We start from the raw sequence: 130,191 nt of genomic DNA, 5'->3' as shown, positions 1-130,191 counted from the left end.
CCACCCTCAGAATAGCTTCAGTGCTTCTTGGATTGCTGTCAAGTCTGTATGGAATGACCTTTCAAAATACTTCAAGAAGGAAACCCTTCTTCAGTTCAGTGAGGTTTTCCTCATTCTGGTGCTGCTAAAATCATATTTGATTTAGTTTAGTATGAAGTATGAGTTCTAATATAACTTTATATAGTTTCATATACAACAGCAGCATATATGATGTCCACAAACAGTTAAAGAACAATCCACAGAGCCCCTAAAGGGACATGATGATGGGAAAAATATATATATATATATATTAATTATTTTGTGTTATCTTGCAAAAATGCAAAAATGTTGTTGTTACCCAGACAAACTTTGTGTGTGCTCGTAAAACATTTGCTAGAAACTTTGCGTTCATTCACAATATGGTCTTTACTTCCACTATATTATTTCAATCCAAGGAAATGCAATATGTCTTGTGGGAATGCAATTCCTTTGCAAGAGAATTCAAAAGAGAACAAGAAATGAAAGCAAATTAAAACAAAAGCATTAATTTATTTCCTTTATTGTCCTATTTCATATTTTTCCATCACCATGGCTCCATAATTAACCTATAGCAGTCACCACATGATTTGTTGGAACTCAAAAACTCAGCAAAAAACTCAGCAACATTTTCCCCATATGACATCCATTGTTATACTCAACTCTGTTAGGCTAGTTGGTTTAAAATGTTTTTATATACATTAAGTTTCCAAAGTGTCTGTGACTCAAATCTCAATATGCTGTATAAACTCTTTTCTTAATGGTCACTATATGGCAGCACAATAGTGCACCGTAGTTAGCAGGTCATTGTAGGTTAAAGGCCTCGTTTGGCCTTATCCAATCGTAACTCATCTGGAAGCAGGAAATAGGGCTGAAGATGACTCCTCAGACCATAATACTGTTTTCCATTGCTCAGGGCTTCATAGCTCATTGCTTTGTTTCCATGGCTCAAGGGTTTTTGCTTCACATTATGCAGTTAGTTCAAGTACTTTCTAGACCTGCCATAAATTCCAGCTTTTCAAAGATCATGGTGGAATTTTTGTTGAGACTGAGACGGTTTAGTCAATTCTTTTGTAATTTCTGAGGTTTTCATACATGGCATTCATTCAGCATTCTTGAGAATGTTCCCTTTGACTTGCTTCATAATTTTGTTGTTTTTGTAAATGATGCCCAACCAACTCTTTGACCTGTTTTGCACTAGTCTGACTGCTTTCTAAAACACATAATGCATCTATAACCTTTATTTAATACAACAAAGTTGAACACCATTTTCATTCTGTGTATTGTTTATAATTGTTTTCAGTGACGAGTGTGCTGAATGAAAGAAGAAATGAATAAACAAATAATGATACCAAAGAGACATAAATATTTCTCTGAAAGGTTAGTTGTGTACTCGGCTGTGGAGATTTAAAGCATCTGTTTTTGTATAAAGATCTGCTGATGGAAAAACCCCTGGCAGAGAGAAAGAGGAATCTTTTACAAACAAGCAAACAAAAAAAGTGAACATGCAAACATACCCTGACAAATGTACACACACAGAAAAGATAAAAAAGTTTTAATGCTGAACTCTGAAATACATTATGATATCCACATTGTGTGGCAGATACACAGCTCTTTGCACAATACTTCTGGCCCTGATCTCTGTCAGAACTTGCCTTAACAGACCAGGTGGTGTTAAGGGGTTAAAACAATTCTAGTCTGCCCTTTTGAGGCCATAAAACAACCCTGCTCTTTAACCTCTGATTCTCTGTCAGCCTCCCTTTGCCTTTTGAACTGAGCCTCATGCTCTTCAGACCTCACTTGAAAGGGCCAGGTCTGTATTTAGCAATAATGTAACAACAAGGACATGATATAAGACACTGAGCATTGAGCGATTCCTGAAACAATCAAAGAGATTGGGAAAAAAATAAACAAATATTTTTTTGAATCAATTTAAGACACTATATGGTACAAAAAGGTATGAAAAAGACTTAAAATATGATTTAATATATATATACACAGTAGTCAACATTTGGATCAAAACCTTTCATCAAAGTTGTCCTAAAACATTCTTTTCTCATGAAATGTTGACTACTGTATTCCTCAACAAATGGCCAGTGTTGACTAAATTAAATTGAATAATATATATTATATAGATATTTTATATCTACTATAAAAGAGGCTTGTGATTTTTTGCTAACAATAAATATCAAGAAATAAACATTACATATTGCACAGTTGTTATCTGAGGATAAAGTGATTTATGGCCATTAGTGACTGGGACAACAGGAGGATGGGGGGAAAGTTGTTTTCTAAGATGGATCAAGCCAAAAATCTTGACCTACAGATGTGTGGAGTGATGCATGGATACTGCAGCGATGAGCTTTCTGTGGAAAAAAAAGACAAGCTCTTATTAAGCGACAAGTGTTCATTCTGACCTGAATGCTGAATTCTTTCCATTTGTTGTCTCTGTTGTCTTTCCTTTGATTGTTTCAAGCTGCTTGTGCAAAGATATTTAGAACCAGAGGTGGGGGAATCGAATCAGATTACTTGATTTAAGTTAGACTTAAGTAGCAAATTTTAGAACTTGAGACTTGCTTGACAAATATTCATAAAAGACTTGACTTGACTTTGACTTGATATTCATGACTTGAGACTAAATGCACTGCAACCTAACCAAGTGCTGCAGCAGGCAACTCTAACTCTAACTCTATTTTACATGCAAATATAGCTGAAATCACAGCACAGTCATTGTCTTTATCTTATGTGTGATTTCATTAGACAACGTCATGATTATGAATCAGGATTTTTGTGCAAATTAACATCTAACAGAGAGCTGGTAGTCTTATTCTTATTAATGGGCCGTGTTTCAGTCTCTATTTCATATTCATCCCGTTGTCTTACAACAGAAACTGAAAAATATACCAGTGAAAAGTTTTATTGTGGATATGGCTGCATTAAAATACAGTTTGTGAGCAGTATCAAAAGTATTTTTTTTTTTTTTTTTTTGCAAGTGGAATGCCTTGTAAATGGTTATTCACTGTTTATAAGGAAATGTCAGCTTTTTTTTGGCAGTAACGTGTACAGTACATTGGCTAATAATTGGTCTTCAGTGTTACTCTTTGAGTGAAAAGTCTATGGATAATTTATGGGGATGCACAAAAAAACAAAAACTATAAAACAAACAAAAAACTTGCAAGCACAACCATGCACACATTCACGTGCACACACATTCACTCGCAAATATTAATAAATCACACTCACTCAAATCACCTCTCTCTCTCTCTCCCTCACACACACACACACTCACACAGATTAATAATGTACATTATAAACAGGTGCAAGGTTTGTGTGCTTCAATTATTAATATTTTTTCTTGTTGTTGTTATTCTTTTGTTAAAAAGGAAGGATCTAACTTAAAGGGATACTCCACCCCGAAATGAAAATTGTCATTAATCACTTACCCCCACACAGAAGGGCATACGCAGTTTGAGTTCAGCTCATATTCTCCAAAATGGCGCTACACTAATTGGGAGAGACACAGAGGAGACAAATTGTTGAATAAAGTCGTTATTTTTGTTTACTTCGTGTACAAAAAGTATTCTCGTCACTTCATAATGTTACGGTTGAATCACTGATGGCAGATGGATTATTCTGACGATGTCTTTCATACTTTTATGGACCTTGACACTGTTATTAATTTGGCAGTCTATGGGACAGTCTTAAGCCTCCCTGTTTTCATCCAAAATATCTTAAATTGTGTTCCGAAGACGAACAAAGATTTTACGGGTTTGGAACAACATGGGGGTAAGTGATTAATGACAAAATTTTCATTTTGGGGAGAGGTATCCCTTTTATGATGTGTTCATGTCCCATAAAGGTGATGCCTGTTTGAAGAATGCCATTTGTTGGCATAGAAACCATTTTATGTGAATTGTTTAATACTTTTTCATGGTTTTCTTCAATGTTTGAGTCATATTGAAACAGCTGTACCTAAATACTTTTCATGCTTTTATGTTGAACTAATTTCAGTCACATTTACATCTTAGGCTATGTAGTTTTAATTTTTATTTATTTTAGATTTTTATTTTATTAACAACTCAGCTGTATGTGGACACTTTTTGAGTAAAAATGCATATTGCAATTTTGTTTTGTTGCAAATAAAACTCCCATAGTCCATAACTACTGTAGTTATAAGTTATTTTAATATATAAATTCAGTTAAATCATCAAACATTTGTATGACTTTACAGTGACTTGCTTGACCCAAGCTATGACTTGACTTGAATTTCTTGACATAAAGCAGTGACTTGACTTGACTTGACTTATTTGATTCTGACAAAAATTGATTTGATCTTGCTTGAGCCTTGAAGGTTAAGACTTGAGACTTACTTGTGACTTGCACATGTCTGACTTACTCCCACCTCAGTTTAGAACCGTCCGATGACAAGAATTAGCAACAGTGCTACGCCTGGGTATAGTTCATCACATCCTGAATGGAGCTTTATGTCAGACATGCAGATTCTCCTCAGACGTATTCCAGAGCCTCTCTGACAATAAGCCTGTTTTAAATGTGTTGTAACCTCCAGTGATTATTCACTTCATGATGTGATCATTTTTTCCATAAAAAGTAGAAAAATCAGTACATTGAAAAAAAAACTGACCTAGATTTCCCTTGTACCTTGAAGAAAAATGGAATCATGTCAGACAGAGATAGCTAAATGTAGAATAATTTCTGCATGAATTTTAAAGTGACCTGAATATTCTAGGTTCAATGCCAATAACTCACTGTTTAGCAACAATATGTAAAATATATGTTTTTATATGATTTTAGTGTGGTAAATTTGCTTACTAACCTATACAACTTTGCACTGTAACAGCACACCAACCCTAAAATAACAGTTAAAATGATTTAAACAGCTTTTCAGCACAAATAATACACAAGTTTTAACAGGAGAATCAATGTACGTGTTTTTATTACATTATAAGCTTGACATTTATAATTGTAAGTTTTTAAAATTTAGCCCCGTTTTCTTTCATTGTAAGTGCCTTACAGTAACCTCTTTTTAAAAGAAAACAGTTGGGGTCAAAATTATTTTCTGTGGTAGTCACAATATGCCACAAGTGCTGTTGGTTTCAGCTTAACTTGTATTGAACCCAGGAAAATGCCTTTAATTTAAGCACTTTGGAGTTTAAATATCCTCACCTGACCTTTTTGGATTGCAATTTAGAGTAATGATGGTTGTTTCTCGGTACCTATTTGTTCCTTTATACATGGGCCAACTGATCTGTCAGTTTGAAATGTGTTGCCTCATGATTTGGCACTGTGGACTTATGTTTATTTCAGCTGGCATTGGGTTCTCTGAGGGGTCCTCCACCATTGCTTGTTCTTGTTAGTTGTATATACAAAATCTGTATCATAAAGCTGGCTTTCGGTAAGAAACTACTGCCAGAAAAAAATGAAGTGCATGTCTAGCAGGCTTTGGGTTACCTACCCTACCCTTTCCAAAACAACATGTAGGAAATGAAAACTCAATTGCTCTTTAAACTCATGGGTCAATTTAAAACACAATAAGAGTTCCAAGGTTGTCAGTGATGTGCTATGCTGAAAAATTCTTTATGTGTGATAGCATCTGACAAATCGGAAGATACTGGTGTTTTCCTTAATTATATAAGCATTTTGGCGAGCCAAAGTATTTTCATGTTAACCATCAGATCACTGAGAACCAGATGTTACACATAAAATCACGTTGACCTCTCATGAAAGCCTCTTTTGAACAATGTTGGATGGAGCCTCAAAGTGAAACAATTCAATTTTCCATCAATTCCATGCACTATGTGTGTACTTTCTTCTGTGCTGGAAGCTCCTGTCGCCAAGTCAAATTACTTGTGTGTGTAAACATACTTGTAATATAGCTCTTTCTGATGCTGAACAGTTGTCACTAACACCATCTTCCTTGTTGTTTTAAGGGATAGTGATGGTATTCTAACAAACTTCTAACTACTATGGATGATGCATTTTCCTAAAAATATCATGTACATTTCTATTTTGTATTATGTATTGTTTTGTGTCTTGTGCTGTTACATTTACTTCCTGTTGATACCAAGAACAGTTTGCATTCGTATGGAAATGGGAACTATTCACAGAAAGGGTGTAAACAAGATGTGATTAATTGCTGTGGGTGCCAAGTGCAGGAAGACCCTTACCAAAAAGTAGTATACTTCAAGTTTATTTTATTAAGTATACTTAAGTAAAGTTCAAGTATATTTTTAAGTATACTTTATGTAGAAAGTATACAAATATCAGTGTTCTAGTAGCATACCTGTAAGTGTGCTGTTTCAATACTCCTTGGGACTAAATTGGCCCACTTTCTGGTATATAAAAGTATACTTTTAAGTATACTTTAAGTATAACAGTAGAAAACTTTAAGTACACAACTAGTTTACCTCTATGTTTGTAGTTTGTACTGCAATTACTTAAAGTGAACTTATAGGTATACTGATAGTTTACCTATTAAATACTTTGTACACTTTGAAGTATAGTCTCAGTAAACTACTAGTTTAGTAGTTTTATACTGCAAGTATACTCATAAGTTTTCTTTAAGTGAACTTTACATCATACTTTAAGTATAATACTATGTCAAGATTTAGGTTTTAATTTGTATATATTTTGTTATAAAAAAATGTAAAAGATTGGATGACCAATATTTTTCTCCTATTAAATTCAGATAAGACAGAGATATTACTTATTGGACCAGAAAACATTACACAGAATCTCGTAGATTACAATTTGCAATTAGACGGATGTACTGTTACTTCCTCTACTGTCAAAAATCTGGGTGTTATATTAGACAGTAACTTGTCTTTGAAAATCATATTTCCCATGATACAAAAACAGCATTCTTCCATCTTAGAAACATTGCCAAGCTACGAAACACGTTACCTGTTCCTGATGCAGAAAAGCTAGTTCATGCATTCATGACCTCTAGACTAGACTATTGTAATGCACTGCTAGGTGGTTGTCCTGCATCCTCAATAAACAAGCTACAGGTAGTCCAAAATGCAGCGGCTAGAGTCCTTACCAGGTCAAGAAAATATGATCATATTACCCCAATACTACAGTCTCTGCACTGGCTACCTATTAAGTTCCGTATCAGTTACAAAATATTATTACTTACTTATAAGGCCCTTAATGGTTTAGCTCCTGCGTACCTAACTAGTCCTTCTACCACGCTACAACCCATCACGCTACCTAATGTCACAAAAACGCTGGACTTTTGATAGTACCTAGGATAGCAAAGTCCACTAAAGGAGGTAGAGCTTTTTCGCATTTGGCTCCCAAACTCTGGAATAGCCTTCCTGATAATGTTCGGGGTTCAGACACACTCTCTCTGTTTAAATCTAGATTAAAAACACACCTCTTTGGCCAAGCATTCAAATAATGCATCTCATAATTTTGGACTGCAGTTATATCTGATCAGATGTGCATTATTATTCTTTAGCTTGGGTTAATCTAATTAATTTTTACTTGGCTGGAACACAGCAGCTACGCTAATTATGTCTCTATTTGTTTCTCTGCTTTGCCACGGGATTTACATCCCGTGGTAACTAGGATTTACACAAGCTCCAGTCTGGATCCAGAACACCTGAGAAGAGATGATGCCAACCCCTCAGAGGACCTCAGATGATGATGCTAACCCAGAGACAACATACAGAACTACCACATTTTGCTATAAGTTTGATTGCATAATTGCTGTTAATAGTGTTAATCGTCTAATTGTTTACGTCTTTTATTGATTTTTCTGAACATTTCTCCCATATGCACATGAACTGACAATCACCACTGATAAGCTACTACTAAATATTGTAGAAACTTAATTTTCTGTAAAGTTGCTTTGTAATGATTTGTATCGTAAAAAGCGCTATACAAATAAACTTGAATTGAATTGAATTGAATTATATGAATATCTGTACATACAAAACATCCAAAGAAAGAACAGGGTATCTGCTTGTAAACAAAAACATTTTATTCTAGCTTCATGCATTCTTTTTTTTAAACACTTTAATGTGGGTAAGTTTAATAAAAAAAATAAAGAAATAACATTTTGAACAAAAAGCTGAAAAAAGACTATGAATTGGATTCAGAATGATAATCAAAACGTAGATGGAGTTGATCAACACCCCAAAGCTTGACTGTAATTATTACCTCTTCATCGGTCGACATTTTATTCCATAATGTTACAGTTTTGATGCTGTTTCATGTCAGATGATCGTGTTAGATTATATGTGTTAGTATCTGTTGTTTCTTTTTCTTTTTCACGTGTTTTTTTTTTTTTTGGAAATGCTGTGCAGAAGATGTGTACTAGCGCCCTCTACCGTATAATAATGAAAACATGGATTGAAGGAGCACAAGTATAGCTCAAATATACAGGTGCATCTCAATAAATTAGAATGTTGTGGAAAAGTTCATTTATTTCAGTAATTCAACTCAAATTGTGAAACTCGTGTATTAAATAAATTCAGTGCACACAGACTGAAGCAGTTTAAGTCTTTGGTTCTTTTAATTTTGATGATTTTGGCTCACATTTAACAAAAACCCACCAATTCAATCTCAACAAATTAGAATACTTCATAAGACCAATAAAAAAAAAACAATTTAGTGAATTGTTGGCCTTCTGGAAAGTATGTTCATTTACTGTACATGTACTCAATACTTGGTAGGGGCTCCTTTTGCTTTAATTACTGTCTCACTTCGGCATGGCATGGAGATGATCAGTTTGTGGCACTGCTGAGGTGGTATGGAAGACCAGGTTTCTTTGACAGTGGCCTTCAGCTCATCTGCATTTTTTGGTCTCTCGTTTCTCATTTTCCTCTTGACAATACCCCATAGATTCTCTGTGGGGTTCATCTCTGGTGAGTTTGCTGGTCAGTCATCTGGGTTTGTCTAGTGATGAACGAATGACTCAATAAACCCGAAGACTCGCGAGAGAATTGTATATTTGTTTCTATTTTATTTATTTTTTATTATTATTTCTTCAAAAATAAAACAAAAATTCCTATATAAAAAATTTATTTTGTTTCCTTTTTCTTTTTAAGTTGTCAGTTCCACTGTGCCAAATGTAAAATCTGGGATGACAGAAATTTAATGCAGCCCCACTGACTGAGTACAATTTACATTGAAATATGGTCATATACTCACATAATCTCTCACTGAATGTTGCTTTGATCTTGGAACACATGAGGAATCATAACATGTTGTTCATCAGCCTCATTATATATGAGAAATGTACTGAATTCCAGAACAAGAAATTTTAACTGTACAGACACATATTCAATACCAACCGCTGGTGTACCACCACATTTGTTCTTACAGGGAAATTGTGGCCTAGTGGTTAGAGAGCTTGACTCCTAATCCAAGGGTTGTGGGTTCGAGACTCGGGCCGGCAATACCACAGCTGAGGTGCCCTTGAGCAAGGCACCGAACCCCCAACTGCTCCCCGGGCGCCGTAGCATAAATGGCTGCCCACTGCTCTGGGTGTGTGTTCACTGCTGTGTGTGTGCACTTTGGATGGGTTAAATGCAGAGCACGAATTCTGAGTATGGGTCACCATACTTGGCTGTATGTCACGTCACTTTCACTTTGTTCACTTTTTTTCCAAAATAATAATAGTACACTTTATGTAACGCAAAGAAAACATAGTCCTTTTTCCTAACCCAAACCCTCCATTAAAAGTACCATAATGGTATTGTGGTTGGGCAAATGGCCTTGTTCATCTACCAACAATAAAAATATAGAATATGTCAAAAAAAGAAACACAACACACATGTGTGGCACTGCTCCTAGCATCACTGGATCATGTGGAAAATATTTTACTGTCTGTGCAAAACATAGACAATAACTGCAAGTAGAGGGTCAAAATATTAATTTTCTTCCTCTTCTGTTATGATTATAGACTAGTTGTCTCAGAGCAGATATGTTTCCATTTATACACAATACTCCTTAATGAAAGACTATTCTCAGCAACAGCATATGAAAGTCTGAGAAGAACATTTGTCCTATATATTCTAGTGTGGTAGCAAAAATAATAAACTTTAAAAATCTCCAATTTGTCAGTGATATGACTATATGAGAGTGGAAAAACACTCCTTTTTAATGTCGGTATGTCATAGTAATCAACAGAAGAGAAAACATATGCATCTCATCACTCATCTCTGTAGGTTGGGAGTTTTAAATTAAGCTATATGTGGCTATCTTTAATCACGGACAAATGCTTTCCCTGGCAAAGAGAGTGAAAGTGAAGTTAGCAAGCATAAGAAAAGGAAATTATGAAAGGTTGTCTTACTGAAAAAAGGCTGTTTGTTTTTGACTTTCGACACAATAAATCTATCAAACTATTATGGAAAAAACACACACTTACCATTTATATGGGGTGCAAATAAAGAGACCACAAGAAATACTAATGGACCAATAGAAATAAAGAGCACTGAATAAAAGAAAACATGAAAAGGGGTCACAGCGCTCTTGGAAAAAGACAGGGTGGTGTTGAGCAGCAGATAGATAGGCTGGTAAAAGATGGAGGGCTGAGCTTGATGAATAGATTTTGGTATTTTCCTTCTTTCCTTCCAGAAGCTGAAGAAACTCTACTCTTGACTGCAAGCCTGTCTACTTTACGAGCCATGATGGAAGGAAGCAAACTTTGGCACTCTGAATTTAAGAGCAAAAAAGTAGGCCACACCAAAACATGCCATCAGTCCGAGTTGGAAAAAGACTAGCATTAAAGGGTTTTTCCAGTGAGCAGGCAAAAAAGTTGAGAACAAAACTTTTGACATTTCTGTTGCACCTGAACCCTAATGGAAGCCACAACCTAGGCATCTTCTATAGTGATCAAATGTGTGTCTAACAGTGAACTGAAGATGAGTGACATAAGGCTTTGGCAAATCACAGGCCTGTACCAAATTAAGTCCCTCTAGATCTGGATTGTATGACTCAGAACCTAATCATCTTAAGTTACTAATAACTAATTTCACGTTTAATTAAAAGTGAATTTTATTGACACAGAAAGGAACGTCGACGTCAATGAGAGAATTCATACTCAAAACAGGCTGAGAGTGGGTGTATGAAACTCAATTTGTGTTCAACAGCCTCATGGGTCATGTTTTTGGGGCTCCAAGTGAATAAAAGTTCCAAACTGCACCAAACACATGGACTCAAAGGAAGTCTTCTGGATCAGAAAGCTTGGTCTGGCCCATAACAAAAGGAAAACTGTCAGCTGCTAATGTAATAATCGCCAAAAAAGAAAATACATACACCTGCAGGAAAAGAATAAAGCACTTTACTAGAGAAGACCCTAAAGCCATCACAATATTTTTTTCTGTATTTTCATTTTAAAGGAAAAAACAGTTGAAATGCTTTTCAAATGAGAGTATCAGGACATATTTATAACCTGCCAGAACAAAATATGAAACAAAAAAGAAACTTGCTTTAAACTCAGCTTGACTTGGTCACATCTCCAAAGTACTTGTGCATGTGCTTTAAACACCTTGTGAATTGCGGTCTCACAATATAATGAGTGAAGATATGAAGACACAAAGCAGCCAAAAAAAGCTCACTAATATGCATGGAAACATGATGTAAAATGCTTTAAAAAAAACAAGGTGATATGGTGTTTATATATTAATTCTCAACTGAAAATTATAATAATGCAATAAACAACAATTTGATCACAAGAGGGGCACTTTTGATCATATACTAAAGAGAAGAGAAAACAAATAATTAAAAAAGGCCACTATAGTCACTTCACTTTCAAGAGATGGGAAAAAAGTTAAGGGAGAACACATTCAAGTCTGGTTAGCCTCCTTACATTTTAAACCTGCTGGTATTTGGCACCCTCTGCTGTTCCTACAAGGAGAAAACACTTCATGCACTGTTTTAAATGAATAACACTGGGAAAGCATCTGTTGTCAGTCTACTGTATTAAAAAGATCCCCAAGTAATTTAACCAGGACTAGTAGTAGCCTAGTAATTCCCAGTCTCACTGCACTGAATTACATGCTTTTAACTTTAAAACCCATTTGTGACAGTTTTATATAACTCTCCCATTCACTGGGAATTTCTTTGAATTTATTTATTATTAATGTTACCAGCCCTGAGTTCAATGTTGACTCCTTTATTGACCGTATATGATTTTAAATATCAGACAAATTATAAAACACACAAGTTTTATAATTACAACATAACAGGATTAAAAGACTGAATGCAGTCATGTATATTTTAATAAATACTATTCATTTTATATTAGTAATATTAAAATAAATATTAAAATATATGTTTTATAATATTAATGTTTAATAAATGTAATTTAGGTTTGAATAATAAAAAATAAAAATAAATCAAGAAAACAACAACGATGAATTTCATATAACCTTTTAATTTTAATGTACTGAAAGCATGAATGTACATATAACGAAAAATCAAGCTACGAGTTACAATGCACAATTCTGCATGGAAAACAAACTTGTCAAGCCCCTCTGGAGTCTCAGTTAGGTTTGGTGGTTGTAATGTGGTCTATTTGTGCGCTTCGAAGGTCTAAATGGACACTGTGTTCCTTTCCCCAAGTGTGGTGCAATTTATTTCTTGGCAGCTTGTAAACGCTCGCTGACATTCTCCCAGTTCACAACATTCCAGATGGCCTTAACATAGTCCGGTCTAACATTCTTGTACTGGAGATAGTATGCATGCTCCCAGACATCTATCCCAAGTAGTGGGATGAGACCTCAAATTTAAAAGGGAAAGAGACAATATTAAAGTTTAAAGACTTTAACAGCTATAAAAACAGAGGACTTCTTTCTCTTTGGAGTCTACCAGAATATTGCTTTACCTTAAGAAACACATACAACTGTTACATATACGGATCTATGGATGACTCTTGTGATTAAGTTGGATCTTTTTTTGTGTATTCACTGAGGGTCTTGTTAAGAGTGTATGAAAAATGACAGTGTGAACTTTTATGGATTTATACCTTTACTACCAAAATAGATCTGTTCTCTACTATTCATTGTGGAAGATTTACCTGTAGTGCCCTGCAAAGGGTCTTGGTTAGCACAAGAGCAATCCTCAGTCTTCCACTGTCCTTATCGAAGCCCAGCCAGCCCCATCCTGAGCCCTGAACAGCCACTGTGGCAGCTGATATCTTGTCCTTCATCTTCTGAAATGAGCCAAAGTCACGCTTAATGGCTTCCAACAGCTCACCTGTAATAAAAAAAAAAAAAAAAAATCAAAGATTTATCACATACAACTATATGCTTCATAAATGACAAATGAAATAGCAGTATGAATATGTTCAACATCTATTCATGTGTATAATACCCAAAACAGTTGGGGATCAAGAAGAGTGACTCCTACCCTGTGGTTCTCCTCCACCATTTGGTGACAGATTTGTCCAGAATATGGCATGATTAATATGGCCACCACCGTTAAATTTCAGTGCAGGCTGAAGGGAGACTTGAGCTGTCACATCACCTGTAACACAGCAAGGTCAAACCTAAATACTTGTTATATTTAATGAAGACATTTCAGATAATATGCTAAGTCCTTAGAATGTACTAAAAGTAAACTAACATTTATATTGCTATTACTGAACCATTTATCAAACGTATACTGGCCTACATTATAAGTGATTGAGGGAATGAGGTGTATGAAATGGTGTAATTTTAGTATTATTTATATACTTATCTAGTATAACATTTTGAATTAGCTTATATTTTTATATTTTCAGTTCTCATTTGAATTTTAGTATAAGTTTTAGTAATTTTTTTTTATGTGTTTTTGTTATTTTTATATATATTTTATTTAAATGCTCCTAGTTATTTAATTCATTTTTAGCTTATTTTCGTACCTTAACGTATTTTATTTCAGTTAGCTGCTAGGCAACATTTCTCTTTTTTTTTTTTTTTTTTTATAAATCTACGTTTGTCATCTGAAACTTATATTTTATTTGATTTTAGCTTTATTTCAATTAATAAAATAATTTTAATAGTTTAGTTAACAATAAGAACACTGATATGAAAGAATTTGATCAGACTGAGCTTTAGTCTGATCATCAAAAACAAAATCAACAGTCTTTGATTTGTATATCCTTACCACTTTTCCAACAATGGCTGTCAACTGAAGAACCAACAGATGCATGACCATGTTTTAGTGTATGTAAAAGAGGTTCACTTAAAAGTGTACTAGCATTCCCTTCATGTTATGATTCTCCTATCAAATCTTTTTTGTCCAGCTACAACAAACTTGTTGACTTAGTCTATTTTTTCTTTTCCAGGCAAAATATGCAGGCAAAGAATAGTGGATAAGTTGGCTTGAATTTGTGCAGTACCATTTCATCATGGAACGTTATTAAAGGTGTCATTGTGAAGTGACTGACCAGCCAGATCAAAGTCCTAAGATGTTTGTTGCTGTTGGGCAGTGTAATTTTTACCTAGAATCCCACTGTCCTGTCTGACAACAATTGTGAAGGACAGCAAAAAATAAATAAATAAATAAATAAATAAAATTATAATGTGGAGTGTGCACCAGGCTCAATAATTTTAAAAGCAATCTCATTTGTACTCACCCTTGGCCAATGCCTCTTGATATTTCTCCTCAGTGACATTGAGGTTGTTGACATATGTTGCATGGTGCTTGCTGTGGTGAAGCTGCATAATCTCAGCACAGATGTGAGGCTCAAGTGCACCATAGTCATAAGGGAGGTCAGGCAGTGTGTGCTTCTGTCTGGAGGCCACAGCACCCAAGATAGGGTTCAAGGTGGCAGCACACCTGGAATCAACAACATGAAATAAAACGATTAAATAATTTAATATATGAAGTAAATAAGCATTACAATAAAAGTAATGCAAGATTTTGGCAGGGTATGTTGGATATTTTGCAAGATATCTTGGATTACTGTGGTGAGCTCATACAGGATTGTTGCTACATGGCAGCAGTCAGGTGGCCAGAACAGAGGTTTTCAAACTGGGCTCCAGGGATTTATTTTTATTTATTTATTTAAATATAGTTTTAAAAAAAAAAAAACATTTCCCTCACACAATAACAGAGGTTACTTAAGAGGTTAAAATTAAAATATTTTACATGTTTTATATATATATATATATATATATATATATATATATATATATATATATATATATATATATAAATATAATAATAATAAAACTGACTGTGTGCCAATGTAAGTATGATTTTATAGTAGGCCTGTTTCAGACAAAGCTACAGTGAGGCTGATTTGATTCTGAGTGTATTCTGATAAAGTTTTATTATTATTATTATTATTATTATTATTATTATTATTATTATTGTCCCAACAGGTTTGTATGGTTAGTTCAAATAGAATGTCGCTGTACACATTTATTAATGGATTAGATATTTACAACAAGCTATGCTGTGGTTTGGCAGTCTCAAATCGACAGCAGCTCAACGTAATTTCATGTACAAAACTCTAAAGCAACAAATACACATCTATAAAATCGATTTCCCGTACTACTGATTAAAACGGCACTCGCAATATCAGTTACGCAAACTATTATAGTTTGATGCTGTTAGCCTGGTCACTCTACCAAACACATAAAAGTGCGCAGTTTATTCATACTTCCATTGATTTAGTAATTTTAAAATGCCTGGTTATACAGTTAGCTGCATACAATGTGAAAGCTGATTTAGACTTTCTCTTTACCTGCGGACATATCCGACTCTGCACAGCATACTCTAGTCCGTCATACAGCGACACATGCACTGAACAGACCTAAGCTCTCTCCATTACAGCCTGCCCTTCAAATTTCTACTTCAACTTGGACTAGAGCGTACCATTATTTCAAAAAAGGGGTCACACGCAAATATTATTTTTTTTATCATTGATCAAGGACAACATATTAAACATTATTTACGCGTGAAATATTAGATCAGTATGTTTTTTAAAAAAATAATTTAGTTTATATATCCCAGATGACCAAGATTTGTGTAATTTAAAGACGGTACAAAAACCGAGCACCCCCTGCGCCAATTGGAATAATTCAGCCAGTCATTCTAGGCCTTGCTTTTACAGTGAGTAGTCACTGAAACAAATGGCTTCGTTTCAGAACAAATCATGCATGATTTGTAACGATTGTAAATTTTGTAAAATCTCACATTACAGCAAAACTAATTGTTCAATGTGGATTAATACTGAAATAAATCCAAATCCAATAAATTACACAAGCCCTCTTATGACTAATGAAGACATAGTTAGCTGATATGTAGTAAAATGTAATGCACTGGTTCATGGATGTAGATGGTAAATAGTATAACATTTAAATGTATGTGTTGCCAGATCTCGCAAGAGAAACACGCAGAGGCTCTAAAAAACGAACCAAAAATTAAATACCACTTTGGGGAAGCACAAACACGGGACGAAAGGAGGAAGTAAAAGAAAGCAAAAATGTCATGGCCAAAAATGTGTGGCCAAACAGTAAGTGGGACACGTTATATGTGACACATACAGGTGCATCTCAATAAATTAGAATGTCATGGAAAAGTTCATTTATTTCAGTAATTCAACTCAAATTGTGAAATAAATTCAGTGCACACAGACTGAAGTAGTTTAAGTCTTTGGTTCTTTTAATTGTGATGATTTTGGCTCCCATTTAAAAAAAAAAAAACACCAATTCACTATCTCAACAAATTAGAATATGGTGACATGCCAATCAGCTAATCAACTCAAAACACCTGCAAAGGTTTCCTGAGCCTTCAAAATGGTCTCTCAGTTTGGTTCACTATAGGCTGTCACAATCATTGACACCCTTCACAAGGAGGGTATGCCACAAACATTCATTGGCAAAGAAGCTGGCTGTTCACAGAGTGCTGTATCCAAGCATGTTAACAGAAAGCTGAGTGGAAGGAAAAAGTGTGGAAGAAAAAGATGCACAACCAACAGAGAGAACCACAGCCTTATGAGGATTGTCAAGCAAAATCGATTCAAGAATTTAAATGAACTTCACAAGGATTGGACTGAGGCTGGTGTCAAGGCATCAAGAGCCACCACACACAGACGTGTCAAGGAATTTGGCTACAGTTGCCATTTTCCTCTTGTTAAGCCACTCCTGAACCACAGACAACGTCAGAGGCGTCTAACCTGGGCTAAGGAGAAGAAGAACTGGACTGTTGCCCAGTGGTCCAAAGTCCTCTTTTCAGATGAGAGCAAGTTTTGTAATTCATTTAGAAACCAAGGTCCTAGAGCCTGGAGGAAGGGTGGAGAAGCTCATAGCCCAAGTTGCTTGAAGTCCAGTGTTAAGTTTCCACAGTCTGTGATGATTTGGGGTGCAATGTCATCTGCTGATGTTGATCCATTGTGTTTTTTGAAAACCAAAGTCATTGCACCCTTTACCAAGAAATTTTGGAGCACTTCATGCTTCCTTCTGCTGACCAGCTTTTTGAAGATGCTGATTTCATTTTCCAGCAGGAGTTGCCAAAAGCACCAAAAGTTGGTTAAATGACCATGGTGTTGGTGTGCTTGACTGGCCAGCAAACACACCAGACCTGAACCACATAGAGAATCTATGAGGTATTGTCAAGAGGAAAATGCGAAACAAGAGACCAAAAAATGCAGATGAGTTGAAGGCCACTGTCAAAGAAACCTGGGCTTCCATACCACCTCAGCAGTGCCACAAACTGATCACCTCCATGCCACGCCAAATTGAGGCAGTAATTAAAGCAAAAGGAGCCCCTGCCAAGTATTGAGTACATGTACAGTAAATGAACATACTTTCCAGAAGGCCAACAATTCACTTAATTGTTTTTTTTATTGGTCTTATGAAGTATTCTAATTTGTTGAGATTTAATTGGTGGGTTTTTGTTAAATGTGAGCCAAAATCATCACAATTAAAGGGGTCAAATGATGCTGCTAAAAAGAACATTATTTTGTGTATTTGGTGTAATGAAATGTGTTTATGCAATTTAAGGTTAAAAAACACATTATTTTCCGCATACTGTACATTATTGTTTCTTCTCTATGCCCCGCCTTCTGAAATGCGTCGATCTTCACAAGGCTCATTTCTCTGAAAAGCGAGGTGTGCTGTGATTGGCCAGCTATCCAGCGCGTTGTGATTGGCCGAATGCCTCAAGCGTGAGACGGAAAGGTCTAGAATGAGCCGTGGCCGGCTTGAATGAGCAGAGGCGGGCAGCTTGAGAACGGTGCAGCAGGCGGATCTACGAAGGAGCGTACCTTGGTCTTGCCGCAACCACATGTGACGACTCAGGGGTGTGCAAAGCTGATGTATTTCCTCAGCGACCAGCACGGATCAGCTCCAGGCATGACGAAGCGGATATTTTGGAAGGCCAAACAAAGTAATTTCGCATTAACAGTGAAACACACAGCGTCTATACGACATATACTACAACAGTACAACAATACTACAACGAGAATAAAAGGAACCCCTTATTTCTTTGCATGAACATCTGGGTGGTGTTATGCAAATCTTCCCACATACTGACGTAGATATATGATTTTTTTTAATCTTTGCAACTTCACAGATCTTATTTATTCACCAAGAGCTTGTAACACTCCAAAGAGAAATGAAAATTTTAAATCGCATCATATGACCCCTTTAAAAGAACCAAAGACTTAAACTACTTCAGTCTGTGTGCATTAAATTTAATACACGAGTTTCACAATTTGAGTTGAATTACTGAAATAAATGAACTTTTCCACGACATTCTAATTTATTGAGATGCACCTGTATATTTGCCACACTTCATTTATGTTATGGAGGTCAATCATAACACAACGCGACAATTTTTGTTATAAGCTAATTATTATTATTATTATTATTATTATTATTATTATTATTATTATTATTATTATTAATAACCGTTTATCAAGTGAACAAATTTACCTTATGTCCAGTTTTTTTAATTATATTATGAACTGCTATTATATGCATATTTGTATTTTTTTATTTTATATAATTTTATTTTATTTTTTATTTTATTTTAAGTTTGTGTATACTCTGTTTAACTATTAGTTGATGGAGACCCGCTTTCTTACTCCAGCGGCAACATGGCAACACTGTGTCACTAACGTGCTCCTCCCCCTCAGCGCTCGCGCGAACACACTGATGCTGTGCGGCTGAACCTCGCGCACACGCTGGTCATGGCGGACTGACTCCCCTTCGCCTAAATAAAGAACGTAGCCTTTCCTCCTCCAGAGGAACACGTAATTAAACACAACAGCTTAAGATCTCGTATTGGAATAAATACGCGTCATTCTGGTCGAGGTGAATCGGGTCTGGTAAGTGTTAATGGTTATATTTTCCAATTTCAGATAAAGTGCTGCTTCTCGGAGAGGGAGAGTCTCTTCCTTCTCCGCCATTTTGTAACAGCGAAACTGCTCCAAGAAGGCGCCGCACATTTTTATTACTCCACGTCTATTGGGGGTAATTTAATGACTTTATTTTAAGACGTACATGCATTATCGGCTACGTTAGCTTCATATTTTCCCCGACAGATACGAGCTTCACGAGATTGTATCAGAATGGCGCGGTTGTTTGCAGCGCAGAGCGTTTAGAATGTCAACTCTTTAAACAGGCGATCTCGTTTTCCCTAGAAGATAAGCTTATTGTTGTTGTTTTGCACGAAGATAAGCTAACTGTTAAAATTTGATGGATGCCGATAAGACTACGTTGCTAGTTCGTTTATAACAAGGTTAAACGTGGAGACGAAGATGCATGAAATGCTTGAGCAGTAAGCCCGTGTAATTTCCCGGTTAGTGGAGCAGTTTCGTTTTCAAGCAGTTTTTTTCCCCCTCTATTTGCGCTGCTTTTTTACGATCTTTTGTCTTTTAATTGCACGATTGCAAAGACTAGATATAACAAACAGGAAATTCTTCTCCTGTAATTGTTGCGATTATGTAAAAACGAGCGAAATCTCTCGCCTGGTGGCCTATATTTGTAATAGTACATGTGTAGGCGTGTGAAATCCACGCTACTGTCTCTAGGAATTTGCCTTAATATTATTGCTTGGAATGTGTGCGTTTATTTGAGTCGTTTGCATTCACTGGATGCTTGATTTGTTCGCTTCTGTCTTTCACAGAGATCAGAATGACCAATGAAGAACCTCTCCCGAAGAAGGTGAGCTCATTGTCACAGTCTAATCTGATAATATGTGTCGCTTTCTGCCAACATGGTCTCTTTATAAGTCTTTATTTCCTTTTTTTGTCTTTGCAGGTTCGCCTTAGTGAATCTGACATGAAGACCCTGACTCGAGAGGAGCTGTGCACAAGGTGTTTAGCCATTCTGTCGTGCAATAAGTTTTAAGAGTGTGTATGTTGAGGCTTTACAGATTGTAATGCTGATGTGTTTTGTTCCGGGTGTAGGTGGAAACAGCATGAAGCCTATGTCCAGATGCTTGAGACAAAATATGCTGATTTAAACTGTAAGTTTGCACGTTAATAGTCTTGAGTGGTTCACTAAAGCCAAGAGTATTAGACTTGGTGCTATGTTGTGCAGAAAATAAAATGTCTATAACTAATGCATCTTTTTCATGTTGAAATGTCTGCAGCCAATGATGTGACGGGCCTGAAAGAGTCTGAGGAGAAGTTGAAGCAACAACAGCAGGAATCTGCTCGCAGGGAGAACATTCTGGTGATGAGGCTTGCCACTAAAGAGCAGGAAATGCAAGAGTGTACAGTAAGTGTGTTACTATGTCCCTTTTTTACTTCTGGTTTATGCTCAGTACTTGGAGGGAATGGGTCAGTTTGCTTTAATGGTATGGAGTGTTGTAGATGTTCCACAGCCTGTGGATGTAGTATTTCAATGAAAGTGGAAAAGTGTAAAGAATTAAAAACAAACGCACATGCATTGTCCTTTGCACTGGGAAGCATCAGTGAATATTTACCTAATAGCTGCTGTTTTATTCAGTCAAATGTGTATCTAAATGTTTATCTTACAAATTCTCACTGTAATTCATCAAAGTTGGTGTATGGGCACAGAAATGAGAATATTGTCTCCAGCATTTAAACATGGGAACAGCAGACAAAAAGTAAAGCAAATGCATGTTGTTGGAGAATATGGGATAGGGCACCTTTAAGAGCAGCTTTCCCAGTTAGGCATCAGTTACGCTCATTGTGACAGTTGTTGCAGGTACATGTGATGCTTTGAAAAGTTTACTAATTGTTGTAAAGGTCCTGTTTTTTGAAACCTTTAAACCATTACCTAATAGTATTCTAGCTTCAAAGCGAAAGTGTCCATTTTTAAAGACTGGGCATCACATGGCTTTATTGACAGTGATATTTGTCATTTTTTTACATGCTGAGATTTTAATGGTCTCTCTTACCTTGCAGACCCAAATCCAGTACCTGAAGCAAGTCCAGCAACCGAGTGCGGCTCAGCTGAGAACGTCCATGGTGGACCCAGCCATCAACTTATTTTTCCTCAAAATGAAGGCTGAACTGGAACAGACTAAAGACAAACTGGAGCAAGCCCAAAATGAACTGAGTGCCTGGAAATTTACACCTGATAGGTAAACTAAAATAACTCCCCCCTCCAAACAAAAAGTCAAGACTTTCCTGATTCACCCCCCACCTTCTCCTCTGCAGGAGTGCAGATAATGGTGGGGGAAGACTGAAATGTTTTCTCACAACGAGACTCAGACTTTAAAGCCAAAGCTCAGAACAAAAGACATTTTTCGTTCATATTGCCCTGCTATTACAAATACAGTAATGTAAAATCAGAACAAAACACAACAGTTTTGGTCAGGTGACACTTTTGTTTCAGCTTTCTCTCTCTCCCCCTACACCCCTCATGGTACAGAAGCCTGAAGGAATCGGGACTGTTCCTGAAGAGGTGGTCACGTCGGAAACGCCCCCCTTCCAGCCCATGTTAGAAAGCTTCCTGTAACAAAAAAGGCGGCGTATGAAAGACTTGAGCAAAGCGTTGGCTCTGGAGCTGATTGAACTGTAGCTTAAAGATCACTGATTGAACATTTAAAACATGACATGGCCCTACTAAATGTGTTGCAGAGGAATATTCCCCCATTTAAACTCCATCGTAGATGCCTTGAGACTCTGGTTAAGAATCTAGACTGTAACACAGGGAGGTGGGAATGTAGTGTGATGCAATGAAATGGGGAGGAGTTAAGCAATCTTAAGACTTTGCGGCAGAAGCCTTTATGATATAAGACTTTGGGGGAGGAATCAGACTTTCTGATCTGCAGAGACTTTGGTAAATGTTCATCTCACAGGTGCGACATACGGTACAGTGTTTCAAACCTTTTCTTTTTTTTTGTGTTCGTAATATACTTTGTTTCTGATCTGGAAATGCACCTTGCATTTACAGCAGTGTGGTCCAAATGAATTGACCGACTTGGTAATCTTCTTAAATTGGCTGTTGCGCTGCTGCAGATGCAAACATAATTGTTTGTTTTTTCAATGTGAATGCAAATGTGTGTTAGAGGAAACTATTCAAGCTGTTTAAATGTTTGTGTATAATCATTTGTATTTATCATGTGTACCTTTTCTAATCCACTTTTTATTTGGCGGTCAACCAGTGAGGATTTCAATTATTTAGTTCATTTTTCTCGGGTCATTTAATTCTATTGCAGGTTTTTTGCTCAGTAGATATTTTATAGCGATTATTACATTTTTATGTTAAAGTTGCATTTACAATCCAAGTGATTCAGAAGTAGTTTTGAGCTTCTACTTTGCAAATCTATGAAAACAACTTGGGGTAAGGCAATTTTCTTTGTTACTTTTTGAAATATTGTCTGCTTTAAAGTGGCGTTATATAATTCATCAGAGATTTCATTGGAGGTTAGCAGCAGATTGTCCAGAAAAGATGGTGAACCAGTTTAAGGAGATCTATATTTGACCTCACATTAAACCTCAAACTAATTTTAATGTTAAATACCTGCATTTGCTCTAAAATGATTCCAAGTCAATTAGTTTGAGGTCAGTAGCTATCTTGCTATATTACTATCCTGCTGTATTTGGCACCAAAGCACACTAGTAACCATTAAATTCAAAAGTCACTGGTATTGAAAATATCTTTATGCAGTATATCAATACAGTATAGACTACAGAGTTTTCCAGTAGATGTGGGTTGCATTTACTTACCCCTCAATAGAAGAGTATAATATGCTGCTGAATTAAAATAATTAATGGTGCTGAATTGCTGCTGAATTAAGTGCTCTGGCACATCCAGCTTTGCAGTTATTTTATCTCAATGATAATACAAGAAATTTAATTGCCTGTTGTCTGGAATGTTTCAAGCACATTTTTTTTACCTTCTGTCATTTAGTACAAAAACAGTCACAATAATATTAAGTCTCAGTTAATGCAATTATTGCTTGGTTGCTCATAGCTGTTTTTAAATTAACAGGTAGGTACTTTGATTGGATCTGTGATCATCTCTGCATTTAGATTTTAAAATGAACTTGGTTTTAACAACTTGTTCAACAGCCTCTTGGAATGCTACCATACTAGATATGTTCAGATGTATTGCACTTGTTGGTTTAAGTTGATTTGGTCTGATAACTGTTCAGCCATCTCTTCCCAGAATTGATTGAACTGTTAGTTGATTTTCTTGATTGTCATTGACTGTTTACATGCACACCAGGAAACTGCTTATTGCAAGAGAGCTGCCAAATCGTCATTGCGTTTACATGTGCTGTGTTAGCAGTGGATTTTTAAACTGCATATACATGTGGCACAATTGGTAATTGGCTTTCTCCACTATGTTGTTACTTTTAGTCGTCTGATCTTTTCCACTCACATGCACTCTTAAAAAAGCTGTGAGAACCCAGTCGCATAAGGCTTAATCTCTTGCAGAAATCCAGGCATGTTAAACCTTTTAATTTGCTTTTACTAGTTTCAGAATGCCGCTTTCTGCAAAACCACAATTTTCTTAAGTGCATATAAACCGCTTTCGCTGGTCAACAGTATTTATCAGTGTGGCCGTTGGAGAGTTTGTTGGAAGCTGTTTCTGGTTGGCTAATGTTACCACCCAGTTTGTAAATGCAGTGGCCATGTTCACGATGTGATGTTAGACTTGTTTCCCTTGCAGTCAGACTGGTAAGAAGCTGATGGCGAAATGTCGCATGCTGATCCAGGAGAATCAGGAGTTGGGCAGGCAGCTGTCTCAGGGGCGCATCGCCCAGCTGGAGGCCGAGCTCGCCTTGCAGAAGAAGTACAGTGAAGAGCTCAAGAGCAGCCAAGATGGTGAGCAAAACCCTTCTCCATTCATCCAACTCCATTTATGGTTTGTTTTTATGGAACTTAAACTCACTCTTTGTTGTCTGTTTTTATACCTTTGCCTTTTTTTGTGGGCCAGAGCTCAATGACTTCATCATTCAGCTAGATGAGGAAGTGGAGGGCATGCAGAGCACCATCCTGGTTCTTCAGCAGCAGTTGAGAGAGACCAAGCAGCAGTTGTCTCAGTTGAACTCCCAAGGCACTTCTAGTGGAGCTGGTCCAAGCAGAAATTCACCTTCAGCGGCCTCTGAACCTTCCATACAAAGCGAATCTGCGAATGCCTCGTGCTCAAACGTTGTGAAAGACTGCGGAAGGGTTTCCAACGGACCCTCTAACGGGAACTCGTCTCAGAGGGGTGCGTCTGGGGCCAGTCTGTATAGGGAAGCAAGCAGTGCAGATGAAGATTACCCACCATCACCATCTGTCTTCAGCCCATCTCATGGTGGCATGTTGAAATTTTCCAACCACTCAGAAGTTGCAGTGAGCCAGAGGGGCGGAGAAGGGTACGTGACTCAACTAAGTGCGGGCTATGAGATCGTGGACTCACCAACGGGCAGTGAGACGTCAGTGACCCAGCACTCGAACGATACAGACTCCAATGCTGACTCCCATGAGGCCGCTGCTGTCTCCAAAGGCAGCAGGACTGCTGGTATGCGGCACAGCGCTCAGAATGGCTTGGACTCATCTGCAGCAACAGTTGCCACCAACACCTCCAATGCCTCCACAGGGTCTTTGTAACATTCTAATAATTGCGTTTTTTTTTTTTTTTTTTTTTAAGTCATGACAAACAAGGAAATCACACTTCAGGCCAGTTAGTTCTTGTTTGAGAAATGGTCAAACGCATCACTTTTGTTTTTCTACCCAACCTTCCATCACAACCTATTACAGTGCGACATGTTCAAAGCTGATTACGTTTATAAAATGAGCAAAATTGCGTTTGTATATTTGAATTCTTTTTTTTTTTTTTTTTTAAATGAATGACTTTTAAACCATTTTTTTCTCTGTCAGATATGAACGTTTGGTTCTGTACTGTTCATTTGCTCACTTGGTAGAACTCGGAAATCATTTAGCTACGTGTGTTGTATCATAATGCTTAATTAGGTCTTGAAGGTGCAAGTTCAGAGAGTCCTTAGTTTCCTGATGTTGAACTTGTCTTTTTTTTCTTCTACATGATGAGAAAACATTTTGTTTGACTTGTGTGTAGTTTGAGATGTATCTTGTTAAATTCTTATTTCAATCCTTTTCATGTACTGACCAAATATCAATAAAGAATTTTAATGACTCAAACCTTGCTTTGATTTGCTGCTTTGAATGAATTCTATTAAAACCTTTACATCTGTTTATCAGCATGTCTTCAATTTAATTCCTAAGCAGTAAAATGCCATCCGCACCATTAGATGGCGCAAAACCAATGCATCAGACTAGCAGATCTCGGAAGATGATGCTTTCGTATCTTTATCTTATCAAATGAATGAGACAGCGTGAAGTAGGAGGGTCCTCGAGCCAGCCTGTATATATATATATATAGAGAGAGAGAGAGCCAGCCTACCGGACACAACAAAAAATCTGCAGAGAAAATCCAGCATTACAGCAAAGATGAACACGGATGCGATTGTTATCGTTTCTGCCGCAAGGACTCCTATAGGTAAACTTAATCTCGTGTCTCATATCATTATGATATTTTTCCATTCGATGCTGAGCACCTCTGTGTAAGTCAGCTGCAAACTGCAGTGTATCCTGTTGACAGATTATACTAGAAAGTTTATTTTCCTGTGTCACTAACTCCTGAGTTAACAAGTTAACCAAATAATAATAATCTGCACGATGACGCTGATGAAAGAGAGTCTGTTTGCTTTAGTTGTGTATCGTCAAAGTATGTGTCTGATTTGTTCATTTTAATAAGCTAATGCTCGAGCTATCCGGAACTACATTTCCAGGACAGATTTTATTGATTGGGTTTCTGAATCCTTTAGCTGATCTGATATATATATATTGGTCTGTTTACACATGCATGCTCTGTATGATTTTGACATGGTAAAAAGCAAAAATCTGTATATGGGCAATATAGCTTTATTTGCCTTTTTTGCTTTCTTCCATAAATTCTATTATTCAGATAAAATAAAAGTATCATATATAAAATTTAATTATATATGGAAAGTACTTATGGATATTGTTTGGACCTGTTTATGTAAATTACTAGCTGCAGGCACTCATTCCCTCAGACTGATCTGGCTTCAGTAGTATTTAAAACAGTTTTCCCATGACATGTCTGAGCATACCTGACAGTTAAGTTGGGACTGAAATCACACAGTACTTTTTTTTTTCTTTTCTTTTTTTTTTGTTCTATATTTATTAAACTATATATATATATATATATGTATGTATGTATGTATGTATATATAATAATTTATATAATTTATTTATTTATTATACATATATTTTTTTATTGACAGGATCATTCAGTGGAGCCCTTAGTAGTGTACCTCTCCATGATCTAGGGACAGTAGTCATCAAAGATGTGCTGAAAAGAGCCAATGTAAAGCCAGAAGAAGTCTCTGAGGTCATCATGGGTCATGTCCTCACTGCAGGTATAGCACAACATGTAGTATACTTTAGCCTATTCATCATATAAATACAGAACTCATCAATGACAGTAACTCACAAGGCTCAAGCTCGCTTGGAAATTAATAGTCCTCTGCTACATTTAATAGGTCATGGGCAGAATCCTGCCCGGCAGGCAAGTGTTGGTGCTGGTATCCCATACTTAGTGCCAGCATGGAGCTGTCAGATGATCTGTGGATCTGGCCTGAAGGCTGTGTGTCTTGGTGCTCAGTCCATCATGACTAAAGAATCCACTATAGTAGTAGCAGGAGGGATGGAGAGCATGAGTCGGGTAAGACGTCTGTAAAGACACTAATGTTAGAGCACTTCTGCTATTTTAAGTAACAGGTGATGATAACCATGCAACACTTTGTCTGTCAGACTCCTCATATAGTGCAGATGAGGTCAGGGGTGAAGATGGGAGATGCTACATTGCAGGACTCTATATTGACTGATGGACTCACAGATGCCTTTTACAATTACCACATGGGAGTCACAGGTAATTTTTTTAAAAACAGACTGCCTACCTTGATTGTGTGCTTTATTTGGCCAACTGATCTAGTTTTGGTCATGTGTCTGTGTAGCTGAGAATGTGGCTAAGCAGTGGGGGGTGTCCCGCGAGGCTCAGGACCAGTTTGCCGTAACGTCACAGAACAGAACTGAAGCAGCTCAGAAGGCTGGATATTTTGACCAGGAGATTGTGCCAGTTACTGTTCCATCTAGGAAAGGCAAGAGGTTCTTTTGTGTTTAGAAATATGAATATGTACTGTATTTTTTTATGTTTTTTTAGAAACGTCTCTCGTTTAAAAAATAAATAATTTGATAAAAAATACAGTAAAAACATATATAAACAAATATAAAATATTGTAAAATATTACAACTTAAAATACCTGTTTGCTTTTTAAATGTATTTTAAAATGTAATTTATTGATGTGATTTTTAGCAGTCATTAGTATTGCATGATCCATGATACAGAATTCATTCTAATATGCTGATTTAGTGCTTAAGAAACATTCCTTATATATTGAGAATAAGAATGTTTGTATCTCCTTAAGCTTGTATTTATCTCTGATGACACTGAATATCAATTCAAATAAACCCGTTACTACCATATCAGGTCCAGTCGAGGTCAAAGCTGATGAGTTTCCTCGGCATGGCAGTAATATTGATGCTATGTCCAAACTGAAGCCCTGTTTTGTGAAGGATGCTTCCGGTACAGTGACAGCTGGCAATGCATCAGGTAAATGGTGACATCTTTCACACTCAATTATGATGTAACTTAAGTGTCATTTTCACTGCATACAGATAGTAGTGTTTTGTTTCCATTGGTTTTTGTTTAACAGGCATAAATGATGGGGCTGCAGCCACTGTTCTCATGAGCCAATCAGAGGCCCACAGGCGGGGCTTAAAACCAATGGCACGCATCACGTCCTGGGCTCAGGCAGGCCTTGACCCTTCAGTCATGGGCACAGGGCCAATTCCAGCTATTAGAAAAGCTGTGAGTGTCTGATGAGTCATCGCAGCACTTCATTCATCCACATGAATGAAGAACGAATGAATGTAATCAGTGCTTATCCTGAAATACCCAGATTTAGAATCTGAGCCGAGAATTTGATTATGCCAAGATTCTTTTTAGAAATTGTATTTGGGTTCATTACACATAACATAACATTTACTAATGAATTAAAGTGTTTCTTCTACAGTCCTCGCAAATTTATTGTTAAAACATTATTATTATTATTGGTTTGCACTAGCAATAATGATTCTATAACTTGGTTTTTAAAGTGAATTGAATCTGCTTTCTAACCAGGTTGAGAAAGCCGGCTGGAAATTGGATGAGGTCGATCTGTTTGAGATAAATGAAGCGTTTGCTGCTCAGTCCGTTGCAGTGGTAAAGGAGCTCGGTCTAAATCCTGATAAGGTGTGTTATTTCCTCCACTTTATACATACTTTGCTTCATGCTTCGTGCAGCTTTACCCAATATTATATTGACACAGTTACCTAATGATTTCTGTACCACAGTAATAAGAGTTACCATTATTGCAAATATTGGAGGTCCATCTCAGTTGACCTTTGTTCACTAATGCTATCAGTGACCGGACTACATGAAAATGACTAAAATGAACTCTTTGCCTAAGTTAAAAAATATAATTATAATATTTATAGAAAGACTCATCTGCCTATTTTTTTCCATTCTTTTATTTTTCAACATTTCCTTGTGATATATTTGACATATCGTTGTGTGCACAGCATAATTTAACACTTCTTTTGTCTCAGGTGAATGTGTGTGGAGGGGCGATCTCTCTCGGACATCCTCTTGGTATGTCTGGTTGCAGAGTGTTGGTGACCCTGCTTCATGCACTTCAGAGGACAGGGGGACGGAAAGGGGTCGCTTCACTTTGTATAGGTGGTGGAATGGGCATAGCCATGTGTGTAGAGAGCAAATAAGTGTTGAGTACTGCTGATATAGACAATTGACTACAAACCGTAATTGTGTGCTTTTAATCAGGCCTTGAATCCAGTTTGTCATATATATATTTAAAACAGATGTTTTAAATCTTAACAGGCTATAATGAGACTAAAGCAAGTACATACTCAAGTCAGTACTTATATACACCGTAAAGGAAGGGAAATCTGTGGTAAAATTCACATATGGCCAATCCTGCTGAAATCATCTCTAATGTATCATCATATACAGTGTATCTGAGGCATTTTGCACTTAACACTAATGTATTCCTTTCAGTCTTTAGTGATTTATGGTACATGAAGAGTACTTATTACATACCAGCTTTTAAGACATTCCTTTTCTGTTTTAGTCATCTGTGGTTGCTGATTTACTCTTATTTTAGAGCTTTTATTGGTATTAAAACTGGGTCTGTCTACAAGCATATCAATGATAACCTTATTGAATTATGAAAATAATGTTGTGGTGTGTGTTCTGTGTGTATTAATGCATCAGTTGAAGGGAATCAGTCTGTTTCCAGCAGTATGAAAATCGGACCCATTGCTTAGAATTAGACCTGTCTTCACTGTGCAGTAGAAAACTGACTTAGAAATGTCAAATGTGCCAAAGGACAAAATTAGCCTCTATCCTGTTCTTCCAATAGTCTGCTTTTAATACTCTCTCCCAATGTTAATTTATACCTCAGGGGAAAAGCTGTTTACATATTTAGTCTGTGTTGTACTCCTAATCTCACAGCTTAATAAAGAATTTAATGGAGAGCCCTGTGTCCTACAGTGCATGCAGGTAAATTAGGCCACTTTTTGGTAAATCCTGCACATTTTCCAAATTTCTCATTGTGCATTAAGTCAGACCTTTTGCTAACATTTTATGTAAAAAAAAAAAAAAAATAGTATATATATATATTTATTTATTTATTTATTTATATTAAGCCAAACACTGTGTTCAAATAAAATGCGCTGTTAAGTCGATACAACAAAACCAGTATTGTAAACAAAAAAAAATTCTCCAGTTGCTTCTAATATAAAATATGGCTATTTAGCAAATCTCAGCATTTTGTAATTTATGATACCTTTTATAGATAGCGCGGTAGTTAAACATTAAACATACTAACCTCATGCATTGTCATGCATTATTTGTAAATTGACTCTTAAGGAGATTATTACTCTCCAAACTTATCAGCCTCATGTTACCTGATATCATCTCATTGCGTGAGATGTGACGGCGTCGTGGAGAATTGATCGAGTAACCAGTAGGCGGCGTCAAATCTCACATGGCGCTGATCACAGTCTGTACTGTGGAGTAAGCGTGGTACAGCTGTGATTGTTGTCATGAAGTCTAAAGAGTTTAAAACAGGTCAGAATCCACATATCAAGCCTACATTGTTAATAAATAAACAAAAAGTTTCACACATTGTACTTAAAACAATGAACACTACATGAGATGATAAATATAGATCAAAGCACCGAACAGGACGACGCCAAATAGGCTAGTGTGCGCAGGCAGGTAATCGGATTACACCTCCGACAAACCACACAAGAGCTCATCATGCACTGTACCACTGAACAATAAATGCTTCACTTTACATCTTGTTCTTACTCTCGTTCACGATGCCGCTCTTTATTAATCGAGATCAGATTTTTGCTCATCAAGTCCATCTTCTAGAGCACAAACTACGGGTGAGTTTCCTCTTATATTACCTGTATGTCAATGAACAGGTGGGCTGGTAAATAATGTGTTTGTGTTGCTTTGATTGCGTTTGATTTTCAGATATTTATACTGTTGTTATTATTTATGTTGCTATATTATTATTAGTTTTTGCCAAGGATAATTTTAGAAATGCTTATATCTGGTACTTAATATATAATATATCAGTTAGTTACAATACCACTATATGACATCTATTTTGTTTTTGTGTGAAGCCACCCACAAAAAGTAGCCTAGCATGTTATTATGCAGTAGAGATGTACCATGGTAATATGGTATTCTTTAAAGTGCATTACAATTCTATGCAAAAAGCATGGTATATGTTTTGACGTTTTGCAAAGTTTGCTGCTTAAGCTGTTGTGGTGCTCATTCACATTGTTTCTAGATTATTGTGTAGATGATCAAATGCATTTAAAAAAAATTCTAAAAGCTTCATTGGCCAAAAAAAAAAAACTTTTCACAAAAAACACATTTCACTGTTTTTTTTTTTTTTTATCCTGACACAAAATGACCAGCTAACATTAATTGACTTGTCATATCAGCAGCACGTGAAAGTGTGAATGATTACTAAAATCACTATCATACTAAATAGATTGTAAGAGCAAACTGATGGAGGGAAGAAGCGCTTCCAATCATTGTGTTCTTGTTAGCAATGGTTACCTCCAAAGAAACACATGCAGCCATCATCGCTTTCCATCAAAATGGCCTCACATGCAAGGAAATTGCTACAAAGAATATTGGACCTGAAAGAACCATTTATCAGATTATCAAGGACTTCAAGGAGAGAGGTTCGACTGCAGCGAAGAAGTCTTCAGGATGTCCCAGAGTGTCCAGCAAATGCCAGGACCATCTCCTCCTGAGGAGACAGCTACAGAATCGTGTCTCCAGCAGTGCAGAGCTTGCTCAGGAATGGCAGCAGGTTGGTGTGAGAGCATCTGCACGCACAGTGAGGCCAAGACTTTTGTACAGCGGCCTGGTGATAAGAAGGGCAGCAAAGAAGTGGGGTTGCTTTTTAAGCAAAGGAGTGGGCTCTCAAATAATTCTGCCCAAAAACACTGCCATGAATAAAGAATGGTATCAAAATGTTCTGCAAGAGTGACTTCTTTCAATGATCCATGAGCAATTTGGTGATGATCTGTGCATTTTCCAGCATGATGGAGCACCATGTCACAAATAAAGAGTGATAAAGTACTGGCTCGAAGATCATTACTTTAAAATTTGGATCCGTGGCCAGGCAACTTCCCAGATCTCAATCCTGTAGAGAACCTGTGGTCAGTCCTCAAAAGGTGAGTGGACAAGCAGAAGCCCACAAATTGTGATCAACTCCGGGAAATTAATAAGGCAAGAATGGATCGCCATAAGTCAGTATTTGGCCCAGAACCTAATATCCAGCATGAGGTTGCAGAGGTTATGAAGAACAAGGGTCAGCACTGTAAATATTGACTCATTATATTTTTTGCCAATAAAAGCCTTTAAAGCTTATGATATGCTTATAATTTTTTTTTTTTCATTATCCCCTTTCACTTTTTTTATCACAACATAGAAACATGGAAAAATAATCTACAAATACTAAAGCAGGCAACTTTGCAAAACACAAAATTTGTGTCACTGTCAAAACTTTTGGCCAAGACTGTATAGGATAATCATTTAGTACCTGGTCTATAGGACTATATATGAAGTTACTATAGTATTATCATCTCATACCATCAATGTACCATGGTACAGCCGCCATACTTGTTTGTGTTTATGTATGGGATGGCTATGTGTCTCAAAACCTAGAGATGCTGACCCAGGATAGAATGATGTATATTAATTGGCGGATGTATTGTCTAGGTAGGCAAGATTTAAGACACAGCCACACAGCTGTGTCAGGTAAGTTTTGTATATGTCCGGTGATCAGCTGAATTTTGTAGTTTATATTATTTGTATCGTTTTTATTTTAAAAATACTTTGTACTATTGCGTCTGTTCTGTATATATTCTTAAATGTAATGATAAAGCCCTCTCCTTCTTTCTCCAGAGGTGTAAAGTATTTGAGTAAATGCAATTAATTACTGTACTTAGTATCATTTTGGATACTGCTGTAAATGAGTATCAAAGATATTAGGAACTTTTTTCTCTCCTTCACTACATTTTTTAGTTTTATTTAATTAATTAATTAATTTAGCAATTTTGAGGTTTGATTTTTTAAAAAATAAACGTGATTGCTCTCCTCACAAATCACCTCTTTCTTGTTTTTCACAGGGAAGTCTCTTTCACTAGTGCATCTTTAAGCCTATATTTAATATAAGTAAAATACTTAAATACTGTTAAAATCAGATACTCTGAGACTTTTACTCAAGTTGTTTTGGAATTGGTGGGTTGTAACTTGTAATGAAGTAATATTCACTGTAAGGTATGTGCACTTTTGGTTTTCAGGTACTCTTTACACTTCTGTCTTTCTCCTTTTAGAGTAAAGAGGAGCGTATTTTGGAGTTGGAAACAGAGAATGCTCTCCTTCATTTGAGACTCGCTGAGGTATGGATCAAGCAAATTCAGTGTAAAAACCATCTAACACCACTAACGGGGGTCGACTCTCTGCTGCAGTTAAAAGTTTGACCTGCCAGATGGTTTCACTGCGAGATAAGTGGCTTGCAGACAGGCGACAGGTGCTCGCCAGTCTCACCTAATTTACTCACATGCTTAATATCTGGGTATGAAGAACAGACCATAGATATACCTTTGGTTGGAGATCCACAAAAAAAAAATTACCAAAAAGAATACTTTTTTTTTTTTTGTATTATGATAATATTATGGTAATATTTGAAGTAGCTTTGAGTGCAATCTAAATACCGTGGTATATAAATTTGATAATTATTTTGTATCATGGGAAAAGATAGACAATGATAGTTACAAAATATTTCTATTTATAATAAATGCTGTTCTTTTGAACTTTATATTCATCAAAGACACCTGAGAAATATTATGAAGGACAACTGTCCTTTCAAAAAAGTTATTTTTAGTTGTAAAATAATTTGTACAATTAAATTGTAAATAAAATAAATAAAAACATCTTACAGACTCCAGACTTTTGAATGGTAGTGTATCAAAATACCATACTTATCATCTCTGCAATGTTTTTTGTAAGGTGAAAAACTATGTAAATCCACTGATCAGTTTGTATGTGTTCCCCATTGACCTTTCCTTAACCTTTTCAAGTGTTTGGGTAAACTCCGCCGTGAGAGAGAGGAAGAAATCCATGTCCAGAGACAGAAACATCAGCAGCAGAGGAAAGTGCAGAAGTCCACACATGCAGCTCTCTCCAAACTTCTGTCTGAAGTTCAGGTGATGGCAAAACACTGCTTTGAAACAAGTCCTACACTTCAAACCCAGCATCATCATGTGATCTGTGTTGCTCTCAGATGCTGAAACAGGACTTGAGGGATGTTTTTACCATCTACGTGGGATTTGCTAAAGAGCTGGAGGAACAAAGCAAGCAGCTGTTTGAATGTGTGGACACTGCCAGAAATGCTATTCAGGATTTCCAAAGTGATGACCTTCAGAGTGAGTGTGAATTTACATACCACCATATCAGTTCATCTGTATTATCTATGGATATTTGTACCTCAAAATACACTTAATGGGTCTCATTCACAAATTACGTGCACATATAATTATATTCATTCGGCAAGGGGACATGACTGCCTGGATTATGAACCTCAACTCTTAACCTCCATCTCCTCTTCTATTTAATCTACTGCTCTCATTCCCTTCGTTCTTCACCATCTGTCTCTTCCTTCATCTGTCTCCTTCTCTACCACGTAAACCCGTCGTGTTGTGACAGTACGTATGTGGTGCTGTGTTGAGAGATTATCCACAGTTCCCCTCCCCCAGCCTCTCCTCCAGGAAAAGCTGCTGTCAGCAGGGACAGAAAGGTTATGTGTCCTGTGCGTCACCTGCTGCACACCATGGTGACAAGCCTCCCATAGGGCCTGTGGATCTTTATTGTCATTTATATAGTCCAAGTCTCAAAGTGCAATTGAAAAAAATGTTACTGACAAAAAGCATTTAAGCATACATTGTACTGTGTACTGTAGCTATTGGACTGTTATTTTAAAAAAATAAGCAATTTACACTGTTGCATATTGTAAAATGTGGCTTGTCTTATTTCTGTGCTGTCAAGTATTTTCTCATTAAGTTTCTTCTTCGGCCCTGGACAAAACAGTTCCTACTACATTACTAATGTATATAAACACTACACTTGTTTCTATAGATGAGTCATTAAACTGACTCCAGTGTCCCACGGATTAGTGGTTTCTGTATGTAACCTTAGTGTCTAATTGGTCCTGCACTGATTTGCGGATTCATATTTTACTGTATACAAGTAGATAGTTGTGAATTTTTTTTTTTTTTTTGCCTTTCTGCAGAGCTCCGGGTTCAGGTGACTGTACTTGAGCGCTCTTTACAGGAAGAGAAGGAGAGGTGCAAAGAGGAGCGGGTCAGGAGGAGGCTGCTCCACAACACCCTGGTTGTACGTACAGTACTTGGTTTTCTTATTTAACCCACTGTTCCTAATATATTTACAGGGTACCTTTGCAATTTATTTAAAGTCAAGATGTAGGGGGTACACTGAATATCATATTATTTTATCACCTGCTGTGTTGGCTAATGTTCTTGACATTATATTTGAAATATTTCAATATTTCAGTTATGGATATTTAAAGTATTTCAGACCAATTTCTACCGGACTTATCCTTAAAAATGACTGTGTAAGCAGTCAGGATGATTTAGTTAAACTGAACCCCACACACATTTCTCTCTGTAGGAATTGAGGGGGAATATCAGAGTTCACTGCAGGGTGCGTCCAATTCTGCACTTTGATCACATCCCAGGATCACCCACAACCAATGGGTAATGCAATCTATAAACATATTTAACGAATAGTAGTAGATTAATGCATTCGATTTAAATTAAAATTTTAATTCATACAGCAACCACTTGTTTTGGATATGTGGTACTGTATATCTTGTAGGTGTACTAAATCTCCTTTTCCTTTTTAAGATCTTCATCATGTGAAGCAGTAGTGCAGGCCATCAATGATGTGAGTGAACTGATTATTGATCAATAAAATTGTAATTGCCTAGTATTACACCCTATACCCTCAATTAATCATCTCTGACCACCCTTGTTTTACAGGACTCTGTTCTTGTGAACTGTGCCAAAACCTCAAGTCCTGTAATGAACAAAATATTTGAGTTTGAGAGGTATTTGGACACTGCATAAAATGTGTAAATTTAAAATGGGAGATTTGGTGGTAGATGATATAGTGTGTGTCCGTAATTTGTTTGAATTGCAGAGTATATGGTCCAGAAGACAGTCAAGAGACTGTGTTTGAGGAGGTGAAACCCCTTCTAACGTCTCTTCTTGATGGGTGAGTATCCTATTTAATACAACCAAGTTTTACTGTTCACTTAGGGAAGATACTGTGGTAAAATGTCTAAATAGGCTTCTATATAATTTCTCTACTTCATTTCAGGTATAATGTATGTATAATGGCATATGGCCAAACAGGCAGCGGAAAGACACATACAATGATTGGCTCCCAGTCTGAGGATCCCACAGCTGCAGTGCAGGACACTCAACAGGGCATCATTCCAAAAGCAGCCAATGAGCTATTCAAGTAAGCCTCGGCTCACATCCTTCTCAAAGTACACTTAAAATCACTACACATTTCTCTCATCTACAATATTACAATATACAGTCTGTCTGCATTGATAAATGTCAGGCTGATCTCTGAGAAGCCAGCAGACAGTCATACGGTGGAGATGTCAGTGGTGGAGGTCTATAATAATGAAGTTCTGGACCTGCTGGCCAAAGATGAAGGTGGAGCGACAGTTGGGGTGAAGAGAGAGGTCATCACAACCAGCACAGGCACCAGTGAGGTGCCCTGCCTAACATATGAGTGAGTCACAGCAGTCAGCATGAAGATACAAAATATCACACATTTTGATCTGTGCAGTTTGTGGTCATTTTAATAAATAATATTTGATGTTTAGGACATTTTGCTTCCTTTTGTGCAATATATTAAATACTTTTGGTACTGTTTAGATATTTTAGTCGTGTTAATGCATGTATGGGTTGCATTTAAGTTTACAGTCAGCATTTATTTTTTGTTTGACCTTCTTCATTGTACTTTGAGCTTTTGCTGCATGCTCACATGACTGTCACAGGTTTGCATGTGTTTGACTTTTGTGTGTGTGTGTATCAGGTTGGTGCGGAGCTCTGCAGAAATGATGCAACTGATCAATTCTGTGTTAAAACTAAGATCTCACTGTCCCACCCTGGTGCACATGGACTCCTCCAGATCTCATTTCATCGTCACCCTTACGGTCACCTCCAAAAGCCCAGATGCACTGGCTGTAGGTATGATATACAGTGTTTCTTCAAGAGTGCCAGTCCCCAAATCACACATTTTGAAGCCATGTTCCCTTAAGCCATACGCCACTTTCTGCAGCACACACGGTTATGGCTGTTAAGTGAGACCAAGCGTATTATCTAAAGACGCACACACAAACAGTCATTCAAACAGCTCCATTTTCTCACACACTCACTGGATTAGTTATCTTCACGTACACACACACTCTCAAGCACTTTCTTGCTGCTTTAAAAAGAGAGCCCAATGCTCACTCCAAGGTAGCACTGAAAGACCTTATAAAGATTGTCATTGAATTCAAGTGTGTAGCATCAGAGGCATATGGGCAGGAGACGTCCAATTTTATGAAATGAATGGAATGGGTCAAATCATAATGCTCAAAAAAAAAAAGAAATAAACAAAAAGGGACTTTGTTACCATAACACTTGGAAGAAAATGTATTCATACTTTAAGGACTCAGAAAGTGTTATCTACGTGTGTTGCAGCTCGTCGTCTGCAGAAAGCCAGACAGGACATCCAGCGGGTGTCTCAGAAGGAGTGGTGGAGTCCACGCTGTCGCAGGGCTGCCTCTTCACGCTCGTCTAGCCTTTCCTCCTCACCGTGTCACTCCCCCTGCCACTCACCATGCCCCTCCCCCCGACCCAGCATCACACAGCCCCCCCTCAAAACCAAGCTGCAGTTGGTAGACCTAGCTGGGAGTGAGTGTGTGGGTAAGCGGATTCAATGTTGTGCTCCATCTGCCAAAGACATCACGAGTAGTTACTAGTTAATCTAATAAAATAAAACACAATAACCATGTTCATACATTAGATAAGGTTTATAGAGTGTTAAATCTCAGGTCAGATTTTATTGCAGTTCTGCTAGTAAATGAAGATGTGAATAGTTTCAGCACTAGTTCTTATCTGTTTTTAGGAATGTCAGGTGTGACCGGTCCCGTTCTGTGGGAAAGCTCCTGTATAAACCGCAGCCTCTCGGCTTTGTCTGATGTTCTGGGAGCTCTAGCCGAAAGACGACCTCACGTACCCTACCGCAACAGCAAACTAACACATCTGTTACAGGACGCCATAGGTGAGAGCAGATTTACTGTGAAACACAACTACCTTACACATGAAGACTGTAAAAACAGCACTTGTTCCCTATTCTGTCTCAAAAAAAAAAAAACTCTGTCTGTCAGTCATTTATTCTGTCTAGCTATCATTAAATCATTGTAGCTATCCAGAAAATAGTGGTAAAGACGAGCCAATTTTTTTTTTATTTGCATGTATTTTGGATGTCATTTATAACAGTACAGCTTACTTGAAGGAAAAGGAAAAAAATACAGATTTTATTATTATTTGCAATGTGATTTTAAACATTAGGTGTAATGGTTTGTGTATATTATTATTTATTTACAAAAGTTTGACTTATGTCATGTGTTCTTTTTTTGCCTGCTCAGGGATTGTAGATGAAATTTAGCTTTCTAGCTAATTTTCTGAAGCTGAATTTTCGGTAAATATGTATTGTGATAGGCACTATATAAGTAAATAATTCTGGGGCAGTCATGGACAGTCTGTTGTCCCTGTTAAATAAATCATGAACTTGAAAATGCATACTTTTTGCACTTATTGGCCTCTGAATAAAGATTTTATAATGTTTTTTCCCCCTTGTATATAATGTGTGACGTGTGTTTCCTTTGCTTTTATTTGAACCACAGTTAAAACCAGTTCAACCAGTCAGGTTTTAACATGCCACAATAAGTGTCATAGACAAGGCCTGCCTACATTCTTCCCTTCCAAGCCTCACCTGACCATCCTTTTGAAATCTTTTCTGTCCCCTTTCTGCTACAGGAGGGGATGCCAAACTTCTGATAATGCTCTGCGTATCTCCCACTCAACGCTTCCTCACCGAATCTCTTCAGACCCTGGGGTTCGGTGCCAGAGCCAGACAAGTCCAGAGAGAGCCACCACGCAGGAAAAACACAGCCCTGAAGATGAAGTGACCAACAGGGAGATCCATTTGATAGCTGCTTGTATATTTTTATTTTTATGAATTTTGGTCACAGGTTTATGGTGCTCAGGTCATATTGAAAGTTGCAGAGTTTTGTAAGAAGACTTTAGGGTTCAGTTTATGTTGATATCACAGTAGCGTATGCTAATGCTTGTTGAAGATACAATATTGTCAATTTTGGACGGGTTACACACAATCTCTTGCACATTGGGGATAGTCCTCTGAAAAAAATGTTTATAGGTTTTTGTGTCTAGTGTGAGTGGAATACTTCAGATTATGTGTGTCTGCAATTTTCCATTAGTTTGAACAAAAGTATTGTTATGTGTTGATGAAAAATGTATGGCTTTTAAGTAATAGTGTTTGCAACTTGACTCTAGTTGACCTTATATTTAGGTAACTTGACGCCTTTCTAATGTATCATTTATGAATGTCAACAATTATGAATGTTTAAAAATGCTTTAAATGTAATAAAATTTATTTCAAATCATTTGTCCCATTGTTGCCAAAGAGCAGTGATGTAAGTTTTCTTCCCCAGAATATTATTGCGCTGCTGGGTCGTGTCTTTCTTTATTTACATATTCGTCACAACCAATAAGAGCCTTCTCGTGCGTGATGTAACGTGAAAACACGGAAGTGTCAGTGTAAGCGTTACTTAAGCGGAGACTTGTTACATAGCGCCCGTAAGTGCATCTTCTTTACCTAGAAGTTACAACACACCTGTCTGACGGACGATTAAATACTGCGCTCGAGCTTCTCTTAGTTTTTAGTCACTTGCTACATTTTAGCGCTAAACGGCGGACAGGTGAGTTTATATATCACTGTAATCTAATAAGTGTGTAATATAGTGGTTTGACTTCAGCGCAATTTGGCAAAATTTGGACAGTCTTAATGTAAAGACGTGGCCCATATTCCATCCATATGCATTTAAAAAATTTTTTTATTAGAGTCCCGTATGGGGGGAAAAGCTAATTATGATGTATTTTTAAAAATGTGTATTTTCCTCAATATTGCGCGATAAAACAGCGCAGAATACTGTTTACATCATGTCGAAACTTGAACTAACAGATTTAAATTGTATTTACTTTTAATTATCATCTAGATCATGTCATATAACATTGTTAGCCTTGTCATAATCATGTTAATATGGGCAGAGAAGTATAAAATCCTATAAACGTCCCAACGTACTGGACTACTAATTACCACTCCTTGCCAACAGTATTGTTGTATGGAAAAATCAATCTGTTTTTATTTATTTATTTTTCAAGTAAAGACACACACACACACACACACACACACACACACACACACACACACACACACACACATATACATATATATATATATATATATATATATATATATATATATATATATATATATATATATATATATAAAAGACATTTTAGGTAAAAATGTGGAATCATTACAAAAATTAATCTGGTGTCAGGTGTAGAACCTCATTCTCACGTTTTGATTTTTACATTTCTAAATTGTATTTTGTATAAATAGTTTGCAACTTTATTAATCCATTTTTAATTTTCAACAGCATTACAGTCAAGATGCTTAAAGCCATCGGTCAGACTTTGTTTTCTTCTGGACTCCAGCACCCAAAGTTCACTGCTCAACAGAGTAAGGTTAGTGTGTACATGGGTGACTTTGCCAGAAACCTTTCGGACTTTACTGCAGACTTTGGATATGTTAATTTTTACTTATTAGCAAAGATAATGCTTAGTTCTTGATGTAGTCCTAGACTCATTTCTAGATTAAAGCAGACCTTGTTTATTGTTGTTTGTTGTTTAATGGCTCATATGTTTCCAGTCATATTTGATGAATAGATGCTTTTTAGGGTGAAGACTATGAGGTCCGTACTTACCACGCAACAAACTGGGTGAGCACAGCTATGACTGGCATGGAGCAGGACCCGGCCCTTAGCACTGGCTTCAGAAGACTCTTCAAATACATTCAGGGGAATAATGACAAAAGTAAGTGGTCATGTTCCTGTAGGTGACTAGAGAGCAGATTTTTTTAAATAGGAGGCATTCAAGATTAGAGCTTTCAGCCATTATTTCTGCATTTTCGGCCTGTGATTATGACATTTTTATTACACAACATGTATACAATGGAAAATAACATAAGCACATAGGTGAGAAATCACCTCATGCACAAAGCCAAAATTCAGTTATGTTGAAATGGTTTTCTGTGAGCTACATGACTGCAATAAATCACATCTCGATATGCCTTTATAATAATAAAAAGCATGTGGCAGGTTGTGTTTCCACAGAGTAATTGTGCTAATGATTCACCAGATGACATTGCATTTGCAAGATAACTTTAGCAGACATTTCAGACACTGAGATCAGTGCATGTTTCTGCTCCTTTACTTGAGTGCTTGTCCTGTACGTCATGTATCAGAGTGTAAGGTGGAGATGACGGCACCAGTGAGCTGTCTGATTGAGCCTGGTGCTGGACCCGCTTGTGAAAGCACCTTCACTGTGTCCTTCTACATCCCTGAGGAACATCAGGCTGACCCACCCAAACCCACTGATCCAGATGTTTTCATCGAGAACAGACAAGAGGTCACGCTGTTTGTGAGGTGTGTTTGTGTCAAGGGCTATACTGTAAATGAAAATGCTACACTAGCATTCAAAATTTTGAGGTCAGTTTAAAAAAACAAAAAAAACAAATTGAAGTAAGGATGTGACAGAAAAACATTTAGAATTCTGAAAATATTTATATTTTAAATAACTGCTGTTATTTTGAATTCTGAAAATCACAGTTTTCATAAAAATATTGAGCAGCACAACTTTTCAACATTGATAACAGGAAGAAATGTTTCTTGAGCCGAAAATCAGTACATTAGAATGATTTCTGAAGGATCGTGTGACACTGAAGACTGGAGTAATGCCTGCTGAAAATTCAGCTTCGTCATCATAAGAAGAAATTATATATTAAATATTTATATTTAAAAAAAGTTATTTTCAATTTTAATATTTCACAATATTACTATTTTAACTATTGTTTTATATATATATATATATATATATATATATATATATATATATCAAATAAATGCAGTCTTACTGAGCATAAGAGACTTCTTTTATAATCATTAAATGTATTCAGATTTTGTTGTCCTAGCTTCACAGTTGCTTGGCCTGTATTTCTGCAGGACCTATGGAGGCTTTGCTAACAGTGAGAGCAGCCGTGTGGAGCTTCTGAAACTGATAGAGAGCCTCAAGAGGGATGGGATGAAATTCAAGGAGGCCCCGTTCTACAGAGCGGGATATGACAGCCCCTTCAAACTGACAAACCGCAGGAACGAGGTGTGGCTGATCAAAGATGAGGAATAAAAGTCCTTAAGGATCAAATGGTCATGCCTTATGATGTGAATGAAGAGGAGGTCAATCTGTTTGTTTGAACTTAACAATAGTTATTGTGCAGATGCTTTGTTTACTATGTACCTCAAGTGCCTGAATGTTTTTATAAAAGAATTTAACACTACTAATCGTATATCTGACCAGTATATTTTACAGCAACATTAACTCTTTAGGTACCTACAGTTATCTGTGAAATCATACAAAAAGAATGTTGCAATAATTTCTAATCGGCTGTTGTTGTCACTAATAACGTCTCAAAGCACTTATGTTTGTAGAGGCACAAGTACTGCATGACTTGACTGAATCACTAACTTTAAATGTTGTGAAATATCTATGTCTTTATCTGAATAAATCTGTATTTTAAGCTGTTTATATTGCACTCGATATTGAATCTAACCATTTAAGGGAACAATGACATTGTATTAACTTGTATTTTGTCAGTTTGATCTTAAAGACACAATATGTAAGTTTTCGCCGCTAGAGGTCGAATTTTCAAAATAATAACAGAGGAGAAGCTTGATGACGCTTTGAAGGAGAGTGGAACGATGGTAGATGTATGTTAATGGATGAGGTAATTAATTATTTTTTTTTATTACCTGTACCTTCCAAAGTTTCTTCCACAGAGAAAGTGAGAAAAGAACATTAACATGGGTAATTTCGGGGGCATAGGTAGGGTAGGCTACTAATAAAACTTTTCAAAAAAATAAAATTGAAATAAAAAGCAAAACGCATAAAAGAGTAAAAACTATAACTATACTGTACTGTCTATTGTGTGTTTTTACATATTACTCACAGTGTCTGTGCACTGGAAGCTCCTGTCCCCAAGACAAATTCCTCGTGTGTGTAAGCACATTTGGCAATAAAGCGCTTTCTGATTCTGATATTAGTCTGGGTTAGCACAGCACAGGTGATTCGCTTATTTACTCTGCTGTGTGTCTGTAATCAATCAGGCAGAAGAGCAGACGATTTATCACATTACACCCAACCACGCATTGTTTTGACACTGTTGCAGTTAATGCTTAATATTGAAACTTCGTTACCTTTTCGAAATATCCATTAGGACGGGTATACACTGAGCGAATTTTTATTAGCCGGAATCTTACTCGTATTCTGACTTTTTTTATTTCGGCTTTGTCGTGCGTCTCTTGACGTGACGTGTACATGGGATAACGAGGGACGATGGATTGTCGGACATGTCAGAAATGTTAGTCGCCCTTCGTGCCGACTGTTTCCAAGTAACTTATACACTGCGCCTGCGTCTGCGTGAAAACAGAATCGAAACCATGACGACTCGTCTTACTTTTGGGAGATGAGAGGGTCTGTATTACTTACCATTAGTATTACTGTTCCGTTTTCAACTCCTCTCTCGACTTAAAGAGGCAAATCCCGCCGGTCGTTATTGAATAATTCAATAATAATAAGTTCGTTTCAGATGCCAGACGCCTCGTCTTGAATGAGGACAGACTAGACATCTGCAGTCATCCTAGTAGTCTAACCGTGTTTGTGGCAGATGTACAAACTTCTGGGTGTGCACTCCATGCTGGTAGTTAGGCTTTATGCGGACAGTGGTGTAGTCAGCCCAGGGCCCATATGCAAAAACATTTGTACGTGACCCCCCAAACGTTAATGTGGGCCCAACGCTCCTTGTTGTCGTTTCTGAGGTATATAACATTACATGACTATTCAGAAGCGTTTTTATTGACTGTATTCTTGGAAATAATATTTAATGTTTTCAAGTCTATTCATTTGTAGCGTGCCACCCACCCCATAATTGCATTAAGCATGTTTTGTTATCTTTAATATATTACAAATCATAGCCATTCTGTCAATTTTATGATGAATCACAATAAATGTGTTTTTCTGCTCTTTAATGTGGTGTGAGATCACAGTATTCACCTCAGTTCAAGCGGCATGTGAATCAATTTTCTTTTTTCTGTTTTCTACTAGTTCCAGCATGAGAACATGAATTAATATCAGAAAGATATGTAAAAAAAAAAAAAATCAGGACAACTTTAAGAATGCCTCATGTAGGCTAATCGATAAATCAGTGTTTCGAAAATGTCAATAAACTTTGAAACATTTTCATAAATCAGTTAACCGCCACAGACATTTTTTTTTTTTGAGTAGGTGGAATATTAACATTAACTTTATTCTGGGAATATATCACAACTTTAATCTCGTAATTTTGACATTTCTAAAAATATTATGACACTAAAACGCCGCCATATTTACTAAATTACTTAGCCTAATGCAAACACATTCTTAGCACAGCGGCCCAAAGTGCAAAAAGACAGAAAGAAAGAAGAAGAAGAAACCTACTCACTCGTTTTAGTTGTAATTAATTTAAATCGATCCACAATGTCCTCGGTGTTCAATTTAAGGCTTCATGTATTCTCAATGGAAAGAATGGCTACTTTTGGTAGTCTTTTGATAAAAAAAAAAAAAAAACATGCTGACAAATATGTATACATATATTTATTGTAGCCACAAATTAAGAATTCGTTCCCTCATTTTAATCAAAAGGTTCCCCTAGGCGGGCCCCCAATCAGCCCGGGCCCATAAGCACGTGCATACCCTGCATACCCAGACACTACACCCCTGCTGGCGAAAGTAAGAATTATTTTTTATTTCTTTTATTTTTATTTTTTTTGCTCTCTCTTTAATATTTTATGTAAAGTTGCATAATTTAGGTTTCAGTCAACACATTTATTCGGTGTATAAACAGAAACATGTCATGAATTTAATTTTATTTTGGTCATTTAAAATTACTAAAAGAGCCAGCAAAAGTTGGGACATAACTTCAGGTGCTAGCTAGAGAAATCCTACAAGGCCAAACACAATCTCTGCACCGTCATCAGGTTTATTTTCGAGGTAACGGTCCTTGAATATCATGTTCACAAGCTCAGCACAAAAGATGACGTGCATGTGGAGAAACAAGAGGCTTACTTCTATCTCTCTGTTGCAGCCGAATCATAAACAAGGATTCATGACCTCTGTCCTGATAGAACCCATAAAGATCAGTCTGTATACGATATTGGTCCAGGTCACTGTATCAAGCTTTAAATGATGGACAGAAAGAGGGCTTGATGACCGTGCAAAGCCTCTGGAGTTGATGTACTGCTGTGGGTGTCATGGGAGATTGTGATTTGGGCTGGCGGCTGACAGGTGGCAGTGAGTAAAAGACAGAAACAAGACACATGGGCAATTTTTAAATATCACCATGTTTTATTACAGAGACATACTCTAGAGAGTTAGCAGCTTGCTTCCTCTTTACCATCATTCTTTCTTCTGCTTTTCTGATCTGCGTTTACATCGGTAGGATGGGTGAAGGACCAAAATAGAAATTCTGTGACTGGTGAATTTGGATGTAAAGTCTCTTGACCACACATCTGTCCCATCTAATTTCACCTCATTCACCTCCATCCCATAAAGCCCACCTCCAGCTACAGTATATCAAACCACTTTCTGGCTATTTGTAAAATAAATACTCTACAAAAGGAAGCCACTCCTAGGTTTCTAAAATATACAAATTCTTTGAAAATAAGGCCAGGCGTTACTTAACATTTCTGTAGGTATATACATAAAAAACATTATAAAACTGCAAAAGAAAACGCTCGACAGGTAAACAGGAGGATTAGTAATTAAGTGGTTACTTTCGCTAGATGTTAACAGAACAGAACTCAGGCTGTTAAGAGTGTCCCATTCGACTCTTTGGTAACCAACACAATTTTAAGTAAACCAGTCATTTGTTTCAAGTAAGATGTCAGAATTAACTCTTTAAAATAACCAACACAGACACAATGCTTTTTAAATGACAAATAAAAGACGACGATGAACACAGTGCAAACCTACACACCATAAACCAAACACAAATGTTTCCACAAACAAGCCGTCATTGCTCCAATCCCTCGACTCACAATTCCTTTTCCATTCCAGACACTTTCTATGGTCTGAACAGTACGGAAAGATAGTCTCTTGTAGGAATCGGTCAGTGTACTCTTTATCTTGGTCTTTGTAGACCGGCGTACTCAAGCGGTAAGGCGCTGACAGAGCTGCCTCAGTGAAGTTTGAGATGTGACGCTCCCATGACGCAGACAAAATATCCATCAACTTGAACTACTACAGCCAAAACAAGCAGTCACATAGTAATTCCTTCATTACAACTTTCGTTAACTGCTTCACCAAAAAACACCCATGCAAATCTGTTACTGCTGAAGAATGGAAAGAATTAATTGCTAAGCTTTGGAAAGATGCATTTAGTATTGCCACTGAAAGTGGAGTTTTCTCCAAAAAAGTCAAATTGGATTAGATTGTTGTTGTTTTTTCTTTTTCTAAAGAACTACAGTTACAGCAGTATCTCATCTACTGCTTGAGCTGACTGATTGATCTACCTTAGATCCTCAAGTCGTAGCCAACGCTACAACATCAGACAGCGCTGTCTGGATTAGCGGGTGGCAAGACCTTCTAGAGTTCAGCCTTTCCTGGTCCTCTGCCCTCAGTCAATCTCTGGTGCCGAGAAGACATTCTGCCTTTGCCAAGGAGCCGTTTGGTATTCTAACTACTGCTCTGCTCACATAAAGTGCTGTTAGAGTCCTGAGAAATGGGAAGGGGCATGTTTGATGGAGGAACAGGGCATGTTTCTTCAGAGTCAGCGAATTCTCCATCCCTCTCGCAAATAACAGTCATGGGGCTGCTGAGGATCCGGCTGCGGGCGTTATACTTGCTGCTGGCGGCGGAGGGCGGCGTGCGAGATCGGCCATACTTCGGACCGATTAACGATGGGGACGTTGAGAACATTCCCTCATTGCGGACCCAGTCCTCAGGTGTCCTCTTGCTCCGGCCCGGTGAAGAGCAGGGGCTCTCACCCGTTGGAGATGCTGGATCAAATGAGGAGTCGAGAGAGTGAGCCCTCTGAAATCGTGGGTCGGTGCTGCGCAGCATCTCTGCAGCAGACATGCGGAAGCTGGTCTCAGAGCGACTGCCTTTCTTTAGCAGGAGGGCTTTGAAGGTGTCGCTGCTGGTCGCGGATTTGCGCAGGCTGCGCTGGATGGAGCCTGTTTGCCGTGGCACAGGGGAAGTTAAGCCGGGGGCTATTCCTGTAGGGGTGACTGGTGGGGATAAAGGACCTTGTGAACGGTCCTCTTCAGATTCCTTGCGCCCCAGAACCTTCCGCTTCGACCTGGAGACAAAGATGAAGTAATGTCAGATAAGTTGTTTCGTCAAAACAGAAATAAAGCAATGAAAACCAAAGGAGGGATGCACAATATCTCAGTACCAGTCAACTGCATCTGAAGATATTAGATATTTGTGTTCATTTCTTCTACTTCTACATTCAGATTACCTTTGCCATCATCTACTGCTCACTTAAGGTTATCATTTAAAAAAACTATTAGTTTAATAACACTTTTAAATGTAATTTTGTAACAGTACTATACATTATAACGCTGTGATGCCTAAATTCAGCATTTAAAACAACTGGTTTTAGTTTTTGGTGTTTTAATTTTTTTTTTTTGTTAAAATAGTGTCCAATTTTACTATTGTCTATTTATCAATTTTAAAATCGTGCATCCCTAAACCAAAGGTCCAACAAGATTTTTTCAATATTAGTTAAAGCTTATATTAGTTAGCACTAGGCAGGAGAACATCAGTTCATTTAGTTATATATAAAAAAGTTACATTTGATCTTTTTGTGTTTGAAACTATTATTTAAAGAAAATTCCATTGACAGGGCTGCCACGGCACTGTCGACACTAACGCTTAACTAAAATGCTTCACTTCAGTTAACAACTAATCTAGCTACTCCCGAAGCTGAGTGAATGGAATAAGGAGTAAATTTTTGTGATTAATTTTTTTCAGTCTTGATGAGCCTATCCCCTTCATTGATTTCTGCTCTATTTTCTCATTAAACTCAGCTAGCCCCCAGCAAACCAAAACTTCACTTCAAGATAGGAAAAGCAGGAATAACTTAATGCAGGATAAAAATAGTGGAATTGTAGGGGGGTATGTTTAATACAATTTCAGTGTTAAAAGCCAAACCAAAGAGGAATACTGCAAGCGTTGCAACTTTATGGAAGTGCACACATAATGGAAGCTTAATCAACAAAGCAAACTGGGCAAAATGCCCAGCATCATTTTAACCCAGAGTGCTGTTCATTCACCCAGCCAACCAGTAGGGGGACCTTGGGTCAATGAATGCTAGCATGTGTGCTCAGGATCACATCAAATTCATTAGCATGGCATAACTGCTGCAGATTAGGGAGCGTGGGATTATCTGTGGGATGAAGCAGAAATTCATCCCAAATCTGAGATGCTCTGGGAGATTATAGAGCTAATCCCACTAGCATCATCACGAGACGAATTGCCAACGGCTAATTACTTGCCAGACCGCACCTCATATGTTGGGGGTTGTTCATGATCAACTGGTCCTGGCTGAACAAAGAGAAGGAAAAGGAGTATAGAAAAGATCAGGAAAGACCAAAGATGAAGAGAACAACAGATATGACATCGTTGGAAAATTACAAGGGATGTGGAAGCAAGAGTTGAAACAATAATATCTAAAAAACAATACCTAAAAGTATGAGAAAAAAATCTAAATATCCTAAACAAATCCTTTAAAAAAGATAAATATCTAAAAAAAAAAAAAAAATTGCACATATATATGATTAAAACAAGATTATTTACTTGAGAAGCCAAACTGCATAAGGTGCAGAGACTATTTATTAAAGTGATATATTAAGTGATATATTAAAACATATTGTGATATTAAATTAATAATTACTATTTTAGTTTACGATTACAACTGTAATAGGATTTAGTTTTTAACCAAAATTTATGCTTATCTTGATTTAAGCATGTTTTTATATTTTGAACTAGAAAATATGAAAAATACTGAATAAATACCATTTTTTTCCCCACTGTAAAGTCCTTGAAAACAGCACGTCAAATCTTGAGATAATTGCTATATACACTGTGGTTGTAATCTATCTTTTACTCCAGTTTTATTATTTGATTCATCTAAAGCTCAGTGCTTTGAGAGTGGCATCGGGCAAACCGCAGGATTTACGGAGTACATAGCATCTGGTGCTCTGTCACACTATATCTAAACTGGTCTTCCATTTCAAGGATATCTTTTGCTCTAATATCTGTGTGAGATTGCAGCAGTCCAGAGCAGAAGGAAGAGCAAAGCCGCACACACACTGAAGCAGAGGAAACCAAATCCTCTCAAGTGAAATTGTGTGACGTGCTGAAGAACTTCAAAAACCTCCCCATTACACGTGACTATAGCAAGCCTGCATACGTAATACGGGTGTGTGAACTAAAACACAACAACATAATCTATTTTAAATAATGCACCATTCACTGTGCATCACAGGTGCATTTTTTATGTGAAGGACTGCAGTAAGGCTATGAGTGTTTTATAAAGGAATTAGAAGAGATGCATCTTTTTTTTTTTAACACAGCCAAACTATATATGAGCATCCAGTGGGGTAATACTTCAGCCTGGGGCATTTCTCATCTGACACACAGAGACCACAGAAGCTCTACTCTTTACAGGCTGCTTTCCTTCCACACTCCATCTTTGATGAATGTATCTGAGATTGGATAGGACAGCTCGGTTTAAAATTATGAATGCAGTTTACGGGACCAGGGAGGGATGGAGTGGAAAGGAAGTAGACCAGACTGGAAAAGGGATCACAGCAAAGTATTGTGGGAATTTACCTGTGAATGGCAGCAAAGAGGTCCTCTGTGGTGCGGGGCCGTGTGGGGGTCACCATGTCCCTACAGCTGTCGCTGTTGATGCTGGGAGATTGAGCGACGTCCAGTGTGCTGGACTCAAACACCTCACCTGGTAGAAGATTCATATATTAAACTCATATAATAATAATAATAATAATAATAATAATAATATATACATATATATATATATATATATATATATATAAAAATATATATATAGATAGAGAGAGAGAGAGAGAGAGAGAGAGAGAGAGAGAGAAAGAGAGTGTTATTTTAATACCACAGTGTTATTATCATAAAGTATAGCACTTCCAACACCAAGGTCATGGGTTTGATTTCCTTGAATACAAAAACATCTCAAATGTATCAAAGCTACTAAATGCTCAAATGTAATGATAATAACAAACTCAGCTGTCAAAGTGATACTCTCTTGCTCATAAATGCCTTGCAGTCTAGAACTCGATACTGTTACGCCAAAATGCATAGGCATGTTTGGACAAACTTGTCTAACAAAAACATTCAAAGCATGGAGAGGAAAATCTTCTATGCAGATTTAAAACACTGGTAGAGCTTGAACATGGTATTATGCAAAATATAAGAAAACATAAGTTTTAAAAGAGTCAATCAAAATCCTGAATTTTATACAAGTACCAAGACACATACAGCTGTCAATAAATCCAAGGGCACACACATATGCGTCACGGTCTTCGATTATAACATGTATAAAGATGGTAAAAATCTGTATGTTTAATATTATCTTACATTGTTATGGTCGTATCCACCTTTCCAGAGTTCAGTTGCTCTGCTCTCTTCTCATCTCACATCTGCACTTGCCTGAGCTGCTGAGGGTGATCTCACGTTACGCGCTCTCTTCCCTACCCCTCCCTCACTTCTCTCTTCCTATACCCACTGTCAGCTCCACCCCCTCCCCATCCCGTTTAAACAGCTCTCCCTAGGGAATGCTGTCCCATTCTATCCTGACTCTGACTAGAAGTGTGAGGGGGAGAGTGTGTGGACACTGTAACAATGGTGATGTTAAAAGAGATGCATATATTTTCTTTAGCTGTTATAATTTAAAATATATAAGAAAGAATAGCTAAAAAAAAGTCTTGACATGTAAGCTGCACACCTTCTTTAAACAGCCTCTGCTTTGATTACCATATTTAAGAGATGTCTGTGTATAGTTGATGTCAGTACTCTTAATATACAGTATATTAATTATTTAAAAATAATAATTTAAATATTTAATTTATTAAGATTGTAATTCATTTACATTTGTCATGTTATGTAACGTGCATGCAAAACAACTAGTGAGAGAATCTATAAATGAAAGATTGAACAATAGAAGAATAAGAGAGAGAAGTAAAACAAGAGAGTGAGACTATAAAGGAGGATGAAAGAATCAAAAGTCAAAGGGAAAGATGGTGAGAGGGGATGGGTGGCTAAATGAATGAATGATTGAATATAGTGACAGAGTTGGGGAGAGAGAGAGAGAAGTAAAAGTATTGAATCCAAAGGGCTGCTGCAGTGATGTCCCATTCTAAGCCCTGATTCACCCATTGGTGGAGGTGAGCAAAATCAGACACCTACTGATATACATGCACATGTGTATGAGTATACACAAGTTCTCTTTTTCTTTACAATGCTATTTTAATACAAGCTAAAGTGTCAATATGCATCCCCTTGTTCTCATTATCTCTCTTTATGTAATTTAGAGCTTAAGATCACAATGCCATCCAATAGTGTCTCTGACTCTTCCAAAGGGCCAGAGTATTTAAAATTGTATGTTGTGTCATTCGGTTTTATGAATGACCTCCAACCCCACAGAGTAAAATTAGGAAAATCTAGCTCACCACTTTCATCATCTTTAGAGCCAAAAGATCCTGTACTGCTGGTTACACCTTCATCATCTCTTTCTTCATCCTCTGCTTCAGAGGTGCCCTTGTCTGCATCAGGAATGATGGTACTAGGAATCTGGGAGAAGTCTTGAGCGTCACCATTTGTGGGAGAAATCTCCTCAGGGGGTGCAGAAATGTCAATGATATGCTTCTCCATTGTCTTTTCTTCCTGTTCTGGCACAGGTGTGGGGTCCAGTTCTTTAGCTGGAGATGTTGGAGATGTAGAGATGTTATCGTCATTCTGAGCACTCAGCAAATCACTGACATGATCCACTGAGGAAAAGATTAGAGAAAACTTGGGCTTTTTGGAGACCACAGGAGGCTTCTTCTTGGGTGTAGTGTTTTGTGGTGTTTCCACCGGTGATGCAAGGGCAGTCTCAAGACCATCTACTTCAGATGTGGCCTTAACCTCATCAGGATCTATGGAACCATTTGTAAGGCAGGATGACTGTTCAGAATGAGATATAACACCGTCAGGTTTTGCTTCAACATGGCTACCCTGACTGTGCTGGATGTAGAGTTTTTTCTGTGGAGATAATGGCCTTATATTTGGAGATATGCAAAGGATCCCCTGAGGAACTGTGGGATGCTCTGGTTTTTGAGACTTCTCTGGGGTTTGGGGTCTGGCTAACTGGATAACTCCATTGTTTTCTGGCCGTTTTGATGGCCGAAGCTGCACACTCTGAAGGGCAAAGGGGGTGATGAGAGGCATGCCAATCTTACAAGGCTCCTCAGAATGAGGGGGCTCTGGTTTTCTTTCTAGGTTCACTGGTTTTAGGCTACCTTTAATTTCCTTTAAGCAAGCAGAGGAAGGTGTAGGTGGTGTCAAGCTGGGTAGGTGTTGATTTTGGGGTTGAGAATAAGCAGGAATGGTAGAAAAAGCAGGCGGTGGTGGTGGAGGAGGTGGTGGAGGACTGAAAGAACTATTGAGGCTTGACAAGACAGGGTCAGTCAACACCTCTGGAGGTGGAGGTGGTGGAAATTCAGGGGAGGAATTGATGTAAGGAAGGCTCATGGATGCTTGTTGATGGGGGGTTGTGGGTAAAGGAGGTGGTGGAGGAGGAAATTTCTGGTCTATAGTGCAAACAGGCATGGAGGGTGGAGGGGGAGGAGGAAAGGATGGATGATTAAAAGGTACAAGAGTTACAGGGCCAGCTTGAAGAGGAGGTGGAGGAGGAACATTGTTCCTGTTGGAATCAGAGGTGTTGGAGGAAAGAGAAGTGGAAGAAGATGATATGGATACAGATGAAAGCAAGGATGATTTTCTTTCAGGAACTCTGGGTTTGGGCTTGCCTGATGGGGACATGCATCTCATGAAGGAGGGAACAGGAGTACCAGCTGTTGGAGTGTTGGATTGACTCGAGTATCCACTTGATGGAGAAGTCAACCGGTGTACCCGATCCGGTGATGAGGTGCCTGTTCTGGGCTTCACACACACATCACTTCCTTCCTGAGCAGAAGGAAGATTAGCCTGGTTACCATTGTGGAGGCTTTTTGCATTTGCCATCTCAACCACTTGTCCAGCAGAAAGTGTATTGGTGCATGGTAACTGTGTCTGATCTCCTGATGGACGAGGGTACTCCATGTAGTAGCCCCAGGAGTCTGCATAATCAGAACGGAGGCTACTAGTGTCACTATGAGAAGGTGTGACGTGACAAATGGAGTACACATGAGCCATCCCTGTAGCTGATACACCACTGCTGCCTGCACTGATGCTGCTCTGACTCCTGGAACGAAGCATCCAGGGGTCCTCATAGTCACTACAAGGACTGTGAGATGGTGAAGTGGAGGACCCTTTGCCTTTCAGCCCATTCTGAAGTGACTGTTGGAGCGTGGCAATCAATGACTCATTGAGAAGAGGACCATTGCTAATATTTGACTGTCCAATACTGGCAGTGGGAGAACTGGCTTTTTTAGGCTTTCGTCGTAGAGAGTCTGTGCGTGCTGGTGGAAGAGGTGGTTTCTTGGGCTTGCGTAGAGAAATGGAACGTGACAATGACCGGTCACTGTACAAGCTGTTTCGGTCTTCTTGTTGACCCAGGCACTCATACATACTGTGTCTTGCTGCTCTTCCTCCTATGCCATGACAATGGCCGCTACCCTGGCTCCTTGACCTAAGGCCTGAATCCAGATGCATGGAAGTGTAGTAGCCATCATTGTCCATTGAGTAGAGCGAACTAGAGTCTGTACCTTTTGAGGAGCGTTCCAGGCTACTATAGAGATGATTTACAGGTGTTGAGCAGCTGGAAGATAGTGTCCTTCTGGGCAAGACATTCTCAGGAGTGTCGTAAATCCATTGCTCTTCTGAAGACAATGTTCCTGCGGCAAGAGTGCTGTGGCTGTGCAAACTACTATCAGACTGGCCAGTCTCACTGCAGGTATCCTTCATGCCTGCTTCTGGTGTGTGTGATCCTGTGCCCACACTACTGGTGCTCTCACTGTTGACAGCTGAGACCATGCTAAGAGGTCTAGCTTTAGTGTACGGTGACCCAGCAAGTGGGCTCTGGCCAGGGCTTGATGTGGTGTGAAGTGCAATAACCTCAGCAGAACATGATAGAGTAGCATTGGGTATAAGGGAGGTTGAGTAGGCTGCATGTGGAGAAACTACACAGGCTGGACCTGAGACAGATCCCCACTCCCCTTGAGTACCTCTAACCTCCTGAGATTTTGGCCGTGCATGGGTGCATACCCTGGGGGCATTCCTCATGTGCACCACAGTATCATCTACTTGTAATTTTCTAATCTGTTGAGTTGCTTTTGCAGTTGAGTCTTCTTGTCTGAAAGGGGTGCTACTGTAAAGGGGCTCTGCGTTAAGAGAGACCCGTGCACCTCGTGGCAAGCTGTGAAAACGTTGGATATCATTGCCAAACTGTGGAGCCATTACAACAATTGAATTTCCAGTGGAGCTCCCATCAGAAACAGAAGAGATGTTTGTGGCAGAGGTGGAGATGCCAGCCATCTGAGCAGCAATTCCTTGGCCCTTCTGAGCCCGTATTCTTCTCACAGAGGGTGGGACAATTTTCACATTCTCAGTCTGGCAGCCAGAATCCTTTGTTATAGATTGACGGAGAGTTGAATTCCCATTTATGACTCGCCCAAGTGTTGAATACTGTCCAGGGATAAACATGGACTGTGGCCGAAGCTCTCCTCCACACCCTTTAGCCGCTGCAGAGAAAAAAAAAAAAAAAAAAAAAAGAAACAATTATGACAAATTCTACAGCTGTTTTTTTCTCCGTTTCTCTCCCCACCATCTCTTTGTGACATCAGCTGCCAATCAGATTAACACTCTCTACTGAGAGCTAATTAATTTGATTAGCTGCAGCCACATTGATGACTTCTGGAAACTTTGATGAAAGTGAAAGTGAAAGTGACATTCAGCCAAGTATGGTGACCCATACTCAGAATTTGTGCTCTGCATTTAACCCATCCGAAGTGCACACACACACAGAGCAGTGAACATACACACACACTGTGAAACACACACCCGGAGCAGTGGGCAGCCATTTTATGCTGCGGCGCCCGGGGAGCAGTTGGGGGTTCAATGCCTTGCTCAAGGGCACCTAAGTCATGGTATTGAAGGTGGAGAGAGAACTGTACATGCACTCCCCCCACCCACAATTCCTGCCGGCCCGAGACTCGAACTCACAACCCTTCGATTGGGAGTCCAACTCTCTAACCATTAGGCCACGACTTCCCCACTGATAACTGAAATAGCTCACCCAAAAATGAAAATTTTATGTTTATCTGCTTACCCCCAGGGCATCCAAGATGTAGGTGACTTTGTTTCTTCAGTAGAACACAAACAAAGATTTTTAACACAAATTTTTGCAGTCTGTCAGTCTTATAATGGAGGTGAATGGGAATCACGGCTAAAACGTACAATAAAAAAAAAAAAAAAACATACACAAACAAAACCAACTTAAACCCTGTGGCTTGTGACGATACATTGATGTGTAAAGACACAAAACGATCAGTCTGTGCAAGAAACTGAACAGTATTTATATTGTTTTTAACCTCTAATTCACGCAATGTCCGAACTGTTAGAACTCTCTTGAGCAGGTCCTCCTGAGCATGTTCTCAGCTGCATTTGAGAGATAGGTGGCGGTAATGCACTTATAAGTCTGCAATCCGCCATAAAGCAAGAAGAAGAAGAAGATGCCTCATGCACCTGCTGCTAAGAGGATGCGCTCAGGAGAGTTCTAACAGTTCAGACATTGTGTGAATCAGAGGTAAATAATGTTCAGTTTCCTGCACAGACTGATCGCTTTGTGTCTTTACACATCAATGTATCGTCACGAGCCGCAGGATTTAATTTGGTTTTGTTTGTGTATGTTTTTTTTTTTGTTTCATTATATGTTTTAGCCATGATTCCCATTCACTTCCATTATAAGAATGACAGCAACAGTTTGTGTTAAAAATCTTTGTTTGTGTCACCTACATCTTGGATGCCCTGGGGGTAAGCAGATAAACATCAAATTTTCGTTTTTGGGTGAACTATCCCTTTAATGGCTGGTACTAAATATGTTGTCCATTCCTGAGTGTCATTGAGAGTGTGTGCACTAAATAAGGATCTTAGCTGGTGCTCGAAAGGGGGACAGGCACATGGTGTAACATGGTGTAACCACAAATATTTATGGACTTATTCATATATGCATGCAAACACGTTAAGAGCAGGGGTTTTCAAACTGGGGCCGTGACGAAAGCCAGGGGGTCCTCAAAATAATTTGCTATACTGTATTTTCCAGACTGCAACTTGCGTTTTTTTATCTTCTGAAATGTGCTATGATTTATATTCCAAAGTGACTTACATAATGCATTAATGTCAAATAAGCAAAGCCTAAACATTTAAAAGCGGGCACTTCAAGGTTTATATAGCTACATATATTTCTCATGTATGTTTGACAAGTAGACAGTATTGCAGAATTTTTCTTCATTTTAGGAAGTGGTTCACATAAACCAAGATGGCAAGCGCAATTTGTTTGTTTTCTTTATTTTACAAAAGCACAATCTTTCACTGTTCTTTTGAAGGTACACAAATAAAAATAGACCGTTTTGAATGTCGTGATCTTATCTGACGGATATCACATTTTTCCACTGGTGCCTCCCGCGGGCACACAACAAATCAGTTGTAGAATTGCAACTTGACATCACAGCCTCATCATCAGCAAATTAAATGAGACAACCTACAAACGGTATTTAGTGACTCAATTTAACGAACCTGTTGTACAATATGTAGGTTTTGCTGCTCAACGTGAGCATGCCATGGTGGGTTTTTTTTTAATGTTTTTATTTTTTATTTTTTTTTGCATATGTGAAGGATGCTGTTAGTATATATTCGGACATGAGAGAAGTATTAAGCCTTCTTTACATAATAAGTAGCCTAATAGTTCAGCAACCAAATGTTAGACTGCGTAACGATTCACTCATAGAAATGATTCATGCAGAATGAGTTTGTGAGCCCATTATGTGGTCAAGTTTCAGTTTTTAGTAAGCAAACTTACTGTTTGTTTGTTATGGACATAGCCATAGTCGCAGATTTATGTTTCTGCCGATGGGTGCAAAAAAACAAGCATTTAATTTTTTTATAAAACACATTTTCACCGCTGTTTACACAGGTAAATGATAACCGGGCTAAGTTATCATACACATACACAACAAATGCTTAACATATTTAAACATCCTCATTACTCAGTAATTCATTATACTGGGTATTAGTTTTTTCTAGAGTAGGCTATACTCAGTTCGATGGTGCATTTGATGAATTCACTACACAAAACTTATCTTGCGAAGTGAAATGCATGCAATTACCAACAAAATAATACACACATTCTTTCTATGAGGGTTGCACTTCACTAAATAAAATTATTTAATAAATACCTGTTTACAAAAAGCACTTATTCACGCGTACGCAGGACAAAGTTTGAGTTATACATAATATCTGAGGGAGCGCAGAGCCATGATCACTATAGCCTATATATAATGGAGAGCAAGCCTGCTGTAAGCCGAGAGATTTGTGCTGGCACCCTCTCGTATTACAATAATGCACTCTCGACATTTCCCATTAAAATAATGCCAAAAACTGCCTCGAATGAAATATAAATACGAGAATAAAGTTGTAAAAGCAGTAATCCATTTCTTATTGGTTAAAATGAACGAAGACTATCTTGTGTTTTTCACAAGGACCCATGGGATCAGCACCTATGGCATTTAAAATAAATGTTGTTTGTAACGATCGGCACTATAATAATTTATTTTATATACATATATATAAATATATATATATATATATATATATATATATATATATATATATATATATATATATATATATATATATATATATATATATATTCATTTATTTTTGTTCTGTTATGAATGCCACGAAATTTAAATGATTTGGAGTGAGGAGAGGTAAAATTCATGTTAAGTGTTTATAATGTTTTTTCTCCCCAACATTTGTTTTATTTAGACCCATTCAGTATTTAATTTATTTCTGAAAGTAATAGTAAAATGCGACTTACACACCCATGCATCTTGTTTTGTTTTTTCCCCCTGACCTGGTGCAACTTCCCGGAAAATATGGTAATTTTAATTATATTATGCTGTAGTATTAAAAGGTACATATACAATGGGGACAGTTTTCACCAATAAAACATTCATATTATGTTCATTCCTCCTACCCATATTAAACTTTAGCCTTAAACACTTATAATTATGAGGGGGTCCTTGGAAAATCCTCCCCCCTGTAAGGGGTCCCTGGCTGCAAAAAGTTTGAAAACCCCTGGTTTAGAGATTAGTTGAAAACCACAGGCTGTTAATGCATTATGCCTCCTGTTACCATTATTCACACACCGCAGAGTGCAACCTTGCATCTTCTTAATGTCACGCTCATTGTTAGTGAATAAATTACCATACAAAAGTAATCATGACATTCTAACCACCAGACATTCAAACCACCAGACAGAGACTTGTCTTAAAAGCATTTCTATCAGATCAACTTTAGTTTTAGTCCCAGGGATATGACACTGGTGCATGAAGTTAGCCCTTACCCCTGCATATATAAACAGAATGGGACTTAATGCAGATTTATTGTGCTTCGCTATCAACAAAACATCTTTAAAGAGCTTTCTCCCCCACACCCATTTGTTCTGATAAAAGAAGGGTTGATTAAAAGCATATCTAAAAATAGAAAACACGAAAAGTGATGCAGAATGCCCTTTCCACGATCCCCATAATCTGACATGTGTGCAAACAAAAATGCCATTTTAACAGTTTGCTATAGTGTTTTTGAAAAAAAAAAAAAAAAAAAAAAAAAAAATTATATATATATATATATATATATATATATATATATATATATATATATATATATATATATATATATATATATATATGAAACTTGCTAATATGCTTGCTCATAATACACACCCAACTATGACTATCTGCAATTTTCTTTCTTCTACTATGTCTTTTTACCTCTTCCGTCCCCTTCTATTACTTCCCTGATAGTGTTTTGCCAGAGGAATCTTAATAGGGGATTATGCAGTGGCTTCAGTAGCTGCAAAGCAAAATGTAGTATGCCATCTCCAACAATGGCTCCGAAATCAGCACTTACATACACTAACAGGAAGCAAACTAAACGAATCAGGGACTGTGACCCAGGGGAGTGGTGGGAAATGGAATGCCGCTGGATGCAGCTGTTGGATGCTGAGATTATATAACAGAGAGTGCTAAGAGCATGCATGCAAAGACTCCCCACGACTAGGGCACGAGAGATTTTATGATTAGCAAATCAATACATGAGTTGAGAACAGACTCTTGAGACGGTAATTTTAAATAGGAATACATTTATTTTGGATAGAGAAAGAGCTCAGATTAGGATAATTCTAAGATTTCTAAAATCAATGAAAAGAAAATGAACTGAGATAGGAATGAGGAACAGTCATATCAAACTACATTAGATGGTCATGACAACTACAGTACTACATGAAACTCATCTAAATGGAAACAAATGAGGCATAAGCAGCAGCAGAGCTGGCAAAGCTGTACCATACCTAGTTCCTGTTGGACGCTGTCAGGTACCCCTGAAATAGTCTTTCTCCGCTTAACCTTCTTGGGCCGACGGACCAGAGTGTCAGTGTTTATTAGGGAGCGGCGGATGCTGGCCTGCCTGTCAAACGTCTCTCCTGGAGACCAGTTGACGAGGGCAGACAGGCAAAAGGGCCAGTTAGTAACATACATGCATCACACATGCAGCGCACGCACACACATCCAGTTCCAGTACTTTCATGCAAAGCCACACGCATTCTGCACAAGCAAATGATGTGAAAACCAAAGACAAAGACAAAACTGCACACATATCTACACTCAATTATGTTTAAGTCTGTCTGTGTCAAGAATGTAACTATGTTCAAGATTGGGTGGACAATATATGCATGCAAACTGCATTTGCCTTTGCAAGGCTGTATGGGGGATACAGCTCTGATCTGTGGTATACTAGGGGGATCCAGTATATGAAGAGGGAACCCTTGTTTGAAATATAATATAAGAAACGGTATTTTATCTATAAAATCACTTTTGTGCTGTAAGATGTGTTGTAGCACTGCAAAAGCAAGGGAACTCCAGAGACTGGGCACTGTTGACTAAGCTTCAGCACTGGGATGTCTGACTAAGTCACGGAGCTGACAGACTGAATTAATGTGGGCTTGTGTATGTGTGTGTGCTTTAAAATCTAATGCAGCTTCTTCCTGAGTCATAGTGAAGTTCAGAATTTTTCTGAAGGGATTGGAAATACAGAGCTTATTCTGTCTCAGGAAGAGACTATGTCGTAGGTGAGACTGTGTTCTTTTGGATAAGGTGTGTGTGAGTGTGTACTTCACAGTGATGCAGATTTAATGCTCAAGAAGATACTCTCAAAGGTCAAAGAGAGAGAAGGAAATGTCAGAACTGTTAATATGATAACTGTTAATGTACTCAGACACATTCATATTAGATCTATCCACGTGGTTATATATTCAGAACAGGTAGTATGTAGTGGTCATCCATGCAGTACTCAAATGTTAGAAACAGACATATCAGTTAGAAAAAAGTTATTAGGAATTACAGATAAAATCTAGTAACAAATTCTACGATTTTGCTGAGAGATTCACATGAAACAAATACGAGTGTAACACACAGACCAACTATATGAAATCTAAACTGACAAACATATGGATTCATCGAAGACACAACATGGAAGTTACATTTTTAACATTTCTGCAGTGCTGGCTGGTTTGACTGACAGCTGACGGGATGTATTTCTTACCTGTGACATTGATGGGGACAATATCTGTGAGAACAGCCTGAGCCTGCTGCCTCATCTTCTCCTCTGGAGTGGGCAGGGGCGGAGCTTTGGACCGTGACATTTGTCCATCAACATCAACCCCCTCCACCTGCGCTGGACTCTGTGCTCTCATTTGGCAGGTGTCTTTCTCTTCCTCTCCTGAAGATGCTGTGGACTGGAAAAGAGGTGAAAATACAGTGAGTTTCATGACTGCAGGGGCATTTTTGAGACTAGTAGGGAATTTCCTGGTCCTACCTACACCCCCTTATTTCTCTTTAACTTTAGCCAAGGGGTGTTTAAGGGTTGTGTGCCCCGACTTACTGGAACTCCAGGAGTATACAGAGCAGTTTCACGGGCAACTAACCATTAATCCACACACTCACATAAACACACTGAGAAACTCAGTGAAAGAATAGAGAACGGGAGCTGAGGGGGGAAAAACCAGTGAGGCGTTAAAACTCTGTTCACGCATTGTAATTCTGAAATGGGAATGCAGTTCGCAGCAGAGTTACAAATGGTCCATCTGAAGTTTCAATGTAACACCTGGGCCTCCCTCAGCCTCTCTAACAAACCAACTGTAGTTAAATCACTACAATACATTTAATTATCCATCCAGGTCATTAACAATAGTCCAAAACCTATTCACAGCTTCCTGAGGTCTTGCATTTTATTACCTGTCCTGCCTCAGTCAGAGTGGAGTGACAGTAAAGAGTATGAAAAATAATACCTTACATCTTAGAAGTGACTTCTACAAAAGCATGCTCCAATAAAATAGTTAAATGAATTTTTAAATTAAAAAAAATATATAAAAAAATAAAAATAAAACAAAAGCCTTTTCAAAAGCAGCAAACAATTTTTGTTTTATGACATTAAGCCATGGGAAAAAAACATCTTGAAATGTGAAAAAAGCAGGATAAAGAGGAAAAAAAAGAACAAGAAAAAGGAAATAGAAACTTAAGTATAAGGCCAGTCCAGCACTGTAACCTGAGTTAATCTCATCCCAGCAGGCTGGGAATGCAGGTCTAGGGTGGTAAAGAAGGTTAAAAGGGCATGGGATCCTTTAGGGAGGGCTAAGGGTAGTAGGAGGACAAAAGGATCCCTGAATCTTTGCTTTTACAGGGTCTGACCTTTCCAGGGCCCCTGAACGCAGTGTGATTAGGAACGATAAAGAAATGAGGGAGAATGAGGGCAAGGTTAAGATTGCCGTGCTATAAATAAAACCACATAATTTTTGAATCCATTCAATAAAAGTCATTTTCTTTCAAACCCATGTTTAATGCGCACAGGCTGAACAGCAGCTTTGTAGAATGGAAAATCTCAGTAAATAACACAAGCACAGTTGTTGCTTTCTAGCACATTCTGAGTAATAGTTTCATTAGAGTGTCAGTCTCCTGGGGTTCAGCTCTCATAATGGGGCCACACATGGCTGACAACATTAATGAAGCCAGCAGAGATACTGAAGAACTGAGGCGGGAACTCCACAGAGGCACATGTGGGAGGTTGTGATTCAGTACCTAGAACCCATCTGCAGGCAGACACTCTCTCCAGCAGAGGGTAGCCAAATCCTACAGGCTGCTGCACAGTCAGTGTTTAGGGTTATGCATTTGGGTTGAAAAAAAATAGACTGTACTGATTTTATAACAGATCATTCTTTTTATGGCCAATAATCAAAATGATGGCAAATATTGTAGATCTATACTAACAAATAATACACTTAACACCACTTGAATTTGTGTTGTTTTTTTTTTTGTTTTTTTTTAATCAGGCATCAAAACATTAAAATATACAGTGAAAAACACTGGAAAATGTTTTAGTACATTGAAACCTGGCATAGATAAAAGTATTTTTTGAACTATATATAAAATGCGTTAAATAAGCTTATATTGTAGTTGCTACATATTTAGTACATACATATATGCAAACATACTTTAAACTATATTATTAAATCTGTTTAAAACCAATACTAATAACCAGAAAGAAAATCTTGAATATGCCTACCTTTTTATCAGCGTCATCACCTTCAATATCCTCGTCCTCATGTTGGGAGTTTGTGGAGCCTGAGAAGGCAGGCCCCTGTGAGTAGTACTGTGAGCTGCGGAAGCCGTCTTTTCTCAGTTTATCACATTCTGTGGGAACAGAGCAGATACATCAGGACAAGTTTGAAAGGAAGTTTTTAAAAACTTTCAAACATGAATTGAAACATACAAGTAGATAGTATTTATTTGGCTCCCTCTAGTGGTCTGAGAGTGAAAGCAATTGTTTGATCCAACTAATAACAAAATTATATTCAATTTTTTTTTACAGGTGCATCTGAATAAATTAGAATGTCATGGAAAAGTTCATTTATTTCAGTAATTCAACTCAAATTGTGAAACTTGTGTATTAAATAAATACAATGCACACAGACTGAAGTAGTTTAAGTCTTTGGTTCTTTTAATTGTGATGATTTTGGCTCACATTTAACAAAAACCCACCAATTCACAATAAATTAGAATATGGTGACATGCCAATCAGCTAATCAACTCAAAACATCTGCATAGGTTCCCTGAGCCTTCAAAATGGTCTCTCAGTGGTTCACTAGGCTACACAATCAAGGGGAAGACTGCTGATCTGACAGTTGTCCAGAAGACAATTATTGACACCCTTCACAAGGAGGGTAAGCCACAAACATTCATTGCCAAAGAAGCTGGCTGTTCACAGAGTGCTGTATCCAAGCATGTTAACAGAAAGTTGAGTGGAAGGAAAAGTGTGGAAGAAAAAGATGCACAACCAACAGAGAGAACCGCAGCCTTATGAGGATTGTCAAAATCATCACAATTAAAAGAAATGAAGACTTAAACTACTTCAGTCTGTGTGCATTGAATTTATTTAATACACGAGTTTCACAATTTGAGTTGAATTACTGAAATAAATGAACTTTTCCACAACATTCTAATTTATTGAGATGCACCTGTAGTGTCTTTACACTAACTTTACAAAAAAGTATGGTTGCTGTTAGACTTGGTAAATAGATTAGAAAAGAGTAGTAGACTGAGATGTGTTCTGCTCTGTATGTTTGTGTGTGTGTGTGTTTGACAATGTGCAGGCTGCATCATACTGGCTTTTAAGCTAACTGTTGCAGATGGCAGCTACGTCCCCTTGGAACACATCCCACAATCCCTTCAGTCATCCAGTCAGCTGAATCCAGCAGTCTCTCTCCTGACAAACACACGCTCATCTGCTGCATCTCCTTATTTCCTGACTTTCATTTTATGACACTGCAATGTAGCTGTGCACACCATTAAATAGCAGAGGTGTGTCATTTCTGTGCCCATAATGGCACCAAACTGAATTGCAAAAATAATGAGTTATTTTGCAAACAGGTTTCCCAAATTATTCCATCATTCACCTTTTATTTAGTTTTATTCTTGTATCTAAATATCTATCTATCTATCTATCTATCTATCTATCTATCTATCTATCTATCTATCTATATATATATATATATATATATATATATATATATATATATATATATATATATATATATATATATATATATATAAAACTGTAAGTGCATGATTAAAAAAAAGTTTTAATTAAATCTTTGAATATATTTGGATATAATGCAACATTTACTTTTAACTTTCAGCCGTCAATCAAATTGGATTTTTGGCCCTTCGTATTAAAAAGTTTGGGCACCCATGCACAAGAGCAATTAACATAAGAGGCAAATCCAGACAGTGTAAAATAAATACAGACTGTTAAAAAGCCTTCCTCTTATTCTCCAAAACCAGCATTTATTTTGTTTGCTAATCCTTTATGGTTTCCATCAACACATATTTGTCAGCTAAGACTTTAAAGAGACGAGCAAGTTTACAAACGCTTTTTAACTTGTCATAAAAAGTGTTTAAGCTCTAACTTTTTCATAATCAAAGAGAGACTGTCAGAAAAGATGTGAGAAAGAAGTTTAAACAGCATTGAGAAAAGTTTTTGATGGCACAGATCTACCTGTCTTCATGTCTTCCAGTCTTCCATCTGAAGGCCTGCAGACTCTATTATAGTAATATGACCTACACACCTGTTCCTGTGTAATTAATCAGGCTTTACATCAGCCACCTGCACTGCAAGATCAGTCTTGGGTTACAATTAACTTCTAGGCCAAAATCTGTACTGCTAAATCGACCCCTGGATGTCACTAACAGGCCATTTCACAGGTGTCCAGTGAGCATGAATGACATCATGGGCCCGTTTACCTGCTGCTCAGTGTGTTTGTTCCATAGCAATGCTGATGTCATGCAGCAGGTTCGAAGCTGATTCTGGTGTGTAAGGTGTGAAGCTCTTACCTCTGAGAGCCGTTTTCAGGTTCACTTTGGCCTGGCGGTGCAGGTCTTCCACACAGGCCGGTCTGGAGCCCGGCAGAAAGACGTTCTCCTGCTGGTGCCATGGAGCCGTGTAGTGCACAGTCCACTTTTTCTCTTCATCCAGATTAGATACAGCTAAAAAAACACACACAAGGTTTAAAAATTATTTATATGCCAGAACAAACATTGAACACAGCTGTTTACTTGTAGCTAAATTCATGTTACCTAATGCAAAGAACATGTGCATATAACCAAATGCAAGTAATAGTGACCATATGTGTCCATTTGTTGACTGACTGTGAGTCAAAACAAAGCCAAAAGGACTCTTGAAGGCTTTCATTTTGTTTTAAAGTTGGCTAAAATCTTATGTTAAAACTTAACTGAATGAACCGTAAAAACTTGAACCAGAGAGTGACTTAAAGTGAACAAAAAGACCAGTACAAGCTTGCAGAGGTGCAAATGAGCTACGAGGTAAAGATGAATTCTTGGAGGAAAGACCCCTGGAGCTTGAACCCCCAGCTGTCCCGACAGCAAACAAACATAAACTACAGGCTGGTCGTTTTAACATGAGAGGAAGGGAAAGTAGAGGGGCAGTGGTGGGAGTTTTCTCACAGGTGTGAGAAGCTGTGTGTCCACAGGTGGCACTGGGCCGTTAGGCCGTGATGGCCCATCATGTGAGAGCTGCCAGACTGAGAAGAGCCCGCAGGAGGCCATTGTGTTTATTCATAAGACATCAGGACTTTCAGTATAGAAGTGATTTCTTAATCTTTAGAGAGACTAACACACACTGATGTGTGACTGCAAATTAATCTACCAAGGGCTTCTGTACAGGAGATTTCTGTGCAGGAGATTTTTTTTATTTAGCTTTCAATTTGAAAAAAAAAAAAAAAAAAAAAATATTTTATAACCCTAAAAACTAAACAAAAAATAGATAAAATAATAATAAAATAGAATAAAAAACACTGAATAATAAACATAATTAGAATTTTATAATTTACATGTTTAATTAATTTGTAATTTAAAAAAAAAAGATTTTGAAAGAAGTCTTGTTGCTCACTAAGACTGCATTTATTTGATCAAAAATACAGTAACATAAACAGTAACATGATATATAATTAGAAAAATAATAATAATAAAGTATTTTCTAATATATTTAAAGCAGACTTTTCAGCAGCCAAAACAGTTATACTATTTAATATTTTTTTCTGGAAACCATGATGTCACTGTCACTTTTGATTAAATGAATGCATCCTTGGTGAGTAAAAGTATGATGTTAACGTACAGAAGTTTGGATCTAAAAGTACAATATGAAAAGACACCAGTGGGGACAGGGGGAAGGAGCTGGGATCAAACTCAAACAATCAAACCTGCAATCAAAGTGTGAAAACAAGTTTTTCATCCCCCCTCCAGGTTTTTCTCTGTTTATTAACCATAACACTGAGCCTTTGTACTTATTGTTGTTCAAATCAATTCTGGGCTTCAAAGAGACTTTTTTTTTCCTCAAAGGCATCATCTGTAAGTGTGCAGACATCAGACAGAACAAAGCAGACAAACACATGGGAGGATGCAGAGGGCATTTAGTACTGCAGAAAAACAAGTTACAAATACAGCCGTTGGTAAATGGAATGACATAAGAATCTAACAAGTGCTGCATGTTCACATGATCTCTCTTTTTTAGGACATAAATTAACTGTTTAAAGTCTGAGGACACCAAACATCAAGTCAACAGAGCAGAGGGCTTTAGCTTTTAGCTAAGCATTTTGAACAAAAATTGAATCACCAACTTGTCCCTGGAATGAGCCCACAGTCGGAAATACTAATGCGTTGAGTTTGCCTCGGGTTAGTACCTAAATGTTATGTGATCATGGCTTCATCTAACTAAACAGGTCAATAATCTACTGACCAGCTCACTCTGTCACATAACCAGACCAACGCAAAATCTGCACAAACAGAATTCCACAGAACTGGAACATCATTCGAGTTCGAGCCTTAATTCTTGGCATGTGCATAAAGTGCACAATTTATGTTTCTAATCTATGTAAATTGCAAAAATAACAAGGATACCAAGGATACAAAATTAATAAGCAAAAAGGATACCTAAACACATTTGTTCATTCTACCAACAATACCATTTGCTGGACAACAAAACCAGATACACAAAAAGCATTAAAACAACCTTCATACTCAGCGGGAGAGATAATAGTGAGCGGGCGAGCTCTTTGAAGTGCCTACAGTAAATATCAGTTGATTCCAGAATAGGCAATTCACACACTCCCACTCAGATAGCCCACTCCACAACCCATTAAACCTGTCTGTGTGCTCGCAGCGAGTGAGGAGAGCGGCAGCAGGAACAAAAACCTGCATTGTGCCAAACATCAATCTCCACATCAGCCTAAATTCAGCACTCAGAATCAGCCTATTCAAAACTCCCATAATCCCTCTGGTCCTGCTCGTACCCACAAAAAACAAACACACTTTGCAGTCACCATCCACCACGTGTAACACTGGACTATGGATGAGCTCATCCACCGAATTTGATTTAGCTCAGAAGATAAATTATCAAAATTAAAAACAAATCATAATTAAAAAAAATAAAGTTTATTACACTGTAATACTGAGGCAAAATATTTATTACAAATTATATATGTATATATATATGCTATTTAATGTAATCTTATTATAGCAATTAACTAAAGGTTTTAGTAGATCAACAAGTATCTGGTTCAAGTGCAAATTGTATTAAACAACTATTATTAAAAAGTGTCTTCCACAAATAGTGAATCTATGTTTATGAGTGATGCACAGATAATAAATTCTGATTAATACAGATAAGACATACATTTTTTGAATTGATTTGAATATTAATTTACAAAATTCGTAACATTGTATTTTTTCATTTATATTCTATATTATAATAATATTTAATTCAATATTTTGAGATATGAAAAAGATTAAATTTAACAGTGTTATTAAAATTAATATTATAAAAGATTAACTTTAAGAGAAAATGAGATGAAGGCTAAAAGTAATCTAAATGTAAAACAAGGAGGGAACTGAGCATGCACACTGTACCAGGGCTGCACGATTTTGACAAAAATAATAATTGTTGATTATTCCCTTGAAATTGTAATTGTGTTTGATGCAACTGCATGCCATATTTTATATGAAAATAAACAAGCTGAAAACACTCTAACTGAAAAACGTTTAGTGCTTTTCTATTGTATTAAGCCTCAAATGTCAACTAGCATCGGATTGGTTTCTTCTTTAAATTATAAAAAAGTAAAAATATGAATGGTTTATAATGCTATACTAAAACTAAAATTAAAATTATGGGAAAAACCCTTGAGATAAAAAACGCAGAATAACACACGTGGACACTTGCCGCTTTGAACGAGTACGTAATTGTGCCATCCATAACTGTAATCGCGATTAGAAATTGATTAATTGTGCAGCCCTACATAGTACAATTAAATATTGACCAATACAGATAAATTAAATAGCATTTTTTATAATAAATTTTCGACTGATGACTGATCTGGTTTTATGGAATTGTGCTATGCCTAATGTAAATATTTGAAACCAGAGTAGGTATAATAAAATATGCACACAACCACAATATATGCATGAAAAGGTCATTCTCTGGTCATCATAAACAGCATCAAGGTGTTAATAGGTTTGTCTATGAAGTGTACAGGAAATGACTCATCTGTCCATGTTGAGATACAGATTTACAGCTCTTTACAAACTCTGAACTTACACACTTGACGATCAAAGTACTGATCTGCCACACATTCTGACACGTTCAATAAAATCGCTTAAATTTAAAATAAACCACTAGCTGACAGATCAATAATACACATAGCTATTCAAACAAGTTCACAAAACTAACCAGAAACCTGTTTGATCTTCATCAGACAGCACTGAAGGAACATGGTCAAAGAGTTCTTACCCTTGCGTTTGAAGTATTTAATGACTGACTTGAGCGAAGTCCCAATAAACACCATTATTGCAGTGTGAGAGGCAGGTGGACCTCTTTGCAGGTGGACAATTGTCACGGCCTCCCAGTACACAGGAGCGCTGGATGAGTAGTGTGTGTCGACAAACCTGTGTCCTCTTGCCAACAAGTCAGTATGCGCCTCTCCCCATTTGATCAATGCTTATCGACTCCACAATGAGCCCCTCCTACATATACACACACCCTCAACCCAACCCTGGGAAACACCATCCCCTCCTCCCTTTATACACACACACACACACACACACACACACACACACAGACACCCCCTGGGGCTAAGAGGGAGGGGTGTAGTATATGCCCCTCTGTTCATTTGAGCTTTGGTTACCAAGGAGCTCTCCGGTACGGCTCATCCGAAGTATCCGCCCTGCTTCTACTCTAATACAAGCTCATAGGAAGGAAACATCATAAAAGAGATCTCTTTAATCACTTAATTGTTTCTCCTAGGCAGCAATTAGATGAAATGGAGATTTATGCTAAAGTCTTAGATTTTTCTTAAGAAAAAGACTCCTGTAAACTACTATGTGTCTCTTCTAGAGTCAATTCTGATATCTCAATAGTCTCAAACTATACTAAGATTTGCCAAGACTCCAAACACACAAGTCTATAGGAAAAAAAAAAATACAAATGTGATTTCTGTAGCATCTAACCTTATTTTCCAAAACAGCAATGAAATATAAGAGGCTTTTGCTTCAGCATTTCACCTGAGAAAAGATCCTTCTACAGTCTGAAATAAAAAGTCAATGATTTCAATATGAACTCAAAACTTCTCCAAATAATTCTATATTTCTATAAAGTGAGTAAGATAAAAAAAAAAAAAAAACATGTCTTTGAAATGAATACTGACATAAAACTTTTGACACAATATCAAAAATCAAGAATGTAACCAAATATTCAAGTCTGATGGGAAAAGTTTAAGAATAAACCATTGTGAATCCCATATTGACCAACCACTAATCTGAATATTTTGGGTCCTGTCATGGGACCTGTCAATAATAGTCTCAAATAGGCTATGTCTATTTTCTAAGACATTTTAGAAGAAGCATTTGATAATATTTGATAAAAGCATAATTAAGAACTAAGTTAAGTTTCTTGGGCTATGAAAAAACAGCCTCTGAGCAATGAAACTCTCACTCCAGCCTCATGATGTTTTGCTTTCATCTGTTGTAACCAGGCATGTGTTCATACTCATACATTCACATATGTGTGCATCAGTCTCAGTCTTCGCTGGAGGACAGAAGGAGCAGGTCTCCCACTGATAAGCCGGCTTGCCATGTTAGCACACAGCCACTGAATCTAGACCACTGGAATCTAGATCACACACACACAATCTGCCCCATTGTCTACATGCACACACACATACACCATGACCCTGTTTCTTTTCATTATAAGGGGGATGCAGAGGGATCTGAATGGAAGGGGGGATGATGGGTGGGTGAATTTGGACCTGAATGGGGTTGCAAATGATTACTGAACTAGAGGAGGTAATGCATTGAACACCCCTCCCCCTAAAATATCCCAATCACCCCCATAGCAAGCCAGACTCACCCTTCAAGGCCATTTTTGATTTTTCCTTGCTTATATTTGGTTAAAATGTTTTTATGTGTAACAAGTGAATCTGAAAGAGGAAACAAGCGTGTGCTGCTCTCTTTTACTCACTGCCAAGTTGAAAAAGTGAGGCTTTTTCCATATCCGGCCTCTATATCTCGAGCCTATTCTCTCAGCACATGTTTGTGTGTGTATTCCAGACCCGTGGTTTCCATGCTGTCTGGCACGTGTACAATTATGCAGCTCATGTGGGTTGTAGTAATTAACATGCTATTGTTCTGTTCTCACTCCACAGATGGCTCAACATCTCTGTAACTGCAGGATTACAGTTATTTCAGATAACTGTCTATCTGTGTGTGTTTATGCATGTGTACAGTGTAACATAACTCATGGCTAGTCACTTTAACAGAAATGAGAAATTTTTATAAAGAATGAGGGAAACAAACTTGGTAAAAGCAACTCAGATGAGAGGCATGTTTGTTCATTAGTGTCCGAAATCTATCCATGAGATTCCAGTGTGAAGCTTATGAACAGCTGATCAGAGTGCTTGAACCTCTCCACTTTTCACACTTGGATTGGGCTCTCTGCATCCGACAGATCACACTCACCCGTGTTATGTGTGTGTATGTGTAATGGAGCTGTTGTCATAACCCTCTCCCTTCACACGCACACACACGTATGCTTTCTCAAACCATTTCCTGCAATTCTGAAAGGTGAAAATGTATCTTTTGCAGCTCAGAATAACCTATCACACAGTGAGGTCCAAACGTGTGATATCCACCCAAATTTTTTATATTGTAAGAAACTAGAAACAAAAAGTAATGTTATATGAACAGAACCATTTAAGATTCAGCACTATTTTAGGTCACTAATCAAATATGCACATTTTTTAGATTCATATTAATTTTTCAATTCAACTTCTTAAAATAATTATATAATTATAAAAATAATATTTTTTCTTATTTAAACCTTTTTTGAGTTTTGAAACATTAAAAAAAAAAAACAATGATATAAAATAAACAAGAAACATTTAGGATTTAAGACTATTTTAGGTCACTGATAAAATAAGCTAATTTATCACATTCATATTAATTTTACAGTTCAACTTCTTACATTTTTTTTTTCTTATTTAAACCTGGACATAAACCCACAGTTTTTGTTTACTAATCACTTGATTGATGACATTCATATTATTATTTTTTTTTCTTCAGTTTTAGACTATAATTTATTTTATGACCTTTTTCTTCTCTGTCCTCTCTTAAACTTCTTTCCTCCCCTATTTCTCATTCGCTCTCCTGTCATTGCTTTTGATGCTTATTAAAGTAGGCCTAATCCCTATTGATTTTTCCTCTTTTTTCCCTCATATCCTCTCCTGTGGTTTGCTTGTCTGTTCCTAAAAAGCAATCGTCTGATTTATCCTAGAAAAAGAGAAACAGGGAGTGTGTGGCAGGTACGAGCAGATCTCTAGCCAGCACTAAACCTGTTCTGAGTGTTTGTTCAGTGTACTGAGGTCAGCTCTCACATACTAAACACAAACACAGCTGTCTCTGCTACCACTAACACAAATATTCTGCATTTTCAATCAGCAGTTAGTTTGGAGTGAATAGAGAAAGTTAGGGTCTTCAGTTTTTGCAGGCTAGGTTGAAACCTCAGTTGATCAACAAATAAGTGTCACGGCATGCTAACAAATCCTTTTAAATTTAGGGAGGAAAACAGAATTAATGAAGTACACTAAAGAATCAGGATTTCAGAGACGTTAGAGATTAAGCACCAAAGCACACACACTCATAAATCCACATATAATTGCAGGTTAGTTAGAAAGATTGTTTTCTTTTCTTCCAGGTCAGTCTTAATGACACTGGGCACAGGGCTGCTTTCCCACATACCTTGGACACACAATCAAACAACTCTCAAGAGACTAATTTAGACAAACAGTCACACACATACATTTCCTTTTTTCTTTCTCACTTTTGTCTACATCATTTTAATGACTGACCTGCACCGTCAGTAATAGCTGGGCCTCTACAGAAAAATAGCAAAAGAAAGATCTAGAGAAACTACACAACCTGAAGTGCATGTGCACAGATCACTACCTGATCACCATGTTCACTAGATGTCTAGTTTTCTAGATGCACCAAAAAAAAAAAAAAAAAAAAAGTAAAAGCTTGATGTGAGCTGATGAGGTCATCAACATAAGGAGAGATCTTTTGTTAGTTCAAAACACACACACACACACACACACACACACACACACACACACACACACACACACACACACACACACACACACAGACAATCTCTTTGTAATTCTGCCTCTGCTTCAGACCCTAAACACGTTGTATTTACCCATAACAAATCACTCAATCCCTCACTATGAGACACAGTAGCTGTAAAACACTTATCAACCGTCTACTGCAACACATGGGACAAGAGAAATCTGCATTTAAACAAACATCGCCTACTGGGTTCTGAAAGAAAGACAATAAAGTGTTGCAGGCTTGGAAAGTGTTTAAAATCAAGCCTGGGCTTATTAGCATTTAGTTTGATTTGCAGATAAGGCTTGTTAATAGAGGAGTGGCTGCTAGGAGGACAGAAAGAATCCAGACGACCACTCAACGCTGGGCATTCCACCGATCCTGTGTGAAATTTCCTCAAGTTAGTAGGTCAGTAGGCCTGTTTTCATTAAGGAGTTGTGTCCTAAAGAGGAGACTCAAGCCATGTCTGGCCATAGCGTGTCTGCATGAGTATGTGTGTGTGCGTGTGTGTATATAAAATGTCAAGCATTGTGTTGAATAATAGGCTTGGGCCCCTCAGTGAAGGCATTCCCCACTATTGTTTCGTCAACTAACATCTAATGGTTAACCCTCTGGAGTCAAACAAACGTATTCTCCTGATAACAGAAAGGAACTTAAATTACACTTTCAGTTTTGATCGTACAGATAAGAGCAATACATCAGTCAAATATATACATTTATTTTGTCCTCACATTCTTTCTTTTAACTCTTCCTTCTCAGTCACACACCTGGCTGAAAGGCTCATTATGCAGCTCATTATGCGGGCCTTTGTCTTCTCAGGTGTGAATCACACTTATATTAACGGTCAATCACGCCTACTCGCATATCCTTGAAACAAAAAGTGTCTTAGAAATTTTAAATCAATCTATTGTTTTCTTTGAGCGAGTAAACAAGATGAGTTTCACATCATTTTGAAGAAAAAATTCTAGGCTATAAGGTCCATGCTTGACAGTATTGTGAACAAATGTTCTGCATGTGTTTTATGATCTTATTTCAGTGACTTCAAAATTTTAGTTTTTCACTAACCATACATAAACGTTGTTTTCTCAAAAACACAATCATGTACATACATGCTATTTACATATTACTGTAGCCCAGTTTGTACTGAATACAGTGTTTTCAGACTTTAGCCAAGTATATGTTTATAAGCAACCGAAAAAAGCACAAAAGTCAGGGGATGATAAAACTTCTCCAGGCCCCTAAAACCCCCTTATACCCTCGAGGGTTAAAGCTAGACTGAATACAACACACAACACAAGCTTACTGAGGGAGGAAAACATTCAAGAGACTACAAACACTATCAGATCTGACAAGATGAATATTGTTCTGAAAACAAAGAAGAAAGGAAAACCAGAGATGGATGAAGAAAAGAAAAATAATTCCCTTTGAAGTAGAGTCGTTCAGAAAGCCACACCCTGGTGAGAACACAGAAAAGCTGAGCATGAAAAGAGAGGTGCAATAAAACATCATTCAAAGGGGAAAGATCTGACAGGAGGGAACGCATTAGCTGTTGCGGTTAATGAGCCAGCTTCTTTATGAATTACAAATCACTGAAAATTGATTCAGATCAATAGCTGAAGTGAGAAAATTCTTTTTGAGAAACTCCTGCAGAAATTAGGACTAAGTGCAGTTTTCTCCCTCCAGCTCCACAAGTGTCTCTCTTAACTTTCTCCCTCCTTAATCCATCTGTATCTAAAATTATTAAAAAAGTAAATAAATTAAAAAGAAAAATTATGATTATATTATGAGTATAGGAAAAATCAAATGTAGTCCCATTATTATTTTTTGTTTTTTGCCTTTCACTAAGCTTCCTGCACCACAGGAACAGTCATATTTGGCCTCTTTTTTCTGTGTTTTTGTCAAAAGGAGAACAACCACCCTGGCTGGCTATAAATAAGACCAACGACAGTCTATTTTCTGAACACAAATAAGCGTGCAATGTAGCAAGTTGTCTTTTCTATAGGACACCAGGCGGATAGCTGTTAACTTGTCCTCATCCATAAAGTCTTTTCAGCAAGTTTTCTATAAGGAGTTCAAGCTGTAGATAAAAGTGATTTGTGCCTTTCTTTTTTAGTTCTATTAAAGTGAAATAATTTCATCCCATTCACTCTATGACATACTGTATGCTATAATTCCAAAGTCTAGGGACAGTATGAACCGTTCATATCACGGTTTTGGAACCACGGTCCGGTTCAGTTCGGTTCTGTTTGCTGTGTGCGGGTAGGGTTCATGGCACCAGCAATGATAAAGAACACTACATTCACTTTAACTTAATAATAATAATAATAACAACAACAATAATTGCTCTCTGTCAGTTAAAGTGTTACCAAAAAAATTTCCTTAACTTTTTTTTTTTATATATAAAAAAAATACAAACAAATAAAAAACAAATAAATAAAGTGTTACCAAAAAAATTTCCTTAACTTTTTTTTTTTTTTTAAATAAAAAAAATACAATTAAATAATGGCTAAATAATGTGGACAATAAACAGAAAATAAAAATAATTGTAATCAAATATGTAATAACTCAAATTGACATAGTCGAGAGCTGTTTCAGAGGCGGCTGTGCGCGCTTTCACGCATTGAAAACTGTCTCTCGGAGAGAGCACAAGTACTTTATGGGTTTAAATAGCTTGAATGTTTAAATTGGCATGATTAAAATGATGTGCAAGTGACAATTTCGTCAACTATCCAGTCATTTTTATTAATATTCTGCAGTGTTTTTTGTGCTGCTTGCACTGTGCGCTGAAAAAAATAATCACCATAGTAGGCCTACAATGAAGAGCTTTACTGGAGCGTAACTCAACCAAATGCATCTTATATGAGATAAATAATATATACACAGAATATATAAAAACAAAATATTGAAACTTATGGTGGTCACACTCCGGATGAGAAGTGCTGCACAGTGCAGCGTAGCAAAATGTCGTGTCGCGTTGCACCGGGCCACGTCTTTAAAATTCGAACACATTGTTTTCTATGACTGTACGCACACCAGCAGCACTGATCGGCATCTGTCCGTGGCGCCCAGCTATGTTGTGTTGTACTTGTTGTACAAACTGTCCTAGACGTGACGCGGCACGGTGGTGCGCTTCTCGTCCAGTGTGCAAATGCCTTTACAGTTCCACAAAAGGCTGAGTAGCTGCACAAGCAAACTTGACTGTGCTAGTCATTAAGATATAACTCTGTGGATGCATTCTTTCCATATCAACACGCTGAAACATGGCATAATCTTATAGTCGTATTTTCATTCTCATTCTCACTTTGCTTCCTTTTCAAAGTGATTCAAGCAATTCCAAACCATCATGGCCGTATGTGTTTGAAGTGTCTCAGCAGGGGGTGGGGTAGGCCAAGAGAGTATCATGGTATGCCTTGAGAGTAGTGCGGTACGTACCGTGCATCACGGTTTTTCGGTTTGGTTTTAATATTTTTACACACCAACGAGTTCCTGGGGCTCAGCTGGTAGTCTGACACCCTGGAACCATATTCTTCAAAACATCTGCCAAATGCATAATCGTGATTTGCATTTGTGCATCTACTTGTGGACCCCAATGTACATCAGCTGTCTGAGGGGAGCCATTACTGAAGAAAAGCTTCAGTTTGAGCACTAGTCTCATGGCACCTCATCAGCTGAAGATGTTCCATTGCGATGACCTGCCAAAGTACACAAAGCTCTCCGTTTCCCCAATGCACAGAGCACAGAGAATTAGATGAGGTAGAATGGATGGAAACAAGTGAACCTCACACACATAGGGGCGTCTCAGGACACATCAGACATGCACACATACCTCTGTCTAAAAGTCTTCTACAATATGGATTTGAGGGACAGGACAAATAATTGGACAGCAGTCTCAAACCTTTTGTGCATTAAATGCAAGGTGCACACGCTGGCTGTAAAAGTTCATGGGGATAGTATGTCAATACAATGTCTCAAAGACTGTGCTTGTCTCATCACATGATCAACCTCTAATACAGTTCATTGAATTCATGATTGTGGACAAGCCGTGTGTTCTGTCTAGTCCCGTTTATATTAACGGTTGAGACAAAGGCCACCCTGCAAATGTGCACGTAACATTTGCTTTAATATATCTGACAAATTAATAACACATAAAACATCAAGACTGTCCTTTGAGATATAAGTGCATTTGGAAAGATGTCGGGCTGATTGTGATTGAATTTTTACAGTAGGATTATGTCATTAATCGGTGTTTATTATAACTGTACTATTGATATTAGTCCTTATTTCATTGGCTAGAAACATTCAGATTAATTAGCACTGCTTCAAACTCAAACTACAAAACAAAACACAATTTGTCACTTCCGCTAGTCAAAGTGATACACTACCATTCAAAAGTTTCTATATTTTTAAAAAGAAGTTTCTTATGCTCACCAAGGCTGCAATTATGTGATCAGCAACCATATTGTGAAATATTATTACAATTTAAAATAATTGTCACATGACCCTTCAGAAATCATTTTAATGAGCTTATTTGGTTCTCAAGAAACGTGTTATTATCAGTGTTGAAAACAGTTGATTGATGATTCTTTGATGAATATAACATTCAAAAGAACAGAATTTATTTGAAATAGATATCTTTTGTAACATTATAAATGTCTTTACTGTCACTTTTGATCAATTTAATGCATACCTGATGAATGAAAGTATTAATTTCTGGGGAAAAAACTGACCCCAAACTTTTAAAAGGGAAATGTGACTATAACAGATTAATATAACAATAATATATTAAGAATATAACAGCACCTTTAATTTTCAGGTTTGTCATTAATTAGCTGCATTATAATAATAGATCATAAGGAGTCAGTAATCATTTAACCCACTTCGCTCCACTAGGGCCATTGCTCATCCAACCCAATCAAAAGTGACCCCAAAAGGGTGAGACTAAATCGAAGAGCGTGAAAAGCAATCTATGAGCTACAGGATGTCTAGGCCTGATTAGGAGACGATAAACAGCATGTGGATAGATTTCCCATAAAGCTTGTAATCATGGTGGGGGGAGATCTCTTGGGACGGGGGGTAAATAGGTCTGATTTCAATGTGCTGGAGCAAACTGACCCATATTTGCCGCTATACACCAAAACGATGGACAGAAATGGTGCATGCAACTTCAGATTCTGGATAAACCCAGGAGTTCGATGGAGGACTAAAGAGATTTGTCAGGAATGAGCAACAAAACTCTTACAGGACACTTTAAACTGATTAAACTTTGCAAAAATGAATAAGATGCATGGGAGAAAATGAAGAATATAACAGCCAAAAAGAACCATGTGAGAGATTTGCAACATTGTTTTAGTCAGATTTCCACTGAGACTTCAGCCTCAGGGACGAGATGGAGTCACTGTTGCTGTGGAAACAGGATGTGACGTTGCCAGGATGTACTAACGGGACATCAATCTATCCCTTTTGTCATTAACACGAAAGATCAGGGATACTGAGCACATACATGCAGCATTACTAACACACATCCATAAGTGTGTATATATATAACTATATATATATATATATATATATATATATATATATATATATATATATATATATATATATATATATATACACACACAGCAGAAACAACAGAGATAAGAATCTGGTTCAGTCCACAGAGACTCTTAATGGAAGCATGAGCATGGGGATGTTCAAATTAACAGGCTTTTAATGAGGAATACACGTGACAGCTGCTATGATAGTGCTGCAGATATTCATCCCACATTAAAACACAAAGTCCTTAATAACCCATCATTATACTGAATTTCAATTTACCAATAAGACTATCATTTAATCTATCCTCTTGATGCAGAGACAATGTTCAAATAGGCATCTTTGAGGACACCTGGATTAGGAAAGACTCATTTCCTTAAGTGGCAAGTAGAGTTACAAGTGCATGCTCAAGGGTGAGGGGTTGTGTAAAGTGGGGTTGTATATCCCATAGTCCTACCCCACAAACCTGTCCAGTCTCTCTGAATTATGCAGGGAAAGATAGAAGCGGGTTTTGAAATCACTCAAGTCTCCACCTCCTCCTCTCTTGTGTCCTATCAATATGATGAAGCACCAGTGATGAAAATGAGTTCATTTCATATAGATCCTAAGACCACTTTGATAACATTCCTCTCCCCCTGAGGACTCCCAAAGGAGTCTGGGCAATTCACTGATCAAATACTGAACTTTAAAACACCTCTGGGATTAACTCTGACAGGGCCTATATATTTCACTTTAATGAAATAGTCTAAATAGGTGTACTTCTTTGCAACACAGTATGTAAATAGCAGACTTGTAGAGAAAGACTTGTTAGTGTGCAGGTTGATCTAATTTTCAATTAACTTAAAAACCATAAGCATTATGAAAATCCTTTTGAGAGGTCAGTGTTGCATTGGGACACTGGACAATTATGGCTCAGACATTTACGATTCGGTAGTTATACATTTATACATATAATATACATTCAAAGCACAATGCAATAAGGCTTTCCAATGGAAGAGGTATGTAGAGGACCCAAGTTTCATGTATGGTTGTGAAATGTTGTATGATCGGCCCCATCTAGTGGTTAGATTAGGTTTGAACACAACTAATTGTCAAGCTGGTCCTTTTGTGACCTCTAGACGGCTCATTCTGTAAGTCATCAGGTTTCCAATGCAGTGTTCATTTTATATTCAGCTTATCAGAACATTACCTGTGAATTTGTGCTGACCGAGCAGCATTAAAAAGGGCCTTAACGACACTAAATCCCTGTAGCATCCCATCTTCTGTCCACATCTTTGACACTCTGACTGCCTAAATCCTTTTATTCACACTCTCCATTCATCTTTCATATCATAACAAGTCTCTGAGGAGTCACAGAGGTCTGACTCTGGTCAGCGATAGAATGGAAATCTCTCCTCTCTAGCCTTCATCATTACAGGACTACGACTCTCTCAGGAATTCAGTTCTGAGTCAAATGATGCTAGAGGGGCCCTTATGAGGCAAATTATTTCAATCACATTTAATAATCCCGCCATATAAAGATAGATGTAATTCAACAATTTTCCAGTGTAAAAACACTCAAAGTAAGGTCTGAGAAAACATTCAGTTTGAAAACATTCAGCTCATGACTTGTAAGTTGCCCTGTCACATTTAGTCACTATATTTGTCACGGATGCCAGCTACTGTTGCCTGTATTTTAGATACTGACTACATTGTCTGAACAAATTGATCTGATTTCATCACATAAAAAACAACTGTGCAAACAGTCAGTCCTGAAGATCACATTCAAGAACCAAATTGGATTTGTGTGCAGGGTGAACATGTGGCCAGACGAATAAAATACTGGTCAGCTGGCAAACCTATTTATCAGAGTTAATGAGTCGTAATTAAAGACTTAGCTCAAGCTAAATCAGCTGCTGTTGTTTTACCTGTTTGCAACGAGATCACAAACACCTGCTGCATTCAAATCCTGTTACTGAGATGTGTGTGGCTTCAACACATGACATATAAATTGGAGACTGTTTACTGTAATAAAACCTGGCCTGGAGCTGAATGGGAGGTGAAAAGTGAAGAATGGAAAAGTGAATCAGATACACTGCCAATTCAATGATAAAGAGCAGAGGTTTTTCCAAGGCCATGATGGCTGGCCTGGCATTAACAGTATAAATGATCTAAAATAATTCACTTAAATGATCCCTAATGTTGGGTGAAACTAGCCCGTCCCTGCCTTTTAACCCCTGCTGACCTTAAGTCTAATGTCATTTAGCACAATTCTTTAAGACATATGGCTTTGAGGAACCGATCAAAATGTGACGGCTGTCAGACCTCACGCTCTGAATCTGTGCCCTCTGCTTAGGGATGAACTGTAACCTAATTACCTGACACACTGCTCAGAGAGGAAACGTACTGTAGTTTGTTGTGAGATGATCGCAACGGACCTGAAATAAGATACAAGTAGAGATGGATACAACAGTATGGTTCAGTGTTTATATCTTTGGGGAAAACCACAACACTGATCAGGGTTTAACAATAAAGAGTTTGCTGCTGGCAATAACATTTTTCCCATCAAAAAAAAAAAAAAAAAAAAAAAAAAACATATATATGATTTTAGAAACTTGAAATGCCAATGAAATACCTTTTTGAAAGAATATATATATATATATATATATATATATATATATATATATATATATATATATATATATTTTTTTTTTTTTATTAACAAATTTTCAGGCACAGAAATGTAAAAATATTAAAAAATAAATATTTAAGTCTTCAAAAATAAATCAGTATTTGTTGTTGTTTTACGCATTGTTATTTTCAACATACCATATTCTACATGCATTGTCAGATTTGAGATGAGCTGTGGTGCAAGTGGGCCAGGGCGGGAGCAGGCCGTGTACATACCAAAAGTACTGCGATATGTTTCGTGGGTGGTGTATCTCGGTTTTTCAGTTCGGTTTAAATATCGTTACACCCCTACAATTTACACACACACACAAAATTCAAGTTTTCCATTTGTGACATGCTGCAAAATATTACTGCCCCCCCCCCCATATTTTTTTTTATCAGTCTCACTGTTCTTTCCAATACAATCACAAATCAGTCTCACAATTTTAACAAAATGATTTTGAATTGACAACAACATTTAGGTTTGAAAGGCATAAAAACTGGTCAATGAACACAAGATAACAGTACTGGCCTGCTTGAGGCCCACACCTTTTGACTGATTTCCAATCATCTTTCAAATAAATTTCCATGATTTTTTCCAAGCTTGGAACCCACCATCATTTCAACTCCAAATCAATCATGTGTCCATGGTCTTCTCCCCCTTTCTACTCGGCAAACACCTGATGTCCAGCGCTAAATAAAAATAGTCTTAACCCTCAATCCCCTAAAGGGATTAATCCACCAACCAAAACTTAATTACAGCTGCCATGATGGAACAGGGGCCCCAATTAGTGCCAAAACTAAACCAAACAAGCCCGAAAGAGTCAATTAGACCCAGTCTCATCATGATGGAGAGGCACTGGTGTGACTGAAGTTTATGGAGAGCAGGAATGAGTGTTTAAAATCTCTCTCTCTCTCTCTCTCTCTCTCACACACACACACACACACACACACACACACACACACACACATCATAACATCCATATGTAGTGACCTCCTGTCACCTTTAGCCAACACACAATACAAAGAGCCACATGAAGATGCTCTCTAAAGTTAATTAGGGCCCATTACAGATGCCATGCATGTGCCTGGAGAGTGTGAGGAATAGGCCACTAAAAATATAGATTTAAGATTCAGTCACAGCTGACATATATTGAAGCATCCAGAGCTGTATGGGAGTGGTGATTGCCAGGGTTGATTGGTTGTTGCTATGCAGTTGCTAGGGTGTTGTGTGTGGCTCCTAGGGTTTTTTTAAAGATGGTTGTCAAAAGAACATTTAATAGTCCTCATGTAAATCAACTGGAGTTTTTAGAAATGCACCAATATGGACACTTTAGTTTATACTGATACATAATAATATATATTAAATTTGATAACCAATATATTAAAAAATATTAAATAAAATCAACAACCCACAAAACCGGGATAGATTAAAACCGATAAACAACAACAACAACAAAAAAAAAAAACATTTTAAATAAATTCAGTGACCCACGTAATGTGGAAAACCATTTTTTTTTTAAAGAAACTATACACAATTATGACCAAATTTGTTTTATAAATACTCTGCGTATTTGAATTCATTTGTTTTTAACATCTATTATTAATAATGTGGGGTCTCACAATCATTTGGCTAAATGTTATCAGTCTGTTTTACTTAATGAACCAATACTGATATGACTAATATGAGTGCAACCTTTTGGCGTTTTATTGTTCAATGTATAGAAATAAAATATGAAAAATTATATCTCTCCTCAACAAGACATAATTCTGGTAACATTGATGGTCTTAGCAAACACATTGTGTGTTTAATACTTAGGCCTAGAGTTTTTGTTGTAACCCTCAGTATGATTAAGTAGCACTAACAATTAAGAAATTCCATCTAAGAACAAAAGCAGCAGCCTTCCATAATGACTGAAAGCTCTCGTTCCTCCTCGAAAAACACAGAACGCTGACCCCACACCGAGTGACACTTCTTTACAGTTGAGTAGCTCCACCCCCAATTCTTGATGAAGGAGGTGGGGGTGAGAGGAAGAGAGAAAGGGAATGGGACAGAAAGAAAGGGATATGGAAAGAGGAAAGGAGTAAGAGAATCCAGAATGTCTTTAAGGAATGGTAACATAAGCAGTGAGGTTTCTTTTGTCCCAGTCCTGCCATCAGCAGGGGTTATGTATGCTTGCCTGAGGGGATTTGAGGAATAACAAAGTGCCTTTGTCATGCTGCGGGACTGAACTGTAAGAGTTAGTTAGGCAGGGTGAAGACGAAGCCTTTTGTATTCACAATTCACAGCAAGGGGATAAGGCTACCCACAATCCCTTACTGAGATTAAGGATACAAGGACCATGCAAACAATAGTAACGGACCAAAATAACTTTGGCCTGCTTAAGCAGGGGTCTGATGGTCATCAGGGCAGTCAATCATCCTGTATGTACCCTGAGATGACCGCTGAGGTCAGGCTAAGTATGATAATGATGTTAATACATGCTCTTCGATTGGAGTTAACTGTGAACAAATGCTGGATGAAGCCAGGTACATCATAATTACCTTCTAGAACCTAGAAGATGACTGTATTGTTGAAATAGTGGCCTATAATCTCCACCCAGGTTCCTCTGTTATACTTTAAGGACAGTATTTTGCTCTGACTATCTATATCAGTCTCTCAGATTCTCCAGAATATCAATTTTCTATGATTTTCTCATCGGCTCAGCCAACAATGCATTTTGGCTCCAATTCCCAACTCCCTCTAGAAATGAATTTCGTTAAATATGTCTCATTATTCAGTGTCTGCTCCTGCCAGTTTCTGTCAGTCCCTTGAGAGGATATACTGAAGAATTGACCAACCACTGGCCACAATGCTTGAGCTTGGCAGAGATCTGTGAAACACCTGCTCAGCGCCTAATACTGCTTCATCCATGACAAGTGTCACCAAACAATACAAGACAGTGAAGGAGAGAAAGGACAAAAAATAAATGGGAAAAGCGAGAGGGGAAAGAAACACTGTGTGAGTTTACACTCAAACTATATACGAAGACTGTTAATTCAGCAGGGCATGACAGTAGTGTACTGAACACAAAGCAGAGCTGATCTATTGAGCATCTTGAGCTGTCACAACACATTAGCTCAGACCAGAGAGAACAGAGACCAAGTCCAGATCAACTTTAAACTAAACTCTGAAGACACTGAGCACCTTCTAATGAGGAAAAAAAAAACTAGTAAGCCACAACTGCCCATGTTGTACAGTGATTTTACTCTGGTCAACATTGTTTGGCATGACGCAAAGTAAAACAAAAATTGTTGTTTTGCAACAAAATCTGTAATCTATTATAATGAATACATTTGTATTAAATGTATAATACTATTATATATTAATTTACTATTACATATTTTTAATTAAATTGGTGCATTTAATATATATTTTTAAATATTTTTTGTCCCTCTTATCGCCTGCATTATAAAATATCTCCACCCTCTTCTTTTTTATCACACCATCTTCTTCCTCTTCAATCTCAACCCCATTCACACACATTCATTGTCCCCCTCTTCACCTCTATGGTCTGTTTTCTCCCCTCCATTGGTTTCATCAGATAATAATTGACTCAGTGAGGTGATGGGGACACTGTATCTGGGTCAGTTATGTCCCCTCCATCAGAATCAGGAAAGATCAGTCAGCTGTTTCCCATTGTCCTGAGTTCCCTTGGGTAGCTGGGTCACCTCTCTTCTGTTTCTTATCATTGTACTGTAACTGAGCATCTGATATGACTCATATAGACAATCAATACGTTAACGTGTACTTAAAGGGCCTATCTAGACAACTAAACACTATGCATGATTAAAGACACTGTGTGAAATGGGCTTAAAAAGCCTATGTTTATCATTACGCCATAAATGCATCCCCATCCATCAGTCTCTCACCTTTTGCACTTGACTTTTCCTGTGCACTTCATACCGTAACCTTTAGAGTCACCCACTGATTGCATATATCTGTAAATTATGAATGGCCAACGATCCATATGTGTGATGCTATGAAAGATCAATAAATGGCCTTCTGCATGATACTGAGTGAATGAAGCTAACCTTATTAAGGACAGGAAGGGAAGAGGCCCCAAGGGGTCAAGCCAAAAAGGTTCAGTCATGTCTCTAAAGGTCAAAGATCACAAAATCTCAACAGAACAACCTCTGTGCTGATTGGTTCAAACGCCTCAGACAAAAGCAGTCACATCAAAGACAATGACAGCAGACCCAGCGTGTTCTGGGACACAAGCAAGCTCAGCCGCTAAAATCAAAGCAAACGGGAAAAGGTATGGAAAAGTTTTAAAAAAGTGCTGCTTAAACAGTTTGTGCTTAAAAGAGATAATTCACCCAAAAATTAAAATTCTGTCATCATTTGCTCATTTGGAATGAGATGAGGGTGAGTAAATGATTATAGAACTTTCATTTTTGAGATAACTATCCCTTTAAATGTAATTTAATTTTGAAATTTTTAAATAACCATTTCAAAACATATCTAGTGCTGTGCAAAAGTAGTCATCAGACTATTCCATTGATATCAAACTAAACTAGCTACTAAATTCACTAGAATGACACCAGCCAACCTATTACTACATCCAAAACCATGCAAACACTGCCGCATACTTACAGGGAAAGCAAGATACTGAGCTCCTCTTGCAACAAGACTGAGAACGTGTGAGTGTGTCCCCTTGTGATCCTTTTCCTTCTACTCTTAGCATTGGTTTAGGGGTCCACAGTGATTCTGGTCTCTGGTAGACCTTGGAGGCCAGCAGTCTGCGCCTGATACCACACTCGCTCCTGGTGCCGGGGGTCTGGGCCGGTTCCAGGGACGAAGACTGAAGCTGTGAGGGTGGATTGTTGCCCATGTTGCAGGTGCAAAGGTTGGCATCCCGCACTTGGTAGCAGAAGTCCACTACATTCACGATGGAGAGGTGCTGAGCATATGTCGGCATGCTGCAGGATCCTCAGGCCTGGAGCTGTCCTGGAGGCGGTCCTTGATTTGACCCCCCTCCCTCTCACACAATCCCTTCATCCGCCAACCTCAGGTCTGTCCCCTGCCCTCCCATCCTCAATCCTGGGGTGGGGGGGAGGGAGGCAGTGGACGGGGCTTATTCTCTGCAACACACAAGGGGACCCACGGTGGATCTCCAGAAGACAAACCCCTCTTCTCCTCGCCGCACTCTTTTCTTTTGGTCTGCTTCAATGAGGCTGCTTGAATTTAATTGATTTGCACAAACAAAAGCCGAAATCCACAGAGTGTCAGATTACACACAGAGTTGCATCCCCAAAACAAGCAAGACAAAAACACCCTCTGCTACTCTGCAAAAAAAGTAAGGTTAACCAAAAAAAAAAAAAAAAAAAAAGCCTCAGTGCCCTTTATTTTTGCAACCTTGAATATTATGGTTCCATAACTAACAATGAGCAATACATTTGTTTCAGTTTTCTTTAATCTTCATTAATGTTAGTTAATAAAAATCGGATGATTCAAGCGTTCATATACTAGAAAACACCTCACAGGATGTTCACACAGCAGTCTTCATGAGTTCAAACTGTTTTTGGGGATCTGATATCAAGTTCTGTGAGAGAACACAATTGTTGTATGAAGTTAATGCTGATCTCGCCACCTCTCTAGACACAAATGAGAACTAACTATCATCCTTTTGGTCCCTCTGGTGTTTTGGTCAGTGTGTTTGGCTCCTCTTGCTCATCTTGGGTTAATCGCTTAGCCCGGATTATCAGACAGACACACACAGTCACACAGATGCCCACATGGTACAGGTAATTAAGGTTAAATGCAATAGCTCAAGCACCTCTGCCAACACAGAAACAGGTTGATGTGTATTGGCTTTAAGGTAAACATTAAACACAGAGCTAGCATTACACTGAATTGCAGATCTTAACCAGATTTAGTTAGTCTAAATTGCACATTTAACCACATCTTTCTTAAAACAGAGGCATGAACTTCCTTAAAAAGAAATCTGAATCATTTCCTTAGTCAAATTACATTCCCAGTCAGAGACTCAGCAGAAACTCTGGCCAAGGAAAGCACTAATCATACTGCCTGTAAATAACAGAGTTCACTGCTGAACAGTACACAGTACTTTTGAGTGTTGTTTAATATGAGTGTTTAATCATGTGGGTTAATCTAAATACAATCTGATTAAAATGAATTGTTTTGGGTGCTGCTATCCTGCTGAGGCGACAAATTGTGTAACTCTGGCAATCATGACAGCTTACTGAGCAAGACAGTTTACAAAGAGGTACAGCGACCTCTAGCTGTGGATATAATAATATAGTTCCAATCTATGGAAATAAAAAAAATAAAAACACAGAAACCATGTGATACTACAGAAGTTTTTGAATGGCATGTGCTGTCTGAAGTAACATAGCACTTTTACGTGTAAGCATGCTGTAAACTGACCAGTGAGGAATGTTCCAGACAGTAAGCGTGAGAACTCCTTATGGAGGTCAGGAGATGTCAACCTGAGAGTCACAGCCTCTCATATATACCAGCAGCACAGGAGTCTGAAGTATAAATGGATCGTGGAGGTCCTGGAGGGTCATAACTAAAACTCTATCAAGGTTAACAAGAAGGTTAACAAGTTTGCAAAAAATAAAAACACATTGCTGCTCAGTGTGTTTTATTTTTGTAGTCTTGTAATTGTTCTCACATGTGGAGATCTAATTAATAATAAAGAAACATCATTAAAATAATATACACAAAGAATATAAAATAACAATAAATAACAAAACAATATTAAATGAACTAAAATACTACAAAGACAAACAAAACTAAACTTATACTATAAATGTTGACAAAATTATAAACTAATTATAAACTCTCCAAAGCCCAACATACATAATACTACTATAATATTTCTAATTTAAATATAAAAAATAAAATACAAAAAAAAAAATCTGATACTCAAATACACAAATTTACATTCCCTAATCACATTTCTGTTCCTTCATTATACAGTAAACAACAACAACAACAACAACAACAAATGTAAATTGGCATGGAGGCAGCATCTTGGGTCAAATCAAGAGTTACTTCTTGATCTGTTTTTCCATCAAAAATTCACTCATCATTAAAAGTCTGCAGAAGTAGGACAACATCTAAGTGGATGAGTTCAGAAATCTATTTATTGTTGCATGCCAGAAAAAAAAAAAAAGTAGAAAAAATTATTTTCAATACATAGCACTATCATATAGTAATATAAATAGTTTTTAATTATCTAGTAGAGGAATATATTTATAATTGTATTGCATCTAGTAGCCATGACTAAATGAATTTAAAGTGAAAAAACAAGACTAGAACAAGTCCATTCCAACAAATGATTTAATGTTGAAAAAGCTTAATATAATCACACAGAAGTTTTTTTTTTTTTCAGATTTGTTTTTGTCTTAGATGACAACAGAGATGAAACTCTAAGGATGCAGATGCACCATAATGCAACAGGGAGTTTTCCATAAAATGATCTACTACTGCTCTGAAAGTTCATTTATATCTTACTTCAGAATGCTGAACAGATCAGAGGGAGAAAGTAAAACAATGAGAGCGCCATGGAACAAGAGAAAGTAAGGTATCTGGACAAACACACTCTTGGTGTCCACTGCACATGGGCCAGCAGCACCATGCCACGACACACGAGCCACGAGCGACTGTGCCTTCAACAGCTGATAGCACAAATGCTCACAAAACACAAAATTAATGCATTTATATCTTACTTCAAAGCTTGCCAACAAATTTGAAACATCTAATCATCACAGACTCATCTACTCACACACAAAAACAATGTCAATTCTATAATATACTGCATTATCAAGACAAAACAGAGGGTTAAAATAAAAAATAAAAAAGGACAAATGTTACAGAAAGAAGAAAAATGACAAAGGAAACATAAATCCCAAAACAAAAAGTAATTTTTTCCAACCACAAAGACCCTTTCCCCCACTTTAATATCATGCAAAGATTCCCCTATGCTGTTATTTGTTTCTCTCAAACACACATAAAAATAGAATGCATACAGACACAAAAATGTCCCACCTTCCAGGCATGACATGGCTCTATGTCCATTAGAGATTCCTGGAGATGTCAATCCCACTCCCGCAAGCGAGCCCATATCCAAATACACACACAGGCCTGCTCATGGGCAACATATGCAAACTCACTGACACTCCCCTCTGTGTCACTCTCTCTCTCTCTCTCTCCAACTCGCTCGTTCTCCCACCACAGACACTCCCACTTTCCTGTCATCTCAGTACCATCTCTTGCCTGTTTTTCTCTTTCCCTTGTTATCTCTCTTTCTCTGTACTTTCTATTTTTAAAGACATGTAAGAACACATTTGGGCACACATTCATGTGCACACTGATGTTTTAAAAACTAATTAACCCTACTGTTGCCCCATGTCTGAACATGTGTTATAGTATGCCAAAAATAGTTTATATGTTTGTAAATGCATTGAATGAGTATTGACAGAGTTCATAAATCAATTTGATTTCGATTCACAAACTATGGATTTGATGAGATTCTGATCTCAAATCGATTCAATATATATATATATATATATATATATATATATATATATATATATATATATATATATATATATATATATATATATATATGGCATAGTACATGTCAAGGGGTCCAGAATCCCTAGTGACTCCACTGAACACAAGCTAGTTTTTACACAAACTGTGTCTGTGTTAAAAACAAAACAAAAAAAAAAAAAAAAAAAAAACTTTTTTTCTTTTATTTCAATTAAATATTCTATATTAATAAAAAAACTTTTTTTCTAGTATTTCAATTGCTGGTAGATTATGTGATGTTTTTATAAGCTGTTTGGACTCTCATTCTGAAGGCATCCATTCACTGTTTGGACTTTCATTCTGATGGCACCCATTCACACTTTTAAGCAAGTGATGTAATGCTAAATTACTCAAAATCCCTCCTGAAGAAGAAACAAACTCTTCTATATCTTGGATGGCCTGAGGGTGAGAAAATGTTCATTTTTGGGTGATGTATACCACCAAGCATGCATCTCATTTTGCCGTCGCTTGAGATCAGGAGGGAAATCGTCATCAAATGCAGTATTGTCTGAATGTGAACATGATTTGAGATGCAGTTTTGCTTGTCTAGTAATACTTTTTGTCCTGTTAAAAGCAAATACAAACACTTTACAGCACAGTGTATTTTCAAAGTGTATGTGCATTTGTAAAAGATTTTAGACAGTCAGCAGTTCCAGGACAGAGGTGGCTCAGGCTTTTTGAACCACAATCACTTAATCCCTCAAAACTCTGTGGCTGTGTTATCAAACCCAACAACAGCTAACAGCTGTCCCGGCTAGCCATTTTAGCATCAACCCCCCCTTCACAGACAGTCCTGTTTGTTTGTGACTGTGTGCCAAATACATGTGGTTTTACAGAGATCCTTGACTACTCTAAGCTATGTGCTTACATGCCAGATGTGTGTACCTCAATCAGCTTAAAGGGGTCATATGATAAGTTTTCCTTTCTCTTTGGAGTGTTAGAAGCTCTTGGTGCATAAAGAAGATCTGTAAAGTTGCAAAGATTAAAGTCTCAAACCAAAGAGACATTCTTTATAAAAGTTAAAGGGATAGTTCACCCAAAAATCAAAATTATGTCATTAATGACTCACCCTCATGTCGTTCCAAACCCGTGAGACCTCCGTTCATCTTCGGAACACAGTATAAGATATTTTAGATTTAGTCCGAGAGCTTTCAGTCCCTCCATTGAGAATGTATGTACGGTATACTGTCCACGTCCAGAAAGGTAATAAAAACATCTTCAAAGTAGTCCATGTGACATCAGAGGGTCCCCGTTAGAATTTTTTGAAGCATCGAAAATACATTTTGGTCCAAAAATATCAAAAAAACTACGACTTTATTCAGCATTGACTTCTCTCCCGGGTCTGTTATGAGCGCGTTCACAACACTGCAGTTTTAGTGATATCCGGTTCGCGAACGAATCACTCGATGTAACCGGATCTTATTGAACCAGTTCACCAAATCGAACTGAATCGTTTGAAACGGTTCGCATCAACAATAAGCATTAATCCACAAATTACTTAAGCTGTTAACTTTTTTAACATGGCTGACACTCCCTCTGAGTTCAAATAAACCAATATCCCGGAGTAATTCATTTACTCAAACAGTACACTGACTGAACCGAGCCCGATAACGAACGAAACATTGACTCGTTCTCGAATCAAGAACCGGTTGCATCGGTTTTCTCGGATCACCGGTAGTGATGGGGAGTTCTGTTCTTCTCCGCGAACCGGTTTCTTTCGGACAGTTTGATTCAATAAAAAAACGGTTGCCGAAACGGTTCACCAGTTCTTTTGCGCTCGACGTAATGACTTCACTGGCGATGATTGCCCTTGATTCAAGCCTTCGGTTTACCCGCGCTCATAACATTAGCACAGAATCGGTTCAGAATCAATCACCAAAAGAACCAGTTCAGTTCAGACACGCTGTGTGTCATTCCGAATCACGCATGCGCAGTATCATCAGCTCCTCGGTTCTCGAACCGGACGCGTCCGACAGAAACGGTTCTTGACTCGAGAACGAGTCAATGTTTTCGTTCGTTATCTGGCTCGGTTCAGTCAGTGTACTGTTTGAGTAAATGAATTACTCCGGGATATTCAGAGGGAGTGTCAGCAAAGTTAAAAAAATCAACATCAAAAAACATAACAGCATAAATCATTATTGTAATAATCAAAACCTTTGACGCGAACCGTTTCAAACGATTCAGTTCGATTTGGTGAACTGGTTCAAGAAGATCCGGTTACATCGAGTGATTCGTTCGTGAACCGGATATCACTAAAACTGCAGTGTTGTGAACGCGCTCATAACAGACCCGGGAGAGAAGTCAATGCTGAATAAAAGTCGTAGTTTTTTTGATATTTTTTGGACCAAAATGTATTTTCGATGGCTTCAAAAAATTCTAACGGACCCTCTGAGTCACATGGACTACTTTGAAGATGTTTTTATTACCTTTCTGGACGTGGACAGTATACCGTACATACATTCTCAATGGAGGGACAGAAAGCTCTCGGACTAAATCTAAAATATCTTATACTGTGTTCCGAAGATGAACGGAGGTCTCACGGGTTTGGAACGACATGAGGGTGAGTCATTAATGACATAATTTTGATTTTTGGGTGAACTATCCCTTTAAGACTTGTCCATGCCCTCCTAAAACGCCTCTTTAAACACGCCCCCACAGGTCTACGTCACAATGTGGGAAGATTCACATAATGCCGCCCAAATGTTCACGCAAAGAAAGAAGGCATTACCTCTGATTCTCACTGTTGCCGCCTGCGCCATGTCGTGGAGAAGCTGTTTCGTTGTGAAAGTGATAAAACTTAGTTTTGCCTTCCAAAAGAGGAGCACATTTTGTATGTTTCCCTTATGGCTTCAGAGGTTTTTTCTATTCGAACGTAAGTGCCCTGCGAAGTGGACATCACATGAAATTTTTGGGTGTGTTTCTGTGGAACTGTAAGAGGCCAAGTCATATGTAATGATCTTGTGAATGCATGTATGTCCTATTTTGTTCCTCTCAAGTTCCTCTCAATTACATGCTCAATTAATAGTTAACATTAAATCGGGTTCACAACAAATAACTCTTTTGAGCCGGTTCTTTTAATGAATAGTTCAAAAGATTCACTTATTCGCTGAATCCATCAGAGCAGATATTACAAAATTTTTGCTTACCGAGAGCTCGTTAATTCTGACTGGTTGTGTGGTAACGTTACTAACCCTCCGCTAACCCGCACTGTCACATTTCCTTCACGTGCCTGTATCGCCGCTGTCAAGTTTCCTTCGCGCACCTATATCACCGCTGTCAATAATGAAATGATAAGAGAACACAATAAAAGGCTATCCAAAATTTGAAACTGGGCAAACTGTGTAATGTAGAGTATTCAGAATCTAAATATTTTTTTATTTTTTTTTTTGTGGTGTTTTTTTTTTGTCTTCACAGTATCTGATGGAAGGGCTATAAATTTCTCGATCTACATGCTTTGATTCATTAAAAAAAAAAATATCTGATGGAAGGCTATCCAAAATTTGAAACTGGGCAAACTGTGTAATGTAGAGTATTCAGAATCTAAATGAATCAAGCTCATTTATGAAGAGAAAAGACTCATTGCTTGCATTCAAAAAAAAAAAAAAAAAAAAAAAACGGGGACAAAGTACACGTGAAACAGAGATGGCTTTGCCACTGATTTATGATGCTGGTTTTTGCATTAATAAGAGCAATATTAGCAAACAACCCAACCCAGATGACCTCAACTATTTTAACAAAATCAACTCATCAATTAATCCACAAGCATCAAAAGTACAGATTTTTGACCCAAGGCAGTCTTCGGGACAGACATTTCTCTTCAGCAGGCATGTGAGCCTGTCCCAGGGAGAATCAGGACAGCCACACAATCAGTCAATTCATTGCCATAGCAACCGGCAAAAACATCCTGTCGCTGGGCAACCCACACTCCGAAATTATGGGTCTACAACAAGGGCCTGACAGCCCAAAATTATAGGATGCATTTAAATAAAGAGTGCAGGAGCAGCAGTTAGGGCAGTTTAATTAGGCTTGCATGTACCAGCGCGTAGGTGCCAAAAGAATAAATATATGTTTTAAATTTAGAAGCTTGTATGCTTGTTAACATCAAGATTTTAACATAGACTTGAAATTTAGGTGCTTTTGGAGAAATTTCCTGTTTTGGAAAAGCAGAGTTTTTCCTGCTATGCCTCGGGAAAAGCATTGGCCATGAATGCGTGTCTGAATACATATAGCATGAGTTATGATATTAAAACAGAAAGAGGCTGAATGAAATCTCTTTATCAGTAAATTTAAAAAAATATAATATAATTTATAAGGTATAAAAAGTATCTTTTTGGAAACAATGGTCATCATAGTTGGTTAGTAGGTTTAGGGATCAGGGGATGGAGATGGGTAGGTTTAGGGGCGGAGATGGGTAGGTTTAGGGGCGGAGATATAGGGCCCTATGATTTCCGTGATACGGAAAATGTGTACGGAATCGCGGAATCCAGTCATAAAAACGGAATTCACAGTTTAACGCGGAATGACACAGAATTTGTCAAATTTTGAATGAATTAATCAAAAGTAGGTCATTACACTTAAATCAAATCACGATATGGACTAATATCTGTAACTATTAAGCCACAAAGGTCTATTTAAATATGAATCCTGCATGTTCTGCGCATCTCTTTCAATGAATGGCACAGGCGCGCGGTTCCATTTACTACACATAAACTGAAGCGTGCATGACACTCGCGGTGATTTCAGCATCTGCTGTCTCACTAAATGTGGACGTAAATACATGGACAACATCTCCAGAACTGCTCTGAGAGTCCCTTCATGAACATTTGACCGTTTGATTTGAATAAAACTAGTGTCATATCACATACACAGAACTGTAAAGGTATTCGCAGCAACCCTTCAAAATAAAAGTCTGGTTTGATTTGAAGTCTATTTTTCAGTAGAATGTACATCTACTAAGAATCGACTACTACTAAAATAGGCTATGAAACAAACATTGTTTTAAGGAACAATCAGACAACATTTCTTCCATGTTTTAATTTTAATAGTAAATCCCCTTTATTTGCCAAAAAATAAAGTAAGCTTAATTTTCAATAATTAAAAGATAAATGAAATTAATTATTTATTCATTCAATAAACAAAAAAAAAAAAAAAAACAAAAAACAAATAATTACAAAATAAAAAAAAAAAATAACAATAATAATAAAATAATAATAACAATAATAATAATAAAAATAATAATAATAATAATAATAATAATAATAATAATAATAAAAAGAATAAATTAAGTTGTTTTATGCATTCAAATAATTAGACATGCTAAAACACAGAATTTAACAATAAAAAATATGGTGAGAAAAAAATAAAACATCTCATAGGGCCCTAAAAATGTAATTTTTGTTAAACTTTTATTAAATTGATGTGAAAATGTATACGTTTCATGGTTTTAATTAATAAGATGATTTTTTGATTAATAAACTTTAATTTAACTATTAAAAAGGAGTCTAGAAAAATTTAAAGAGAAAAAAAAAACAGAATCCAGAAAAATTAAAATGGAAAAAAACTGAATTTGGAAAAAAATTAAATGGAATTTAGGAAAAAATAAAACGGATTTCATAGGGCCCTAGAGATGGGTAGGTTTAGGGATCAGGGGGTGGAGATGGTAGGTTTAGGGGCAGAGATGGGTAGGTTTAGGGATCAGGCGGTGGAGATGGTAGGTTTAGGGGTGGAGATGGGTAGGTTTAGGGATTAGGGGGTGAGATGGTAGGTTTAGGGGTGGAGATGGGTAGGTTTAGGGATCAGGGGGTGGAGATGGGTAGGTTTAGGGATCAGGGGGTGGAGATGGTAGGTTTAGGGGTGGAGATGGGTAGGTTTAGGAATCAGGGGGTGGAGATGGGTAGGTTTAGGGGCGGAGATGGGTAGGTTTAGTGTTCTGGGGTGGAGATGGTAGGTTTAGGGGTGGAGATGGGTAGGTTTGGGGCGGAGATGGGTAGGTTTAGGGATATGGAAGGTGGATCTTGTATTCTCCAGTGAGGACCATCTCATCTGTTTTGCAGTTCATTTAAATTGTGCAGTGTGACAAAAAAAAGAAAGAAAAAAAAGAACAGTTTCATTTTTCAAATGACAAATGTAGTATTTACATTAATTTGACATCATAAAAAATGCACACACAAAAAACATACAAAATAAACAAAAACATAAAAATTTTAAATGTTACTACTTGTTTCAGAATGTTCAAAGAACATTCAAAAGTAACATTCCCATAATGATAAAAATGGTAAATGATGGAAAGTTCCCTTAACGTTTAATGATTTTTAAAACAATTTAAAAAATGAATGTTTAGTCAACATTCAGAAATAACAGTTCCATAATTTAATGGGAATGTTAGCAAAATGTCATAAGAACATATTTTTCTTACCTGGGGCTTGCCATATCATGCCAATTGCGCAATTGTTAAAAAAAGGACTGTCATTTGATAGATAAAATCTGGTTTATGACTTTACAGAAAACAATTCAGAACTCTTCACAAATGCACTGCTATGAAAATAACATGTACCAGGTATTTGTACAGGTCACAAACTATGTAAACCCATGTTGCCATTAATAAAGCATCACTACGCTGGAAATGCACTCATGCTAGAAGAGACATGAATAGGCAAATCTGTTCTACAAAACATCTGATTGTCAAAAGTCATGCCAAATAGAGCGTGGGAGTCAACAGAGTCAGCATTGACAGCTGAGGAAAGACTAATCTTACTCTACCAAGTCCAGCGCTGGGATCACCCCTACAGTAACTTTACTCTACCCTGATAGAATATCTCATTAGAACCAGCATAGAGTTACAGCTGCACTCCAAAACCGCATACTTGCGCGCACACACACACACACACTCAAACAGGCCAACCAATAAACAAAAGTCTACAGAGATACCAGGGTGGAGTTTCTGCTTTCGTGCAGGAGTGGCAGATTTGCCATTTGATTTGCAAAGCAAACTATGTGCCACTAGACATTTAGACCAACACAAAGAGATATGCATGAGACTGACTGATGTGATCAGCTGTTGGTAATCGGTTTTAGTCTCACCCTAGAAAAATTCAAACCTGAAAGATTTCATTGATACACATTTGTTTTCTTACAAACATCTTCTTTTAACATAAAGTACATTAAAACCACTTACAATTCTTAGCTAATAACCCCTGAACCCAACAAGTAATTCTACTCACTTACCTCAACTCATATTTATGCAGACATTATTTTAAGTTAGAAGGTAAAAATAAAAGGTTATTCGGTCCATTAAATGAAAGCGCCTAAAGACATTCAGTCTCAGGGCTGAACAGCTGTGTCTGACGGATTGACCACATCAGGCACAATGAGGGCATCTTTGCCCTTGTGCCTGCACACACACACTTGGCATGGGCTCTCACACCCATATCGCCACCAGTCAGTGACATCACCCATTTACGCAGACTCATCTAAAGTTGCTCTAACCATTTTTCTAGCACTCTCTTCCCATTTCCTAACTCAAAGCCCTCTGGTGAACTTTTGTACTCCAGCCCTACAGGCCTCACTTAACCTGTCGATAAGATAGACGTGTTAATGGCTCAAACAAAGACAAACCTGCAATAAAAAACACAGTGACCTAATTTCTCCCTCCTTGTAAACAACTTACTATTTCACTTCCTGCAAGAGCAATAAATCCAAAGACAATAGAGGAATCTACTAGGCTGTTAAACCAGACATATCATGGAGCAATTTGATCACCAGTTTACTATATACAACTAATACATAAAGTGGTATGATAACATTTAAAGGAAACTTTTAAGCTTTACAGGAAGTTTATTTCTAAAAAGGACAGTAAGTGTATACTGTGCATAAGTGTCTATCAAAATAATTAATAAATTTACTTGTATAAATATTGTATATATATATATATATATATATATATATATATATATATATATATATATATTATTTTTATATACATAAAAATAAATTAACATTTCTTTCCCAATATCTCATTGCAACATTTTCTGCTCAACATATTTTACTGTAACATAACAATTCCATTGAGTAATTTCAAATGAAACTGACATGCTCTAACGTGTTTGGAATTTGTAAATAACAGAATTTTCCTACTTACTTTATAATTATTACGTATGCAGTTTTTATGATGTCATATTAATGTTGAGACTACATTTTTAAAATTGAATAAAACATTTAAACGGATTAAACATTTGTCATACTGTAGGATTTATATGGACCACAAAAAGGTGATTAAAAGGTATCTAAAGTCATTTTAAAATATACACTTTCCTTAAACATTTCTGATCAAAGGTTGGGGTTGGTATGATTTTTTTTGTTTAATTATTACTTTTATTCTGCAAGTCTGAATTACACTGATCAAAGTGAAAGTAAAGACAGTTTTACATTACTACAAAATTAAGTTTTAAATCAGTCCTGTCTTTTTTTAAACTTTCCTGGTCAGATCCTGTAAAACGCAGCACAACTGTTTTCTACATTGACAACATTAAGTAAAGTTTCTTGAGCACCAAATCAACATATTAGAATGATTTCTGAAAGATCATGTGACACTGAAGACTGGAGTAATGGCTGCTGAAAATTCAGCTTTGGCATCACAGGAATAAATTACATTTTAAAATATTTTACAATAAAAATGGTAATGATAAATTGTAATAATATTTCACAGTATGACTTTTTGCTGTATTTTGAATCTAATAAATGTAGCCATGGAGAGCATATAAAGCTTCAAAACCATTAAAAAAAAAAATCTTACCAACCCTAAAATATTGAACACCAGTGTACCTTATTACACAAATTTTCCATTACATTAGAGAGGAGACCTCAGGAGCCTTTCAGATCTCTGACCACAAATTACACATGCTCACACACACACTGTGTATCCTCACCTATATAGTGCTGGGGCTCATACACCCAGTCATCATCATCTTCATCCACTCCATGTGGAGTGTTGGAGTGTCTATGGAGGCTGTTCTGGCTGCGGAACAGTTTACGGGTCTGCTGTGACAGCGAGGACACGCTTAGCCAGCTGAGAGTGCGGGAGATCGGGGTGGCCTTTTCTGGCTTCTCTCTGTCTCTCCCAAAAGACCCAGAACGCTTGTCCCTCATCATACCCTCTTTAAAAGCAGGGGATACGATCGAGGTCACTTAAAGGTACAAGAGTTAAGCCACAGCACACTGTTCCTCAAGAGTCTGGGATCAAAAACAGAACTACATCACACGGTTTATGCTTAAATATCATGAAGTGATTGGGTTTTAAATCCATGAAGCTCCAGCAAAATAAAAGAATGTCTGATCTCCAATTAATGTCCCACAAAATGAAATTCACTGGTTCATATCCATAGGTGTCTTTGCAACCTGGATGACAAAAAAAACCTCCACTGTGAGTCCTGGAAAGCCCAACACGAGTACTGCAGACCACAAGCAGTAATTAACTCAAGCAGCAGGCTGGAAAATCGCCGGTCTTCCCCCGACGTCCACCCGGAGACACGGTGCAGTTTAAAAGCCACACCAGTTTTTTGGTGAACAACTTTAAACCTGAAGTTGCAGCTGAAGAAAATTAGGCTCAAGAAGGTTTAACATTGAGTTTTAGTACTTTTAAATGCTATTATAAAGACCAGTGATTATCTTACGACATCCATGTGACACTGGTCTAAACACACCTGGAAAGACATCACCAGAGTAAGTTTGATAAATGAAGATGGATGAGCTCAAACGTCCTTTTCCTTTTCATTAGCCGGTAACAGGATCAGGTGCTTCTGTCGCCCTGGACCGTGTTATCTCCAGTCACTGTGTACAGCCACCACCGGATACTCTTCCTGATTACTGACACTGACTACACAAGGGTGTTTGTCACTCACCTGGGACTTCAACACAATCAAAGTCAGTCCTGCAGAGTGCCAGAGCAGGCGTTCCCCTGATCTCTTGGCTACAGTTGTCCATATACAGCACCCATATACACTGACTGTGGGATTGAAAGTTTAGTATAACAAACAACTAGAGTGCTGGTGAAATATGACCTAAACCAGCCCCAACCACTCCCTTACTCCTCTCTGATCTCTCCCTCTGATCTTTGCCCCTCCCCTCCAGTCGCACAGCAACCACAGAAGGGCGACTGGACTTTTCACTCCTCTTCCTTCTCTGGGTTTCCCTCCCTCCTTCTCTTACTATTCTCTAAGACAGAGCCTTCAAACCGGGGTACAAAGAAAACATTTTTTTTTTTTTTACAAAATATATCTTACCAGTAAGGAAAAACAGATTTTGTTTTAGCTGATCTTTCTTTAAAAAACAAACAAACAAAAGTTGGCACACCATAGGCTCCAAAAATACAAAACAATTTAATAATGGACTTCACACATGGTAACGTTTCCTTGGAAACTGAACCAATTGTTAAATTTTAAACAGTGCAATATAACATAATACCACACACATTACATTTGACTTTAGTCAAGCACCAAATTTAGAACGGTTTTTGCCGTCAAAGTGCGTGCTTTGGTTCTGTCTTAGCAGATTTTTCTTTGAAATATACATATGTTCAAATTATCCTTAATATTTCATACACAAATTATGGCAAATATAGAGCATCCTTATTTACTGTATAAACACATGCTGTACAAAAACATAACACATTTAAAAAATATAATAGAAATAAATTAAAATGAATACAAATTATTTTTATTTCAATTATATAAAGTATATACATGTGTATATATATATATATATATATATATATATATATATATATATATATATATTAGCTGCATGTTTTTCTTTATAATAACTCATTTATTTTTACACATTTTTTATACGTGAAAATATTAATTTTTAATTCAGATTTTATTTATATTTATTTTTTAAGACTGTTGTCCCCTCACAAGATGATCATCATATTTAGGGGTCTCTTCAATTAAGGAGCTAAACTTTAAAAACAACAAATTCAACCCTGCAAAAGAAGTCCTTACAGGCTAAAGACTTCCTGACCAACACCTCCATTTGCTTTGACCCGTACACAATATTGAGGACCAGCGGATCAACCTGCTAGACCAGCCCAGACCAGAATATCCAGCAAACCACGCACAAAATATGCCAGCAGTGAAGGAAGAAAACAGTGGGATAAAAGCAAAAGAGGTGTTTTGTGTCGGCCAACACACAGACATTAACACTGTCCGCAGGCAAAGGAAATGAGGGCTTTAGAGATCTGCAGGTACTTAAATAATTTCACGGAATTAGCATGGCACATATCTAAAAATATAAATACCATGGTATTTTTTGTTCGCTGTCTTTTGTATTTTCTTAGTACCATAATCTGAATGCACGAGTGTATGTGAACATGTAAAGCAGTTCTGTGGTTTGGGTAAATTTATCTGTCTAACTACAGTGAAAATCCCAAATAGACTTCCTTCTATTTACGACAGAATGACCCGGGTCCATCCAACTTCAACACACGGCTACACAGGAAGATCAATCAGGTTGTTTGACTTTCACATGGGGAATAGCAAACAAATACAGGCCGTAAATATACAGTGTGTGTAATTAATGATTAGACTTTCACCCCCGCAGCAGCCTGTGAGACAGTGCGCCAATTGTCCTAGAAAACCTCCATATATCCACACAGCCAGATGTAATAATAAACAGACCTTCTCTCATAAAACACACAGCTAGACGATCCAACCTTTATCCTCAGCACTGCAATCAGCGGCCCTCCACGCTTTCACCGCCATTAATAATTCACCAGGGCCAAGCGCACAACTGCTGAGATAAAACATACAATCAATCTGGAATAAAGACCAACAGCTTCTGTATAAACAAAACCAGCTAATTATGTTATGTACCGCAAAAATAAAGCAGCAATCTGATTGAATAGCATTATACAAAGAGGGCAAATGCTTAAAATTAATTAATTAAGTGTACACTATGCAAAGATACAAATATAAATGCTTATACATAAGCAAACTCAATTTTCCAATTCAGTTTTTCTTTCAGGTAAACTACTGACACAACAAAGCAAAAAAAAAACTAAATCTTGCTTAATTGAAGTGTTCTGAGTTATTGCAAACTACAGCTTATTAGGATAATAAGGTTCTGCTAGTCTCACCAGTTATCTCACCGGTTCTGCTAGTCTCACCTATTATATTCAAAAATGTAATTTATTACTGTGATGGCAAAGCTAAGCTTTTTTTTACAATGTAAAAGACATAATGAAAGAGAAATATAAATAAAGAATAAAAATATAAAAAATACAGTTCAAAAAATGAAACACTATAATTTAGAATGCGTTTCTCACATTTACGTTCATTCAGTTAGCAAACAACACTTTTCCTCCACGTATTGCTTGGAGATATTCAGAAGCCACGAAGTTGGCAGGGCGCCGAGGAACCATTTTAATTGTAAGATCATTGTAAGCGATTACCAAGATGCCAAGGAAAGGATTTTATTGTGCTCTGTCCCCACATTTTTATGAGCTGGGTTTATTTGTTCCCGTGAGCATGAAGTGTTTGTCTTTACGACTATATATAGGGCCCTATGAAATCTGTTTTATTTTTTTTTCCCAAATTCTGTTTTATTTTTTTTCCAAATTCAGTTTTTTCTGTTTTAATTTTTCTGGATTCTGTTTCTTTCCGTTTTAATTTGTCTTGACTCCTTTTTAATGGTTAAATTAAATTGTATTAATCAAAAAGCATGTGTAATTAATTAAAATCATGAAACTTATACATTTTCACATCAATTTATTAAAAGTTTAACAAAAATTACATGTTAAGGACCCTATGAAATGTTTTATTTTTTCTTCACCATATGATTTATTGTTACCTTATTCTGTGTTTTAGCATGTCTAATTATTTAAATGCATAATAACATCTTAATTTATTAAATTTGATAGCCTTATGCATTTTTTTACCCCTCTTCTGTTGTGTATTTACATTTTTCTGGTTATAAAATGAAGGCATAAAACATTAATTTAATTTATCTTTTAATTATTAAAGATTAAGCAAGCTTTATTTTTTGGTAAACAAAGGGGATTTACTATTAAAATTAAAACATGGAAGAAATGTTGTGTGATTATTCCTTAAATAATAATTTTTGTTTCTTTTTAGTAGTAGTAGTAGTAGGCTATGTTCATTCTGCTGAACAATAGTAATACATTTCTGGCAAATACTTGTCTTTAAATTAAACCAGACTTTTATTTTGACGGGTTGCCCTGAATACCTTTACAGTTCTGTGTATGTGATATGACACTAGTTTTACTCAAATCAAATGGTCAGAAGCTCATGAAAGCTCTCTCAGAGCAGTTCTGGAGATGTTGTTCATGTGTTTACGTCCTCATTTAGTGAGACAGCAGACGCTGAAATCACCGCGAGCGTCACGCGCGCTTCCATATGTGTGTAATAAACGAAACTGCGCTTCTGTGCAATTCATTAACAGAGACACGCAGAACATGTAGGATTCATATTTAAATTGACTTTTCCGGCTTAATATTTACAGATATTAGTCTATATCGTAATTTAATTTAAGTCTAATGACCTACTTTTGATTAATTCATTCAAAATTTGACAAATTCCGTGATATTCCACATTAAACTGTAAATTCCTTTTTTATGACTGGATTCTGTGATTCCGTCCGTGTTTTCCGCATTGCAGAAATCATAGGACCCTGTATATAAAATCTCTGCGTGTATGTGTATTTGTGGGTGCATTTGCGTATGTGGGAGAATCTTACAAAATGTTTGTTCAATTCAATATGTTCTGACCACTGAATTGTGTTTATGCTGGAAAGATGGATACAATGAAGGAAAGAAGGAGAGGAGAACAGGAAGAAGCCGTTAAAGATAAGTAGAGTTATCAGTGCTCTCATCACTTCTTTCTCTGTTCCTATTCACAGAGAGATCATGAGTTGACCAATAACTAACAGAACCCTCCGGGTGACCTCTGACCTTCGGCTCCCATGAACCTGAGAGGCTGGCCATCACCTCCAGAACAAGGTCCCGCAAATAATTGTTGACCCATGATGACCTCCTCAACACATTCCTCTCTCTGGTATGCTTCACAGGAATGAACGAAGGAACTCTGATCTATCATCTTTCGTGTAAACCTGCTCTGTCTCTGCACACAACTGCTCTCCAGCTGTGAAATCAAACACACACACTCCAGGCCTGCTCTGCCTAACATGATCCAATTGATCAGTACACTTTACTACTGATCATAAACAAGACACTAAAATGTATTCCAACATTCTATTCTATTGTCATGTGCACTCAATCTAACCTTGGGCACACCTAAAGATTTTTTACATTTCAGAATGATAGTAAAAGAATAAAGTCAAATAAACAAAACAGAAGCATAAATTCAGTTGACTGTGTCCACACTTCTGACTTAATTAGACTTGAGTGTTTTCTTACTTAATAGCAACTGTTTCAGCTTGTGAAATATTTTTGATGACACATGATACTTTACAGCATATTGTGTCACTCGTAATAAGCTAGGTTGTGCATGTATTTCAGTTATAAAAGAGAATGTAAGAGACTTCTGACCTTTTAAACGTTAGTGTGACACACAAGTGTGGTCTGTAAGTTTTCAATAAACTTTATTTTCAATGTTATTATTCATAGTGTAGAGCCACCGTTAACATCCCTTCTCAGACTAAAACATGCCACTTTGTTTATGAGGAAAATGGGTTTATAGAACGCCCACAATCACAGAGGCTGGCATGCAGGTGCTCTGCAGGATGTGTGTCCACGAGTGTGTGTTTTTCCAAGCATGTCTCTGTGCGTGTGTGTTAAGAAACCAAAAACCATAAAACACCCAAAAAAGTTTGCTTTTATTGTTTCTGAGTCACTCTGTCCTAAGACTTTGGTCAGTGTGGAAAGCAGTGGTATACTTAGACAAATGTTATTGTCATTAAAGGTATAGTTCACCAAAAAAAAAAAAAATTGTCATAATTTACTATTTTAACCTAGACCCTTATGTACAAAACTGTATGACTTTCTTCTAAGGTAACCAAACAGTTTTGAATGACCGATGACTTCAATTGCATGGACAGACAACAACAAGAAATATTTTATATTATATTAAATATTTACTTTTATGTTTCACAGAAGAAAGAAAATTATACAGGCTTGAGGCTTGAACAACATGACGGTGATTAAATGATGACAGAATCTTTTAGTGAACTATCTCTTTTAAGTCAGACAGCATTCTCTGTCCTCAGCTCTGAAAACTCTTTCAGCTAGTTGATAACGGGGAGGAAGTATCACGACTGGGATGAGAGCCGTGTCTCTCCTGAGAGGGTGTCAGGGCCCCCAGGAGGAAGTTTCCTGGTAACAGAGCTCAGTGTCTGCTGAGCACAAGCTCTGCTTCTCCACTGCTTTCTCTAAGTACATCTACCTGGATATAACAAAAAGCAAGAAATATAATAGTATAGTTTTTAATGCCACTTTACTGAGTTCATGAATTATCTCTTGTGATGTTCAAACCTATAACCTGCAAAGACCTTTTACCATTGATAATTTGAGCTGAAAATCTACCTCAGCTTGACGATTTTCAATTTTTTTTTCTAATTCAGAGCATAAGTATGGGTCACACTATACTCTGCCACAGCTCACTTCACACTTTTTCATTTAGTCATGACACTAATGGGCCTGTATGTTTGGACAACGACCACTAGGGGGCGGTACAATGTTTAAAAAGCTGCATGTAAAATGTAGAAACGGGGCCAAAAGGACACAGCTCTTTCCTCTAAACTACAGATTAAATTAAGCATGAAAAGACTCTGCTGGCTGCTGCATGAGATGAAATATGCATTATCAAATTCATGTTTTTCATGTGCATTAGCAAAAGCATCAAACCTTTACATAAATAATATTGATAATTGTAATATAATATCATAAGAATTTACTTAGCCAGTTATTTAAACCCCAATCTAACTAAAAATGCTAATGCATTCTTTCCAAAAGAATCCTAGTAAAACCTATTACAACCAGCCCAAACATGTTATAGCACAAATGTAGGCAGGTGTTGACCCCTCACCCCTGAACACTGACCCCTGCATGCTCAATGTGGGGTGGAGGATGTTGACGTTTCAGTGAATAGAAACAAAAGCCATCTAAAACCAGTCAGATGGCCTGATAGAGTCAGCTCTAAAACACGAAAGTCTTTATCAGGGAGCTTAAACTCCCTAATGACTAATGCACGCAGACACACACAACACAGGCCTTGTGCACACACACTCACATTGACTCACAATAAAGCAACCTAGAGGACATGCTAGCTAAAGCACAGGAAAGAGTGAAACTAACTGACAAAAATAAAGACATTGCTACATAGTATAAATGAGTAGTTCTCAAATGGAGGGTCACACGCAGAAATGAGTTGTGGACAGCAGGGGTAAAATGCAACTAATCATATAATCATGCATGACGTTGACCTCCAAGATTTATGTCCAGTTAGACTTTTCAAGCCAATTTAGGCATTTAAAGCTATAAAGAAAATGCATAAAAGAATGAGTATCATGGAAGAGTGTCAAGACTCTAATGTATATAATTTCTTAGCAAAACCTCTCTTTAGAGACATTTAAAAAACAACAATGTACATAAAATAGACTACAAAAGATTTTGTATTCTTTTTTAAAAATTATAGAGTCTCTTAAGATCACCAAGGCTGCATTTATTTGATCAAAAACACAGTAAAACAGTAATATTGTAAGATATATTTCAATTTTAAATAGATGTTTCCAAATTTTATAAATTTTAAAATGTTATTTATTACTGTGATGCCAAAGCTGAATATTCAGCAGCAATTACTCCAGTCTTCAGTATCACACTTTATAAATCTAATCTAATATAATATGCCGATCTGGTGTTCAAGAAACATTTCTTATCAATGCTGAAAATGGTTGTGTTGCTTAATATTTTTTGGAAATCGTTTCACAATTCTTTGAGGAATAGGGAACAGCATTTATTTGACTTTTTTTGTAAAAATTTTTTTTTTTACTCTCAATATCTATCAGTTTAATGCATCCTTGCTGAATAAAAGTAATAATTTCTTTATATATATATATATATATATATATATATATATATATATATATAATATATATAAAAAAAAAAAATTCTGAATTGGTAGTGAAATGTAGGGTTACAGATTAATAATTAGGTAATTCTATAGTGTTTAATATATTTATGAATTTAAAACTAGGAAGAAAATTATAAATAAATGACAATGTATGTCTAGGGCATGTCTTGATTTAGATGGCAATGTAAATGTCTGACGGAGGGATGTGACATGGGGGTGATGTCTAGATTCCATCTGTTCTTCGGGTCATGCTGTCGTCAGCCCTTTCCTCTTCCTGTAAGTGTGTGTCATGTCACAACAGAGTGGTTTTGCTTATGTTTGTCACTGGTGGGATGCACTGCTAAAGGGAGGGAGAGAATGAAAGGAAGGAAAGGAAAAAGAGAAGTGTAATCTGTCCAGAAGTGCTGCCCGGCTCCTTGTTCCTCCTTTTATCTTGCCATCCTGGAAAAAGAGGAAGCTGTAGGCTACTGTGAGAATGGTCATATGTGACCCTTCACATATCCCCTGTATGTTACGCATATAAAGGTCAAAGAAACCCCAAATACCATTCAAGATATCAGCACTCAATGCCGGGCCTTTGAGTGTGTGATTTTCTGCTTTTTGGTTGTTCAGTTTCCAGCAACTGCTTATACGCCACTAATGTATTACAACATCAATCACACACAGTATAGCTATATACTACTCATTAGCAGAAGTCATCTGCTCCACCCTGATCCACAATATTAGTCACACTGACAGCTGGTCTGTGTGTGTGTGTAGGTGTGTTTTAAATGGAAGTATGTTGTAACTATTGTTGCCATGTTTGCATGCTTTATGCAAAGTTTTAAAAGCATGCTGTTTAACAAGATTTAAAAGGACAAGCCACAAAGTGTGTGACCCAAAATAGTACATGTAGCTCATGTTAAATTCATAAATATTGACTGTTAAATATGAACTTAACATCTAAATTAACTGGTCTAAATAAACCTGAATATTATTTAAAATGACTGAATCAATTTGACTTCATCTGACCAAACAAATTAATTTTTATGGGTTGGTTCAAGTAGAAATAACTCATTGGAGGGCAAAAAACACTTTTTTTATTATTTATTTTTTACAATCATTATGCAATATAGATGGATTTTTATGAATATTAGCATCAATAATGCTAGGAAACCAGTCAGCACACATCAATAGTCTGTCTCTCTCTCCCTACCTTTCATGCTAACACACACACACACACACACACACACACTGAAATGTCACTTAGGTCTCACCCAAATGTTGTTGTATGGGAATGCAGACAGACATGCCAATGAAGGTGTCCATAACTATGATGTATGACATGTGTGTATATGTAGGTGTGTGTGTAGCTGGAATCACCCAGGGCATTTTCTACTCTGAAGAGTGCAGGATCATCACAGTGAGCTCACAGGACTGGAATGAGAGCAGGACAGCAGATCCGCTCCACAAACACCAACAGTAGTGAAAACTGACCTAAATATATAACCTCAATTCAAACAAATTATCAAATCCAGTTCTGACTCACTGATTACATGGTCATTTACCAAAGAATGGATATAAATGTTATTATGAAGATAATATATTATGACAAATAGTGGTCGAAAAAATTTAAACATTTAACAAGAAAATAATTTATATATATAAAAAAAATTTTTGCTTATTTGATCTAAATATGTTTCCTAAATGTTTTTTCTTGAAATATATGCACTTAATTTTTTAAAATAATGAATTAAAAATTAATAATGTAATTATATAGATTGATAAATATATGAATATAAAACAGTCTTTTTGTGACATCAAATCTTTGAAACATATTCAAGAGTTTAGTTAGCAGCAAGTAAACAAAATTTTCTCAAGCACTGTTACTTGACCTGAGCAATAAAAAAATACTTTTGTTAGTGTAATCTAACACAGTAAGGCTGATTATTATAATATGTTGAACTTGAACATAAATAAATACATGAATAAATTAATAATAATAAAAAAAATGTTATTTCTTTGTGGTTTCTTCTAAATAATTGAGTTTTCCAGTTCCTGGAAAAAGAATACTGTGTTGTGTAAGCAGGCAAAATCTTTTTCATGAGTGAGGACTTTTCTTTACTTCTTTACTTAACTTCTTTAGGTTGGCCACAAAATCTCTCATTTGTCTGAATGTTTCTGCAATGGCTAAACAGAAAGGCAAAAAAGGAAAGCTAGCCTTATCTAATGCTGTCGGATTAGCATACTAAGAGACCTGGAGCCCTCGGGGAACCTCTCAGAAAAGAGTCACAATCAGGAGGAGAATTAAACTGGCATGGATTCCACACGTCCCATTGATCTGTTGACAGCCAACCTGGCAACCCGCCACAAACCTCAACGGTTCTCCAGAGAGGAGAACCACCAGTGTGGAGCCTGAAAACAAGGGTGATTAATTGCGGGAAGTGCCAGATTCGCTTTGTTAACTACTGCTAAACGGTCCTTTGGTGACATCAAATCTTGAAACACATTCAAGACTTCTCAGTCAGTTAGCAGCAAGTAAACAAAATATCCTGAAAACTGTTGTGCTGCTTAATATGTTTGAAGAAACCATATTTTTTTCAGGATTCTTTGATGGAGAGAAAACTTTTGTAACATTATAAATGTCTTCACTATCACTTTGATTAATTTAATGCATCCTTGCTACATAAAAGTATTAATTTCTTACTTTTAGCAGTAGTTTATCGTGTGAATAAAACCTTTTCAATTATCTTCAATAATTTAGCATGTTCACAGAGAAGTAGTAGTTGTCAGTTAAGAGTCTGTGCAAAAACACAATTTGCTACTGTTGCTGTTAACAACAGCCACAACACTGAGATGAAGTACGGCTGCTTGCCTCCTCCATCTCAGATTTCGATGCATGCTTTAACGCATCTTTGAAGGCGGGGCTTTGGAAAGAGGGGTGTGTCAAATTCAGTGGATTTAAATGTTGCAATTAAAATAGCAGATTTATTGTTAAGAAATGTGAATACATTATTACTTTTTTAAAATAGTCTTAAAAATAGTAACATTTAATTTAAAAATCAATGATCAAATACATTATTATGTAAATATATAGGAAATATGGGGGAAAAAGATATATTTTTTTTTTTTTTTTTGCAATTAAAATGTTAAGATTTAGGCTAGTGTTAAGATATGTGAAGGTATATTTGTAGAATGGTACAAATTTAAGAGTGGAATATGAATGAAACACAAAGAGAAAAAACAAAAAGTCAAAATTTCTTCAGCACTGAGACTGAGGTGATTAATCTAACTGAAGGAGAGAGGAAAAGAAAAGCAGAGTGTGTGAGTAAGAGCCGCTGAAGTGTGAGGGACCGTGGCCTCCAGCTAATCTAGCTCTGTCTCCTTTCTGTTTAAATAAACCAAGCTGAAGAGCAGGAGATCCTTACAACTCTCTCCCACCTTCCATTGTCAGCGAACCATACGCTCTCACTCTCCGTGGGCCCATTACTGTCTGATTTAAGAGGAGGTGAGAGAAAGAGGGGTCAAGAGAGAGGCAGAGAGAAAGTCAGCCTGTGTTATGCTGATCAGGCAGACGCATGGCTGAGAGCCGTCTGTCACCATGACAATAGGGTTCCCGACACAGGGCTGGCGCTCTGCCCTCTGCAGCGGGAAGCACGACAACTCAAACACGCACAGACACATCCAGCTGTCAGACACAACCAACACACGCCGATGAAGACGGCAGCCGAACGTCAATGACAGAGGGCCGCTGGGATTTCAATGAGGGATGCGGCCTTGACCCTGATGTAAGAATGACCCAAGTCTGTCAGATTGTGAAGAGATTCATTAAAGGCCTCATGATAGACCAGTTTAGGCTTTATTATTGCTACAAAAAATTAGCTAATAACTTCTGGCTCATGATGCCTCTATTAAAAACTCAAAGTTAGTCATGCATATCTGTCTGCATCAAATCAAATGCAGGGTAAACATTATCATTTCCACATAGCAAATCGCTCTCTGTACTTGTCATTTTGATAGTACTAGAAGCGTGAATCATGTTTTATGTGTTTTTTTCTGTCCTCTTCCTTCACTGACACTCTCAAACTAAATGTTGTCAAACTAAATGTTACTAAATTTGCAGTTTTATTTGTATTATTATTATTATTATTTATTTAACTACCAATAGAATTAAAAAAGTACACATATATGTAAATGTATTTTTCACTAGGGTATGCATATAGTAAGTAGATTCTAAATTACTTAATTGCTAAACCCAAACTGAGAAGCAGTGCACAGCAAGATGATGAGAGTGAAAAGACAAAAAGCTTTGTTGTCTTCTAGTCATTCAGCATATCACCTTATATCTTATTTTACAGACTCATAAGATACACAGAGACAGAGTCAACCAAAAAGAGCAAGAGAGAGAAAGACAGGAGTTGTGACAGAAGGAGCAGAATCATAAAGGACTTAACTAGGCCCTATTTTGCACTTACATAACATTTCATTTCACTGATTCATTTCACAAGTGCACATATAAATGTTAATCACAGCAACAACAACAAAAAAAATAGTTTTTAACTATTTCCCACCCTCTTATCAAACCATTAGAATTCATCAGGCTATTTGTCTTTGCCTACAGTATATTTAAGACTATATGTAAATTATAGGTTAAAAGAATTTTTATAGGACAAGATCTTTATGAGTGGGCCTCCTCTCTCCCAGGCCCAGGACAACATTCCTGGTCATACCTCCCTCGCAATGGAATCCAGTTTTCAATGATATATCTCTTTTAAACACTCGTTTAAACATTTTGAACACAGATGGCTTCATGGCAAACAGGTCCTTATCTGTCTGCAGGTGTGAGAGAGCCAGACCGCTGGGAAAGTTGTTTGATTCATTGACTTTCTCACAACAATGCAAACTCAACAAGTTAATATACACTACACTACAGTTAATGTTTTGGAGACCGTAAGAATTTTTTATTTTTTTATTTAGCAAGGGTGCATTAAATTCAAAAGATCTAAAGTGACAGTAAAAAAAATCATAATGTAACAAAATATGTCTATTTCAAATAAATGCTGTTCTTTTTAACTTGCTAATCAACAAAGAATCCTGAAAAATGCATCAGTTTCCTTAAAAAAATTAATTAGCACAACTGATAATAATGTGAAATACTTCTTGAACACCAAATCTGTATATTAGAATGATTTCTGAAGGGTCATGTGACATTGAAGACTGACGTAATGATGCTGAAAATTCTGCTTTTCCATCACAGGAATATATTACATTTCAGTATAAATAAATTTTATAAATAAAACAGAAATCAGTTATTTTCAAGTTCTCTAAGCAATATTACTGTTTTTATTGTAATTTGGTTTTGAAATGCAGCCTTTATTGAGGTTAAGAGACTTTTTGCAAAAACATTTAAAAAACCTTACCAGCCCCAAGCTTTTGAATGGTAGTGTACATAGACAAAAAAGAAATGAGAAAGGTGGAAGAAAGGAGAGTAAGAGTGAAACTATGGACAGAGATGGATAGTTTTCTCTCTCCTCGGGCAAAAAAAAAGGAGTAATAATGTGACCAGTAATATATGAGAGTTAATAACCCATGAGACGAAACACAGAGAATGAAACAAGCCTGAAGGTTTTCACACATATACACATTCCCAGGGGCACAAGCTTCACTTTCTCATAATGACCTCATACCTGGATCATTTCACAGCCAACCTCACATTTCCTCTCAGGGAATAATAATTAGATTGGCTGATTAAACACCAGTAATAATGGCTAGTCAACTGCAAGATCCTTTAAAGACTCTGACATTTATCTCACACAAAACATTGATGAACCATGTTCCATCAGAGACACAGCGTTTTTCCCTATTACTGCCCCAACCCTGAGGACATTCTCCCTTTCCACAGCCTGTTTCTTGAACATTCCAATCCTTCTGTTCTGCGCCGCTCCCGGGTGTAGCACCAGGGTGTAAATCAACTGCCCCGGCTGTACAGACAGCCTTAGTCTCATTGTGCACACTGTGACTTGTGAGGTCTAAGAATAAGGGCTATTTTTCTGTATTACACCTACACAGATCTGTGTATCATGGATCATGTCATGTGATATATGTTAGTAGAGCCAGACTTTCATTACATCACTGGCATCAGTCTCCATCTCTCTCTCGTGTTGCTTTGGCACACAAATCTTCATCAGCATCAGTTAAATTTACTCACCCTCAGGCAATCCAAGGTCACTTGGATCCCCTGCAGTGAATGGGTGCCGTCAGAATGAGAATCCAAACAGCTGATAAGAACATTACAATAATCCACAAGTAATCGACCCAACTCCAGTCCTTCAATTAACCTCTTGTGAAGTGAAAAACCGTTAAGGTGAGTGCAGGAAGTGTTATTATGGACTATTGGACTCATATTTAGGCCAGAAGTGACAGTTTAAAGTTAAAATGCCTTAATAGTGGATTTATTTCTTAAACATGCAGCATTTTATTTCACATAACATTAATTGGACTGGAGTTGTGTGGATTATTGCAATGTTTTTATCAGCTCTTTGGACTCTCATTCTGACGGCAGCCATTCACTTTTGAGCAAGTGATAAAATGCTAAATTCCTTCACCTTTAAGACTCCATGAAATATAGGCTAGCCCATAGCCAATAGTATTTCATTTACAGTACTTCATGAACACGACTTGATAGTTAAAATCCTACTAAAAGTCATAAAAGTCAACTTAACTAAATTTTGATTTCATGGAGTTTGATTTCATGGAAAGCTTTGTATTCTTCTGATGTTCAATATAATGAATAAAGACTGTATGACTTACCTGCAGCAGGGAAAATGCACACAGAGTCAGGAACAGCAACATTGAGGGAGAGAGAAGAGACAAAAGAGTCTTGTTAGCCAAGTAAATGAAATTGAGAAAAAAAACTGAATTATCAATTAATTCTACACACAACAATGTGTATTCCTTGTGTTATTTGAACATACATATTGTTCTCTCATGCTAATTAATGAGTGCCCTTTTAAAACCATTTACAACCTTTCTGATCATCGTTATCTCATAAAATTCCTTATGTCTAGATAGTAAATGCATAATATGTAATCATTTAGGCTCTAACCTGCTATCAACATTCGTCTACTATGTCAAAGTTGATAAACTCTTTAAAAAATGCATACCCTTATTAATTTTGTCTGCCAGAATTATGTCTTCATTTTATTTAACTGTGGCAGCCCTCCAAATTACATCAGTCAGAAGTCAGAATAGCTTTATTCACACTGGCAAAATAATTAAAATAAAAATAAAATAAAAAACATATAATAAAATCAATATAACAATAAAGTTTCATGTCAGTTATAGCTGATTATACTGTGGCAATTCTGTTCCTTTTTTCTGTGCAATTTATTCCTACAGAAATTTAAAAACAAATTAAATTTGACACTTTTTTGGAGACCCAGCTGGACATGCATACCTGATAATGAACACTGCCGGAACGCATGTGTATGTGAGGAAAACAGGGAATGCTGGAGGAGGGGTATCTATCCTGTGTGTGTGTTTTAAGGATGAATGAGTAAAACCTCTAGATGTGGAATGCAGTTGAATTACCACACAAAAGACTCTTCAAACCCCTCCACAGCTGCCCGCCAATTCTGCCAAACCGTTGTTTAAAAAAAGATTTGTATAGGTCAGGAAAACAAACTTCACTAACATATCTCCCCATCTGCCTCTCTAACATGCTCAAACAAACAACAGAAATTATTTTTCAAATGTTAGCAAAGGTCTGATAGGCTAAACCTTTTTGGTCATTTTGTATTGCCCCAGAGAGAACAGTGGCACCTAATCTGTACTTCACAGAAATGCACTGTGAGGCCTCAGCTGTCAATCAAGAGTCAGGGGAGGAGTCATGGACAAAGAAGAGGAGGAGTCAGCGACTCGGTGAGGTGCACAAATCCACTTCTGCAGGGCAGCATGAAGAACTGTATACATATTTTAAATAACATATTGTAATATACTGTAATAGATTACAAAATGGCTTCAAAAGGAACAATAATAATGACAAAGAAAAAAGATTGAAAAAATTACCTAGCAAAAATAAAAAAACAAAGCCGATTTTGAGCAAAATAAGATCAAAAAGCAATATATACAACAATGTAATTGCAATATATACAACTATAATGCATAATATATATAATAATATGTAGACATAGACAGATACTTTTACTTTAATACAAATAAACAACACTCTACACTTAATTGAAAAAAGTAAATTGCTTTTAACACACAGCCTAAGTACTCAGTTAAGTTATGAGCCATAATAAACAAAACAAGCACAAGCTCTCATTCTCATTCCCTCACTGGCTGTACCTGAGTAAGGGTTTCTCCTTTTCCTGTAGCCCCAGAAACGGATTCCTTTGACAGGCATGACTGTGTCCGTTTATCCTCCCTGAGCTCCACAAACACTCAAGCTTCCCCACTCTGCTGCTCCCAACACACACATACACACACACCTCCTCCACACCACGGCACACGCGCTCTAAACACACACTCACCCCAATGTAAAAGGCCCGCCTCGCACTGGGATAGGAGTTGGGGGGTTCACAGAAGCCTGACCGCAGTGACCCCTGCCAGGCAGGTTGCCAGGGAGATGCCGCATCATCTGAAGAGCCTTGCGGTTGCTAGGCGAGCACCACTTTAGCATCCTACACGGCTGAAGAGGCTGATGGAGCTCATAATGTAATTTGCCTCAAACAAACCAACAAAAGAAAATCTGGTCGTTTGGAGAGGCTCCTTCGCAGAGATGCATGGGGACACTTGGCTCTCAAAAAAGCTTCAAGGTTTTATAGCTAATTGCAGGGATAGAGGAATTAACAGGATACAGGAAAATATAAGGAAAGGTTATGTTTCATCAATTATTGGGGTTTCTGGGTCACACCAGATCAAACACTTGACCACACACTCTTAAAAATAAAGGTTCCAAAAGTGGGTTTTGCAATGGAAGAACTATTTTTGGTTCCACAAAGAATCCTTCATGGAACAGTTCATAAATATATTTCTTCGAATAAATATATTATCTGTTATCTGTTCTATTATCTGTCTTGTCTTTATTTGACAGGTGGGGAGCAACAAGAAGTTACAGGGAGAGAGAGGCAGAACAGGACTGGGAAATGACCAAGGCCAGACTCAAAAACAGGTACCCATGGATATGTATATTTAAATAGTCTTTGATGAAGATACATTTTTATTTACAGCTTGGATGCAAAATCCTGAATTGTAATGTCATCAGTGTAGCCATATTTAGCCAGAAAAATCTCTTGAGTTGCATTGCTATTTGTTATGCCCATGAGAGCTGAATACAGAGTGTTGTACGAAGTTTAAAGCAGAGACACGAATTGGGGAATCTAAAAGTGCTGCCACATGCTGGATGGCACCAGCTCTCACACAGTCCTGAGTGCCTGTGGTCTCATAATGGCTAACGGCAGCATGGGAAGTCTCCAAATCTCATCCCATCACTACCCACAAAGCAACAAGGGATTCCACTGTGAGATCATTTGTTTATGATTTTACTACTGATGACTCTGCCATGAGGCTGCTTGGGAAAATTATGTACCAAAGACAAAAGTTTATACACTCATAGTTAAAAAATAAGTCACACAAACTCCATGAAGTTGATACGATTCAAATGTGTGAGCCAATATTATTTTGCTTGTTAATTAGACTGTTTAATGTTGCCAGATTTTGACAGAAAAGAACACCTAACAGATTCATGACTCCTCTACATGCATGTCGAGCAGAACAGGCACCTGCTATAATTTCAGAAATATTAAACCAATGCCCCAATGAGATAAGAAGTGAGAGATGGGAACAACAATAGAATGAATTACAGTTTATATGTCCAGTGTCATTTATCTCATAGATGGGATGGGGCCAACCAACTGTTCCTCGAACTACTGAGTACACAAACTATGTATTTGGCCTTGGCATCAGTGCTGACATGAGACTCTCAGAGGCTGGTGTGTGTCTGTGTGTGTGTGTGACTGAGATCTCAAGAGGATCAGCGACATGTCTAACCCTATGGCTGCCGCTCCTTGTTTCTGCACAAAGGATTTCACTGTCCTGTAAGATAAAAAAAAAAAAAAGTGCGAAGACAAATGAAAGGATGCACAGAGAAGTGCAGACAGTGAGTGAGCGTTACACATTTTCAAACTAACCAGCACCAAACTCACACTTCCTTCTCCGTATTTTAAAGCAGAGTGTAATTTCAAGTGTTTGGAGAGTTTAGGGTGTGGGCTTGAAGGATGTAAATATAGACCTACTCCAAATCCAGCACTGGGCCACCCTGACCTGCCCAGCCCACATCAGTCCTGGGTCAACCCTGAATGCAGACAATATAGCGTGGAAGTGTCTCAAATTAGCTTATTGCTCCCTGTATACCTCACATCCTTAATGCCACTGAATGACTAGCTATTTATAGACAGATTACAGAAAGGAAGTGAGTGTACAGAATGAGTCCAAGCCCAGTTCTGGGAGAGAGGTAAGAGATCAATAGCATTCGTGAAATATGATGGGAGCCCAGTGAGTAACTAACGTGGGCTGGGTCCCTGTCCTGTTTTAAAGACAAAAATGAAAAAACTGACAAAATTACAGCTTGATTTAAAATGAAATGCAACAGAAAAACTGTTTTCAAATGTTATTTACCTTTATTTCACACATCAGACATTTCTCATAGTTCACTGTTGTAAGTTTTGAAAAACAAAAATAGGAGCAAAATTGTTAGGTCTGAAAAAAACTTAAAAAAAAAAAATTAGAGCCCTTAAGTGTTGCATATATGGCCACTGAGTGAACTGACTTTTTTGAAAGGGTATAACAATAAAAAATATTAATAAATGATCTAAATGATGAACATTATTGTGGCCTTTATGTAAAAATAAATAAATTAATTAAAAGTACCATATTTCAAAAAAACTCAAATCAGGCTCAAGCTCCCAGCTGTGCTTTCTGCCATGCATGTTGCCAGTTCAGTAAGACGCGTACAATTACAAAATACTACACAGACAGAGCTACTGTTAAAATAACTGGCATATCTGATGGATTCCAGATGGGTTTGTGAGATGGTATCCTCCTCCTCATTACAGAACTCTGCACAGCACATGTGGAATCACTCTGGTCAGATCCACTCAAACCTGTCCCCACCACCACCATTACGCCTGTATCGCTGTCTCTGTATGGAGGCATCTTCAATGGGAGGGGTGGTGGGGTCGGGACCCAGTCAGGGACCACATGAAAGACAGACTGGTTGTGCCACGATATGCTTCTCAGAAAGATGGGGGATGGATAGAGGGTGGTAAAGGAAAGAGGGAAGAGAGGAAGGTGCTAATGTCCTGCTTATAGGGCTTTGAGAAGTTCTTCTGGATTCATCTACAGGCAGATATCATTAAGAGTCAAATAAAGAAATAATATGATGAGCTATATACTTAGCTCAGATCAACTAAAAGGGGGGAAATGGTGCTTGGTGGGCCCCATGTCTGCAAAACAGAGAAAAGCAGCTGTTTTAGCTAACACCACACACACCTCCTCACACTCTTCCAGGCCAATTAAGACATGTTGTTATGTTATAAGTGAATGCTTACAATAAACTCCCCCTCTGTGTCACACACACACACACACAGACTCCCACAGAAGCTACAATTAATAATGTAACAAAGTTGAGGGATCTGTATAAAGCAGGATGTCAGCGTATTTAAATGACATATAGCTAATAGTCCACTCAAAAATGAAAATACATTTCATTATTCTGAGTTCTGACTCACAGTCAGTGCCATCACTGACTCGCTTTGTATAGTCCACTCAAAAATGAAAATACATTTCATCATTCTGACTCACAGTCAATGCCATTACTGACTCGCTTTGCTGTTCCAAACCTTATTTGACTTTCTTTTTTTTCTGTGGAACACAGATATTTTAAGAAATGTTTCAGTGTTTGGTTACCAACATTTGTTAAAATATCATTTGTGTCTCACAGAAGAAAGTCATACAGGTTTCACATGAGGGTGAGTAAATTATTTTTTGGGGGAGTGAACTTTCTGTTTAAATTTAAAGGGGATATTTCAATACTTTATTTAAAAATGCAAATTTAAAGAAATTAAGACCAAAGATGTGTGCCATATGTAAATTGGCAAAAAATGAAAACGAGGCTGAGGGATAGAGACAGTCTGTTAAATGAGTTGTTGCAAAAATACATCTTTCTAAAAATTTCCATTGAGCCTAAATGAAAAGCATCATATTTATTAAAATACGTTTGCCTTCACATTCTTCTCAACTGATGGCCATTTAGAAGTAGGCCTGTACTGACAAAACAAAACACATATAAATCAATTCTTTATTTTGAAATGTAGCTACATACGTTTTATGAAATGTGTCTGTTTTTTCCCTGTAGGCCGCTCTCATATTGGCGCATGAGCTGTTGTCAAATGCAGCATTTTAATGCCACAGCTCCACAAAAGATATTTAAGATATCATTTATAACATTCATGTTTTAATATTTTATAATAAATAATATTTTATGATCAAAGATAATATGTGTTGGAGAAAAAAACAGGATAAAGAAACATAAGTAAGCAAATTAGAGTATTGGAAGAAGAAAGAGCAAAAGTAAGATATACAGCTTTTTCCTCTCCAGACTGACATTTAAATCAGACAGTATAAAGGCTATCAAATTACCTCCCTGTCAGAAGAAGACAAAGACTTCAGAAGCTCCAGACTAGGGGTCCCAGCAGACCAATGATCCCCCAGAAACCGCAGCCCTTCATGAGCTGATTAACCCCACTCATCCCCCAACTCTCCAGCTGCAGTCACTACTGTGATCCCAGAGGAAAGAGAGAAAGAGGGGCTGAAGCAGGCTAACTGGGGCCAGGCTATAGGCTAGCCTTAGAGCGGCTACGATAATGTTTATTTGATGTTTATCCACTCAAAAGAGAAGTGTGAATAAAAGATGAAGAAGAGGGGAGACACAGAGGGAGGAAGAGGAGAGTAAATGTCTAGAAGTTGTAGTGCTTTTAAAAGGGCATGGTAGCAATGGAAACTCTGCCATCATTTACTCACCCTCATGTCATTCCAAACCTGCAGTCTGAATAAAATTTGGATGTACTACATTCGCAATCTTGTTACTGTCATGTGACCTACGGCGTCAGTTGCATCACTTTACTGCAACTCACAAATTCTACTGTTTTATGAAAACTTTAGATTCAGGCATGCTCAGCTCACATACTGTTTTTGCCTACTACTGTATATAGTATAAAAGAATGTATATTCGCATGCAGGGATTAGTTTTTCTTGCTAAGTAGCTTTGAAAATTCTCACTGAAAATTCCATACACACTTCACACACACTCAACGAAGGTCTACAAGAATTCTAAAGTTCTCAGGGCAGAATTCCACACATAGACACAGGAGCTCAGGAGGAATCCTAAAGCGATTAAGCAGGTGAAAGACGAGACAAGTACCAATTCAAAGCAAAACAAGAGCCCCACCCAGAGAACCTGAACTCCGGCTCAGGGCCGCAACAGCAAACACTGATCGAATCCTTCTCCCAATGTCTGAAACACTCCCTGGTGGTGTTTGCATGTGGATTAAATTTGTCATGATTCATTGGAAGGTGACTGATACACCCTCAACTGCTGTTCTCAGGTCTGCCTGAGTGCTGAATTGTATTAGAAGAAACAAGAAAAGCAGATCTAATGTTTCCTGTGGAGTGTCCAGATTTCCTCAGTCTCTTGTTTCCTAATAATACACTAGACATGACAGACTTTACACTGTGTGTGTGGCAAGATTATGAATTGCTTTCTTAACCATGAATCACATACTAAGCTTAACCTTGAGTGAATTCAATAGTGATACTGCTATTTGAAATGGGTTTGACTTTTCGGAAGTTGAAGAACAATGGCTGTCAACACCCCCCAAATTCAAGGCATGCATTGCGGATGGGCAATGTAGTTAAAATATTTTTTTAGTAGATACTTAAAATATATATTTTTATTTAATTAGTGCTCAGTGTCACACGACTGGTGACACAAATAAAATCAACCAGAGAAGAAAGTAAGCACTAGTAGAAACATGATATGATCAAGCCCTAATAATATTGCGCTCTCACAACACATCACATTTCTCTGACCTGAGGCCAGAGAAACTAACCACAAAGGAAAGCAACTTGATGCTTTTGTGTCCCGGTCATGTTTCATAAAGTATCAGTGCTCATCCGCAGAGGAAGTGAGATTGTGAGGGATTTTCCATGAGTGTGTGAATGTCAGAGGTCCATCTCTCTACAGGATGAGATGTTGTGCTACAGAGACAGCAGTGTTTTATGAGGACGGATGAGGTCTGTTCTGTCTACTGAAGTACTGAGGAGTGTATCAGTGCATTCCACTGCTGTCTGGTAATCAGTCTCAAACAGCAGCAAAAGCTCTGTTGATCTTTTCAGTCAGTGAGGGAAATGAACAAACCCCTTTATGTTTGGGGAAGCAGATAAGATTTGCCCTGCAGCTGAACATTTGTATGAATGATGTTCACATCACATGCATAACTGAGCTATTGGTCAAAGCACATCAGAAGACTAGTCTAGTCCTTTTCTCTTTGCTAAAGTACCATCAATAAGGTGCAAACACAGAGCTGCTGCGCTGCAGACACACTGACCTAAAGGCACACACACAAACACACACACAGTCTCATACAAAGAGAAGCAGGAGAGTGGATATAACAGAGAAAACATACTTCTGTATTTTTAGCTCTTTCTCATCCCACAGGACTAAACCAAGTGTGGAGGAAAAGTGCAAGCTCTCCAGCAGTGGTCAGTGCAAATATGCTGAAAGGGCATAAATCTAAAACACATTTGACCACACACGCGCACTTTTCAACACAAAGCGTGTTTGTTCAGAGGGGTCGAGGTGTGTCGCAGGGATCCTGTGGCTAAGTGTGTGTGAAAAGGTGTTTAATATCATTTTATTGCCTGTGTGGTGATGTGTTTCCACACTGCCAGTGCTTCCAGATAAACATCCTTTGGTTCGAAAGTGACTTTGTTGGTTAACTGTGGTACATGTATGTCAGCATAGTTGTGGGTGGGCTGGGCAACTAGTGTGTGTGTATTGAGTGTGGAAAAATAAAAAGTTACAAAAAGTGAAAGTGACATGTAGCCAAGTATGGTGTCCCCCATCCAAGTGCACACACACACCTGGGCAAACTTTTTTGCTGTGTTGCCCAGAATAGTTGGGGGTTTGATGCCTTGCTCAAGGGTCTCACCTCAGTTGTGGTACTTAGGATGGAAGAGAGTGTTAGTAATTCACTCCCCCCACCTACAATCCCTACCGGTATTAAGACTCAAACCCGTGACCTCTGGATTACAAGTCCAACTCTCCAACCATTAGGCCACGACTGCCCTGAAAGGCCGTAAATTAAACAGCGTTTCCCTATTGCTTGGTGATGGCCATCCTGTGTTGTGTTTTGAATGCTAACATAAATATGAAAGTGAATAAATGTGTAGACTGCTGTGAGTATTGTGTTGTTTCACAGTGGGAATCAAAGAGAGAGCTGAAATGAATCACTCTAACAAACACATACACACACTCCATAAAAAAGTCTACACTCCATGAAGCTTCCTCCATTTGCTTCCAGACAACTGTTCAAGTTTTAATGGCAAATTGTCAATTTTTAAAGAGTTCATCCAAAAGTTCTGCAATTAATTACACAGCATTGTTTTTTCCAAACCCATATGACTTACTTTCTTCTTTGGAACTCAAAAAAATCATTTTGGCCTATCATTTCAATATAATTAAAGTGAATGAAGCTTTGGGGTGACACAAAAACACCATCAAATTATCATAAATGTGACTTGATCATTATAAGTCTTCTAAAGTCTACTAAAGCCTTACAATAGTTCCATGTGAAAAACAGAGTGAAATTTTAATTGTCACCCCTTGCTTAGAGTACATGAGAGTTCCTGGGTGCCTGAAGAGTAGCTGTGAATTATTTTCAAGAATCAATGAATCATTAGTTTATGAATGAATCATTCTTTTGAGCCAGATCTTTTTCATGAATTACTCATACTTATTTACATCACAAAAACAGTCTGAATGATTTGTTCACAAATAAAACTGATCCGGTTTTTGAGTTAAACTGACTGACCGGATCATCCAGTTGGGCGAAAAATGTTTTTGTTTATGTTCTGCAGAAGAAAGAAAGTTTAGAATGACAAAAAAAAACAACCTTTGTCATGTCTCATTAATCAGAACTTGTTAAATGTTACGGATGTGACATCTCAAATTGGAAAAGCCATTTAAAATATGAATTTGAACTGTTGAACTGCTCTCTGGTGAATTGGTCCCTTTGCGTAGTCGAATAGCATTACTGTTGTAAGAGCATTTCACGGTGAATAAAACGTCCTGGAGTCTGTGTGGCATTTCCTTTGTAGAGCCCAGTCACAGTGGGGCCCTGGCTCAACTACATGCCACACACACAGACATATGAACACACACTCCCTCAAACTATGCAATCCAAGTCATGTGAAGAGTAAAGGAGAAAATTAAGACTAATAAGAGAGTTCAGAGAGGACAGGAGAGAAGGAGCGAGAGGGGGAGAAGGGTTTTAGAAGTGACAAGGAACAGGGAGAGGGGTTGAGGGAGAGACTGTGTGACAGATGGGGCTGGAAAATCCATGTTTATTTTTACTGAGCGACGACAGCAGCCCACAAGCTATAACTCAAACACACAGACGTTCAGACACAATGAGCTTTATGTTTGGTGAGAGGAGCCTAGCTCACCTGCTGAAGAGCATCACTTACCCACGCAAATGGAGATGCACAGACAATGAGAGAGAGAGAGACAGGCTCTGCTGCGGTGCTACCAACAGCAAAAGTATGCCAAAATACTGCACAAAATAGCTCATTTCAAATCTGAGTAGGCAATATAACAAATGTCCTCTGTGGATAAGGAAATACCAGAATGAGCGAGATGCTAACGGTCTAATCAGATTCAATGATCTATGCTAAGCTAAGATAATAGTGCTACCGCCAGACCCGGAGATCGGCTGAATGGATTCGAAATTGGTAAAACTCAACTGGGGAGAGTTGAGTTTTAGGGGAGTTCTAGGGGAGTTGGAAAATGAGCCTTTAAGTTGTTTAAGTTGAGTTCCTTTAAGATGTTCTTAAGAATATATTTGAGAACTTATTAGAGAACATTCTTATGAACTTCATAGAATTTATCTTAAGAAATTTCTTAACTTATTTCATAAGAAGATTTTTGTGAATCCGGCCCCTGCTGTATAGGAAACAACTGTACTGTGCTGAGTCTCTATTGCACTATAAATGTGTACTCTATGACTGAGTAATGTGTGTGTTTATGTGGTGGCTGGGTGTACCATGCCATGCCCAACATCATTTCTCATGTGGCCACTTTGAGGTTCGTGTACAAACAACATTCACAGAGGTGGAAACACTACAGAGCATTAAACCAGCACAAACACCACCCATACCCGACATAAGCACTTTCACTCTTCAACCTTTTCCTCCAGCTAACAGCCCATGGGAAAGGCTCTCCAGTCTGGGAGGAACCCTAATGATCAGTCCTTTCAAACATGCTGAGAAGAGCACCTTTGACCTCAAACAAAAGGGAGGGTGTTTTTATCCTATTCCAAAAACAGCCCAACAGGCCTCATTCTGACATGATTAAGACTAATGTGGAAAGCTTCTGTCACTGAAGTAGCACAACTGACTAGTAAAAGAGTCTCCAAGAGGGGAAGAGGATCAAGATATGAAGTCTATTTCCAGCCATGAACACAAGGACTAGAAAATTCCAACTGAACCACAATGTCTGGGAAGCTTGCAATAAAACAATTGTTTATTTGTACTGAGGCACAAGATATATCATAAATTGCTACACATAATTTTTTTTCTTCTGTATGTTGCACTGATTCATGTTTATCACTGCATTTATTGCTTTACTTATCTATTATTTATTGTTTACTAGGAACTGGCTGCCATTGTCGCTCTTTATGTTATTATAGGCACATGTTTCTGGGTGAACTACATTTCATTCTGTGTCTTACACTTGGCCAGTAATGAGTAACTTGAAGCGGATTGATGTCCAGTTATCTGAAAGGCTGACCATGACAGTGTCTGACCAGCAAAAAAAAGTTACGGTTCCCACAGCTATTTGACCAGTAAATTTCCATGACCTTTCTAATCAGTTCTGATTACTAGACAAGGACTATTAAAAAGCATGTAAGAGAAACTGAAAAAAGGAGCAATAAATTGAGCTGAGAAAAGATCAAAATTTTATTATTAAAAAATATTTGATATTCATTTCTATGACATTTTCCATTACTTACAGGCCTACACTTGAGGAAAAAGAAAATAATATATACATTTTAACAGTAAAATGGCAAAAATTGGTTAATGGCAAGATTCTTTAGTATATATGGTGAAAAATTGTAATAGATCTAAGGGGACATTTTTGGCAATTACAGTAAATTAAAAAACTGTTAAATGTACAAACTTTGGAATAAAGGCGAACATTTATCTTATAATTTACTGTAAAAAAAAAAAAAACTTTTTACCAGTGTATTGTTTTAAGTGTATAAATCACAATTTTATATTATTTTAATATTTTCTATTTTGCACTATCATATACAGTAGGCTATATGTGTGTACTCATATATTTGCAAAAACCATTATTTTCAACCATTACTGATCCTCTGTCACGAACCGTTTTAGTGCCACTATCATGACTGATTAATATCACTGCATGGGAAAAAGATCCCTGATGATTCTAAAGCTGACTATCATGAGATTAGTCATTGGAAAAGATTCAGTTCCCACAGTTTATAATAAAACCACAAAATAAAAGGTATGATTATGCAACTTTGCCCCAATATTCCCCCAGGTAGTTTTTTTTAATTATATTTTCATATAGTTAAGAAGTTGTTTACACAATAGTCAATATATTAATCTTCTAGTCATCTATCTGCTTTTCTAAAATACGTCAAAGGGTGATTTAAGGATAGTGCCTAAAGCAGGCTTCCTCAAATCTTGCCCTGGAGGGCCAATGCACTGCAGAGTTGAGCTCCAACCCGGATCAAACTCACCTACCTGTGATTTTCTAATAATCCTGAACACACTGACTAGCATGCTCAGGTGTGTTTAATTAGGTTTAGAGCTAAACTAGAGGAAAAAGTCGATCTCATTGGTCAGATTTGAGTATCCCTGACTTAAAGCCAGCACTTCCTAAAGCCATGTTAACACTATCCAAATGTCTTGCCATTGAAGTTACATCATGAAATCACACTCTGACCAACTGTCCATTCATTCTGTATCATACAACTGACTATCATACAGTTGATTATAATGAGAAAAACAGACTTGCTGCAAATCCAAAAGTGGCATCTTTTCATCTGTTTACCTTTCCTGAGCCCCCATATTCATGAATGTGTGAGCACACGCCAACATCTATGTGTGTGCAAACACATGGGTTGTTTGATCCATTGCATTATGCAGTGAGATAGCTCTGAAAACACAATGGCTATTGGATTAGGCCTGAGCACAAGGACAACACAGCTTTCATCGCCATCATCGTGAGTGTGTTACGGGACACAGCGGCCCTCTTCCCTGCCCCAGGGCTCTTGATGGAAAAACAAACCTGAGCCTACAGACAGAGCTTGGGCACATGGGCTGGTGAAAGCACAAAGCAAACACACGTCATCCCAGATCTGGAGCGGCCAGTGAGAAAAACTGGAGAATCAAAGCTATGTGAACCAGGAAGCAACAGCCCTATTTGGAAAGTCACGAGCAATTGTAGTTTTGAGATGAAAAGCTCATGGCTTCTTCATGCAACTGGAATCCCATAGTGCCTGTAAATCCCCGTAAGCAAAGATTTAACAGTCTAAAGTCTACAAACAGCTGAACGTCCTCATAGCATGGTAATGCCACCAGTAATCCAGCTGGCTTTAGGATAGGAAATAAACTCCATAAAATGCACTGAACTCCATAAACATGGAATACAATACATCATCGGCCTAATAAAGGCTTCATAAGAGGATAAAAGTTCAGTCAAGGCCAGATGAGATGGATCAGGTCATACTCGAACAGGAGAGGCTGGTGAGATCTGAGAGCACAAGATCAAGAGGAACATCAAGGGCTCAACAAACAAAACCCTGAATGGACGCACACATCTGGACCAGCCAACATATGAAAGGCAGGAACATCAAGAGAGCTTCCAACTGCAGAACAATAGTATGAATAAAGGGCGTTGAAAAGCATATACAGAAAACAAATTGTTCAATGGATTTTTGGTTTCAGTCATATACAGGAATGCTGACCGATGACATTTCTGAGATGTTGGATGACATAACTTGGAAAAATACTTATCATTTGTTAGTATGTGTCACTAAGAGTTTAAGCAGAGTAGCAGACCATCAACTAGCTTCTAAGCCAGGGGTCACTGTCCACATGGCAGAACATCAAAGATTAAAGACTGACAGTATGTCAGTCCATCAAAACCTGTTACATAACCACATCTTTCATCCATCTTACTCAACTTATTCTGTTCTTTGTGCAGCTTCACTCTTCCATGTGTGTGATTGTGAAAATAATTTTCCCTTCATCTTTAATCCATCTAACTAAACCTCCAGATGTCCAGAAATCTGAACGTGATTGCATCTAACTGAGGGAAAACATGCAGTATTCTCACAGACATCAAAACACTATAACAGAACACACCTTAAGAGAACCTTAACAGTTCACAACAAAACAATCACAGGTAGGATCATGCAACTTTTGCTCAATAATTCCCCTCAGGTTGATCACAACATCTGGCATTTGGTTAAAACACACACACACACACACACACACACACACACACACACACACACACACACACACACACACACACAAAACAATTCACATAGTCCTCCCGAAAATAGTTTTCACGAAGATCATATGTAATATGTAATAATGTGACATTACAGTGACTGCAGTATAATAAATAAAAAGAGATAAACAGCAATATATAGTTGCATTCAAAAAAGTCTTTAATGTTGTACAATAATCAATATTGTGCATCACAAGTAAAATTATTTATGTCCTGTAAATATTTCCAATTCATCCCCCTATTGGTAGGTGCAACAAAAAGGTCATTTTGGACCCAGCATTTGATACTTTGGAGCCAAGTTCTACCACAAAAGTACCTCAGTATCTTATTTTCAGGCTTTTTTTTACCCTTTTGGAATTCTGGTTACTCATTTGAATTCAGTCCTCTGGCACCATACCTTGCCTTCTGGACATGCTATACTAGCTGTGCCTGAACAGAGATACATTTCTGGAGTGCTGGGCGGGGAATAGGATGAATTAATAAAGCAATGTAGAAGGATTTGCTCTATGGCTGTTTGCACACATTGGCTCTGTGCACTAAGATCAGCCAGGCACCATCATCATCCAAAAAAAATAAAAAATAAAAAAAAACATGTGGATGTGTCATCAGTGTTGTAAATACCATCATGACACTAATGCCCTTTCATAAGGCCACTCATACACATGTGAGAGGGCCTAATGCTGGGAAAATGACCTATTTAGCAGAAAGACTCAATCATACTTTAACATGTCCAGGCCTGACGTTATCTGACTTTAATCCTCATGGCTTTTGCAAACTTAAAATCCCAGCACTTATACGGCTGGATTTCCTTTTACAAAGGGATGAGAAAGGGAAGAAATGCAACTAAAACATTTTTAAATTGACATGAGGCTTTGCAGGTTTAAGTTCACTGTCTTACAACTATACTTCTTCTTTCTGGACTGTTTCCTAAATCTCAAGCTACAACAACAACAACAAAAGATTTTGATGCATTGATTTTAAAATTCTGTAATATCGACTGAACTATTTTCATGTTATGACCGTTAACTGATAAATGGCAAATATTAAAATTTCTAAATTATTTGGTCTACATTATTTTAAAATAAAACAACAACAAAAACTAACATCAATCATTTAAAATACTAAAAGTGAATTTAGGCACCATATTATAATGTACGGTATGAAAAAAGGGATATTAATTTTGAGTTTGCTAAAGAGTACATTTAACAGTTATTAAATTATTAGCATTTTAAAAATTAACTTTAAGTGAGTGAACTTTAATTTAAACATTAAGTTTAACTTTAGATGATAAAAAAGGTAATCAAAACGTAAAAATGAGGAGCACAATTAAATACCCAATACAGCTACCTGTAATAATACAGGCCAATATTCAGTATGATACTATTGAAGCCCATTTCCCACATGGTATAACTTTTTTTCTTTTTTTTTTTAAAGTGACTTTTTTTTTAATCTCACAATTCAGACCTTTTTCTTACAATTCTGGGGGAAATAAAGTCAGAATTGTGAAA

The 130,191-nt window shown here is 37.4% G+C and overlaps 6 protein-coding genes across 17 annotated transcripts; 4 read left to right on the top strand and 2 right to left on the bottom strand.

The window, feature by feature from the left end:
- Nucleotides 1–12,401: 12,401 nt before the first annotated feature.
- Nucleotides 12,402–15,869, bottom strand: LOC122148991 (superoxide dismutase [Mn], mitochondrial-like). Its single transcript, XM_042777865.1, is given in 6 exon segments — nucleotides 12,402–12,766; nucleotides 13,064–13,099; nucleotides 13,102–13,242; nucleotides 13,396–13,512; nucleotides 14,606–14,808; nucleotides 15,722–15,869. Coding segments are annotated over 6 exon segments (672 nt in total). The 5' UTR covers nucleotides 15,751–15,869; the 3' UTR covers nucleotides 12,402–12,620.
- Nucleotides 15,870–19,100: 3,231 nt separating this feature from the next.
- LOC109112653 (pre-mRNA-splicing regulator WTAP-like) lies at nucleotides 19,101–25,552 on the top strand. 2 transcript variants are annotated; one of them, XM_019125558.2, is made up of 8 exons: nucleotides 19,101–19,309; nucleotides 20,110–20,147; nucleotides 20,244–20,299; nucleotides 20,393–20,451; nucleotides 20,578–20,705; nucleotides 21,359–21,537; nucleotides 24,078–24,232; nucleotides 24,345–25,552. In XM_019125558.2, exons 2-8 carry the CDS (start codon nucleotides 20,118–20,120, stop codon nucleotides 25,001–25,003), a joined length of 1,266 nt encoding a protein of 421 aa, XP_018981103.1. In that variant the 5' UTR covers nucleotides 19,101–19,309; nucleotides 20,110–20,117; the 3' UTR covers nucleotides 25,004–25,552. The 2 variants fall into 2 exon arrangements, with proteins under 2 accessions (XP_018981103.1, XP_042633797.1); XM_042777863.1 differs by lacking the exon at nucleotides 19,101–19,309 and adding an exon at nucleotides 19,427–19,454.
- A 199-nt stretch (nucleotides 25,553–25,751) lies between these two features.
- LOC122148990 (acetyl-CoA acetyltransferase, cytosolic-like) lies at nucleotides 25,752–30,088 on the top strand. The gene is made up of 9 exons (XM_042777864.1): nucleotides 25,752–25,910; nucleotides 26,719–26,853; nucleotides 26,977–27,158; nucleotides 27,248–27,365; nucleotides 27,451–27,594; nucleotides 27,984–28,106; nucleotides 28,210–28,364; nucleotides 28,677–28,787; nucleotides 29,144–30,088. The coding sequence occupies exons 1-9, from the start codon at nucleotides 25,862–25,864 to the stop codon at nucleotides 29,312–29,314; spliced, it is 1,188 nt and encodes a 395-aa protein (XP_042633798.1). The 5' UTR covers nucleotides 25,752–25,861; the 3' UTR covers nucleotides 29,315–30,088.
- A 161-nt stretch (nucleotides 30,089–30,249) lies between these two features.
- Nucleotides 30,250–39,918, top strand: LOC109112936 (kinesin-like protein KIF25). Its single transcript, XM_042777861.1, has 15 exons — nucleotides 30,250–31,006; nucleotides 33,485–33,550; nucleotides 34,232–34,357; nucleotides 34,435–34,576; nucleotides 35,440–35,543; nucleotides 35,838–35,923; nucleotides 36,074–36,113; nucleotides 36,209–36,276; nucleotides 36,369–36,443; nucleotides 36,549–36,692; nucleotides 36,798–36,974; nucleotides 37,281–37,435; nucleotides 37,931–38,155; nucleotides 38,358–38,513; nucleotides 39,272–39,918. The coding sequence occupies exons 1-15, from the start codon at nucleotides 30,938–30,940 to the stop codon at nucleotides 39,421–39,423; spliced, it is 1,785 nt and encodes a 594-aa protein (XP_042633795.1). The 5' UTR covers nucleotides 30,250–30,937; the 3' UTR covers nucleotides 39,424–39,918.
- Nucleotides 39,919–40,050: 132 nt separating this feature from the next.
- On the top strand, nucleotides 40,051–43,178 carry LOC109112937 (heme-binding protein 2-like). Of its 3 annotated transcripts, none has more exons than XM_042777867.1 (5): nucleotides 40,051–40,111; nucleotides 40,978–41,065; nucleotides 41,278–41,413; nucleotides 41,844–42,024; nucleotides 42,601–43,178. In XM_042777867.1, exons 2-5 carry the CDS (start codon nucleotides 40,991–40,993, stop codon nucleotides 42,779–42,781), a joined length of 573 nt encoding a protein of 190 aa, XP_042633801.1. In that variant the 5' UTR covers nucleotides 40,051–40,111; nucleotides 40,978–40,990; the 3' UTR covers nucleotides 42,782–43,178. The 3 variants fall into 3 exon arrangements, with proteins under 3 accessions (XP_042633801.1, XP_042633803.1, XP_042633800.1); XM_042777869.1 differs by having other exon boundaries at nucleotides 40,055–40,233; nucleotides 40,986–41,065; XM_042777866.1 differs by having other exon boundaries at nucleotides 40,057–40,233.
- A 2,832-nt stretch (nucleotides 43,179–46,010) lies between these two features.
- On the bottom strand, nucleotides 46,011–117,459 carry LOC109112655 (NHS-like protein 1). 9 transcript variants are annotated; one of them, XM_042777856.1, is made up of 9 exons: nucleotides 116,143–117,459; nucleotides 66,091–66,243; nucleotides 63,764–63,891; nucleotides 61,748–61,940; nucleotides 60,498–60,629; nucleotides 52,399–55,608; nucleotides 50,528–50,654; nucleotides 49,199–49,237; nucleotides 46,011–47,987 (listed from the first exon to the last, which is right to left on the bottom strand). In XM_042777856.1, the coding sequence occupies exons 1-9, from the start codon at nucleotides 116,198–116,200 to the stop codon at nucleotides 47,363–47,365; spliced, it is 4,665 nt and encodes a 1,554-aa protein (XP_042633790.1). In that variant the 5' UTR covers nucleotides 116,201–117,459; the 3' UTR covers nucleotides 46,011–47,362. The 9 variants fall into 9 exon arrangements, with proteins under 9 accessions (XP_042633790.1, XP_042633787.1, XP_042633789.1 ...); XM_042777853.1 differs by lacking the exon at nucleotides 116,143–117,459 and adding an exon at nucleotides 99,640–100,772; XM_042777855.1 differs by lacking the exon at nucleotides 116,143–117,459 and adding an exon at nucleotides 90,170–90,572.
- Between the last annotated feature and the right edge of the window lie 12,732 nt (nucleotides 117,460–130,191).

The sequence above is a fragment of the Cyprinus carpio genome, chromosome A20 (genome assembly GCF_018340385.1).
Source record: "Cyprinus carpio isolate SPL01 chromosome A20, ASM1834038v1, whole genome shotgun sequence".
NCBI lineage: Eukaryota > Metazoa > Chordata > Actinopteri > Cypriniformes > Cyprinidae > Cyprinus > Cyprinus carpio.
The sequence above is the reverse complement of the archived record's forward strand: the minus strand, read 5'-3'. Positions and strand labels throughout refer to the sequence as shown.

Bases quoted from the DNA above. Each gene is read 5' to 3' on its own strand.
- LOC109112653 (XM_019125558.2), top strand. From the start codon at position 20,118: ATGACCAATGAAGAACCTCTCCCGAAGAAG. The intron at 20,300-20,392 runs GTGTTTAGCCAT...TTCCGGGTGTAG, and splicing joins CGAGAGGAGCTGTGCACAAG to GTGGAAACAGCATGAAGCCT. The intron at 21,538-24,077 runs GTAAACTAAAAT...TTTCCCTTGCAG, and splicing joins TGGAAATTTACACCTGATAG to TCAGACTGGTAAGAAGCTGA.
- LOC122148990 (XM_042777864.1), top strand. From the start codon at position 25,862: ATGAACACGGATGCGATTGTTATCGTTTCTGCCGCAAGGACTCCTATA. The intron at 25,911-26,718 runs GTAAACTTAATC...TTTTATTGACAG, and splicing joins TGCCGCAAGGACTCCTATAG to GATCATTCAGTGGAGCCCTT. The intron at 27,366-27,450 runs GTAATTTTTTTA...GTGTCTGTGTAG, and splicing joins TTACCACATGGGAGTCACAG to CTGAGAATGTGGCTAAGCAG.
- LOC109112936 (XM_042777861.1), top strand. From the start codon at position 30,938: ATGCCGCTCTTTATTAATCGAGATCAGATTTTTGCTCATCAAGTCCAT. The intron at 31,007-33,484 runs GTGAGTTTCCTC...TTCTCCTTTTAG, and splicing joins TTCTAGAGCACAAACTACGG to AGTAAAGAGGAGCGTATTTT. The intron at 38,514-39,271 runs GTGAGAGCAGAT...TTTCTGCTACAG, and splicing joins TCTGTTACAGGACGCCATAG to GAGGGGATGCCAAACTTCTG.
- LOC109112937 (XM_042777867.1), top strand. From the start codon at position 40,991: ATGCTTAAAGCCATCGGTCAGACTTTGTTTTCTTCTGGACTCCAGCAC. The intron at 41,414-41,843 runs GTAAGTGGTCAT...GTCATGTATCAG, and splicing joins TCAGGGGAATAATGACAAAA to AGTGTAAGGTGGAGATGACG. The intron at 42,025-42,600 runs GTGTGTTTGTGT...GTATTTCTGCAG, and splicing joins GAGGTCACGCTGTTTGTGAG to GACCTATGGAGGCTTTGCTA.
- LOC109112655 (XM_042777851.1), bottom strand. From the start codon at position 87,071: ATGCCGACATATGCTCAGCACCTCTCCATCGTGAATGTAGTGGACTTC. The intron at 61,941-63,763 runs GTAGGCATATTC...CCTCTTTTCCAG, and splicing joins GTGATGACGCTGATAAAAAG to TCCACAGCATCTTCAGGAGA. The intron at 50,655-52,398 runs GTGAGCTAGATT...ATCTTCTACCAG, and splicing joins CTCTAAAGATGATGAAAGTG to GTGAGGTGTTTGAGTCCAGC.